The sequence below is a fragment of the Styela clava genome, chromosome 7 (genome assembly GCF_964204865.1).
Source record: "Styela clava chromosome 7, kaStyClav1.hap1.2, whole genome shotgun sequence".
Classification (NCBI taxonomy): domain Eukaryota; kingdom Metazoa; phylum Chordata; class Ascidiacea; order Stolidobranchia; family Styelidae; genus Styela; species Styela clava.
In genome coordinates, this window is record NC_135256.1 from 16,617,800 (window position 1) to 16,761,978 (window position 144,179).

Below are 144,179 nucleotides of genomic sequence, written 5' to 3' on the forward strand. Positions count from 1 at the left end.
CTGGAGCGCGATAGGACCCCATCAACAAGTCCTAACGAGTGGAAAAACCGACACCCCTCGGGTCCACATGGAAGCTCGGTATTATATTTTGACATTTTACAAAATACTTTTTTATTTTAATTAATAAAAAATGAAATGTTACTATATGCAATTGAATATATATTACTTACAAATCTATTTAGAATATTTAATTAAATATGTGACTACTCCACTTACTTTGCAATATGTTTTAGTTGTATTTTGCATATATATAATAAATAGAGAAAATATATCTGTATAATAAAAAGAATTTATTTGCTTTGATCGATTTTGACTGTCTTGTTCTATTCCGTTTCGAAATGGCAGAGCTAGTCCACAGTTAAAGTGATAAGTGATATTAGATATGCCGAAAGACTATCACCAGAAGAAATGCAGTGAGAGGCCACCAAGAAACTTCATGCATGGGCGGTGAGCATGGTCAGTTTATCTTTGCAACTTCATGCATGGATGAGCATAGTCAGTTTACTTTGCAACTTCGAATGGCAGTTTTGCAACCTTATGAATGGGTGGGCACAGGCAGTTTTACTTAGCAATTCCATTTAATTTGTAATGTCGTGCATGAGTGAGCGTAGTCAGTTCATTCATGAGGTTGTACTTTGTAACGTCCTGCATGGGTGAGCATAGTCAGTTTTACTTTGTAATGTCATGCATGGGTGAGCACAATCAGTTTTATTTTGTAACTTCATGCGTTGATGAGCGTAATCAGTTTTACTTTGTAACGCCATGCATGAGTAAGCGTAGCCAGTTTTACTCTGACTTCATGCATGAGTGAGCACATAGTCAGTTTTACTTTGTAACTTCATGCATGAGTGAGCACAATCAGTTTTATTTTGTAACTTCATGCGTTGATGAGCGTAATCAGTTTTACTGTGTAACATCATGCATGACTGAGCGTACTCAGTTTCACTTTGTAACGTCATGAATGGGTGAGCGTAGTCAGTTTTACTTTTTAACTTCATGCATGGGTGAGCGTAGTCAGTTTTACTTTGTAACGTCATGCATGAGTGAGCGTAGTGAGTTTTAGTTTGTAATGTTATGCATGAGTGAGCGCAGTCAGTTTTACTTTGTAACGACATGCATGAGTGACCGTAGTCAGTTTTACTTTGTAACTTCATGCATGAGTGAGCATAGTCAGTTTTACTTTTTAACCTCATGCATGGGTGAGCGTAGTCAGTTTTACTTTGTAACGTCATGCATGAGTGAGCGTAGTCAGTTTTACTTTGTAATGTTATGCATGAATGCACGTATTCAGTTTACTTTGTAATGTCATGCACAGAGAATTTTCTTTCTATGGTCACTTTGGCCAAGATCTTGCTATTTAAACCAAAAACGTGACAATTTGTACCAGCCAATCCATAGTTTCGTCACGCAGTTTTGTACATATATGTTAAGCTAATACAACAGCGTGTGTCAATATGTTATGTAGAATATAAGCGACTTAGTATTAATGATGAGGCACTACAAGAAGCCTATAACGTGTTGGGCGGTGACACTTCGGGCTATTAACTTCCTTTGATGTATCCCTGCCAGGTTTCACGATAATTAACAACTTCACCACTTTGAATATGTAAATGTGATGAATGAAACGACGAAATTGTGTGGTGACAAAAACAAATGATTTCAGTATCGTAGATATAGACGTGTAAATAATTCTTGCAATGTAGAGGTCCAAATAAATATATAGTAATGTTGAGGGTTGCTAAAGTTTACGGCAAACCCAACAGGCAGGTTATTAACATACTTTATTCTAAAATATGCAAACAATAGCAACATTAAATTAGGCAAAACAAATCAAACCTCATCATTTGACCTAAAAACAAGCAAACATATCCGCTCATTGCGTAGTAAATTAGCACTACTCAACGGCAAACTCCTAACACTAAATAAATAGTAAACAGCCGACTGGCAATGATTCGAAATAATAAATAAACAAGAAAATGAAAAGACTGATGAAGGGTTTTGTTTACGCCGACATGCCTATTCCTGCCCACGGACAGATGGTGAAATTGTTTTAAAAAGGGAGTCATTTATGAGCGGTCAACCATATAACAAAGCTCAATGACCGATATCTCTTAAAATAAACACGGTCAAATATATACAAAATAAAACAAACAAACTTTGTCTGTAACATGTTACGTCGTTAATTAATTAATTTAAGTCTCTGCTTAAGATAGGTATTTAACCCAAGGTCAGTCATTCAAAGCTTGCAAGGTTTGAAAATGACAGCTCAAGCCCCATAAACGGCGCTCCAGAAGTGTGTGTACAAATATGGAGGTAACTAATTTTGTTGCCAACTTTACATCAAGGACTGAATCCTACGGTAAGGGGTATATTTACTTGGCCAACACAGGCAGTCCAATTTCAAAATATAACAAAAATGAGGGAAAATCTGAATAAAGTTATGGCTTATTAACCCTAACCCAGTTCACATACTACGGGAATATTTATCCAATAAACTTATGGCAATGTGTAGAAATATGAACCAGCTTGCAATTTTATTTACAATTACCAGAATAATAATGAACGTGAAAGATTTCTAACATATTTCCACCCACGTTTGTTTTTTGCCTAGACGTGGGCATTTGTCACAATATTCAAACATAGGTGAAGCAAGTATTTGCCTGAAGCAGCGGGCTAAGATTTTTTTGCAATCTTGTAATTTTCATTGCATACGACGCATCTGTTATTGAAGCTGACGTTTGCTATCTGTGCCCAAATCGTGCGGTACTTACCACCGTGTCTATTTGATACAGCAAACAGGAGATTTAAATACAACGATGACTTGTAATATCTTGTCACAATGGAATTGTTTGTCGGTCAATGGTACAGAACAGTCACTCTAAACCAGTGCTCTTCAACCATTTTGTTATTGCGAAACCCCTGATATCATTTTTCGTTTTTTATGGAACCCCAAATAACAAAAATAAAAATTAAACACGAAATACATGTAATTCAAATATTTCTACTTCAACAAACGAAACAGAAAGAAGGTAACAAGCGTGAAATTCAATGACTAGGTTGTTCTTGCATTTCCTTTGCAATCTTCTTGAATCGTGGCTCCACGGCGCTCAAAGCAATTCTCATACTCATGTCTACACTCTTTAAACAACTTCTTTTTTGTTTTTAATAGTTGTTAAAGCAGAAAATGCTGATTTACACAAATAGGTATTGGGAAATTGACACAGAAGTTTAAATGCTTCTTTTGCAATGGCTGTACCCTCTTTGTGAAAAAAAATCCAAAAATATTCCTTCCCATGATTTTCGAAAGTTTCCTCCGAATTAATATCATTACGGATATCTAAGAGTCCTTCTTGCTGTTGCGCACTTAGAAATTCATCCAAAAACAGAAACAAAGAATAATCATTTTTTGCAACTTTACTGGCCCAGCAGTCAATTTGTCCTTTACGCGGAACCCGTAAGGAACCCTATTAACTCACGGAACCCCATTGCATGTGTTGGGGAACCCTAGGGTTCCGCGGAATCCCTGTTGAAGAGCACTGCTCTAAACTGCATGGTCAGCGAAAGTCATTTTGCTGTCACCGATTTTGACAGACGGATCTTGATGGGCGACGTACCAACAGTTGAAAAGATGGATTGGTCTTGTACAAGAGCTTTTTTACTTGTAATTACTGTGACGTTTCCATTTGGTTTGATAATTTGGGCAGTTTTGTAAAGCTGGGCGATTTTTGCTGCCCAAACATACTTCTATAAAAAGCCACGATCTGCATTGCGCTGATAACAATATTGCCATATCATCTCTATCGTACATAATTAAATAATACATATTAATAATACGTTTTAATAATACTCCTACACCCCTCTCTTTGAAGTCGCAGATGAGCGATTTCATAAAAAATACAAAAAGGGTATGATTTGGGTCAAGTCCCTGCTCCCTTGGCACAAATAGAAATAGCTACTCTGACTTCAAGTTTACTGGTAATGCGGTTTATTAGTTTTCTATATTCAACTTAGTATTTATTATACTTGCGTGATTAACATACAGATCTTCCGTACAACGGAAATTTTTATATTAATTTATGACATCATATTACATGAACATCTTTGTTATGACGCCAAAATTATTTCACTTAGAAAACCATATGACGTCACTATGATTTTTCGCATTGTTGGAAATACATGATACTAATTACATTAACTGGCGTAACTTATTTCCAACTATCCATAATCAAATGAATTATGGTAACCTCTAGTACGTTGTGAGCTATTTTCACAGAGATATATAAATATAGAGTGTGCTTCTCTCTCGTTTTCGCGGGATCATTCGAAGCTTCTCTCGTTTTGACGATATGCTTCCAAATTTTCCGATGCGCGCAATGCAAATCTTATGGGGTTTTACAGAAATTAATTATTTGCGTCGATTTTTTTTTGCATATTCGCATGTTCTTGATTCGTTTCTCATTATATACCAAACGCTAATATACCCCAGCCCACCACACGGTCTAATTTTGGCAGTTATATGAATATGCGTAAGTCGTGGTTACTAATATGGCCAACGTATCAGTCAAACGCGAACAAAAACGACCACAGAACATCAGCCAAGATAGCTTATCGGAATCTATTCCCCATTTGCCTATATTTGGCCATATTTTATTGCCGTAAGTATTTTGCGTGGCCTGGCGCCGTAGTGGCCTACCCGAGATATATATTTAAATTGTCCAATATTGAGGTAACTAATATTGTTCGCCTACTTTACATCAGGTTGTGTAAAGGGATTGATGGGTATATTCACTTGGGTAACACACACAGTACCCGAACTCGTAATGGAACTAAAATAAGAAAAGTCGGAATAAAGTTATGGCCTAACCTTAACCTAGTACACAGACCACGGCAGTATCAACTAAACTTCTATTCGTGCTATACTGGAGACTTAGGTGAAATCTTCCCCGTGGAGGTTATTGCATTTTATGATACCAGGCAAAAACAATTGTTTCCACTTATATCTATTGTACAATCGCCTAAACCTAAACAAGCAAATTTTTTCAAGAACGAGATCTCATCAGGCTCTAAAAATACAACTCGAATACAATTGTATTTGAATACCCACGAAGTATCGCATATACATGCATTTGCGGCGCACTAGGTAGTAAAATAGAAGAAAACTAGCCAAAACCATATGCAACATGAAGAAACTTTGGAAGCATAGATGCCAAGATGGCGGCAATCATATGATCCCGCGGCGAGACAACGTAAAACGAGAGAGAAGATCGTTCCATATATTTTCAGATCAGCGGCTATTTTGGACGAATCCCACTCGGAAAAATACATTACCTGAAAATCGGAAATTGAACGCTGCACAGTTGAAATTCAAATTACAATGAGGTAATTAGCCCTAAAATCTATTCTAACGAACTGTGGCATATTTGAAAGCTCTGTGACCTTTCAGCGGCTGTATTCCTAATTAACAAATGGGATACAACTTGTTATTGAGACTCGTGGAAATGTAGGAATTAGGACAACTTTCTATACCACAAGTCTAAGTCGCTCATGCCGATACCAAGTTATTTCGCTTTCCACTTTCATTTCCTTTGTTCTCCAGTTTGAATTACTCACGGTCATCAGAACACGAAACTTTGCATTCAATGGGAAAGGAAAAGTTAATTGCCTTCCTAGACCGGGCTATTGGATTTAATTCTGCGGGAATTCGAGTTTTCATACATCGCCGATTCTTATTCCCGTTACCAAAATGGTAACTATATTTGTTTAAAAAATGGTAAATTAATCAGGTGAAGGTTCGATTTAATGATGTGAAGTACCAAAATACTAGGTTTAGTTTTAACTTGCTCATATACATACTTTTAATTGCTAATACATTTTATTATACCTAGAAAACCTAATAATAAGGGCGAAAATTGCGCTTTTGATAACATCACCATCCATCTTGAAGCGATATTTAGAGTTTTTTGCCTAAAGTTGATGAAAAGCACGTGCAATGCACAATTTATTTGAATACAATAACAACAAAAACGAACATCAAAGGCGGAAAATTAAATTATAATCAATAAAACCCTAGTAACTTAATTCGACATGCGATAATAAGTTTCCCAACCCCATTTATTTGCAAATTTCAAAATTTTCAATTTTTTTCTAGCTATCCAATCATTTAGTAATATATCGATGAATGCGTCTCTCGAATACCAATTGAATGATAACAGTATTTTTGGTTTGTTTTAATTATATCAAAAGTTATGACCAAAAAACGATGAATAAAAAAATGTTGAACCCAATTTTCTCGAAAACTATTCAATGAATTTTGATTATAATAAAATTTTTAGTTGTGTTTCATTAAAATATATTCAAGAATACTAGAATTTTCAGTACAGCTTCAACAGAACAATTTTTATTTATTTGGGGGTCAAAGGTCAAATATGTAATTGAAATCACTCCGGCCACGATTGGGCACCAACTCGACTATATTAAACGAACTGTATTACTTGCGTGACATTTTGTCATACCTTTTTTTATTAAAAACCGCTAAAAATAACGCTGCGAGTAGCTCATTATATGCCACAAAAAACGAGTGGCCCAACTGCAGCAAAATATAGCGTATGTATATGTATATATATATAGAGAGAGTCATTCGAATGATTTACATAAACAGTCAATGTATTTTAAATGCTTGTACTCTATTCACATGCCACACCAATGTGTCTGTGTTATCGACCCAACTCCGATAAGAAAAGGATTCGCCTGCACAACAAATATTTATGCACAATGCATTACTGATAGGCTCGCGAAATTCAGGTTCGCAGGCCGTGGGCAAATGTAGCTGCCAGATTTTGAAAATATAGCTTTATGCAAAAAGCGAGAATATGGTTTCGCAAGCACGAATTACATTTCCCAAAATAAAACTACTGTCAACCTAACTACTTGCAACAACGAACGTTTGCTCAATTGCCGAAACGAACTTACGTGAGGATGTAATTTTACGCGAAATTTTAGCTTTATGCGAAAAGCGAGAATATGGTTTCGCGAGCACGAATTACATTTCCCAAAATAAAACAACTGACAACCCGAATTTTTTCGCCAATATAGTCTTGCAACAACGAACGTTTGCTCAATTGCCAAAACGAACTTACGTGAGGATGTAATTGTACGATAACTAACTCTTGGTTGGAAGAATTTAGGTTTGCGCGTATGAACTTTTTCAGAAAATTTCGATGCCAAGGCTTTTTCAATCGAAATCAAATAGACATGGACACAGTATATACACAAATGAACCTAAGTTCTACAAGGAGAATTTGCAAACCTCATGCGATAATATATCTTGAAGAAAATATCTTGAAAAAGTTTTACTATATATTGCAAGTCAACACAGTTTTTGTGATATTCTATAATAGCTTAGCGTCTTTAAGGAAAAGTTTTAAAAAATAGAAAGTCATAGATTTGACAAAATACCGAAACTTATGCCTTTTTAATAAAACAAACTAAGCACTGTTGCAAACTATCGCCATAACGAAAAGGCGATATGCGATACTGTTGTATAAAATATACCAAGTAACCCATTAGTAAACAGAAGAAATCTAATGGAAATCCTATTTTATGATCTGATTTATTCAATATTTGTACATTACTTTCCATCGTGACCACTTGTAACACAAACATTTGTATAACTTATGTGTTTATTCTTACAGTTGAATCTCATTCGAATAGCAACACAAAGATCTTATTTGCATCAGATTATTTAACATATATTCTTGCTGTTGATTGTAATAAATTTGAAGGTAATTTTTGAAGTGTAACAATTGCAGGGAACAAATTAGTTTTTACTTTGCGTGAAAGTAAACGTGAGTAGAAATCTTATATTTCAAGTCCCCGTTTCGAGAAACATCAAATGCGTTAAATGAGACAAAAAAAACATAGTAGCATTGTGGATACCTTAGTGTACTTAGTTTTGATCAGTTCTTACCAATATTCACTATAGTAATTATTTTCATAATACAACGTTAATTACAACATAGTCTCAAATTTTCCAGGGATTCGATGGATCGGAGTGTTTACACCAACACCATATCCAACAGCGGAAGATCTTCTTGGCGTCAGAAATACTTTGATTGATTTGAATGTGACATCGCCTCTAAATTTTCTCAATGCCACGGCCGAAAATTGGATTGTTTGACTAATATTATATCCGCTCATCCTATTATAGAACGATATAGCAAATAAATATTCAGACGCATAACAAAAAAATATTCACCAATTTCACTGTTTGTTTGATAGACATTGTTTGGAATACTTGCTTTATTTACTATCGGATCTCTCTATCAATCTCTCTTTCATTCTATTTCAAAGGCGGGGTATTACGGAAAATGTATTTGGGGAAATTGATTCTATATAATTGTTTAGATTTAGAGCCTAACGTTTCCACAAAGTTTCCACAACGAAGGAATTTTCGAGGACCGCTTAAGTCAGTGGTTCTTTAACTTTGTGAGCCTGCCGAACCCCTACGCTATTCCGCAAGCTTCTGTCGAACCCCAAATATTTGAACTAAGAGCGCAACCTGAACTTATTGAGGGTAAGTCGATTTTGTACAAATTTATAGAAAAGTTGACCGCCTTCAATTGATAAAATATGAATTCGTTGCCCTACTGTTGAGCATAGGTTGTTTTTGCGAGTTAAATTTGAAGGAAATGCTTTGTCCAGAGAGTATCAACCACCGAACAAAAAAACTGGTTGTTGCATTGGTTGTAGCAGAATAAATTGCAACAAACAGTGGACTTCAATTATTCATTAGATTTATTAGTGATACTTCTGGCTGCTGTTTTTCGGTAACCAATTGAGAGATACGTGGCTTCGATTCAAAAGGGGCAATTCTCACGCCATTCTCGCATTGGAGTCACGTTCAGTTGAGCAGGTAAAGCCTTACTGCAAATAGTCATCAGACCAAGTTCTTTTCTTGGATGACATATTTAACGAAAAAAATCCTCGGAATTGCAAGAGTTTTTGTAGAAAAGAAACGTTGAACCAATCTGAAAATTGTGGTGCAATCTTAGATACCAGTACGCCGGGTCGAAATGACTTGGAGGTCATTTGTGATATTTTTTATAGCTTGACAATTGACTACTCTCGAAAACATTCCTTCTGGAGATTTAGATGACAGATACCAGACTGAAGAAGGTATCCCCCTTCTATCAGCTCTCTCTATCTGTATTTTTGTCTATTTAAAAGGTAAACAAAAGTTAACATTTACATAAAATCAGCTTAGTTTTCATGGCGTTATTTGTAGGGTTTGAATCAGCAGAAATTGATTACAGCCACTTAAATGAACCGAGCTGACCTTAGATGACGCTGGAAGCAGAGTCCAATCCCAAACTTTGATTCAAGTTATATATATGTCTTCGTAAGGTTCCATTATTTGGTGCTCCCGAAGTATGCGAACCAAGATGGCGGACATCGGAATGTAATATGTGTACTAGGTTAGGGTTAGGCCATAATTTTAGCTATAAATACTACGGGAGGCTCTTGGCTAGTCTTCGAACTGATAATAGGACTTAAATAAGGAAAATTGGAAAAAAATTACCACCCAACCCTAACCTGTTACCATGTTACGTTCCGATGTCCGCCATCTTGGTTCGCATACTTCGGGAGCACCCATTATTTTCTATATTTGATTGGAGCTTCTATTCGCGTAGGTAGGTGGAGAGTAAAGAGAGAAAGTAATTCACGGAAGGACGCATATCACAATATATATCATATATGTGAAGTACGTTTTGGTAGGAGAGTGGGTTCTGAAGTGCTGATTGTGTAATTAGTTTGGGGTTTCTTTTTCGGCTTGTAAGCTGTGTACATAGTAAAGTTACTTCCAACGTAAATGTACCGCACCGTCCTTGAAGAATGCATCGTGCGCCGCCTACATGCTCACATCATATTCAGTGTAATGCGAGATTGTAAGGTGTTCAGAATGCCAGAAGTTATTGCATGAAGACTTTTATTTGGGGGTCCAAATGACAAGACAAGCCTTCAGTAATACCCTATAACTCGGAGCTGTTTTAAAGAATATTACCCTACGCGTACTGATTTCACCTACAGGGCTATCATATTAGTCTTAATTTTGCTTTGAAGTGATATAAATTATGTATTTCGAAATTTCAAAAATTGGGTAAATATGTGAGTATGATGACAGGATGAGAGGCGACGAATAGGAAAATAGTAACAAGTACGGAATGATGTGCAATAGAAGTTCTACAGAAGGGATCAAGTATGAACTTGAATATATTGCTGAGAAGCTTATAGTGCTTGAAATCAGTATGACCGAAAATAAGTTGCACCGTGAATGTCGTGTCTCATTTGTTCCACATATGTAGGATAAGTGGGGCAAGCGGGACACGTGGAATAAGCCGGGCTTGTAGGACAAGTGAGATACGTCCGACAAGTGGGGTAGGAAATAGGACAAGCGGGACAATTAGGCCGACAAATTGGATAGGTGGGACCCATGGAAAAAGTGAGACAATTTGAGCGACAAATGGGACACGTGGCACAAGTGGGAAAAATGAATTATATGAATTATATTATATGAATTCTGAATTATATTTAGCCATTTCTATTCTATAAAATACCCAAAACTTTACAACTGTAAAGTACACATAGAAAATGTACATATATATGCGAGTACCTGGCAGAAGATTGTAAACTAAGCTATAGAAATCGTGAAGTATCTTTGGAAACGCCATTTCCTATCCCGTCTGATATCAATATGGAATGACTTGCATCAGCCGATATGATTCTGAAAGTGTGCTAGAGGAAAGTTGTATAAACTACAAAATAATTATGTTGATATGTAGCCTATTTGTATTAGTGTATATAACTGTGGGTATAGATGCCCATAGTCAATCAACCTCGTTCATTCATGACAAATGTGGTTTGACACCAAAGAAGAATGTGGACTGGTCGCAGGCAAGTCGTTGTGGCCTGAGGAGGTAAAACATGAAAATGACTCTGTAGGAAGCGATACACTGTATTAAATATATAGGTCAAAATAATAAAATACTTCGAAAAGAAAAAACGAAATACATAGTTACCTAAAAAACAGAACCCTTAAATTTCCCAATTACTTCTTCGAAATTTGAGAAAATTTATTTAATTTTTTTTACAGAACTTTTTGCTGAAACCAATAATCCTCTTAATCATCAACGTCGTTTAAATAATGTCCAGCACTTCTCCAGCACCATCACATAGTGTTCCATATTCACCGTTTGATATTCGTTTCCATATTCGTACGGAACATTACGTACGCAAATGTCTACACATGCCGCGCACTGGGTGTGGCGTTCTGTGTAAGACTGGTCGCAGGCAAGTCGTTGTGGCCTGAAGAGGTAAAACATGAAAATAACTCTGTATGAAGCGATATACTGTATTAAATATATAGGTCAAAATAATGAAATACTTCGAAAAGAAAAAACGATATACATAGTTACTTAAAAAACAGAACCCCTAAATTTCCCAATTACTTCTTCGAAATTTGAGAAAATTTATTTAATTTTTTTTACAGAACTTTTTGCTGAAACCACTAATCCTCTTAATCATCAACGTCGTTTAAATAATGTCCAGCACTTCTCCAGCACCATCACATAGTGTTCCATATTCACTGTTTGATATTCGTTTCCATATTCGTACGGAACATTACGTACGCAAATGTCTACACATGCCGCGCACTGGGTGTGGCGTTCTCTGTAAGACTTCTCAATGTGCCCCTCCCTGTAAACAATATTTTTGCTATTGACATGCCCAGGTAGCAGGAAGTGCGCTTCAGCATAAAACCAAGAAAACCACGACAATTTTGCGCAGCGTATACAATACTGTCTCCAACATCATGAAGATAGTTTAGAATTAGATTATATAACATATATATTCTAGAATCTAAAGCAATGGTTCTAATCATTCGTGGCACATTTTCGCTGCACAATAATTCTGTGGCCCACTAACTTTTTCATGCTGTGGAAAAATTTCACGAAAAACATAAAAAAAAATCCTGCGAAAATTGACACTTTCACTTTAATAATAATTAGGTGGAAATTACCAGTTACCAATTAGCAATTTCTAATAGATCTGTGGCCCACCTTTGAATGTTCCTGTGGACCAGTGGCCATGGTCCATTGGTTGAGAACCAGTGTTCTAGAGCAGGGGTCCGCAACTACGGGGTCGCGACCCAAATTTGGGTCGCAAAGCCCTCCGCTCTGGGTCGCGGAACAATTTAAATTTTCCATAAATATGAGCATCGCGTCTGTGCAGCGTATTTATGTATAACAACTTTATAAATCTCTGATTATAATTATGAATGTTCCCCCGAGTATACACTTCCTTATTTACTGCCGTAACATTGGCCTATCAGCATAAGTGCAAAATTGAAGTAACAATAAACGTTTCAGAAGCGCTCAGATACTTTTGCCATTCAGACAGTCCTTCGTGGTTGTGATATTACCTCGTTTTGTCGGTTTTCGCGTGTTATTTGTTAGATTTTAGTTGTGTTTTGGTAAATATAAGTCCTAAATTCGCAAAACCATTTTTGAAATAAGTACCAATAATTTTGCAATGGTAGAGTGTAAAGAGGAAGAATTCAAGAGATCAAAAGTCGGGAAAACATTCGTTACTTAGTTATTCGCATTGTTATATCCTACTACGTAGACTTTGGGAGACTTTGGTTCTCATGAAACTTATCACATAAAATTGGGAATAATAGCGTTTATTATGACTAATGCAAATTATAAGCTTTGTGTATAATACATATCAAATCGAGGTTTAATTTGGGAGACGGCAACTCGAAGATATTTTTCTACCTCTAGCCTTGATCTGTAATTGTATTTTATGTATGAAAACGCGGATAGGCGGGAAAAAATGTTTTGGTTTTTTAATGATTTTAGATGCTTTGCTGTAAGCTACACGTGAAACCAATCTTTATACATTATTCGCTGTTATTCCGCTTATATGTATGGTTTGAGTGATGTATTTCTATCCGATGAGGGCGAGAAGAAGATTTTTTTGTCGGGCGTTGATCCCCACTGCTATAAGTGCTCCGTACGGAGCCTCAGGGCTCCGCGAGCTATTCGTTCACTTAAAAAACTGACTTGGTTAATTTTGTATCTGTGAAGAAGCATTAACGTCACTATCACTAATAAAATTTGACGATGGTGGTGTCGAAATGTGGTAGTGATTCAAATATAATATTATCTATAACTAAGGGCGCAGCAGCCATGGTTTTCTAAAATGGAGGGGGTTTAGAATAGAAAATTTCCGAGCAACACTCATCGCTCAATCCATGGCCGACCCGAGAATTTAAAATGTCATGTCAAATCAATTCAATTGTGTTCATCGTTGCTCGCCTTTGAGTTAACTAATATACTACGGCAACCATGAAATACTCGTTAAACCGTCTCCTAGCAATGAATGGATTGAAATCGTATTTACGAGTTGCTCTTTCAGCACTTAGGATTATCGCAATGTTTCGTTGTTAAGGGAGAGTTTGCAGTTATGAAGCTATTTATATTTGATACCTTCATATCGAATTCGGTCTATGCATAAATGTATCAGTGATTTCTAGATGCAGTGATGGGACAAACATCGGCCGACTCGGTAAAATGATCAAACTTTCATTGAAGGGTTTAGATCAGGGGTCGGCAAACTACGGCCCACGGGCCGGATTCGGCCCGCGACGCTTCACTGAATTATATTAACAAAACAGCTTTATTGACGAATATATTCTTTACGTGACAAAATTTGTTTTGAGAAACTAAATTATACTATAACCTAACAAGTATACAATGCACAATCACTCGTTTAATGAGCCTATAATTGATTATAATTAGAGAAATGGCAACAGATCGTAAAAAAGTTGATGCTGAGCGCAAATGGTTTAATGACGCTGGAAGTATTCAAATGATCAATCTTCGCGGACTGCTTAAAATTTTTGGGTAAAAAAATGTGATTCATTGGCCATTCCTTTGGTTTATAACTTTCTAAAATACGTGCTACCCGCCAATGATTTGCAACGTTTAATTTTGGCCAGCAAACGACAAAAGTTTGCCGACCTCTGGTTTAGACCTTAGAGCCAGTGAAGTTATACAGTCATCCCAACTCAAATTCTCAACCCACTGCCCTATCTCCCTCCACTTTCCTATTCTAGATCCTCTGCCCTGTCTCCCCCGCCTCGGCCAACTGCTTCACCTCCCTCAACCTTCCTATCCTCGAACCACCGCCCTATCTCCCTCAACCGTCCTATCCTCGACCCGCTGTTCTATTTCCCCCAACCTTCCTATCCCCCCCAACCTCTTTATCCTCGACTCATTGCCCTATCTCCCTCAATTTTCTTTCCTCTATCCACAGCACTATCTGCCTCAAATTTCCCACCCTTGACCCATTGTCCGACCTCTCTCAACTTACTTATCTTCGACAACGACGCTATACCACTCAGCACCTAACCTAACGGCGCTACAATCACGACTCGATCGTCAAAATGAACTCTAGCATCTTGCGACCAACTTCCATGTGTTATACTGGTCGAGTATGCCAATGAGATGATTCAATCGTACGTCGACAAAACATGATTGACGGCATTCATAAATGTAGGCTGGAATCTCAATTGGTAATCAATAACCATAATTAGTGGCTTAAAAATGTGCTACTAATTAAGCTACTGATGGCATCGGGTTTGGGGTGACTGTTTTTAAAATTTTGAAAGGCCATTCGACATCGACATACCAGAGTTCATTTTCAGAAACTCATTCAATGTCGCCTGTATTTCCGTGTAAGGCAAAACGATGAAGAAATAATCAAATATTTGCACGCTTGGTCATTTTCAACGAATGTTCTGCCATATTCTGTTGTATATACAAATTTCTTTTACGTGACTGAGAAGGCTGAAAAGTCAAAAGCAGTCAAAAATATAAGTCGCTCAGTGAGTGTAATCCCTTCGAAACTATTTTTAAGCCATGAAATGTTTTGTTGTAGCTAGCGTTGCCAACTGCCCTTTAATTCAGCGTATAGTCCCAAAATTGAGCTTATCTTATCTGCAACTTAATTAAGTTGCAAAGGACGCAGTTAGTACGTAATCTTTGGCATCGCTTTTACTATTAAAAGTTTAAGGAAAATACTTTATACGACCCAGAGCACTATTGCTTATTTCGGATCAGCATCATATTGCCACAAGACTCACGACACGGCCAATTTTTAAGGGCATAAAACGGCTTGTTAAAATTTAGAAAACTGTTATTCCCAACAAAAAACAATCAGTAGCCCAATTAGTAAAACATTTTTAAACTGCCAATTGAGGTTATTGTTTACTATTTGAGATTCCAGCCAACATATACGAATGCTGTCAATCATGTTTTGTCGACGTACGATTGAATCATCTCATTGGCATACACGACCAGTATAACCGTAAAGGTATAACCCATGAAAGTTGGTCGCAAGATAGTAGAGTTCAGTGTGGCGATCGGGTCGTGAATAAAGCGCCGTTAGGTCAGGTACCGAATAGTATAGCACCGTAGGTCAAAGATAGGTAGGTCGAGGATGCGAAAGTTGGGGAGATAGAGCGGTGGGTTGAGAATAGGGAGATAGCGTAGTGGGTAGAAGAAAGAAGGTTTAGGGAGATAGGGCAGTGGGTCGAGGAAAGGAAAGCTGAGGGAGGTCGGGCAGTGGGACGAGTATAGGTAAGTAGATGGAGATAGGGCAGTGGGTCGAGGACAGTTTCAAGAAATACAGCGAATAATGTATAAAGATTGGTTTCACGTGTAGCTTACAGCAAAGCATCTAAAATTCATTAAAAAACCAATACATTTTTTCCCGCCTTTCAGCGTTTTCATACATAAAATACAATTACAGATCAAGGCTAGAGGTAGAATAATATCTTCGAGTTGCCGTCTCCCAAATTAAACCTCGATTTGATATGTATTATACACAAAGCTTATAATTTGCAGTAGTCATAATAAACGCTATTATTCACAATTTTATGTGATAGGTTTCATATAATTTTGTGCAAGAAAAATGCTAGTGTCGACAATAGTCTTAAAATCGATAACTAATTACATGTTTACCAAATGATTGGGTCGCGAGAAGTTAGAGATTTTTTTTTGGGTCGCGCTAAAAAGTAGTTGCAGACCCCCGCTCTATGGGAAGAAATGGGGGTCAAAGGTCGGGAAAGGTCCATTGCTTTCTAATCCGCCAGAACGCGTCGCAAGAGAGTCATTTTGTTAGTGAAATTTATCTACCATCTCTACGTCTACCCATGACTTCTCGAAGTAACCCAATGTAGCCTACTTGCGCTTATAACTGTTAGAGTAAGATGGTTAAATTAGTCTGTTTTTTATACTTTTATCATTGATTAATACTAATACATATTGTGGAAGCATAAGAAATAGTGGGGAACCATAAATAAGTCGCCAAGTGCAATGAGAGTTTATTACCATATTTGATTGCCTTGATACCGTATTGTAAAATCTTGTGGTTCGGAATTTTTGTTGATGTTTTGATCTTTAACATCGAGGCCTATACCGGTACGGTAATGTGTAGTACGGTACCGGTATTTGTGAGTCTCTTTTCTGCATTAGAAAAAGTATCTTCATTCTAGAATGTAAATAGCCTTGTGTAAACTGGAAAGGATAAAAGCACAGTGCAGCAGTGGCCAAGCATCTCTAAGTGCAGAAGTGCTTAGATTCCTGGATTCAGTTCTATTTTCAGTCTTTTTCAATACTTAACGTTATCTGAAACAGTACGGTACCGGTACCGTACCGTGACTTTTTGCGTTGCATAGTTCAGTAGTCAAATAGTCTAATTCTGTATTAAAAAAAATTAGTTAGGCTAGGCGGTGTGGCGCATTGTGCTAAGCGTTAAAAATACGCCAGTCTGGATTTCATGACTTTTTTTAACGAGAAATAGGACGTGCAATCAGAAATTCCCGCGTGCAAATCAGAATTCCCTGCGTGCAATTACCGGTATAGCTCACGGCGTGCAACAGACTTTAACTTCAGATGCTATTCAATAAATGCGTGTAAAATTACCGGTATTGGATAAAAAAAATATGTTAAATCAGAGCAATAATGGACGTTTGACCTTTGACCCCCTGGCATTATTTTTATACTTTGTCATTAATTTTGAGAGTGTTTTTGTGTAAAATTATTATAAAAAAAATCCGCCAAATAAGAGCCGTAACTGACCAGCGTCGGCGAGGAGTCTGGTGATCTCTTTACCCAGGACTTTTCTCACAGGATACTTATCAGTCAACTAGATGCGCCATAGCAATTATGAAACATGGTCTTTTTTACTTCGCCTTTTTTCGATCAGGCAAAATCTTGCAAGCTAGTATGTAGTCGACAATTGTGGAGCTACAATTTGTTGGCATCTTTAGATTACTGGATTGATTTAAAAACCATTCAAAGCGATTTTCATTGATGAGCAATTGCAAATTTTCGGCGTGCACCTGCCATGGAATCCAGTCTGGGGAATACGCTCGCCACCGCATCTCTGATTACCCTTCGTTGGTTCGCAGATTCGATTCCCATGCGGGAATGATCATGTGCGAGAGGATTGCTGGACTACTCGCCGTCGCAGGGTGGTTCACGTAACCGCTGGTCGGTTACGGCTTCCTCCACCATCAAGTCCATGCTTCCAAAAACAAATAACTGGCTGACTAATCTCATACCCGACCTGGGCTGGTAACCGGACGAGAGGCCGTGGTTTCCCATATGATTAAGCCGTCTTATCGGCTTTCCTTTCCCCCAGGATAAATATGTAAATCCTATCTTAGTTGTCTCATAAAATAAGTTCGCAAATCATTATGGTGGAGTAAGACTTTCTACATTCCGAGCTCAACTAGCTATGAAATCTCCGCTTAGTTTTATTTATTTTTTGATTAGATAAGATTTATAGTCAAAGTGTGTTTACTCTGAACAATCTTGTAATAGAACTAAAATGAGGAAATTCAGAATAAAATTATGGCCTAACCCTAACTTGGTACACATACTACGGGAGTACCAAATTTGGGAGTACGCAAGCAAATCTATAAATTGTCCAAAGGGTTGTCGTACTGACAAACAGAAAGTTTAAGAAACCCTGTCTAGGTGAACTACAATGCATTTAGTGGAACTGAAGCATTCAAATTAGTCAAAAAGGTTTTTCAATGCGAATTGCGATGTTTCAAAGTCTCTGACCATCACAAGGAAAAGCATATAAATAGCTAATCAGTGGAATATTCACTCATAGATAACGCTGCAGAAAGCAGGTATCTCTGTTCTTTGTTAGCTGTTTAGTTTTGCTTATATTTATAACAATGGATTTTGTCAGTTTCAAAAATTATTGAACATAAATTTTCAAAAACTCATTTTTAAGGAGAGCCTTAATATACACTCTAAATTGTAGTAAGCCATTTTTATTGTTACTTTTTTACTTATTATATTAAATTAAGTAGACTGAGTCATAAGACTGCTATAAAATGATATAAGGCATTTCCTGAAATTGTATGTTTATTTATGGTTTTGTCACTTGTATATGTTGTCAGTGTATTTATTTTGAATGACATCGTATTATATATGATTTAAAGTCTTTATATATACTGTATTTTTCTGTTCTTTGTGTTTTCATTTACTTCTACACAAAGACAGTTACCAATGATGTACCGTAGTTAGTTTCCTGATCTGGTAAATATCACACAATGCCGGTAAGAATCAAGTTACGGTAATAATTTCTATGAAAAATGAACTTTTTATTTTACATATGCATTATTTATTAATATTAAATGTATATGCAAATGTTCAATTTACGTAGGGTGAAGATAACTCCCTTTTTGCACCTCGAGGTTTGGTTCAGAATTGCATCATTTTTTGGAAATTATCAAGTTTTTCAATCATTCCATTTTATTTGAAAGAATATTATCTTCCTGCAAAATGAAATTTGGAAAAATAAAAAATTGAATTGAATAAAATAATAACCGTGTGGAAAATAAAATAAGGTGCAGCAATGTTTTGTATTGTTTCAACTGTGAAATTATGAGAGAAAGATGGAAAAAAGTGTCCATATGAAAGTGCATTCCAATTTCCTATTCTTACGCTAATTGCCAATAATGATGTTGTCAGCATGCTTTAACATAAATTGATTTTCTGCTTCAATTAATGAAGCACATAACATATGCTGTATGTCACCCACAGAGCTTAGTTGTATTACTGTTTATATCCTGTTCATTGTTATGCTGGTCATGTACATTAGAACAGACTATATGCAATAGCGCGGAAATGAATTAGTAAATTCTGCTGCATACTGAATTTTGAAATATGTGACATGAAATGCTGCCAATTTTAATTCTAATTTACAACCCCAGCTTTTAGATTAATCAAAATTTATTTTAAAATAATCCTTATCGTAGCAGTGTATTTGAGCAATGATAGCAAAATAGGCTGCCATATGTAAGGTGTGCCATATTATTGCCATGTTGGTTGAATCAACACAATGAAAATTACATGCTGTTGTTTTACGTGCATTGTTGGACAAAATGACAATGAGAATAATAAAGAAGAAACAAGTCAGTTGCTTCAAGGAGATAATGAGAGTGAAGAGCATTCTACTCCTCGAGATAAACAGCCTTATTCCAGGTATGTGTATAACTTATTGCATCATCAAAGAATTGTGTATCTAGATTTTATATTGAGAGGTTAACATTCAAAACTGAATGCCATAAATTAAATGTACTTGCAAAATCCTAATACATTGGTACGCAGTCACTTAGAGGTCCGTGTTGCACTCACGCACAAGATGGCTTTCAATAGGGAAAGTTCTGGAAAATTTGTTTTAGTACATATAGGTATATATATTTAATAAATATACACAATGTTCTGTGAGAATTTAAACGTGGAGTGCACGAAAAATTCTGATGCTTGTTTTCTGTTGTGCCAAATATCTTATGTTTTCGGTGAATTATTAAAGTATTGTGTTTACCTCAACTTATATTTCTTGTAGTCTGTAGCATGTGTTAATGATGACTTTTATTTGAATACAAATTCATTTTGAACCTTTTTGGAAAAATATTCAATTTTCAGATCTGCATCAGGTATAAGCAGTGCATCTACTTTAAGAGGATTCTCGACTGAAAGTGGGGACCCCACGTCTGAGTCATTTGATGGAAATGCTCCCCCATCAGGAGCAAAGTTCTCTAAAGCAGTTGGTGTTCTTAAAAAATACAATGTTATGTCATCAAGATATAACTCAAAAGAATTGCAGAGACAATTATCAACTCCAACCAAACTTAGCCTAAAAATTGGCATTAAGATAATGCCACGTAGTTCTACAGTTAAGATTTCTGTTATTGAGGCACATGGTGTCACAGGAGCTTTACAAGCTAAAGGTTTGCCAGAAATCACAAGTTCAGATGAACAAGAACCGTCTACCATTGTACAAATCAGAACAAAATTAATGCATAATGAAGTAAGAGGTCATACTAAAAAATATGAAATTCAAGGTGGGATCACCGGAGCTTTGAAATTAAGAAATGAAACCATACACACAGTCGATCTAGAAGAATTCTTGCACTGTAAACTGCGCTTCAGACTTTATTTTGTGTTGAAACATCAACGTGATAAATTATTGGGAGAATATACTCTTGATGTTGAGAGTCTAAATCTTGACACTAATAATGCCATTACACATACTATGCTCGAATTGTATGATCCAGCATTATTGGAGTCTAATATTGTCTCTCCAACGCCACAAGTCACACCTGTTCCACCAAGATTTTCTAGTTCAGACAGCCAACCAAGTATGGATAAAGACTCACTCCCTCCCATTCCCAAAATACAAAGGCAAGCAAAAATACGCAGTCAAGACTCAGACTTACGAGTGAGCATAAAACGTGATCAAGACAGAGCAAGTTCAGATGATTCCCATTCAAATGAAAAATCAGCGGAAAGCACAACACCCACAAAGAAACCTCTTACAAAAGCATTGAAATCAATTCGCCACGGTGCTTCTTTAATGCTAACTAGAGAACCCAGTAAAGACAAGGACCGGTCATTAGATGCTGAACATCCATCTCCATCAACTGAACCACTAACAGCAAATGAAAGACTCAAAATGGTTCTTAAAGAGCGAGGAGAAAAAGTAGGAGAATTAGAGGATGCCACTGCTGCTATGGCAGAATCTGCTGGTAATTTTAGTGCGCTCAGTGTGAAACTGAAAGAAAAGTACAAGGCTGAAAGTAAAAAGAAGAAATCGTCGGAATCATAATTTTATGGCGAAATTTCAAAGTATTTCAGAGTTCACCTTGAAACACTCCACCAAGGTACTTGACTTTGCCTTTTTAACAATAATATCAGTAAAGGCTTAGCTGAATTATGATATATGTAAGGTTTAATATTGTGCTAGATGTGGCCTTGTTATTTAGTCCTAATGACAAGCAGAGTATGTATGATTGAACGGAAGTTTCCATTTGTCTGGAAGTCGGAGACATTCCATTCTTGCTGATTGAGTTAAGTTCTATATTATATAAAATTGGTAAATTTATCAATACAGCACCTGTGCAAAACAGTGACAGGTGTGTGTATCCTTCCTGGCTGAGCTTGATTGGTATTGATATCAATATTTGGAGGCGTGCCGGCTTTCCAGGAGGTTTGTGAGAAAATATCTATACAAAATAAACCAATTTAATTTGTTGGTGACTGCGCAATTTCTTGCCTGTTTTACTAAACTGACATAAGATTATTAGCTTATGTACATATGTTAACTATATTGTCATAAGATGCAATCAAATCGACCATTTGAAATTTTATTAACATTTTTTATAACTGCCACTCTGCCAGTATGAAATGAACTAAATATTACCACTCTCTTGCCAATATATAAGGTTGCAATGATTGACATGAAAATTGCAAATGAATTTTAAACTAATGAGATTTTACCCTAGTTTTTTAGTTTCGCTTTTTAAATAAACTATAAATTTACTTTAAGTAATTGAAGCTACGCTTTGCTATGCAGTAGTCCAATATCAATTTATGAGATTGGGATTTATTGAAACAATGTTTTAAGACTGTATGATGACGTTTGTTGAAACTTGATTATAAGCAGAGGATACTGTTGTTGTTGTTTTTTTTCAAATTGTATTTATTAAGGCATTTTTATTTATGTTCAACTTGATAATTCTTTAGTTTTTGTGTTAAGAAATCTGCTGTGTGAAACTCTGAAATGATGACCAGTTTTGCTGGCACATATGGCTATAAAGGTTCCCAAACTCAGGAAGTTTAGTCACACATTACTCATTTACTAAGTAAGCGATCTCGGAGTACTATAATTGCAATCCTATTTCCCCTTTTATATACTGTGTTTTTCTTTTGACAATATATTGACAATCTGTCATTCACTTTGTCCAATTGTTATTGAATATGCTAAGCAGAGCATTTGTGACATGAAAAGCACAAATTTATCAAATGAATCTCATGAATGAAGTTAATTATTTTAATATTGATGTCAATGTTGTGAGACCAATAGGATAACCATCTTGGATTATTTTGGTATACATGACGTTGAAAGCTTTTTTGGATTCACTTCCTGGGTTTACATATTTTATTACATGACTTGGTATGTTTATTAAAAATTTTACCGAAAATCGAAATAAGAATAAAAGTGTATATAACCTAATTAAACCCTATAAACTATGTTCTACTGTTCAATACTATTGCTCTATTCTATATACTGACAAAGCACCATGTGTGATTCTAAATATTGTTGCCCTAGTAAAATATTTCGCAGTTTGAACAGTAATTTACCAGTCTAGTTTTTATTTGTTTCACAGTTTGATCAAAGCAGAGATTCTTAATAATTTATTCATTGGACTGACAGCTTTTCTTTCTGTGGGTTAGCGTGAAATAAGTATTGTATATTGCATTTTTGTCACTATCAGGTTTATCTGATAAATATTTAATTGTTTGTTTTCACTGTATGAAATATTCTGGAGTAAAAACATTATTTTTGACCCAGTTTTGCTGGCAGATTTTGCGTTATACAGCGAAGCCATCATTAATATCCATTGCTTTAAAATATTTTATATTCATCCAAAATGTTTGCTTTTTGAAACTTTTTCAAATAATAAAAAGGGTGTTTGCTCATGTTTTGTGATCAATCACATGAAAGCATTTTTTATCAGCTATGTACATAGTATGGCCAAATGATAATGTCCGACATAACTTAATTAAATCTGTCTTTAAAATTTTTAGGTTACTGCCATAAAATTTGTTTTATATATATTACTATTCAAAGTATTTGAAGATATTGTATTTGCAAAAAGTGAATCTGAATTCTAGTTCTTTTCTGATAATAATTGATATTCCAATAAATTCAGCTGAAATCCTATTTGCCGCCAATGGGATTATGAGCTTACTGTAAAATATTCCGGGCTATTATATACCTATTCAATATTTTGTTAAATAAATTAAGGCGGGTATATTATGTATGCATGGCAGTTGGCACATATGACATAAATTGGCGATGTATTTTAAGTACATTCAAATCGATTTCAATTGGCCTTATTGTATAATAATTCAGGATATTCAACCCAAAGCATTGTTGTTTGTTTTATACTAAATTGTATATTGTACGACAAACGCTTTGTATCATTTTCGGGCATATGTTAAAACGGACGCTTATGAACGCTCTGTTATGTTGCACTGGAATAGCTTTTTGCCTGCTTCCGTTTGCCGTTTACAGTACGCTTTGATTGTACCCTCTTAATGCATTCTTGGAGAAAGAGCTCCAACCGCAAATTATGGAACAACCATTATGAGGTACCACACCAAGTATGGGTCCATAAATTATATGCCAATGCGCCATACTTGTGCTATACGTTAATATACGAGTATTATTCGTTACATTGTGCCGCGTTTATGTCACTTAGTAATGTTAATATGAGGAAGGCGTATTCTAAATACGACAAACTATTCGACCTTCCATTATTCTTCGCCTGCGAAATTCAAATGTTATTGAAATTTCAAATAATAGGAAACCGTGCAAAATTGGAAAAAGTTATTGTGCTTTCATTTGCTTGTTCTCATTAAATAAAACATGTATTACAGAATATCGTAGCACTAGCTTCTGCGTCCTTAGCATGTAATAATCTCATTGCCAACCCAATCAACTATCGACTGCCTGTGTACGATTGTATTCCACTTCGACGTTAAAATTCAATTAAAAGGGCGCACGCGCTCCTCAGGCTTCGATTTATTGAATTCACTAAAATCTATTCCGGGATTAAGAAATTATCCATATCCCTAATCACGTTGTTTGTTCTTGTTTATGAGCCATCTTCCAATCGATTCTCGATTCCTCTTTCGCTGTTTGCATACGCTAAACATGCCAATAGAGTAGGAAATAAATGGATTTGATTAGGGTGCTGAAAAAAACCTATAGAGAGTTAACGCGAAATTCGGCAATGCATCGCAAACCTTGAGACTCTTCTTATTCAATTTTCGACAATCGAATATATAATAATAAATAAAATATGATATGCAACTTTTATTATATCCAAGCCCAACCGATTTAATATGATATCAGTTACTACGTTTAACACGTGTATCGAAATTAATATTACAACATTGAAATGAACTAAACTGAATTATACAGTTTCAAGAGTTTTAACGAAGATTCCAGAAAGGGAGAACTTTAACTAAAAATGATTCACGTTTGACTATGGTAATTAATCCAAGGGACATGGGATTCCCCTTTTTTATTGCAGTAGAATGCTTCAAAAATATTTGACTTACCTCATATTATATTGAAGTTCTCCCTGGTCATAATTTTTGATGTTATTACAACTGATATCATATTATAGCTATCAGAAAATAATCAAATCAATATACCTATTTCTTTCTTTGGGTAGTGGTTATGTGCAATGTTATCTAACGCAATAATAAGTCAATGTATTTTTTATTACCTTTCGTGCAAATATCTGTTCCTGTGTGAAATATACATATTTTATTGCTACTATAACGATTAATCAACCAGATCGTTCACGATCGCATAAAAATATAATTTTGAAATGAGGATTTTTTTTGGAATAAATATTGCATTTGGCATGTAGAAATCGATCATTCTTTTTTAACGTTTCTATGACCATGCGACTATTGAATAAATCAAAAGCTGATTGAGTTTTATATTGAGTTATTATATATATATACTAACGTCAAATTTTATAGGAGATGTCATTACAAATTAGATTCCGCTAAATATGCCACCTGCCTATGAGCCTCAAGGTATTCAAACAGCTGGTCCAGCGTACTATTTTTCAATGTCGACTTTGTACTAGAATTGTATATTATAATAAACAATATACAGCTCAAGCATCTTGCATTTATATTCAATATCTCTTCAAATTGCGAATATTTTCTTCAAAAACATTGTATATTATTATTATATTTTTTGAATGTGCAAGTTTATTGAACAGAAAATGAAGATTTGAACAATAAAAATATTTCCTAACACACCTTTGTTCGTTGACGAGTTTTTGACCTTAGCAAGTGGCTAGATAGGTTATTGGGCAAAATTTCATGTGAAGTGTGTAATTATTTCGAATATATTTCAGGCTGACACAGATGCTGTTCAGATGTATCGGCAAAAATATTAAAATTGCATTGTTACTAGGTTAGGTAAATTATGTATTACTCAGAGCAATTTTTGCGAAGATTTGAAAAGCTCCTTCGCCATTGAAAATGGTTCTTTTACCTCTGATATGCCGGTCGCAGATGTTATCAGCAATTTGTGTCTCACAGGAGTCACAGTTTAACCTAGTACAAGATTGATTTTCTAAGATCGTGACGATGTCGCCGCATTGGCTGTGTCATCCTGAGATCATAAATATTGCAAGGAGATTGATGAACTTTGGTTGTTTGTCTCAAAGAGCTTATTTTTGCTTCAATATCTTATCTTTAGCAAGGGAAATCGTCATTATTGTGCCAAATTGAATTTTTGGGATAATGTTCCAGTGATTAAATTTGCTCAAATGTCATCCGCACTCACTCAGAAACATAGAAAGTGATCTACGGACGTAAACTGAGATGCGAAGAGATACTGACACTACCAAGAATTATAGCATTAAATAAGTGTTATTAAATACCAATTGTCCCAACAAATAAATCTTAGATCAATATGATGATAAACGAAAAAGCTGCGAGTTTACTGCCATTCAAGTATTACGACTGAATTTTTTTTTTTTGTGTAGACAAGTTCAGACTTAATAAATATTCATTAAGTCCAATCCTAAGAAATAGTACAAAATGTAGAGGATTCGTCTAGGATTTCTAGTGACATCGAAATTGGAACTGCATCAAAATTATGTTTTTCACGTATTCTAGATTAGTTTCAATCGAAAACGTTATATATATCCTTTTGAATTCGATTGCAATATTTGTTTGGTTAAGGTCACATTCGTAAATTCGAGTTGAGTTCATACCCATAAGCTCTGATTGAACTGTCTCTCCTTGCGGAGGAAGAGCACATTGGCCGAAACCTCTTTTTAGAGCTAATGCATGCCTGTTCATAAATAATGAATTATTTTGGAATGAGTAGAGTTAACCATAAAAATGCACGTTAATATTACGACCGTCAAATCACTATTGCCGAGATCTTTATCGATATTATCCATGGAGATTATTCCCTACGGATTCGTTGTCTTCGTGGTGACGAGCGCATGCTTGAGATCACTGGACTGATTATTCACGAAACGCATACAGCGATGTACATTTGGGAGGCTTATATTCCAATGAATTATTCAAGCTTATTGAAAGAGAGTCGGAAAAATTTTCAACTTTCCTCTTCAGCGACCGCTTTTCCCATTTAGAACGCATTAACGCCGATGTGAAAATAGAAACGCCAATTGGGATGTTTCACCATAAACGGCGACATCCGCTTGTCTGCGACAACACATGTTTTGTCCACAAAGTTTTCCACGTAACCACCTGCCTCATGGTAAGTTCACCCAACAAACTGGAAACCCGAATTTATCGTTTCGAAGAAAGGTATATATATCATACACGTGGTTATATATATATATATACTGTATCAATATGCTCATGCTATGAGGCTGAACATGGTATTGTTTTCAATAACAGAATAAAGCTAATTAAATAATTTCTTAGCAATATACGAATTTGTGATTGCTGCATCGCTCAGCGTCTTTTTTATTTTATCCGTTATTTTGGTATCAAATTTCATATCGTTTTCCGCCAGATCAAATTGCAATAGATTTACCAAACATGGGGGGAAACTACATTAGTATAATCGCTTTTCTCTCTCGAATAATCACCCATTGTACGCTCGATTCGCTTGCAAATAAAAATACTTACTGTACAGTGGCGGCGCGTGGTCATTTTGACAACCGGGGCAAGCTACTGCGGGACCAAGTCACCCCCATCTACGGGGACAGGATGAGCGCTGAAAGTTCTCCCATCATTTTATGACTATAAAAACCATTCCATCGGTAACAACCAATCGGCAAAAGCGACAATTTTTAACGGTAAGAAAGTGTCTTTAAAACCGGTCCAAGTCAAGGGATTAATAAATATAGACATAGTTTATTTTGAAACCTCTTTCAAAAGGAAAGGCGATATTTACCCAGATAAATACAATGACATATTAACAGAAACTTCGAGAAAGCAGACAAAACCTAAAAATAGGTTTAAAACGTTACTATGAAGAAAGGAAAGTTAATGCAAAGATAAGAACATGCGTCGCTCCGTCATAGATATATATGCTGCTAGACTTCTACTGCTTGAACATATATGCAACGCGCCGCGGTTTCTTGGAAGCAAAATGCTCAATAACGCGCTGATTAAAGTCATGCATCCCAGAAATAACGTCTCTGTGAATGGATAAAACAGCCAAGGAATTTAATCTATCTTGCTTCATTGTGTTTCTGAGATACGTTTTAATACGCTTCAGCGTGCTGAATGTTCGCTCTGCGTCGGCGGAAGAAATAGGCGTCGTCAAAATGATGTCCAGAAATTTTGCAGACGCCGCAAAGGTAGTTACTAGAGTGTTATCTATGAGGAACCCATAGAGCGCGAAAGTTGATGTGATGTTCATAAAGTTTGATTGGTGTATATACATCGCAATTCATTTTCCAATTTACCCACGTTTATCATGGGGTAAAATTTGGAGACAGTAGCCAACAAATGGATGGGAAATTGACGTGCAAATTTTGAGAAATTTTTGGGGTTCATCAAAGAGAACGCGGCAAGGTGTTCAGTGCGCAGACGATCGCCTATTTGATTCACCAGAATGTCACAGCATTCCTTTGCAGACAAAATCAAACGCTGTATTCCACCATATCCAAAAATACCCCTCTATTAGAAGAGCCAGCCCGTTCATCGTGCCCACGGAGGGACAGCTCGTGACAACCAATGGACTTCAAAACATCTATCAGATGCTCCATAGAAGATTGATGATCCCTGGCACGCTTGGAAAGATGTTTAAGATCTCTAAAAGCAAATTTACACCAACGTGAGTCACGGGCGGTAGCAAAAAGTAGGCAATAAAAACAAAAAAGTGCATTTTTGTCCTCGCTGTAACACAACCATTCGTGTTTTTTATACCAAGTTTCTGCGCAGAATGTACGCCGACGCTTTCCTCCGTCATGGGATTGTTCCAGTGAACAATTTTTTGGTTGATAAGGCCCAAGACGTTGTACCTCAAATTTTTGTTCCAGCGGCAGCTGCGAAAACGGAGTGCGAAGTAGTGCATCAACCTTATTCATTATGAGGTCTAAGGCTAAGGCTATCAACTCTTCAAGCAACCAACGAACGAGAAGGAATGCGTGAATATGTCAACACATTGTTGTAAGAAACGTCGGCATTGTGTCGTCATAATTTCGGGGCTAGTCCCGATCGGCCCCGATGATTTAGTAAAAGAAACAGAAAACAAACGAGACAAACGCGGCGAGTGGAAGATAAAAGAGAGAATATGATATATAATGAGTAACCGGGGCAAAATCGGCGTCGCCCCGTCGACGTTCGGCGAAGGCTTTGCGAGCGAAAAATGAACCATGTCGGGAGAATATGGCTGGTGTAGACGGTCTGTGCAACCGATATTGAGGTATTTTTCGAATATTTTTTATTATACCGAAAAAACAACCGGGGCATTGCTCCGGTTGGCCCTATTGACGCGCCGCCGTTACTGATGTAATATTTTCGCAATGCCGATCTGATAGAAATACACGAATTGCTCCTGCGTGTATTCCGATGAGTTCAATGACCTATTTTCAGACACCGATTTATAGAAGCAGTAGTTAATGGAAGGGGTTGGTGCAATTCTCGGTTAAATAGGTAATCTTAAATCCTTTCAATGGTAACAGTAATTTGATGAAATATGCTGTTTATTTCAAGAGTCATACCGCACACCAACACAAATGTATTTCTGTAACTTTCGTCTGACCGAGGTCAAACTTCTTTAGACTAGCATTATTGGGCACGAAATAGACCTATGGATCGATTTTTTATGGCGTTGTTCAGGCATTCATTTATTGTATGTCATTAGTACATGAGATGATCACAATTGCTTGGCTTCCACCAGGACATCTATTATAGGTTCTGTTTAGGACAGTGCAACGTCTCATATCAGGTAGGGTAGCATTTCCATTATGTTTTGTATTTTTGTTTTAGTAGCGCATCAGAGACAGGCATACCGGAAACAAATATCGAAGAGCTTTTCATTCACTTCCTGTTTTACTTCTTGCAGAAAATTGAAATTATCTCGAGTATATACTAAAACTTTCCCATTTGAAAATTATCTTGCGTGTGAATGCAACACGATAGTTTCGAATTCGCGTAAATGTCTAAGATCCACAAAGCATGGTGGATTTTTGACAATTTACGATCTGGAGGCGCACATGCCTTCCATAAACAATGGCCGACATTTATTTGTGGTATCTGTACTTGATACTTCACCAACGTTTGTTAAGTAATAAAATCTTCAAAATGGTGTCTTATTCCCGAGAAATACCACACTATGCACTACCATAACATCAAAAGATTTCTCAGCAGTAGTGCTTCGGTGTCAAGGTTGAAGTTGCTTCGCGGTCCCCCTTGAATTCCTAACCCTAACCACAGCGACCGCGAACCCCACTTGAAAACCAATGGTTTAAGAATGTTTCAATAACACACAAGGGAGCGATGCTCAAATATATGGACACGAAAGCCAAAACGAAGTACCATGGTAATACAATAGGTCACTGCATGTAGACTACCGCCACAAGATCCGCAATTTTCAATTTTGATAACGTCATCGCACACAAAAAGCGAATCCCATAGAGCTCACAAATTTTTGAAATAAATAAAATGATTAGCCTTCCAAGGAAAAATATAATATTTAGCCAATGAAAACGACCACATTGGTAATGAGAAAAATTTTGTTATAACGAGAAAAATGCTAACAAAAAAATGAACAAAAACAACAACATAATAACAAAACGATCCACATGTACTCTTCGTGTCCAAAAATTGAGCTATTGATGGGTCGAAAAAAACTTATTTTCACCTTGACTAGTATAATCTGAGCAAGTTGAAATTATGCCGTTGGCGAGTGATCATTACATCACAGATATAAAAGCGTGACGTGTTCAAGATGTCCGAGATCGAGACTCCACTATATGTTGAATGATTAGAATGAAAATTATGGATTCTCCTTGAAGTCGAAGTTCTCAAGGGAGTACTTATATTAGTTTTCAAAAGCATCACATTTTATATTGCCATGTATATAAAATAATCCTGATTTTGTAGTTTTTAACATCTCAGTTCTTATCAACGGGATGGAAGCTGAAATCGCGTCTTCTTTAGAAAGATTGAAGGGTCATATAACTTATATTCAACATATATATTAAGAAAAGGACATTTATTATAATTCCCACTTGCTTAATTGATGCGTGAACATTAATTCGTAAATGTATTAATTCGTGTCCTCCCATGAAAGATTCCTAATTGTATGCTCAGTTAAGAAGCTATATGTAATTAATTATTCATAAAATCGAGTTCGAAAATTATGTCCCGAAAATGAAGAAAATTTAATTAATTGTGCATAATTACACTTAAAAGTTTCAGTAATCTAGGACGCTTTGCACAAAAGTTATGTTATCTCTAGAATATATTCCAAATCAGCTCCTAGGTATCGGTTATTGGGCTATGGCATCACAAATTGAGACAAAAGATTGTAAATATTGCGAAAAGATTATAGAAACGTCACATCCCTACAGCATCAATTATGTAAAAAATTTAGTACACCATGTCGAACTAAAAATAATCGAGCCTTTATTTTAGATTGGTATGTTTATACTTGGTTCCTACTATCCATGAGAAGGGAACTTATAAATAGCATTTTCCATAAAAACTACTCGCCTGCTGTTGTACTCGCGCTCTGATACTCTTTATATCAAGTATACGAGACAACGCTTTCTTTCGTTATTGGTATATTTTATGATTCAAAAATCTACTGAAAATCTACTGATCTACTAAAAATGTAGCATCTTCTGTCAGTCATGTTGCACGAAGTTTAATGACTTAAATTGCGATCAAGAGTGCAATGCTAAATTATATGGCCACGGAGGCCAAAACGAAATAGTACGGGTGTCAAATCGTACGGTCTTCCAGACTTCGACTGACTACCAGAACGCAATGATCGCGAACGTGTAACTGGCACAAGGTGCGCAATTAATTTTCAGTTTTGTTGACGGCATTACAAACAAACGAATCAAATAGAACTATATGAATTAAAAAAAATGAAAAATGATAGTCTTCCAGCGACAACAATCTACAACCACTGAAAATTTGGAAGCAATTGGTCCAGCATCTGAATAGGAAAGCGATTTTTCATACCAACAAGAACAAGATGCAATCAGCAGCTTTAGCCACCTTGTCAGGTCCACGGACTACTATACTGATAAAGGTGATGTCAGTGAGAATGTATTTTGTTACGAAGTAGGGAATAAACCTATTGAAACACATCGAATGAACCTTAGAAATGTGTATGCTAAAATGTCTAAATGTTATTTCTTACTTAAATATCATTATCAGTTCATGCTCATATGTAATTTTGCATAAATAATGTTGAACAATCCATAATATATATATCTAATGACATTTGTAGATATAACAACTTAGTCCATGCCACGTCTGTCTTAAATATAACTGTTCACGGCTAACGACAAAAAATGCGAATCGGGCATTTCATGGCCAATGTACGAGCATTTCTGTTCCGAGTCACTTCATTTCAATGCGGATTAGATTATCCAAAAAAGATTTCGCGATATCTTATTGAACAGGATATTTTTGTTTGTCGAATGTCGTGAGAAATTTATTCTCTCGCCACTCTTTGTTATCCGACCATATCGTACCTATATAGTTTTCTTAGTGACATTGTGTTGGCATAGATTTGCCCACGTCGGCTAGTCACTTGAGCGTTAAAGCCATAGCGATAGCATTGGCCAATTTTTTATAGTTGAGATTAGTTGTTAAATCGGGATTTGAGGCATAGTGAAACTGTGTTCTATTACTGAATACTATATCGAACTTCTGGGACTGAAATATAAATAGATTGGATGAGTGGAAGCAATAAACTCGCAAATATATTTTGAGAATATAAAAGGATGTCATTTGTTCCACATACTAAGCAATAAAAAGACATCGATGGCAAAATTCTTTATTTGTTTCATCACTATTTGTTCATTATGTAATGTCGGACAATGTCTTAATACCGGGAATTGTGACATAAAGATCACATTCGATTCTGATGTTGACATGGATGGAGATGGTCAAAATATTCCCACAATGATAAGATCCTATCATGTAACTTCACCAATGGCGTGTATCTCAGATTGCTGCAATGATGGTGAGTTAATATAATTTCGATTCTCCCCACGATATGTAAATTTCATGATGTCTGTATATTTAGGTCTACATTCTCGATGGTGACGGATTTTACATTTGAAACTTTTGATATTAAGTTGCTAAGTGGTTATACCGCCGACTAGTGAAACTGAAAAACTTTTTTGATAGCATTATAAACAAATAGGACAATATATCTTATTATTCAATATATTATTATAAAAAAGGTTAGCTAATCAAAAGTTATAACAAACATCGGCGAAATAATATGCACATATATATATATATAATTTAGTTACAATGTGATAATGATTTTAAATTACAGACCTCCCTGTACAAATCAAATTTATTTATATATATGTGTGTGTATAACCATCAACACGTAAAACATCACGTTTCAATCGTCAACATTTCAACCCCTTACTCGGAGGTATTTTGACAGATTTTACTGCCTAGAAGTTTTACTGCGTCCATTGCTAAAAGTTATTTTAGCAGCAGAACCCTCGTCCCTATGTGTGGTGTATGGCATTTAGGGTGAGTGTTCGACTGAAAAACAAATCTGTAACAAGCGTCAGAAAATTCAAACATTTTTTTTTGCAGAATCATGTACGAATGTCGCATACTCTCTGTCTGGTGCACGAGATGAATCAGAATTCAATTGCATTCTATACGAATGCAAGGACTACGAATGCCCCACGAAATCTAGTATGGGAAGATACGTTTACGATATCAACCCGAAAGGGCAAGAGACTGAGTCAACGTCTTCAACTATTGCTGAGTCAGCATCTGCCAAAACGCCAACTGCTTTAACTCCAACGGTTGCTTCAAATAGTAACTATATGACATTCACAAAAGAAACCTTTGCGACAACAGCTGTGGAGACTAAGACTACATCTAAAATTTCGCCAACCACGGGAATCATGATGCCTCTGACGTCTTCTATTACAACAGCTCCCACATACACCACCACAATCCTACGATCAACCGCTGAAATACCGACGTCTACTTTACTGGAAGGTGTCTCAGTTTCATTGAATTCTACGTTATCGGGAAGCGATATGTTATCTCGACCACAATCTCCACCTCAGACCACTTCTACTTTCATCTTACCTACCCCGACGAGTGTAGAATTGCCCTCGGTAGTTGCAAGTACCAAATTACCACACCCACTGTTGAGTGACGACTCAACATCGACAAGACAGCCCATTTCAACAACAAAAAACGTAGTTCCCACAGTGGAGACAGGATCCCCTACCACCATTTCAACAAAGACTGCTACCACAAAAGGGAAATTTGAAACCGTTTCTATCTACGAAATAACTACAGATGCATCTGGGTTTAGTGTGGGCAACAACCAAACAACGATGTACATTTCGCCGTTTCGTCATAGCTACGGAATACTTATAACTTTTGCAGTATTTGGACTCATGATTTTACTAACAACAATTTATGTAATATCGACTAGATTGCAAGAGAGTTTGAAGAATTATCGTTACAGACATTATCGAAAGGTTGAGTATCTTATGAACGATCACCGGTGGCATGCTTGATGCGAGTACTTTTTTAGTTTTCAAGCCAGTAATACCAGGCTTGACATAACCACTCTACTTTGTCATCCAGCAAAGTCGCAAACTCTTTCGACTTTCCGGAATCTACGAATGTTCGGCCAGCTTTCGCTTGACCCTATACGGCCAATAGTATTGGTATATCAGACTTTATTGCAAATTAGAGGCGACAGTATTACATCGCCCAATTTCACTTCGCGACCGCAACCAGACATTTTGAAGATCCTCTAAAAACACGCTCGTATAAAACGAGTGCCACCTTCTCCTCAATTTTATTCGAAATATCAAGCTATCTGAAAATTCGAATTGGGCGTTCTTGGTGCAAGGTGGATAAGCCGTTTAACAGGAAAAGTTCGAAGCTTCAAATTTTCTACGCGAACACACAGATTTTAGTTTGCCCGAAAATAAGACTGGGTCTTAGCACTAGGGCTTATTTTCGAGGGATGTCTTATATTTTCATTTATCAAAAACAAAATTACAAAGAAGAGAATTACAAGATTTTCAAATATATACAAAATATGGAAATAGATATCCATTTACTTGTAAACAACAGTTTTTATTCAAAATAACTGCAAAACATAGATTATTAATCATTTAAAACGTGTAGGAGAGATTTCTTGCTATCGACTAGGTCAAAAAAAATCTCGTTATTGACTGGGTCCTATTTTAAGGGGAGGGCTTATAATAAAATCATTTTTGAAATTCAGGCTAAGTCTTATTTTCGGGGTAACACGGTAGTGATACATTTAGACCACGTAGTGCATTCTGTAAGCTAGTCATCTTTTGTGCAATACATTATATATATATATATATATATATAAACACGCCAAATAGATTGGTAAATATTAATTATAATTGCATATACAGTATGATATACGGATAAATTAATTTATTTTACCTATTCAATGCGTGCAGAAATGACATTGAAATGACAATAAAGATAAGATTCAGGGAGATTCGTACTTGTATGCGCCGTCAGCCTACTATTCAGTGATGAAGACCTCTGCAATAAAGTTCACAGGCATTGAATGATTTGCACCTGGGCTATGAGGTTGCAATTTTTTTTTTAGTATTACAACAGGAAGAGTATTTTGAAATCCCTGGGCCGGGACGCTTCCAATATTTTTTCGCTTTTAAAATTCAACCATTGTGGAGATATAGTTTTAGACCAGTGGTTTCCAACCTGGGGGTCGCGAAGGTCTTGCAAAGCAGAAAATAATACAAAGCTTTAGGTTAAATATTCTCAATAGAATGCGAAGAAGTCTCTTGACTCTTGTTTGCCTTAGAGAGATTTCCACTAGCTGTCGTGATACCCCAGAATGTCGCTTCTTGCTTGTAAATCAAGCAAGTGGCGCGAGATGTTTATGCATGTTACCATTGTGACGGCACACGAAATCGTCTGCATTTCCGCGCACCGCACTACGGTAAAAACGCGAACTTCGAATCGAAGCAATGCTGTGGAAGGCCTGGATTTCGATACCATGGGGTTTACTGCAGGGTAGGCTTGTAGTCTGTTGTTTCATCATGATGATTATCATACATCCTGCAGTAACGTTATAATTTCGTTATTGGACACGTGAGTGGACCTATGGATCGTTTTGATATTATGTTGTTGTTCTCATTGACATTCTTCGTCTCGGCAAAATCGCTTTTCTTTTCGAATACTGGATCAATTGCTTTGAAATTTTCAGTGGTTAAAGATTGATTTTTTTCCTAAATTTTTAATGAACCCTATGAGATCTAATATTTCTTCCAAAATTACGATGTATTACATTTTAAATATGGGAACACGGTTTTTAATCAGCCAAGCGTGACGGCTGACTGTGAACTTGGAAGTTTTTGAGGGTACAGTACACCTCAATGGTACAGTAACGGTAACGTCAAATGTTAAGCATAAGTTTATTTCGACTCCATAATCAGCAATATACGATAAAAAATAGATAATAAATAGAATCGGGAAAGCGAACAAAGGACTGCTTCGCTCTGGTCTACGTGGTCATATATTTGAGCGTTGCTCTCTTGTTTTTTTTACCATGCCGAAAAAGCGAACTGCGTTTCGTCCGGAATGGGGCGCTCCCGAAATATGTGCAACAAGAAGTCTCACAACCAGAACCCTAACCTGGTACACATACTATGTTCAGGTTGTGCGCCAAGTTTCTGAAGGTCAAATATATTTCAAATCTCGGACCAATCGTCAGCAGCAGTTCGTGTATCCTTACCAGAACTGATAAATTGTATGTGAAAACAGATTATAAAACTCGAATGTGATTTCTTACATTAAGTTGGATATATACGGTACCAACACAAAAAAGGAGAGAAAAAATACTTAATGACGGCAGGCAACTGGTCTGGTAATTACTGGAAAATATTAGAAGTAAAATTATTCATTTTGACAGGAGCGAACAATGGTATTGTACCATACGGCAGGTCTACTCAACTATTTTTCCGAAGGTCCGCAAACAAAACTTTAAATTATTTGGGTCTTGTCTTCCCAAAAATTATATTTCGGCATCCTTAAAAGCGCACTTCATCGGCAGACTAATGATTACTAGCAAATAAGATTGTTTATTATGGTGTTATAGTTCTTTTCACCTATATTCAAAACTATGAAAGTCATTTTATAATAGGAAATGCCCAAAAAGTGGGGCTAATGATTCAAAATAAATAATTAGGTGCGGTCCAAATCCAATACTCGAAAGGTCCGGATTCGGACCGCGTTCCGCCAGTTGAGTAGCCCTGCCATATGGGCTATAATTTCTTAATTTGGATGTTGGCATATGCTTGGCTGATTGGAGAATTAGAGCTTATGATTTACCCAAGAAATAGTGAAACTCGTACAAAATTTGATCAAAATATCCTTTGCTATTGATTTGAAAAAAATTGGAATGACAGTATAACATTTGAAATTTTGAAGAACAAAAAGTATGCACAATTGCACATTGACATTTATAAATTTTTTCATTATAATACATAGTGATTGGAAAGGTGATATGAAAACAGTAGTATATTAAATTAATAAAATCATAATTTTGACATTGTAAAAGATGAAGGATCCACATGCAGAAAATTCTTTTCTCTTGCGACTCGACAGTGGCTGAGGTCAGCAGCAACAATATCTTGACCGTGAGGTAATGAAGACAGCCAACTATCTACAGACGATTTTTCATCTTTTGACAGCGACTGATAAGTATCTGTAACTTGTTGCCACATCCATATGTTAAACGGATTTATCTGTAAGATATAGATCAATGTGAACTTTGAAAACAAAAAATATGCATGTAGGCCATAAAATGCAGCGATATTGTCTGGTGGTGGAGGTAAAGATGGAATGACTTTTGCTGAAATGCATACCATACCATAGGTAGTATAACTTTATTTTGACTCCATAATCAGCATAACAGAAGATAAAATAATTGATAAAAAAAAACTGATTACAGAAGGTTAAAGGTAGAAACTTCATTAAATAAATTCTAGGCTATTACAACCCCACATAATTGAATATAAATTTTGAAATTAAAAAAACAATTAGTGTTCATTATATTACACATCCACATACTTGTATGAATGTAAAGCAGCGATGAGGATATTTGTACAAATGAAGTTCTGTAGTGACATACATGAAAGATACTACCTATTTGTATAAGCCAGTGCTAAACACAAAACTTGAATACATACCGATCTACTTTCGGTGACATCACCAATTGTATACTGATGAGTTCCTATGAGTCTAGGGAGCTTCCGATTCTCCGATGTAACATTATTCTGTTAAGCGAAAGTGTGAAATGGAGATTTGAGACATCAATATTATTTACTTCAACAATTATGCAACAACATAGTCAAACTATGAATAGATGGATTACCATGGCCTCATCGATAACTTTTTGGTTTTTAAATTGACATCCAATAATTTCTTAAAGAATATGTGGTTGGAGAAGAGTTCCATAACATACGGCCAATAGCACAGTTCTATCCTTTTACAATCGATTGTGAATTCTGATGATACTATACATCCAACCATAATTATTTAAATTTCATGAATGCGCTCTTGCTCTTACATGGTTAGTTTTGATCCTAATCATCAGTCTCTCTAGAGCTTTTTTCTATCGATTTAGTCTTACCTTAATATAATCCATCAAATTTATTTTTGTACTCAACAATATAGGGGCAAATTCACTCATCATGTGTTTCAAAATTGGCATGAGGGATTCTGGTATTTCTGCAGAAAAAAAAACACTGTTTTATTTGTATATTTTAGAAGACAAAGTGTTTATACCCAAGTGGTCAGTATTGACTTGCAATTCCAAAACTCACCAAATAAAATCAGTAGGATTTTCAGGATCGGATTTTCATACTATCCTAAAGAAGAAAGTGGATCAATCATATGTGACCCTGAATCCATGTCGAGCAAAGAAATAGTTCTATAATACTATTTCATGTGATAACAATGGGTCCAGCAATCCTATGGCATATAATTATTGCCAAATGGATTTGAACCAGGGTAGGTTAATCAGAGGCACAATGGCAAGTGTTCTTATTTGTATAATAATGTTCCAGTTACCAAGAAAAGTAGGTGTGACGCATTGCAAAGGAGTTGAGAATTAATCACTCATTGTAGCTCTCACCATCATTTTCGCAGAAATCAGTTACACTTGAATCATGATTCTCTCGAACTGGGAAACCATTCTCTAATGTGTGAATATTATTCCTGTTTGCCTCAGGTAATATGCCATTCATATGTTCACACCAAGCTGACAAAACTGGTGCAGTGGTTTTCATCAAAAAACCTGTAAAACAATGATTTTCATTTGTCAACCGTAATTGCACCATAGTTCAGTGCTGATCACAGTTCAGGTCAATAGTTGACATATAAAATAGGAAAATTATACCAAACAGTTTGGGCAGAAATGCTTATGATTGTTGGATATGATGTCCTAATGCTAACTCTAAGTAGGACGTGTGAATAAATTTACATTTATGGCTTTTACCTTTGAGATTTATGACTTTTAACACTGATGTACTGTACCAGTCACATCTACTTTTGTATGTGCGATTTATAGTGGTTATCAAGTGAGAAGACAAATATTGGTGCATCAGTTTAGAGTTATTGTGTGCTAACTCCATCCATCAAAAATCTACATAGTCAGCCACGCCAAATGATTCTGATCTTTAAAAAATGTAGCTGCTACCTTTATAAATTAGAACTAAATTTTTGGAAGGTCCCCTTCCTCACAAAAATTGGCTCGAGTTCATAAAATAACTAGATCTTGACTAGCAAACCTGGTACTGGGTCTCTAAACAGATGAGCATAGATCATTCCACCAAATGCGAAATCCCCAATACATGGTCTACCTCCTAGCAGATATGGATGTTTGTCAAAATGCTCAGAAAGTTCATACATTAATCTTTTCCAACTTCTCTCAATTTCTGAAATGAAAAAGACAATATTTACAGGGGATTAAATATTGAAAATGGCATATCAAGATTGTACTGATTATTACAATATATATTCCGACTAAGATATGAAATATATAACAGATCAAAAGAATATCAAAAAAAGAATTCATGCAACCTGGACCAGTTTTCTCTGTAATACCAAGACCAGGCAGCATTCCTTTGAACTTCCCATATCCTGACTCCGCAATATGTCTTTGACTTTCATGACTTTCTTTTGGCATAATCATCCGCCCAAACTCTTGTTTTATGAACGGCATACTTTCTGGGAATGCCCATCTAAATATTGTTCAGGGTACAAATTAGCTTGAAATAAAGAACAAAAATTTGTCTTCTTGTGTGTTTAACATATTCTCAGAAAAGATTCCATATCATCATAAAATCCATCATAATCTATGTTTGTTTATGAAAAAGTGAAACCATTGGCAATTGATATTCCCATGCCCAGCGTTAGCAGCGTAGTCTAGTAACCGGACAAGAGGCTGTGGTTCTCCATATGCCACCTTACATGCTCTCCTTTTCCATAAATAGGAAATATGAAACCTAATAAATCCCTGAATTCAAATTTCAGGTATCTGAATAAAATAAAATACCTACAACAAACTCTTACCTGTAATGCATGGCCGGTTGTACAAGCCATTCGTCAGCAAGAAGCTCAAGAAGTTTAGCAGCAATTTTTTGCCTTGGTCCCTCAGGAATGATTGATGGCTCTGGATGCCTGAACATAACATGATATTCAAAAGTGATTTCACAAGTCTGAATGGAGCAAAAATTCCAAATTATACCTGTGATAATTGCTAAATGATTAATATGAATTCTGGTAGCTCATATTTCTTCTATGACACATGGGAATATTTGAACACTCCGAGCATTATTATCATAGTTATTTGGCATACTCAATATGTAGACCCTAAAATAAAGCCAACTTCAGGTGAGGTTTGAACATGCAACTTTCAGACTTTAAAGTGCTATATGGAATATACAGTACGGTATATAACTTTATAAATAATTATGAAATTAAGAAATCGAGACTGTACCTCTTCTCAAGATAATTAATAATGTCTGTTGAATCCTGAATAACATCCCTATTAGGTGCCACCAACACTGGAATGACCGTCCAACCAACCTGCGGTTTGATGAAACCGCTGTAAATCTGTTGATACAAGCATACATTAGAATTTCCTCGTCAACTATGCATGAACAGTAGTCTATCTTGAATAAAATGATTTCGTTGGGTAGAATGTGCGGATGCTGCGGCCTAGGGAGTATCACATACCAGCATACTGACATAGCTATATCTGTATATATAGTGGGCAGATATATTTTCTTATAAGCTGACTTATCTCAAAAAAAAAATACCGCCTGACTGCTGGACTGCCTATGAGTAACTCATTTCCAGTATTACAGGTACCGGTACTTTATACCAGTATACCGGTAACGGTACGGTACTAGTTTACAACATTTTTGGCACGACCTTGCAGACAGCAAACTTTAAATGGTTAGAAGCGAAAAAGAAATAAAAAATATATCAGCATACAGAAATATTCAAGACAGATGCAAGAACACACTACTGCACTACAGCGATAACACACTTTCTACATCAGTGTCAGTACTGCAATATAACACATACGGTAATGTAAATTAAATATTTTAGACGCAGTACAGTAAGAGGGATACTCACTTCAAGCGTTGCTTGGACTCGTTCAAACTTTATTTTCTTATGAATGAGATACGAGCGTACTTTTCCAGTATAAGGGGAAGGCTCCCCGCCAATGAGCTGATACATATTGCCCTTGAACTCTTCGGCAACAGACCTAGTTGCAAAAAGCCTTCGACCAACAAGTCTTGCCGTCATACTACTGTGTTCTGTTTACAAAGTAAACTTCTGCAGAAGGCAATGGTGTGGGAGAAATACCCTGTAGCATTCACGGCTTGTTGGCTGCAACAATTTGAATTACCGTGATTGCTTTTTTGAATTGTAGTTAGTTCCCAACGTTCCGCGAAGGATTTTGTAATTTCTTTTATCTTTCTACCAGGGTACGGTAACCGGCTTGCTTGTTATACCGTATTTGGATGAATGCCAAAAAGTAATTACTAAAATAATTAAATAGCACTTCGATACACGAATCCAAGTACTGAAAAGCAAGAGCGTAACCAACCCAAGACTTATTTTTGGCAATTTTTTTTAATACGACACTCACCCGCGTATTTCGCTCCGAACAAGGCCAGGCACAAGCGGCCACTGATATCCAAAAAAATGAGCTTCCTGCAGACTTACTTTGCTGTCGAAGTTATCCAAGATATACAAGGGGGGCGCAATTTTACGTAGCTCAGTTGGTTCATTGAGACTACTAGAGGAAGGATTGATAGTCAGCCAGAAACGCCGGGTTCAGTGAATCGCCATGTTAAAAAACTACGACTACGCCTTACATTCTTACAATGTACACCTAAAAGTGTGGGAAAAATCTATAGTTATTTCGATATACTGTAATTACATTTTTTTACATTGATGCCGTCGGATCGGTTTCGCTAGTCGGTTTGTCTGTTGTTAACGATTCGTGTTTTGTTTGAATCTTTTCATCAATAACTTGACGGAGTTCGCGTATGGTTGAGTAGGTCGAATCCGCAAACATTCACCGATCTGATGCCAAATTCACTATGCAATCAGTATGTATATATATATATATGATGTATTTTGAAAACTGACATGCGACATCCATAAGTCGGATGGTCACAAACTCGTCTCCTTGTCTCGCGATAAATATGATATTCCGATTTCTAGCGTAAACGATACTGAAATGCATTCGATATAAAATGCCTACACAATAAACGAATTTAAATGCAAACTATATTTCTTAAAAAACATTTAGTTTACCAGTCTACACCTGTGAATATCAGTTTACTCAGAATGTATATATGTATGTGCACATATACACAAAAACAAATCGAGCAAAATATTTATACTGCGATTAGCTTCGCTGTCGCTAGTATAAATGTTCATAAATCGTGTAAATGTAGAACACCATTCTCACTGTCTCAATACTACATTCGTTTAAACATTCATGCAAGGATACATTCTCACAAAAGTCAGTTGTTCAAAAATCCCATCTTGCAAAAACACATCAACGAAATAGGGTATAACACACATCTATAAATTCTTGCAAAACATCCCCGCAAAGTTAAATTTACACGAATTTCAGAACATTTTCTGAATTGCTACCCTGAACGGATTGTAGTTCAAACTATTTTAAACCTTAGAATACTTGACTGTACCTGGACCATCTGAAAAAAAACGGAGGGCAAATGAAATTGTGGTTACCCGAATACATGATAGGAAATTTGAATACATCAAGACTGAAATATTCCGAGAGATTCTGAACAGTCTTTTTGATTTTACGAAAATTTTCGACGCCCTTCAATGTGTGCATGCAAGAAAAAAACAGCCATAAATTTTTGTTGAAATTGTGACACCTGGGAACGTCAAATAATAATAAAAACGCAAATCATGTTTAACTATCAATTGGTGTCACATGAGACTAAGCTTTCATCTATGCCTGCTCGCTGATGTATTCTATACGGTAACGACGCTGTAGCCCGAATAAAAATGACTATTGTTGAATCAAGACTCTTGAATCCCATACAAAACCCATTGAAACAAAAGTATGTTTCATAAATGGTTATATATAGCGTTATACTCATGGCGGGAAGAGCAAATATAAAGGGATGTTTTTTGTAAACGAATGCAGATTAACCTAACTTCTTAAAATAAGAAGACTCTTCGGATGGTTTAATAAATAGACATCGACGGATGTTCGTGAGTGACTCGTAATACTAAAGCGTCTATACAACACTACATATTTCATATATAGTAACATTGAAAATAACAAATAAAAAACAACAACATTATCATTTTGAAATTCAAAAAAAAAAATACCGCAACGTAGAAAGCTAGTTCACTCATGTCCCAAAATGTTGATACCCCGTTAAGACGAAGTTCAAAGGGACTTCCAGATTGGGAAGCTTTGTTATCGAAGATCTCTGTTTGCTGTCCATTTAAGTAATCTGCCCGCAATTCTTGTAGGAACTTGAGGAGAAACGTAATACACAGAAAAAGATTTTATTCTATTGCTGTAGTGAAAATTTTGATCCACGCGTTGTAGAACGGGAATTCCCACGAATTCTGTTTTTGGGAGATATTACCTGTGGACTTAAAATGCGTATGGGTATAAATTTGAGAGAAAGAAAATTTTCACAGCTCCGATTCATGGGTCATCTAACTCTTGAGTCAAATCCGAGTTTCAGCATTTTTATTCCTCGGTGAATTCGTCTCATGGCGTTTCCTCACTTCAACTTGATTTTGGCCTGGCCCCAAATTTTCCGTGGCTTCAAAACCATAAAAAAGTTATTACCCCTGTTGTCTTTTTGGAGTAGTAGAATCCTAGTCCACCGTGAAATTAATAAATATGGGACACATTGACACCAAACACTCTAAATGTTTATATCTTGGGTTAATCTCGGAGTATTGAAACTAAACATGGGTTTTATCACATTTTGACAACATTTACTTCTAAATCAACGTGCTATATTTCGAGTTTATGGCTAAAATTGATTAGCGAATTTTTGATTTCTTCTAAACAACATGAAACGATGTATATCGCTTTTCGATTTTTTTTTCTGAAACTCGCACATCATATTCAAGTGTCACGCCAAGCCTATCTGGCGGTTGGTCACGTCCTAGTTGTTGGGTTTTTGAAAGTGCTGCCCAAACACTGCGTAATTTGTAACGTAGGGTTTTTAAGTCGATGGCGTTCGAAGGCAATATGCTGTGTAGAAAAGACCGTCTTCTTCCTCGCTAAAAGACAATTAATTTAATTGCCTTTTGTAAACTGGCCAATACTCGGCTATTCTGTTGCCCAAGTACACAAGTGAACAAGATAAGCAGTCAAGAAATATTAACACCGCTCCAACGGTGCAATTTTGTATTCAACGCTCGGATTTTGGCTTATTTTTTTAGTAAAGGTTTTTTCTTACAATTCCTTACAATTCTTATTTATATTCTTTCCTAACACATCTTCCTTCATAATCTTTTAACTCTTATCTTTCTCACTTCCTACTCCCACTTCTTTCTCTTTCTCATTTTTTAGAGGAGACGAGCACCACGTGACAGGGAGAGTTGATATGAGTGTGCCTCAAGGTGCATTTTTCCTAACTCTCTCCTGTCAGGGAAGTGTTCGTCATCTCTAAACATCTGTTCTCTTCTGGTGTTTTTTATTTTTGCCTGCCTGCAGGTATTTTTCACAGGAAAATGAACTACAAGCCTCTCCTGCAACATGTAAGTATATAACGAGGTAAGTATCGGTGGGTTGAGGCCTACTTCAATTTAAAAAAATAATAATAATAGAGTAAATGAAAAAAAAAATTAACAGTTAGACGTGTTTTTTAATTTGAAAATCATTCTAAGTTGACTGGGACATTAATATTAGAATAAAACTAGAGTTATAGTACACGACGAACAGACGACCCTTCTATCGTTTCGAATACGATGACTCAAGTTTAGTTCTATTGTCGGAGTCGGAGTCAACGCATCTGCATTGAGGAATCGGCAACGAAAAAGGCGTGCGGCGGGAGTGCTCAACGCTTGTCGAGATACCCTGACAGCGCACTGAAACATCATACGAATGTTACTATAGAACCTCAAGTATGCGTTGGCTGATCGGCATAATCTTAGGTTTTGAGGCTAATTCATTTGAAGACTAGGTTGAGCACTTTGTGATAATTTAGTGGTGGTGATGATTAAAGCCTTTCAGCTCAGACGACCGGACGTACCAAATTCCCTCACGATTTTGCACGCAATTAATATATACGTTGTTACTGCACATAATTAATACGTTAAACTTTGCACGAAGATCGGAAAATAGATGTAGTGCTATATTTTAAAATTTTTCCATAGCGCGTTTCTCATGACATTATTCCCCACCCCAAAAATGGAATTCGTCTGTGGTACGCCGCCAGATTAAAAAACACTTAAGTGGTACGCAGTCAGTAAAAGGTCGAGAAACACTGCCCTAGGTGGATGATTACTATATTTTTGGCGGGGACTTTCTACAAAAGTTCCATTAAGGTAACCCAAATATGCTATGACGCTGGGAAATAGATATGTACAAAATGTATTATGATGTAATTTTCAATAGTTCTAGTCGCGATTGATTTCGATGCTGTGGATCAAATGATGTTATGATCTGTAGTATGAACAAACTCTGTATTTATTTATTTACGCTTGGAGATCGAACAGTTTGCTGTTACCGCTACGTGAATTACGGCAAATGAAAATCTAAATTTTCAATTCAATCGACTCGGACTACAGCCTCGGCAAAGAATGCCAATCATTTTTATGTGGTCATCGGTCTGCCGAATAACAAATTACATTGAATATGCGACAAACTTTGATCACGCATCGATCACGTTTCAGGCGCATGGGCTGTAAAGTTTTCAAAAAGATACAACTTGGTAAAAGGAGAGAAGAGAAGAAGGTAGCGAAAAACAAACACCGCATTCACGTGTTCTTAATTTCAACAGTCGTGATCAGTTTTATTTCACGATGGTTGTTTGCGTTCGCGGAATCGAGCGGTAGATGCATCACGGGATTTCCTATTAAACTTCGACTCTGGCTTTTAGCGCTGATCATAACAAACATTACTGGACATAATTAATACCTTAAAACTTTGCACGAAGATCGAAAAATATATGTTGTGCTATGTTATAAAATACTCGCGTATAGATAAATAGCGCGTTTCCTGTGACATTGTTCCCCACCCCAAAAGTGGGCTTTGTCTGTGTCGTGTCATTACCATCTCATGCAAAATCCAATGTCTGAATGTTGATTTCGTTATCTAATTTCTGCGTTTTGTCATCTGTGATTTAATGAGTCTTTGTTAATTCTCACTGTCTGTGTTTTTTTGTTCCGAACTTTGGTAGACTATTTCAGTATTCAGGTATTTGAACATAACTGTTAAAAATTGAGCTAAAATAGGCCTATTTAGCGAATCCTGGTTTTATTATAAAAAAAGGGAGTATTACTTATTTTACAGATTTAAATATTATGTTTACAAAACAGTTTTGTAGGCATGGATACTGCGAAACCTGTTAATATGTCATCCAAATCCGTCCGCTGCAATGAAGTGTGGCCACCCAAATATGCAATAAGTGAAAATGGTTTGGACTTGAATACATTAACAAAACAGCCTACTGTGAAAACTGTGGAATTTACAGAACCACATTCACACGTGTTCCATGGATATTCAGGAATATTTAAGGAAGAAACTCAAAACCAATCAATAAACTTTCATGTTCCGAATAATGTCGATTTTGAGATCAGTCCAAAAACACATCTGGAATATGCAAAAAGTATTGTTAAAGAACATGAGCTTCCAAACTTGAATAAAGATGAAAATCGTCTCAAGCACCTCTTTGCTGGAGGGTGAGTGCATTCTTCTGATATATTTTTCAGTCTCTAGAAAACAGCTATTGAATTGCATTGTAAAATCACTTTCACCTGGTTAATGTAAAGCAGCAATATCTACTGGTGGAAGAATAATGTTTTTTTTCTTTTATGCTATGGCACAACGTAAGACTGCCTATTTGGTACTTTTATGTCACAATAAACCTCATTTAAAGATTTGGTTATTTCCTTAGTCAAGAGTTTAACTCCTGTATTGTTATTTTTTGTACCAAGGCAAGAAATTATCTAGGTTATTACAGATCTATTGCAGTATTGAGCTATGTACTTTTGCAGGGGCTCCCGAAGTATGCGAACCAAGATGGCCGTCATCGGAATGTAATATGTGTACTAGGTTGGGGTTAGGCCATAATTTGAGGTATAAATACTACGGGAGGCTCTTGGCTAGTATTCGAATAATAATAGGACTAAAATAAGGAAAATTGGAAAAAAATTATCGCCTAACCCTAACCTGTTACCCATGTTACGTTCCGATGTCCGCCATCTTGGTTCGCATACTTCGGGAGCACCCTTTTGCATCTTTATTGCATGAGTTTAGAGTGATGGGTAAATTTGGATAATTTTTTTAGATAGGTGCTTCAAATTGTAACAGTTTATATGGTACAATTTAATCTCAAATAAAAATCTATAATTCTATTTATTGAAGTCTGCTTAGTTTTCACTTAAAAATGTACAGAGGGCAGGAGGGGGAAGATAATAGTCTTAGATATAGTATTGCTGACTTTTTTTTCTAAATATGTTGATAATTAATGTTATATTTCAGAATTGCTGGCTGCGTAGCATCCATAGTGACATGTCCGTTAGATGTCATCAAGACCCGTCAACAATCATCTGGTAATGCACAAGGTGTCTCAGTTTTACAAACAAAAACATTTCTGCCAAAAGTGTCAAATTATGGTTTTCACAAAAACTCTCCATTTGCTCACGGAAGGATATTTCGAGCAAGGCGAATGCAGATGAGCCAAGCGACATCAATACCCAATTCCGGAACGTTTTTGAAAACTTTTATTGAAAGAAACCTAAAGAGTTCGGGCAATTCATCCATTTTACAACATTATAGGTAACTTCATATCTCAGTCATGACTTTTGTCCTATATGGCACAGATAATAGACATGAACAGGATCTATGTTTAATTAAAATTTCCTCATTCAAGTTTAAATAAAGGCACATGATAAGCTTTCATTTAAAAGTATGTTGAGGGGATTCATTAGCTAACACTGACACATTGAGAGCCAAAGTTAATTTATGAGATGAATATGTTAGAGATATCAGGTCGCAAGAGACTTCTGACAATGTAGATTGAGTATTAAATGGTAATTTTGAAATAAGAGTATTCAAGTATGTTTGCAATGTAAAAACATTTTAAAATAGAAGACTCATTTTCATACTTATTTTTCCAGGCACATCATGAATATGGAAGGACCAAGAGCTCTTTATAAAGGTTTAGGAACCACTCTGGTTGGTGTTGTGCCATCAAGGTAAAAAAATGATAAGAGCTTATCTCTTCTATCTAGTTTACTTGCTTTTTGCTATTTGTCTGTCATAATATGATAATGAATATACGAAACATGTCACATTGCTGGCTCTTTTGACTGGCAGCTAGTTATTATTGATGAAAACCTGAGATGACTCAATTCAATTGCTTTCGATTTTGCTGCAAGACCTCATGGGATATTTTAAGTTCATTGCAAATTGAAATGGACGCAATGCATTATCAATGAGATTGTTGTACCAAAGCAACTTAAATAAATATGTTTTACAATATTTAAAAAGTTTTGATGGTAAATTGTTTTTAATTTCATTTCAGGGCCATTTATTTCTATGCATACTCAAATTCCAAAAACTTCTACACAAGGAATTTTGGTTTGAACAAAGATTCATCCTCACTGCATTTAGTATCAGCTGGATCAGCAGGTAGCTGTTAATTTTTTTAACTGAAAGTGGTTTATTGTGTGAAACAATACTTGTTTAACATGTTTTTGCTGTTTGAATGTTTCACAATATCATCATTACCTCGCATTCAGCTTTTCATAATTTTGCTTTAAGCAGACTTCTCTATTACATGTTGATTACCTATTTGAGAGATTTTATTGTATCATACTAAACACTAAACTACACTACAAACACTACACTAAACAGTATTGAAAATCCAGCATAAACTTAGTTCTATATAGGGGATTTGATATTTTGAAGCCTCAAGTCATAAATATTTCTGCATTTTACTAAGATTAAAAGTTTTATGCTTTTGGATTCTTCAAAATATTTATTATGCATACTTAATTAGATCATTCTGTCACATGGAGATAAATGTGTTTTCTACATCGTCAGAGATTAGTTTTCTTATTTGATGATAGGAATGTTAACTCTAGTCTCTGTTTACCCCAAAGCTTATTTAGGCATTATTTTTGGGGGAACTACTGATATATTTCATTTTAGATAATCCCGTAGTTTGTTCAGGGGATATTTTTAGAAGCCAATGTCTCTAATTCTGTTTGTTTATGGAAGCTTTGAAGAGATTACTAGTACATTTCCATTTCCAGATCAATAAAAAAATGTCTTATATCCTTGTGTTACTATATTACTTCAGTCACCATACTTTGTCATCAGATTATGTGCGTTTGCAAATGAGAGAATGTAATTTAAACCTTTTGTTTGAGGCCACACATATGATTCATTGTTTTCACTATTTATTAAATCATTTTTTGATTATGTCACTGACACTGTGGATTCCATAGGAGAAATCATTTTGGAAACGTAATATATTCTATAAAAAATGCGTTTTTTTGGGGTGAAAACTTGGTGAAACTACTTAATATCAGTAAAGATTTGATTTCATTTCTGCAATGTGAATCTGAATTAGAAATTTAAATTAAACCATCCTATTCAGTTTTGGAAGACATCCAAAATTAATTTTACCTTGTCCTGTGATGAATTTCTTGCAAACAGCGAGTGATTTCATGTAAAAAAATTGCCCTTTTACATATTACACTTATAACATCATTTTGTTTGATTCTTATTAAGCATTCATTTTGAATATGTCACCCTGAACTTTCAGTCATTAATCAATGCATGTTTTTATTTCTAGGTATCTGCTGTACCACTGCAACTTCACCCCTTTGGGTAATAAAGACTAAATTACAACTTCACAGGTATGTTGATGTTTTATGACTTTTTCAATAAGATTGAGTTTTTTCACATTAAAAGATTACGAATACGATCCTTCCCAATCTCAATACAAGTTTACTACTTATCTTCTATGTGGAAACTGTATAATTATTAAAATGTGTCAAATTGATTTTTGCAATGTCAATGGTACTTATCGATAATGGTAAAATATAGTTGATTAGTGCATTTCAAGACTTTTAGGGGTAACTTGATCAATAGTAATACTTTTTCATTTTATTTTAATTGTTTGGGCAGAGTAATATCAATATATATATATTGTATAATCATTGATATAGTTATTAAATTGATTGGATTCAAATGTTTAATATTCCCGAATTCTGCTTTCATAATTCTGCTTCTGAATATGAATATTGTAAAAGGATTTCAATTTGGGTTTGAATAAATCAATTTAATCTGTAGAATGATTCACTCTGTAGAAGAATTTCATTGCCAAAAAAGTTGATTTCTACAGGAAATTTTCTTTTTCTTTTTATATTTGGTAAGTTTAAAATTACCATGGTTTCAAATATTGTTTTATTTTGTTTGGCACAGTGAGCTGTTGATAAACTACATGTTTGTTTATTTTTATAGGAGTGTACAAAGCAATATGTCAGTACGAGAATGTGTATTAAAAATCTGGCAAGCAGGTGGTATGAGAGGATTTTATCGTGGAATGACAGCGTCTTACGCTGGAATATTAGAGACAATTATTCATTTTGTGATTTACGAGAGACTCAAACTTTTGCATGTGAATAACAAACAGTTGAATTTATCGAACCAAAATGATAAGAATACTTGGAAAGACTATGCTACGTTGATGGCAATAGCAGCAATGTCAAAAACAACTGCAACATGCATTGCCTATCCTCATGGTAAGTTTATTTATTCAATATTGCTGATTGTGCAAAAGTCCTCCAGCAGTATTTTAATATTGGTATTTGAATGCCAACTGCTTGATGACTACTATACGGTTATCTTATGTGGGCCTTAGTTGTCAACATCCTATTTGGTCCATATATCTATAGCTCTTGCTTGATAATAATGAAATATCATTGCTAATAATAACAGTTTCAAGTAGGTTGTTTTTCTGTCCACTGGCTGGCTTGTTCAAACAGTGGAAAAGGTAGAACTGTTTGCCCATACTCATATCTATAGCAGTATTTTATTTCTCTCTAATTTTGCAAGAGTTCTCGATTATTTATTTTTCAATACTGAGAGCTATAAAAATATCCTGATCCAAGTACGCCCAAGTTTCATTGATATGCAATTTTTTGTTAATTTGGTTGAACATTCTGAAATGGAGAATTGATTATAAGTCTTGCATTATAAAATATGTAAATAAATTATTTTTGTTTTCGGTTATAAAATGTATTAAATTCTTACAGAGGTTGTACGGACTCGTTTACGAGAAGAAACAAAACAAAGTAAATACCGTGGATTTTTTCAAACACTTTCAACTGTAGCAAAACACGAAGGAGTAAAAGCTTTATATCGTGGTCTCGGAACACAGATAATTAGACAGGTATGCTATTTATCTTTAATCTTGTAATTGATTGTTCTTTTCACTATTGGCAGCTTATTTCTAAAAAGTGTGTTTTGTTGTAATTTTTTTTGTTCTAATCTAACGCAATTAAATCATGTTTTATTAAAGTGCCACATCAACTACAACATGGACGTTGTTCAAGGAAATTAGTTTGTAACAAAATTTGAAAATTACTTTATTCAAAGAAAGACAGATCTACTTAGAGAATTCAGATAATGAAAATGAATTCTCTATCTGTAGAAATTTTTATTCAAAACCTGTTCTACAGTTAAATTTTGGCTTTCACCCTAAGTTTTTTGCTAAATATGCTTTTGTTAAAAATGTTCAAAATTAATTTCATAAGATAGGATTATAGTTACAAACTTAGAATAGTTGATAGAAACATTCTCCATTATTAATTAGTATCTGTAATCTTTCCTGTACATCACGAAAACATGATTGAATTTCCGATTTCCTGTAATCTTAATTACTCTTTTAATTATTAAGTGGAAAAGTCATGATATATTCCAAGCTTTACTCAGTAAAAGTTTTGACATAAATCTCCTTATTACTTCAAACAATGTGTTCAGATTATAATAGTTTGCAGTTTCTAAATTTCTCAAGCAGTAGGAATAGCAATTTTGAATTCACTTGAATTAAAGTGAAGGTTTGGACTTAATTTTGTTCATGTTGCACTTCTCTATTCGAACCTGTTTCTCACCGTATTTTATTATGAGCAGCCTTTTATTGAGTTTTATTGAAATACCATTTGTAACAGTCCGGGGGTCATGGTTGTAAAGAAATTTCTTATTGATCATTTCGAGTTGAATAATATACATAATAAATTGAATTTCAAAGCAAGTCGAAATATGACTGTTCCACCATGGTTATCCATTTACAGCTATATTTGCAATTGTATCTCATTTGAGTTACGTTAAATAATATAATTTATAAAAATACCCTTGTTTGGCATAAAGATACAGGTCATCACTCATCATAGATCTTGAATGTTTATGATTATTCATGGTCTCATGGAACAATTTGTTTGCTGTCAGTTATCTATATATTGAATATTACATATCTTTAGCAAACATAGACCCTGAAGTCTATATGAACTTATGGGTGTGGACGTGTGGTGGCTTACTGTTTGCCAATAAATATTTCAAATAAAGATGTTAGTTTCATAAATATTATGCTGGCTTTGTGAAAACCGATTAGGAATATGTTTTCTTGCTTAGAATATCAACAAGATTTATTTTACCCTGTAGCTAAGCAAAGGTATTCAGAACTCTGACTTCACTTTTGCTTCAATATAATTATATTTCACTTCAACTGACCCCTTTTTCTCATTTGCAGGTTCCGAATATGGCCATTGTAATGGGAACATATGAATTTTTAATTGATGCATCATCTCGAGGATAAAATGAGTCAAAACTGGCTGTGAACAATTAAAATTTTCATTGCAATATCTGCAAGTTATCATGGCATTATTTTTTATATATACACTGTTCAATCGTACTTTTTTTTTATCTTCACTATATTAGCAAAAGTAATAGTATGCTTGTTTGTAGTATTTTTTTTCCTTTCTGCAACTTCTCTTATAATAATATGAGTGAGGATGGTAACAATGTCAGTTCAGTTATTTATGTGATTTAAAATTTAAGTTGCTTCATATTCTCAAGTTATACTGCGTAAAGGTGTATTCCCGCCACATTTTTCTTGTCAAAAGAAAATCATAACTGAGACTTAAAGAACTGCTATGTGAAATTATTACTATATCAAGATTCTGATGAATTCGTATTCTAAAATTTGTTCAATTAAGGTAATACCCCTTTCTACGGTACCATCAAATCGAGCAAAGGCTATTAAAAATAATTTTCTATCCTTATAATATATGTCTGGTATTACTATCTAATTAGTATTAATCTTTGTAAACGGTGTTCTGATGGCAGAAGTCTGGCCAATGCTCAGTTTTACAAAATCTCATAATCTACCAATTCTTCAATCCACATTTAGATATTGTTTCAGTTTCCATCCTTTGTACGATACATGCTCTTTACCTTCTAACATATTTTTGTATAAAAAGGTGTTCCGTATATGATTGTGATTTTCTGTTGCTTTCCGTTTTTATCATATTATGTTTGTAGTAATTATATTGTATAATTCTTAGTGCCTTTAAACTCTAGTATGTCTCATGTTCCATTGTCAGTGCCATAACAAACAAAAATAATTGTATTATACCTGTGTAGAGGAATACACAGACACAATTAAAAAGTAATTTTGTGGTGAGGAAAACCTAATTCAATTTGTCATAACAACGACCCTAAAATTAGTTAAAAGCAATTCCGCAAGATTGTTAGCTTTGTTGTTCCTATGCTAAATGAAATTTACGTTTGTGAACCTTTTTCATCTTATTTATATCCTTTATTGGTGTGGATTGTATAAATGTTAAGTTTCAGCGTGTTATATGTTGTTTTGTTCATTTATTCGTTAACAGCTTTTGTCTCCAGCCCGCCAAGCTATTTAGCGTGGCCCTTGTCAACACTCAATTTTTCGGCCAACAAGCATAAAATCTTAATCCGACAATTTATGCTACAACTCCTGATGTTAACAAATGAAGCAAAAACTCAAAATTTCAAGTGTCTCACTAAAACGTCGAATCATTTAAAATATTGCATTGTGAGAATTTTTTAATTAGTTGTGTACATGGAAAAACTAATTTTTTTGTGTGGCCTAGCTAGGTATCTGAAGTTGGTTATATGGCCCACCCTTGATCTTCTAATGTGTACTATGTTTCAAGTATACTAACTGGTAACTAGAAGAGAGAAAGCAGTTGCTATAAACAGCTTCTTTTTCCCTGGAAATGCCATTCTAATTTTAAAAATTCTACTGCCCTATATCAAATTTTGCATGAACAGTGCCACTATAATCTATATTCCAATCTCTGGCTAGCTTATTTTTAATAATATATAACAAAAGAATTACTGATATATTGGCTTTAAGGTTGGTAAAAACAATAGTACGGTACCTTTATATCTTTTTGTACGCGTCCAATTTCATTTTCATATTATTTTTTTCTTTATATATATTTTTGGATCTGCCCAATTTCATTTTTAAATTGGCAGCTGTGTATGTCATTAGATGTCCTATGTATCTGCTACCGTTTTATGTGTTCCGTAGCGATTTCCAAAGATAAGTTTTTTGTCTTACTTAACAGTCATTTCTGTTCTTTTTCTTTGTACTTTGTGTTTAAGAGTTTTATGATATAATTTCTTTGCTGCTAAGCCAAAGCCTGTTTGTATGTTTGTTATTCAATAAATTTTTAAAACTTGAATTTCAATATTAAAATCTGTAAAGTTTCTGTGGGTGGATATGAGTCTAGGATGTTTTCAAGGACGATCTATAATTGACATAAATACTCCTTGGCCTTGGCTATAGCTGTTTAGCACATAAGAGTTGGATCCCATATTGATATCTCATTGGTATATCAATAGTCGTGGGTAGGGCTGGGCATTTTCGAATACCTGATGATTTCAGAATTAAATCGAAATTGTATGTGACTTTCTTATTATTTTAGGTCCTCCAGACATAAATTGCTGAAAACATAGAATACATCACTAAAAATAAAAACACGTTTTCATCAATACCTCAATACAGAAAAGAGTCATATGTCAGAATTGTGATGAAAAAATATGGCTTCAATGAAAAAAAAATTGAGAAATTTACCTCGACCAATAGTGGAAAGAAAAAAACAAGATGGCTGCGATTCGAAAATTTGCTCCAAACCGATTCGAATAATTCACTATTCTTTTCAAAATGCCCAGCCCTAGTCCACCAGGAAGCTGATTACCTTTGTATTGGTGTTGGTAGTCAGGCAATACCCACATTACGCCCATAATATTTGACAATGACCAAGAATTGTTTTGTGAGTAGGGGCTTCACCTGTTTTGTAAAAGTGGATGATATCATTGATATGGAACTTGGTAAATGGCATTTCCCACCACACGCCCAAGCTAATTGTCAAGCACGAATAAATAGCATCCGCCCTTTGGTAGTTACGTTTACATAAAACACAGCTCGGCCCCTGCAAGGAGAAACATTTCTTTAAAATCTATCTGGGACTAGAAGCAAATTGGACGAGGTACTTTCCCTGGTTTAAAGGACTGGGTGGACGAGAGAGCCAGCAAACCATATGATGGTTTGATATTCTCATCCACCGTCATCGTGTTTCCCAAGACAATAAATAGGATAGTCATAGTTTTGAGATATGTTGTCACGTACATAGTGAAGAAGTCAACGTCATGATGTACGTTCTCATCAGAGCAGAACAGCGCGTGTTTTTAACGAGGTGCGAAGCGTCCTTCATGCGGATAATTGTAGTATGGTTTCAAATGAATATTCAATTCCACCAGACATTGTGCGAAAAAATTGCGAGACATTCCATTGACACGACGCGCACTGCGTATTATTGCGCCATCCCACCGAAATAGGAAGTACAAAGTTCGAAGAGTCACATCCATGCAGAATTCGTTTGCGATTTTTAAACTCTACTTGTGTAGGTAGCCGCAAGGCAACCTGCTACAGCAACCAGATGTTTTCTTCACACCCAGAAAGCAGAGCCATCCAAGACTCAAATAGAGAGTCTGGTGGGCTTGAGCAGGCGTTGCTCATCTTCGGTACAAGCGAGGATTTTAATATCTAGTTCCCGTTTAGACAAGCATTGTCCCATACTTTAGCACCCCCGTCATAAGGAGCGTGAAATACCAGGAACAAACTAGAAGCCAGTCTTAACTACAGAAATCCTGACCTGAAGGCAGTGTCGTGCCTACACCTAAGCGAAAAACAACAATTATCATCTCACATACGTTTGCACCGATCTATCTGAAAATGGGTACCTTGACCGGATTAAAGCAAAGCTTGAATGTATTTAAGTATCAAGCATGACAGCACTTGGCCAAAGCTGAAACCAAAAACACAACCATTTAACAAGAACAATATCTTGGTCAAATTACAGAAAAGCGAATACACAAAATTGAAATAAAAACACAAAGTCATAATTCAAATACACAGATTATTACTTGCGATAAGCAACATCACAATTAACTATTTATTTACCAGTAAGGAGGCCAAAACAATTGCAGTTGAAGTCAATTATAAAACAGATAAAGGCTTTTGAATAGAGTAAAAATAAAATTAGCAGAAAATGGGCTAATCAAATTGATGAACACTTTGCTGTTGTAACATTTTCAACACAACTATAATTGTCTAACCAGTAAAAATATGATTCAGTGATGATATCGCTCCTATCTTATATGGACATTTTAATTAATATCAAAAAGACAAACTATGAGGAATACTTGCACTCTGCAGAACTTAAGTTTGCATAGACCATACAGTAATCAAAAGTTTGGGAAGGCACCTGTGAAAAAAGATGATGTCAAACATACAGAAAATTATTGTGCAATCGCAAAAACTTGCCAATTCAGTAGAAAATCGTTTGTAGCTCACAGTATGCAGCGAGTTAGTAAAAACATTTATGATTTAAGCATGGGCAGGCATAATAGACATATGGTAAGTTATGTGCACTGTAAAGCAGCAGATATAATTTGCTTAACTGGAAAAACTTGACTGTTGACGTCTGAATATAGGCAGTGATGAACTTAAGTAAAAAATTACAGGCAATATTTATAAAGCAGAATAAAACACAATGTTTGGGTAACTACCATTAATACAAATGTAAGAGAAATGCTCAAATGTATGAATACAAAGGTCATATAACTAATCATAATAATCTGTATTGCTCAAAAATATCAAGTCCTACAACCATAGCAATTCACATAGCTTAGTATAGTACAATGGCTGCCGAAGAAAATATGGTTGGCTAGCCTGACGGAATGTGACACCAATCTGGTGGGGTGGAATATCGAGCCCAAAAAAAAAACAGCGGAACCTTAAAAAGAGAAAAATAAAATTGACAGATTTATAGTGACTTTATTGCTGATATTTAGCGACTTTTTCAGAATAACATTTCCAAGCATCTCAACAAGAACAACAATGTTCTGCATAATGACCCATAAGTCCACTTCACGTCCAAAAATCAAACTCTTTAAATAATCAATAATAATATCTACTTGAAGAGCTGTGGCTTGTTATTTCTACTTCCCATCTACCATATTGTAAATAGTTTAAAAGTTATTCCAAAGTTTCTATTGAAAATTTGGATATTCTTGATTTTCCATCTTTCTTTTCCACCCTGAAGTAGTGATCAACATGATTTGATCTTCCAAGTAATTCAACAAAATCTTCATCGTGGGTGATGACAATCAACTGGAAATTTCTTTGCTTCTCACGTGACTCAATGATGCTAAGAAACAAAATAGTTACAGGATTAAGATTTATATACAGTAAATTTTAGCTCATTCATACGAGCGCCAGACCATTTAGCTAGTTAACAGTCTTTTTGGTGTTAAATATATCTGATTTGACAGGCAAAATATAATATGCTGATAATGATTATGTCAAATTTGTTAATTGTAAGACTCAATACATTACCTTACAAGTGCTCCAGCCAAGCTTTCAATATGATATCTATCTAAGTTTGTAGTTGGTTCATCCAAGGCTAAGATTCCACAATTGATACAAAATGTTTCAGCAAGAGCCAAACGAATAACAAGTGAAGCTAAAACCTGAAAACCAATATTTTCCAGTTCAAACATAATGCTAGGTGACTAGGTCAATCATTAAAGTAAAATCAAGGTTAGAATAGTTGTACTTGTTGAAGTATCCCAGATCATCAACTTTTTTCTGTGACAATGACCAATCAACAATATGTTGTTAACAGTGATGTAACAATCAAAATTTGTGCAGCTGTTTAGACACTTTTTTCACTGAAGGCATATTTTCGAGCATGGTTATGAACATTGGCCCAATTTTGTGGTTTTGAGTTCTATTTTTAGTTGTTATTTGTGTTTCAAATATTTTGCGATATCAAAATGAACGAAAATTTTTTCTGAGGTCAAGAATTGGAGTACTGTAATATATATTGGACTGATTACATGCAACACAAGTTTTTGTTATCAAAGTCCAATATATGATATTTGAGCATTTCAACTCATCAGCAGTTTAGCATAAGGACTATGAACCCAGTTTAAACTGAACAAAGTACATCAGCATGTCCCAATGGGAATTGAATTAATTACGATGAAAGGATATTTATAACTTCGTATCCGCATGCTCGCAGCATGATCACAGTATCTATTCGGCCATTTAACATGGCTATTTAGCAGACAGTAAGAGTAGTTTCTTCATCCTTTTTAGTTGTTTAGTTGTTAATTTTGCATATTTGTGACCATAAAATGTCAATGTTCTGCGATAATTATTCTGTACAGCATCATATAAATTAGCATGCCTCATTTATTTTATCCTTTTGTTACTGCTGATCTGTGTATGGTGGCAATCTCTGACATAGTTGTCAAAATATTTGGCTCAATTAGGTATGCGCTATAAAATTCATTCTAAAGGGTGAGGCCAATTTTCACAACAGTAGTGGTGAATACCTTCTGGCCAGCACTGCATCTTCCTCTCATATCAATTTTTTGACCTTGAGAACATTTAATCAATCTGTAATTATAAACTCTCCTTGCAGATGACGATGTCGTACTGTCTTCATCGCTGCATATTTCTATGTAGTCGATATCTGGAATGACAAATACAGTAAACAATAGATCAAAGAAATAAAGAACAAGTCACTTTCTTTAACCTGTTGTGCGAATATGAGACAAACCAGTTTAATGAACAAAGATCGCTTAAAATAAAGATCTTCAAAATCTCAGATTTAATGAATATTCCATCTGCCTCTCAATTCACCAAGTCCTCCCAAACTATAGCAGCTCATTTCTTAACAGTGACTGCTTGGCAAGAGCCTTATTAAAAGCAAAAGGGGTATAAATAGATATGTTAAGTAAAAAACAGTAGATAGACAGATAAAACTAAGATTGTAGAGTCTGCAAAAATTTACATCAAAATCTAATTATGTTAAAAAAAAGATTTCAGCTTCAGCAACTAACTGTACCAAATTTTGATAATCGAAACTTTGTCATATGAAAGCTTTCATTAATTGTCTACTTAGAATGCATAGTCAAACTTTTCTCCAAAACTTTTGTAAATTTTGACTGCCGTTAACACAATTAAATTATGAAATGCCGGACAGAGAACTAGAGAAGGATTACAAATTTTGATTCAGCATTTGACCCTTGGGTAATTTGAAAAATCGGACTGGAAATACATGCAATTTCTTACCATGTCCCCGATAAGTTTCCGTCCATATTTCTCTGATAATTTTATTTATTTCAGACATTTTCATACTGTGATATCTCATGATAGCACGATCCAATGCATTATGATATTTCTCCAAATCTTCTATCGCCAGTTTCAACGTTGTCACTTTAATCAAACAATCTTTATGTCTCTCATCAGCATGTCTAGAAAAGAAAATAAACATTTTTGTATCTTTATTTTATACAACGCTTTTCTGTGTTTTTCACTCTGAACAGGGCCCAGTACAAGCAGACATACAAGGAGATAATGTTTTTGGAACGACTTGAATCAATCAGCATTCCATGCTCAATTTATTTCACCATAGGGTGCAAGTTGGTTGGCATGAGATTCAAACTCTAGAATTTCAAGCTGCAATGCCAGCATTAACACTATGACCATTTCACTCTAAATGAGGCTCGGCGATGTGGCGTATCAAGCTGAGCGTTAGGAAAATGCTCGCCACCACACCTCTGAATATCCTGCGTGGGTTCGCAGGTTCGAATCCTATGCGAGGATGGTTATGTACGTGAGGATTGCTGGACTGCTCGCCACCGTAAGGGGGTCCACACAACCGCTGGTCGGTTGCGGCCCTTTACATATCAGTGTCTGGCTGCCTGAACAGAGCCTTGCTCGAGGTGATTTGAGAGGCATTTAAAAAATCATATAAAAATAGCGGAAACTGCAGATCCAAAATTTGATCCACATTCCCCAATAAACTATGTCAACTTTAAAATCAATCAGCAATTCCAAAAGAACAGGCCTAGTATTGCTAATATGTGGTTGAATTCCCAGAGGGGTTCAAAGTTCAAACATTGTGAATGAAAGACCAGATTACAATCAACGTTTTAATCTCAACTTCTTTCAATATGAAGGAAATCAAATTGAACTCTGCACAAACTAATTTCGGTTCTGAGTTCGAATGATACATGACTACATTGCTATCATTATGATTATCTTTCCCAGATGTTAAAAGGATATATAACATTACTGGAAAAGTGGTAGCTCTGTACAGTGTGCTAAACGTGTGATAGTTATAAATAGAATCATTGTAATCATGCCTATAAGAGCCTTCAAGTTTTTGACAAGTTTCCAATCCACTGATTAAAGGACAGTATGATATATGAAATGTCGACAAAGGGTCAATGGGAATAAATTGTTAACATTTTTTTTTCATAAACATATCTAATAAATGTGTGTTTGTGTTTCACAGGATGACAAAGAAAAATAGAACACTCGTCATTTATAACTTATTCTGACAACTTATTTGTTTGAGTGATCAATTGTTAAATAAATTTTCTTCTTTTTTGTGGAAGCAATCATGAACTTTATGGTTCATGTTTTTTGGGGTCACTTGATTCCTGTAGCATTCTAAAGATGTATCAAAGTTTATTTGTCAACTTGCGAATGGGCAGTAATTAATATTATAAAAATAAATATGAGAAGGAAAAATAAACTAAAAAGAGGGAATGAGAAAAATATAAAAATAAATGTCATGTGAATAGTACAAAAAATGTAGGTCGTACTTCAAATCTTCTTTTTCAAGTTCTTTTTTAACGGAGTTAACATTTTCCTTGATTCCTTCTTGTCTGGTTGCACATCTTTCTTTCTCTTTTGTTAAAGAATGCCATTTATTGCTCAATTCTGTGATTTCCCTATTAAAATAACATCAAAATATCAGATGAAGGTGTTAAAACAAAGCATTTTAATATAATATCAAATTAATAAGTGTGTAATAGTGGCATTCTACTAAGGTTGCAGATTGCAGATATAGGTAGATATTGTAATTGGAACTAACACCAATTTCATTTAGACCTGGTATTTTATTTTTATCATTTCCTTAATTAATGGGTGAGTGTTTTGTTATTTCTATAATGGGTCATATTTAATTTCAAATTTTTCCCTTAATTTTGTATGTACATTTTGAAGATTAAAAGGTATATAAATGAAGAGTCAAACAAACTTACTCATTAATGCCTTTTTTTTAAAACATTTTGACCAAAATTAAAAACTAGCTTAAAATCATCACATTTTCCGGACCTCCTGAAGTATGCGCACCAAGATGGCGCACAACCTGAACTCCGGTTGTGTACCAGGTTAGAGTTCAGGATATGCGACATCTTGGTGCGCATACTTCAGGAGTACCCATTTTCCTGTTCTTCTTATATGTTCATCATTTTCATTTAGGCGCATCAATTTATTTTGTGGAAATTTCAGTTTGGGATCACCGCAACGCTGACCCAGCATAATGACAATGCCCAAACTAATAGGCAAATAGATATTTCAATTACTGAATTGAGGTTGTAGAAAATGTTCCATACCTATACTCTACATCTGATTTATATTTCTAAAAAAAAGTAAACACGCATGCAAAATATATTCTATTAGGAATATTTATTTTGTGATATTCCGTAATTCTCAATGCCAACGTTATTATTATCATTCCCAGATGGTAAGAATCGAGATTCTAACATGACAGGTAATGTGGTTCCTCAGCGTACAGCGTGCTAAACGCGTGATAGTTATAAATAGAAGTCATGGTGATCGTCCCGATAAGAGCCTTTAAGATTGTGACAACTTTCCAACCACTGATTAAATGTTAGATTGTTAGTATAAATGAAAAAGTCAGTAACTGTTAATTGCCATTTTTCAGTTGCAGCTGACAGATATGCAATTTCGACCAGAGTTCAAATAAGAGAGAACTCATTAACTGTCGGTATCACACATCGAGCACGTGGTACTACAGAATGTTGAATTAATAAACCACATCCCGTGGCACCACAAGTCTGCAATGTAATTATAAAGTGCGTTTGTCAAACCACCCCGCCATATGCTTCATACAGCAAATATCTTTATAGTTATGAAGCTTTTTTGTGAACCCAAGTTGGCAAAATAAGAGATACCAGCACCGCAATTTGAGGAACTTTGTTCTTCTTGGGGAGAATAATACTAATTTATGCACACATTATAACTGTTTATAACTGTAAAAAAAAGGAATGCGACTTGAGCATAACACAGGATCTAAGACCAGCTAAAGATTGAATAAATAAAGTATTCCAAAAAAGGGGAAAGGGGAGGATTTAACAAAAAACGTTGGGAACCACTGTTTGGCAATCACAGTTCAAACTAAATATTGTTCTTTTTTGTTCTTTTCTATTGTTCGCATGAAGTGTATTTTTTATGGTGATAAAATAGATACTGACTACTGAATTACCCATTGATTTCATTAAATATAATATGGTTTTGATAGAACAGTGTATATTAAAAATATTACCATCTAGTATCTAGCCTTTTATCTTTTATTTTGTTGCTACTTCAATATTATTTACCTCTCTAATTTCCTAGAATCAAGTCCTTTTATTTTTTCTTTCATACTTTCAATCGTACTTGTGGTTTCATTTATGACTTCATCTTGTTTACGTAGATTTCTGTTATCGTCAAGATCTCGTTGTCTATCCTGATTTAAAATTGAAAAATAATACATACTTTTTTAATGGTTATCCTACTTGACAAAACATACGGTAAGACATTTTCATTGGTTAATGTGGTTATCCACGGAGCCATGTGTATGGATGCATGAGAACTTTTCAACAGATTACCAACCCATGTAGAGTATGGTAATAGTTCAACAGTTATTTTACAAACGCATAGACGTTACAGATGCGTGGACCTGGGCACTATAACTGTTTAGCTATCTACCCAGACTGGTAACCAGGTGAGGTTGTGGTTTGCTATATTGTGAGTAATCACTCTTTCGACTGTCTCCGTGAATCTGTATATTCATTTACATTTTTTATTCCAAGCTTATTTTCCAGTACTAAATTACTAATATACACAGGGATAGATTATGGGCCAATGTAGGAACCTCTTAAGCTAAAAATAAAATTGTTGATGTATAAAATTTAACAACATAGAACTTACTTTGCAAGTAGCGAGTTCTTTTTCTATGTGTGTAATTTCATCTCTTAATTTATTTAGTTCTTTTTCCTTGCTGTCCAATTCTGATTCAATCCTTGTTGTTGCATTTTGAGTTTGCTGTATTGAAAGATAGAGTTATAAAAATTAGCAACTCATGATAAAAAATGTAACAACGATTGCTGTCTACTAATTTATCAGCAAGTAGAAAGGCGGGATTGACTAAGTATCAGACAAAGGTTTGCCAGTACAGAGAGGTTATCAATATTTTATCCAGTATTAAGCAGGGCTGCAAAGTCTGAAGTTTTTTTTTTATTGATAATGGAGTCGTTTTTTTAACCTATGAGTCGAAGAAAAAATTTCGTAAAATTAGGAACTCAAGAGATGGGATTTTAGATGTATGACGTTGGTAATTAAAGTCACTAAACTAAAAAAAAACAATACTTCAACTAAGAATTCAAAACATACAATTAAAGAAGGCATAAGTCATGTTTTTTGTGATCTAAATTTGGTTTACTCAAAATCAGGATAAGACTTTTTGTCAACCAGGAGACCACAGTCATTTTTTCTTAAATGGCCCAGCATTTGGAGTTGAAGGTCGGTTAAGTGCTAATCGATGTCAGAGTTTTCACCAAAAAAAAAATTATCAAGTTGCCCAAGTATTCTAAACATACAATTAAAGAAGGCATAAGTCATAGTTTATGTGGTTAAAATTTGGTTTACCTAGAATGAGGATAAAAATTTTTGTCAGCCGAAAAGCCTTGGGTAATTTTTTCTTAAATGTCCCTGCATTTGGAGTTAAAAGTTGGTTAAGAGCTAACAATAGCTGTGGGCCTTGTAAATATTTCCAGAAGTTGTTTTTCTGTGATTTTCATACCAAACAATAAAATTTTCTTTCTTACCTCAAGAGAATTTAGTCTCCCAGAATTCAAATATTTTTTAATTTCTGCATTAGATTTGACAATATCTTGATAAGTAGACTTCATAGATTGCAGATGATTATTTGCTACTTTCATTTCATCATCTCTTGTTTTTGTGGCTAATCGTTTCTTGTTTTCAAGTTCTGATAATTGCCTAAACATATTGATTTAAATGATATTATCCAAATTATTTAGACAGTTTTCAAGATCAGACTCCATACTATGATCTATTTGATTTGATAATAGTTGCTAACCTAATGGGCATTTGATTAGATTTAAACAATACACATCTGGCTTAAGAGTCTAGTTGACGATGATTTGACTCAGACTTCATTTCTGGCTCTAAAAAGAAGAAATAAGAAAATTTTGACCCAAAATATGTATGTCAACTGAATACTTTTTGGTTTTGGTTTGACAATAGGAACCCAAACTCTGCCCATAGGATCACATTCAAATTGCGAAAAATAAAAATTTGCGACAAAAATTTGAAAGCCTTCTCCAACTATATTATTTACACGTCGCCATAAGTCAGGTGCTAATAAAAAATGTAGTAGGCTATTCAGCAAATAATCCACTTACCTTTCTAATGGAGATATTTTATCATGAGATTCTCTACACTGCTGTTGCAGTTGTTTGATTTCATTCAACATTGTTTTCTGAGATTCTTTCAACTGTTTACATTTCTCTACATCAGCAGCAATTTTCAATTTCTCTCCCTAAATATAACAGATTCCTATTATAAACTGTTGTTATCAATATTTATACCTAAGTAGACCAAGGACCACCTTGCTATAAGAGCCAAGAGTTAAGTTAAACATATTTTAAAATAAAATGGAAATCAACGCTTTTAAAATAAAAGGGCGAAACTTGAAAAAGCTGTTTTAAGAAAATGAGTTGAACGTATATTTTCAATTTTACTCCCGTGGCTTCTTATTGAAATGATTTGGTGAATATTTATTTAAACTATGATCTGATACCAGCTTAATAAGCACTTATTTTTTGCAATTTTTTTCAATGAAAACTTATTCAACTTCAAAATATTCCCTCTTGTCTTAAAACCCTCGAAATGGAAATTTACGTTAAGATTTAAGATTAATTTAAGATTTGTCCTATATTTCACAAAGAAGATATTGCTTTTGGTCTTCTGGTCAATGAAGGAATAAATTTTAAATGTTTTCAAGAGTTAATAACAAGCCACTCTCAATAAAATAATCTGCATAAACATCAGGTGGAATCAATGAAATAACCTGCAATTTAAGAATGCAAAGCTAAAGCTTGAAACCATGAACTGAGAAAAGACTATGAATTTGTGTGAATTGGAAATGAACACCACAAAGCTTGGGAAACCACATGTTCTTGTAGGTAAATATTGACAGTAAACTAATAACAATTGTTTTTGATGAAGTATATCGACTATATTCGCAAGAAACAACCCTATTAGACACGTTCCACTAAAAATTATGAAATATTCAACTAATTAGCGATAAAGCAGTGCTATGTAGTCAAAATTTCATGTTTTTACTGAAATCAGAATTAGAATCAGACTCATGTTTTTGATTACCTCAGAGTCAGATTTTCTGACTTCTAATGCTGATAATGGAAGTCAAATAATCCAATGAAAACTGAGAAAGCATTAAACAGAATTATTATTCTTAACAGACAATTAAAGTCTTCCGTCCAGAAGTCAGAGTTGTTTTTCAAATTGCTCAGAGTGAAAAGTTTGGTAAAAATTTTTCCATGACACTACAGCACTATGATAAACATGTAACAAAACATTTCGTACTAAAATTTTCTTTATTTGATGAGATTGATAACAAACCTGTAGTGAATTAACGTTTTCTCCAAACAACCTCAATGTATCCGTTTGTTTCTCTATTTGGTCACGTTTGTCATCAATAGTTTTGCTATCTGAAAAAAAAAGAATTAGAAAGTCATTGTAGTTTTCATATATGACACTGCATGCTATTAGTCTGATCGTTTTGGAATCGTTATATTCATTTTGGGAAACCTTTTCGGTTCTTAACTATTATTAAGTGAACTTCTTACATTTTTGTATTTCTGCTGATAATTTCTGCTTCTCTGCACTCAATGTATCGTAACTTTGTCCTGAAGATCCGGAAGTAGGTAATTGTGCTTCTTCAAATCCTATCTTTCTTGTGAGATCTTTTATTTCTGTCTAAAACGAAATAACCGAGGAATAGATTTTACACAAGGCAAAGTATAAACCTTTTACTGCTTATACAAGCAAAGATACTGGATTGCTAGGAATTAAGCTAAAAAAGCCAAAACAGTACAATTTGACCTGACTCAAGCCCAAAGAATCTTCCACAGACACATAGAACGAATGAGAATAAGGGTACCCTAGAGCTGAGATCTAATAACTAACTATTCATTTCCATTTACATTCCCAAATAAGGCTGTAACATGAGCATCACAATATCCCTTCAAAATTACGGCAAACTGAGATCGTTAACTCACAAAAGTATATTATCTATCCTAAAACATCACTGCCTGATAGGTTGATTAGAACTATTTGAAAATACAATTATAATATATTAATCAATACAATTTATAAAAACGTACCACAATACTCTCCACTTGTGCAACATCATTGGAGCAAGATTGTGCAGTTGCACATTCCTCTTGTACTTTACGAACTGCAGCTTCCTTAGCATCTATGATTTGTCTCACTTCTGTGATTTTGTTTTTCAAATCAGTGATTTGTTTTTTGATATCAGGAATCACTTCTGAATTCAACTTGTCCATTTCTTCTCTAAAATGATATATTGGAGATTTCAATTAGATGGTAACTAACTGACACTCCCTATGAAAAAGAAGCTGAACTGTTTGAAAGTACCAGATATACTGTTGCACATAGACTAACAAATTTGCTACTTCTAGAGTGAAGAACTGAGAAATAAATTGACAGGGGCTTAAATCACATTTTTCATGATAGGTGTCGAGATAGTATAGTGGTTGAATTTAACCATGTCTGCATCAAAATTGAAAAATAGTGTTTTCAGGTACCATTTCTACCACCTCATCTAGCAGTGTGGCCATGAAACAGTAACAATTCCAGACCTAATATAATGGCTACTTGTACAAAACCTTGTCAGGAGTTAATGGTATGTAAAAAGTTACATAAAAATAATGCTCCAAGGCAGTATCTAATTTTGAGTTTGTTAATCAGTCTATCAATTGCATATCTTGGGTTTTTCATTCAGTATTGAGATACACAATTTAAGAACTGCCCACGTCTAGATATTAGACACAAAATGGACTTATGGAGCATTTCGCAAAGTTTTTGATTCTTTTTCTCCTGAACTACACCATTCGTTTCAAATTTTCAGTACTGAAAGATGAAAGAAGTCGCTAGAACTCTATTGCTTTTATTTTTCTCCGTTTTTATTGACGGAGATTACTTTTTATTCCATATTGCTCGCCGGCCTCTGTACTGCTTGTCCACCAATCCTCTTAGCAAACTTAGTGCTTTGAGAACTTGCTGTAACGGTACCAATACACAGGCTCTTCAAGTCCTTGGTTAGAAAGAATTTTTATTATTTCAACATACTTAGCAGGCCTCTGTTGCAGCAGCATTTGATAACGTTTACGTTTCTTCTCCAGATCTTGTTCTTGTGTCAACATTTTACGAGGAGCAAGCTCTAGTTTCCTATGAAGTTCTTCTGCCAATTCTTCAACTTCCTGCAGTAAAATAACTTTTTATTTATCCTAATACAATGTATTGACAAGATCACACAATATTACAAAATGCCCAGGGATAATAAAAATGAGTTAAAAATTCGAATCGATTCAAAATTTATATACATATTATAGATAAATCTGAATTGATATGTTGAGCTATGAAAGTCTCACAATATGATGAAAAGGAATTTATTCAATTTCTGGAAGTGGAAACTATAAAAAATGGACAACCATTCAAATCACTGTTTTTGTTTAACCTCTCTATATTTCTAAATTTAAACTCATTCTATTCCTAATATGATCCAATTTAAATATACTCAATGTTACATATTTAAAAATTTGATTTAAAAATGAATTCAAAATAGTAGATTATATGGTTTCGGCCATGAGCATAACCCGTTTAAACTCGTATTCCATAATGCAGACCAGTATCCTCTTCACTACAAGATGTAAAAAATACAACAATGATATTCTAGCAATGATATTAATATAACCTGCGCTTGATCAAATAGCCGGTGACACAATGGGCATGGTGTATTCTGATGATCATCAGATGCTCGCAACTTTTTTAAAAATTCTTTGTACATGAACTGAATCCCATCTGTTAGACCTGAAAAACAGATTAACAACTTGTTGTGTTAAATTCAAGGAAAATCCACAATGACATATTCGATATGAAATACATCTTGCCAAACTAGACTCTATAATTATCTTTGAGAAATATTCGTTATCAGAATCAAAAAAGTTTGAACAACTTGCCCATGCGATAAATAATCCAGACAGAGAATATAAAAAAATCATCAAGACTCAAAATTTGAATAATATGTTACAAATTACAAGTTACTCATGTATTTAATGTAGAAACATAAAAAAAAGCTTGGAATAAATTAGTAATAATCCAATTACAACATTTACCTTTATATCCATATACACCAAATAAGAAACGAAAATATTGTGCTCGAATAAGAGATGGGGAGTTGGTTGTAGATTACAATGGCTTCAACCACGACTCCGAAGCTTTATTTTTTAGCCTCGAAGCTAAAACTAAAAGTTCTGCATTTATTATGGTAAACTTGGCTCGAGCATCACCAAAATGTCACTGCTTCACGACTCCAAACTCCTACTACAGCACTGGCTCGCCAGTCCTGGCTTGAACAATAAGTACCAGTATTTATTTTGTCAATACTACAGTACCTTTACTTCCTTGTAGTTCTTTAATATCAGCATCGACTTGTTTTAAATCTTCCTCAAAATCTTCAGATCCACATAATTCAAACATAATATCTTCAATTTCTTTTGTTCTGCTGTTCTTGTCCCGTAAATCTCTAGTCAACATGTCAAGCCTAGTGCTTAGCTTTGTGAGTTCTTGTCTGTTAATAATAAAGAGTAAGTCAATGATAAAGTAACGAGAATATCGGTTGGAAACCGAAGACTTATCGATCGATAGTTAGGGGATCCCCCAAAACAGAAACTGCAGTTTCGATTCATCCGCTCTTGTAACTTGCGCACTGCGCATCGCACACACACACTCGGCGGGTTTCAAAATTCTCTCGCTTTACAAAAATCTAGATCACTATATCAATAATTGATTGATAACTCGCTAATTATACGACATAATTCGCCCAAAATCAATAGGCTTCTGGTCCGAGATAAGATGAATGCACATGCAAAATCTGGAGCAGATTCAATCTCGCTTTCGTGAGATATCGCGTGCATCTAACAGACACACACACAGACAGACACAGACAAATACCTATCAATATACTTACCGATCTTAAGATCGATAAGTAACAACAGTTAGATCTGAGTGTGCGTGTGGTATTATTCAAAGAATTTGCTGAAATCTCATCGCAGAATGATTCATTGAATAGTTGACAGCGATGGGCCGGAACAAGATAATTAACCATAATATTTACTACTCCAAATACATCTTGAAATATTATTTTGCGATATTGAAGAATATACTAAAATGGGTCATGTTCACCAGAAAAATTTATACATATCAATGTAAATTTGTAGCAATTGAGTTTGATGTGGTAACTTGGTAAGTTAACTATGGTAAGTAAGAAATTATTTGTCTGCCAATCAGATGTAAACTGCTTAAAAAGACAAGTTTCAAATAAAATTATTCTAAAAATCCCCATATTCTTGAATCAAGAATCTACCTAATAGAATATAAACAATTCTTATAATGTGATTTTAGACATTGCTGAGAAAAATCTAAGAGGCTGAGCAATGAGCACTATATCAGGTGATAGAAACATATTATGGATACGTGTGTGAGCAATTGTTCGATGAGGTGAAATCTTCATAGTATGCTAATACATAAAATCACTGATACCGAGTATATGCAAAACATGAACATTTTTGTATAGCTATTGTCAGATAAATATCTATCGGATAGTAAGTGAACCTACTTTTTTTTGTCTAGATCTTTTCGAAGCATTTTCTCTTCATCTGATTTTTTCGATATCCATCGACTCAGATTTTGTCGAGAGGGAAAAGGTTGTTCGTCAATATTTTTGTCAGATTGTAGAAGATTTATAGATATCAAACTGTCTGAATTTCTGTACTTTATTTTCCTCATTTTATCTTCTCTATCTTTTTGTTGATTTTTCCATTCCTCTATTTTGGTCCTGGAAAAATATGAGAAATAATTCAATCCAAAACATTGTCAAATTTGTCACCGATCAATACCCTATGTCAGTGTCAACACCCGACCTCATAGCATCTATCACATATTATTCACTAACATATGATATGTAATATTTTCTCCAACTTTATTTGGACATAATTTTGATGCAAACTGAATTATATTCTTTAATTTGTTGAAGTATTATCATCATCGGAATACAAGTAAACTGAAGAAAGAGTAAATCAAAATGATAAATACTAAGTTGAACTTAATAGGAAAAAAATATAAGCATTCCGAATTTATGAAATATCAAAACAAAAACTTTATACAGGATACGATTTTCATATTCATTCCCATGGGAGAGGAAAGCTGTTTAGATGATTTACTCATGTGAGTTATGGCGGCCTCTCGACTGGTTACTAGTCTATGTCATGTATGGGATAAGTTAGCCAGTTATTTGTTTCAGATGCATGGATTTGATGGTTTAAGTGCACCACCACCATATGGCAATGAGGAGTTCAGTAATAGACTTGCACATAATTATCCCCAAGAAGATTTGAACCTGCAAACCCACCTAACGTAATCAGAGGCACGATGGCAAGTGTATTCTTATTGCTTGACATGAGCCATATAATACTAAGTCTGTTAAAAAACCTATTTTACTTTCACTGTAACCAAGTTTATCTACCAATTCACACTTATAACGGCCATCCGAACAAAACCAAATGATGATAAATTAAAACTGAACCTGCTTTTCTGATGTTCTCTCATATTCTCAATTTCTTCATCAATTTGCTTAAGATTGTGTTCGCGTTGAGATTTAATTTTTGATAAATTTTTGACTTCTTGTTTCAACTCATTCACATTGAATGATTCCTCAGCATTTTTCAATTCTTTCTCCTACATTAGTTAGAAAGCATTTAAAAAGTTACATTTCCATCAAAATCGTAGATATTATGAATGGCGTAGGATGAGCTGCTCAACAGGCAAACAGACCGCCGCGGCTAACACTAAGCGAAGAACAAGTCTGATCTTCATTGGAAATAAATTTTAAATTTCTGTGATAATGTAGACAATTTAAAGATTAAATGAGTTTGCCTATTGGAGTAATTTATTGGTCATAATACGTACAAAACAGATTAAATTACTATTCCGAGTACATAAATTCCGAACTAACATTCCTACTATATCCTATATACACAAATTTGATACTTTAAATCCGTTATTGATACTATCTTAATTTTACATTGTTTCAGAGGTTATTATTAGTAAGAAGAACAAACTTGAATGATGCAGAAAATGATCATCTATATTTATCTATATAAAACATTTTGATGATGAAGAAAGCTTCGGAAGAAAGCAACAAACCGCATTTTCTAGTTGTTTTTGTAATTCTTCTAATCTATCCATATCAGATGACGATTGTAAGTTTGAAATTTCTCTTTTTATTTCTTCAATTTTTCTGCTTTTATCTTTGATCGATTGTTTTTTGTGTTTGACACCTTCCTCAATTTCAGTTTTCGAACCAAATACATTCTGAATTTCTTTGCTACAGGAGTCAATGTCTTCTTCAAGTCTTTTCTAAAAAATAAATAAATTGTTATGATTGTAATAAAATTCTTCATGTTTACTTGGGGAGCGGGAAAACCCAGTCAATGTAACCAATGATGTATCAGGGATGTCTAAAAAGGATCGAATATTTGAATCTATTCAAACTCAATTACATCCATTAGTTTATATTCTTTATTAATTTCATGAGAAAAATTATCATTTTAAGATGTGAAGTCTCATTTTATGACCAAAATTCTTTCATTTAATTTCTAAAAAATGTAAAAACAGTAATATATTGAATTCACTGGTTTAGTATTTGCAATAATATTACTCTAATTTCAACACAATCTCAGGTCTGAAAAAGTGGAGAGTTTTCCATGCCTTGAATTAAACCAAGAACTAATAACGGGATAATAATTATATTATCATATTTGTTAGGTTCTCTTTACAGTATAAAAAAATTTTAAAACTAAAAACAAAATGCTGGTTTATTTATAATCATAATGAAAATCAATATAGGTTTGAATTTTTGTAACTAGGCATAAAATAGTCGTTGAAACATCAACTTGAATTTTCAAAAACTAATAATTGTAAATTGTAATTGTAAACTAACTATCGATCACCATAGCAAGAATAAAGATGACTATTGAAGGGTCTTACTGCACACTAATAGAAATGCATTCCTGTAATATTTCGTTCGACAAAGGTCGTGGTTAAACTCTATTGCAACTATGACAAGAAAAGAGCTGTATATTTGTGCTGGTGTGCAGCATGAATCTTGAATGACATACTCAATGCCATCATCACATTCATATTTATTCTAGATTGAGCCCTAAATGATTAAAGTGAGAAGACATGTGCTATGGATGTGAAATTCCAACCTGTTTGGCATTCATAGTTTCTTCATTTTTTCTTACAACTCTTTTCATTTCAGATTCAAATCTTGCAGCATCATCTTCTGATACTTCCTGACCAATATGAACCTGACCCTTGCATACATCATGTTCATCAGAAGTCTTAACAAGCAATTCTACTCTCTCTTCTTGCTTTGTTTGGAAGCTTTTATACTCTTGTTGCAATTCGCCTGCACAATGTAAGCTATGTAAAAACAATTTTTTTTTCCTCTCGCCCTCATTGAACTCTTGAGATTGAAGACTATGCTATGCTACATTTGCTATGACAAGTGCATACGACGGGTCACGATTTGTAGGGCTGGCTTATATGCAAATTTTTAGAAATTCATCGTTTTAGTGGGTTGACTTATATGGGAGGATATACAAACTCAAAATTAAAATTTTCAAGTTAAAATTGTCCTAAATATTTTCAAAACACAAAATTGAAATATAAAATATAATGAATTATGATTCGATTCAAATATTCAATTCATTTGTTAAATCCCTGACTAAAATCATTGATTAATAAGTTTGAAAGAGTATACACTACAGAATGGGTATGTGGATTGTCCAGCTTGGCTTTCTAATACAAATCTAACAACACATACCTTGTCTCAAAATCAATTTGTTTTTTCTTTTTGTGAACGCATCAATTTCTTTTTTGATTGGTTCAATTTGATACTGACAATTATCTAATTTATTTCTCTTGTTTTGCAGAAGATCTTCTTGCCCTTGTATTAGTTGAGTCAACTGGGCATCTGTTCCCTTAGAAAGTAAAGCACAAGTGAAATTCTTTTGCCTAAGAAAGCTAAACCGCAAGACTTGACAATCTTAAAAAGTGATGAAAAAAAAAAAATTTGAAACGAAATAGAAATACACAAAGGGTGTCCATAACATTTACTATTTAAAAAAAAAATATTATAATTTATTGAGCCACACTTTATGGCGGACATCTATGGATACAAAATAATGAATATTTATTTCCATTTAATCAATTGCTTTGTCAACAATTCCCCTATAACTAAGAACAACAGAGCAATGGACATGAGGGCCAAAACAATCATTTTTACCCACAATTCCCCCACCATTATTTCGGACACAACTTAAGTAACTGAACAATTTTTAAAAAACTCCCGACTTTGCTGACCACCAGATTGAAGTGGTCAAAGTAATTGGTCCAGCAGGTGATAAAGGAAAAAGCAATTTTTTACAACCACTAGAAAAAGAATACTAAAAACAACAAAACAATTCATAAGTCTACTTCAAGTCTAACAATGATCCATACTTACATGAAATAGATTCTGAATTCTTTCTGCCAACATTTCTCGATCTTTCTTCAAATGATTCTGCCGGTCGCACGATTGCCGAAGTTTGATATCAAGCTGTGACAAGTGTGTATATATTTTCACAACATATTCATATCATTTTTGCCCTTGCACAAGCAACTATGCTGCTTTAGTTTGTGAGGCCCAGAATCTTTCCAATTTAGATTTGCCTGCCCAATTCTTACACCTTGGGTAAGTTGGTGGACAATTTAGATGGGGTTTGAACCCAAAAATTTACCTTGCGATGCCATCATAGTTCAAGTTCATCAAGTCTAACGTTTTAACCACTAGGCCACAATAAATAATTAATTTGAGTAAATGGAATAAAATAATTCTATCGAAAGTAAGGTAATAACTTCTTTTGCTCAGTCATAATGGGTTCAATATTCTTTACTCAGGACTAGACCATTTATCACTGTATACTATAATTAAATAAAAAAGGTCAGGGCCAATTCAAATACAATAGATATGCAAGTGTTAGAGATTATTCAGAAAAAAGAGGTGAAACATATCAATAAAAAGAATATTGTAACATTAATCATTAAATCAATTGTAAACATTAATAACATGCACAGACTCGGTACCAAGTTTAGATACACAAGTCGCATACAAAAACTGTTCCCCATTAATATAAGGTTAGCGTTGAGAAAAATAAAAATATAAAGATAAATATTAAAACCCTCCTATCCTTCTTTGGAAGTTATGGGCTAACTAACATTATAAAGCAAAACTATAGACAGTACATAGGCCTACCTCCAAAATTTCGTTTTGAACTTCCCTTTTTTCCTTCAACTGATCACATATCGGTTTTAACTGATTTTCAAGCTGATTTGCACTTTCTTTAGCAGCAGACAACTTGAATTCTTCTTCCTGTTGTGATCAAAATAAAAAAAAACGTTGTTATGTTATATGAAAATATTCACAATGTGAGGCACCAGAGGCAATAGTTTGAATTTGTTTAGCACAGGAACACAATTTCCTACCTATACTGGAATGATAACAGCTAAAAAAGTTACTAGGAACTACTGACTTCCTAAAAGTGGCATTCAAATATATTGTTCAGACAGCTATTCAGTAGATTCCGGGACACAGAACCCAAAGCATGCCATTTAACACTCACAAGAAAGAGCCTAATAGAAATCTCTGGCAACAAAATTGTTATGTAAATAAATTAGTCAAATAAGTAGCGGAAAATAAGTTTTACACTTATCCGAACTTCAAGTTACGGTTGGGTTCTACTATTTTCTTATCCCCAAACCATCAAATATATCATTAACTCTGAAATCCATACAAACAGGCTTGTAACATTCAAACATCACAATATAAACTCCACAAACAATGCCACATATAAATAAAGTGAAAACTTAGATACCTAGTATTTTTAATATAGATAAACACAGACACAATAGAATACAGCCATCATTCGATAAAATAAAAATGTTTGAATTAGTTCAAAAACCTTCAATTTCTGTCTCTTTTCTTTTGCTGTTTCCCGATATTCTTCAAGAAACGGCAGTCTGGGTTTTTCCTCTCTATACGATTTTTCTTTTGCTTTCTTAGTCATTTTAATTACATCAAGAGCCTTGATGTATCTTAAATAAATTAAAGATTGAGTTAGACTTACATTACCTGGAAAAAGAATCAAATCGTATATGATTTCAATCATTTTATAGTAAAGCTTTAAACTTAAACACATGTAGGTGTAATACAACTACACTCTACAAGTATATTTGAGATTAATTTGAAAAAAAATCTAAAAAATTCATGAATTTATCTCAATATAAAATTCATTTAGGACCTAATTTTTAGAATGAGAGAGAGAAAATTGATAATAGGTTAAATCAGATGGAAAACCATGACCACTCTTCCTGGTACCAGTCCATGTTAGGTAACCAGTTATTTGTTTCAGATGCATGGACTTGATGGTGAAGGAACATGCCAGGGGATATCTAAACCACTATGTTGGCAAAGAGTCCAGTAATCATCTTGCTCAAAAGTATGACAAATGAGATCCAATTTTGGGAACCGTTGAAGGGTAATCAGAGCCCAGAGGTGTGATAGCACAATGCATCAACTGTTGAGCCTTGTGCAAAAGGGTTTTTGATAAAACAACAAGTTCGGTATACCAAATAAATTCAAAAGAAGCCGATGACATAATCGATAGAAAGTCTATATTATGTTTCAGTAGGCAGAGATGAAGAGACACACAGAATAAATCTACCTTGTTGCAGCAAAAATCTCATCAAATTTATTCTTGAGCACTTTTCCTTCTGACAGAGGCCAATTTGAATCTTCTTGATGACAAAAAATGACATTATCCAAAACAGCTTTGGAAACACCGAGTGAATTGACCATTTCTATATTAATATCAGTGCACTTTGATGTCGTTGAAACTTGTTCATCACCTCTGCAGAATAGAGAAAATAATTAGGGATGGGATATTGTTTATCCTGTAAGAGGTTGGCAAACTGAATCCTTCTAATCGAGTCATGTCCAGGTTAGATCCGAGTATGTAGGAGAATGACTAGTGAAAGCTGTAACCAACCAGAAAGCAGTTATATTAAGGTAGTCAGTCTACTACAACATTAGGTCTAGCAATTTTCTCAGACATAAATATTGTATATGAAATACAGAGAGGATTCCTCTCTTTTATACAACACTTTTACGACTTCACTCTGGACAAGGCTGTATAACAAGCAGTCACTTATAATTACTAAAAAAATATTAACTTATTTATCAAATTCTTACTTTGCCTTCGAAATAACAGAATCAAGTGTTTTCAATATAACTTTATCTGCTTTCTGAGTGACTTGCAAACTTCTTTTGACACAACATATTCTACCTTGAAGATCACTGAATTTTAATCCCACCTTTTAAAAATGAATGATACTTTATTAATGGGTGATCAATTATGAGGAAAAGAACCTGAAACTATTCTAGGTTATAAACCATATAAAGTGAATAGAAGGGAGATAGTGGTCATAGAAGATACTTACAATTGATATTTTATCAGTCATTTTGTGATAAAGAGAATTCAAATTTTCAGAGTAAAAAGTTTCCCACAAGCCGTAACATTTCATCATTGGAGAATACACAAAGTCACGAACATACTTAATTTACATAAACTATATAAAGATGTCTTGATTATCATCTTTTTGTATCATACTTTCATATTATCTTAACTGATTCACCTGAGCTCTAACTTCAGATTCACCAACTAATTTAGGGTCATGAACGAATGCTCCTCCCTTTGTGTTTGCAGGTTGGTCTCCAGTTGTTGCATATTTTAGACATTCAATCACAGTCTGCAAACAAAAATATATATTCTTTGGTAAAATAAATGAATAACAGAAGAATTCATCGAAGTTGAGTTGGACTATCATCAATTGGATGAATAACATGGAGCGTTATAATGTCTACAGCAGTACTTTATAACAAACAGTGTTAAGTATTAGTTTCGTTCACCGTGAGTTGCAGGCCAAGTCAATTAACAGGTCATCCGAGCGATGTTAGGTAGAAGTATCTAATGATGCTGTTTCCAGTCACAAACCATGTCTTATAATACTGCAGTAGATGTCATAAATAACGATGAAATGGATAAACATGAGTCGCATTGGCATACGACTTCCATCTTGTGTTAAAACCAGGGCTGGGGAGTCGGAGCTGGAGCTGGAGCTTGGAGCCATGGAGCCGTAACATTTTGATGGAGCCGGAGTCGGAGTTGGAGCTGAGCTGGCCATGATAGATGGAGCTGGAGCCAGAGCCGGAGCTGCCAGAAATTTCAGCGGCTCCAGCTCCTGACAAAAGAATTATTTTTTTTTCTACTTTTCTGATTTTTTAATAATTTCTAGGGTTGAGAAATAATAATTACGCCGATTTTAATTCTATAATTTCTGGCGTCTCCAAACACTTAACAGAACTAAATAGTTGTATAATTAATCAAGTTACTATTGTTCTAAAGTAAATAGTGTTGGATTATATCACGGATCTTGGTATTTTTAAACGGCGATAACGATTTGGCAAGATCGCAAAAATATGAATCAAAATTAATTATAATCGGGCAGTTTTCCACACATTTTACGTCCGTAGCTTGTCATTTATGTTAGAGATTCTTTTTTTATTTCGTAAGACGACGCAACATTGAGTTTCTTTGAACAGAATAAAACAATAAGGCAAGTGCTGGTATCGGTAATGGGTTACATTTTTAGCACAATAGGAAATTATTTTCTGACAAGTCGTTTTTTTTTAAATATTATAAACAAAATTATTCGCCAAAGCGCAGGAAAAAGTATAAATTATATTTTCCTAATCTTCCCAATAAAGCAACTTATTTTTCCGACTTGCGAAAGTTTATTGAGGTATCGTAACAAAACGTATGAAAACAACTTATTTAATATATGACCTTGGTTGGATCTAAGCGAGACATGTGAACATAATAATATTCAAATTTTGATTTCACTTCCATTCGCTCGCGGGATTGGCGAGAATAAACGCCTTGCGGGAAGGTTTTCTAAAAGTGAGTGCGTTTAGTTATTAATAATAACTTTACATAATTAATAATTTCCCGACGTAACTGGAAATAAATGCGAAAATGGCGACAATATCCACCACGCAACCGTGAAAGAATGCTGTAACGCGCACTGAAAAATGAATATATATACCAAACAATCTAACAATTCTATTTTGTCGTCTTAAAAACTAATGACAAAGTGCATAAAATCGTTTGAAGATTTTGCACGGAAACGAAACAAACAAACAGCTTGCGAAAAGTGACTATTACTTTAAAATTTGAAAAAGTATATCGGAATACTTTGATATAGCAATATGGACTGATAAAGTTATTTTGTCGTGAAAAATAGCGGTAATGCATTCTGATATACTGTTTTCTGTGAAACTTAAGTTTCATGCTTGAGAACTACAAGCAGTCGCGGTCGTTAACGGGGTTGCACACTTAATTCATTTTTTGCTATACGATCAAATTACCATATATATATGTATACTAATATTTATTGATGTCGATTAGTGGCCAATGCAACCGGCTATTTTACGATTACCTGATTACAACTCCTCACTGCTTTTCTTTTTCTAATAAATGGTATTTACTGGCAAGTGTTAAAAATACTTTTGTGGATAAAAAAAAACAGACAACTTAAATTTCTCAGAAATATTATTTGCGAATAATTTGATTTCGGCGATCTAAAAAACCTTATTGCCGCTAACGACTACTAGTAAAAAACAAAACTATATTGCAAAGAGGGGCGTTTTGACTATTTGGGAATCCCTAAATATTATGTAATATTTCCGAATTTAGATCTGAAGTGTCGTATATAAGGTTAGGTCATCGGCTTTCTCAGCTTGGTTGTATATAACGTAAAATGGGTTCCGAAAAAAATGCGATTTGTTTTCTTGTCTTCGTCTCATAAATTGCACCGCGATATAATGATGCGACGCGGTAGGTCACATGGAGTGTGTTCAGTGGATTTAGTCGAAATCGGGATTGCGCAATAATTGATTGTAGTACAGGTGTGGCTTGCGCAATACATCGGCAATTGTGGACAAGAAAAAAGCGATCGGCCGATCGCTAATTTACCTTTGTGACGTAACTAACAGTAACGACCACGTAGACATGTCTGGGCATGTTCAAGCAATGCTGGAACATGACATGCTGGCTTGCATGCCTAAGTGTCGGAATGACCAGTTGATGTATATTGTATACGATACAATTTCTCGCTTGTAGAAAATGCTTACCTAATCTTAATGCAATCCATGACAAGTAGTTAATAGTAGTTAATATTAAATTAGAGAAAAATAATTTGTAAGAATGCAACCCTTGTACCATGGCTTGCAAAAGTAAAAAGTCCGCAGTGTTCAAATATTTCAAAGAGAGTGGAGATAAAAATGCACTAATCTGCCAAGTATTAAAGAAAGATGGGGCCGTTTGCAATCTCAGGTTCATCAATAAAACTTCAAATTTGAAGCGGCATTTGGAAAGACATCATTTTGATGCCTTCGAGTCTGTCAAAAAAGAAGACAGTGAAGACACAAAGAGAGACAGCGATATAAGTAGACAAACCTCTGTCTCAAGCTACTTCACAAGTCAAAAAGTGACCATTTCCATGACTAAAGAAAAGTTCCAGAGACATATCATACAGCTGGTGGTGAATAATGCAGCTGCACTTCAACTGTTCTCTTCGAAAGCATTCCTCGGATTAAATGGAGAAATGGCCAACAAATTGGGAGTATCACTGGAGAGACATGATATAAGAGATATGGTGGTGAAGGAAGCCGAGTGTCAGAAAAGAGTGTTAAAGGATATATTACATGGGAAATTTTGTTTTTTGAAAATGGACGCTTGTACTAGACAGCGAATTAATGTTTCGCTATAAATGTTCAATTTGTGGATTATAAAAATGAAATAGCCATCCGTACATTATCAGTACGGGATACACAAGCTCAACACACAAGTGAATTTATTCAAAAATTTGTTACGGAAGTTCTGAGAGAGTTTGAAATTAGAAAAGAACAGATATTAGCGATTGTGACAGATAATGCCTCTAACATGACAAAAACAATAGAGAAACTTAATGCAGATATGATTGGGGACGAGGTTGAACGTGATGATGAGTTGAATGAAGGTGAATCAGATGAAGCTTTAGTTAGTGCTGTAAACAGCATAACAGCTGTTCATACAATTGAGCACATGCGGTGTGCAGTACATACCCTTCAGCTTGCTATTCGTGATGGTTTGAAAGAAAAGCATGTACACACTTTACTAAGTAAGCTACGTCAAACCTCAGTCATGGCCAGGACGCCTAAAATAGATGCTATATTGAAGCGTAGAACAGGAAAAGGTGCAATAATAGATCAAGCCACTAGGTGGGGTAGCACCTACTTAATGATTCAGCGGCTCTTGGAAATAAAAAACAGTTTAATTGACATGGCCAATCCAGACATAACCTTGACTGATTTGCAATGGCGACAGACATATCAATTAGAAGAATTACTTTGGGAGCCCTATTTAGTCACCAAAAGGTTACAGGCACAAGATTTGACACCAGGGTCTTTTTATAAAGAGTGGAAAAACCTCATTTATAAACTTTCACAATCCAGTAGCATCATTGCAGATGCTATAAAAGCATCTATGCGAAAAATGTCTCCTCGATAACCCTGTATTATTAGCGGCTATTTATGTTGATCCTATGTACAGGGTTACCCTAAATGAAGAACAGCTCAATAGAGGAAAGGCAGCGCTATGTGATATAGCTAGCTGTTCGAATGCACCGTGGATCACGCGCTACACAATTTGAAGACCAATCACTCTGTGCTAGTGGGCCTTTAAGGAACTCCTCTGATTCTGGTTCCGAATGCGAAATAGATTTTGAAAAACACCTTGACATTGAAGCTAAACGTCGTCGAACAGAGAAGGAAAGTAGAAACTCAAATTCAGATCTATCACCGCTTTCCAAATTCAAAAGAGATTTCTTTTATGCTTTAAATGATGTAGAAAAAATAGATCGCTCATATAAGTTGGATATTCTAAAAGCCATCCCAGAATATCCAGAAATAGTTCAAAATGTGGCATATATGGTGACAGCATTGCCTCCAACCCAAGTTAGTGTGGAAAGATTGTTTTCGGCCCTGTGCATAATTCGTTCGGACCTGGTTCCGAATGCGAAATAGATTTTGAAAAACACCTTGACATTGAAGCTAAACGTCGTCGAACAGAGAAGGAAAGTAGAAACTCAAATTCAGATCTATCACCGCTTTCCAAATTCAAAAGAGATTGCATTGCCTCCAACCCAAGTTAGTGTGGAAAGATTGTTTTCGGCCCTGTGCATAATTCGTTCGGACCTGCGAGCCTCAATGAAAGAAGATTTAGTAGAAGCGATACTGTTCTTAAGAACAAATTCATTTTAAATGCTCGTATGAATTATGTGATGGCCATTCAATGTTCAATTAGTTTTTATTCACTTTAATTTCAATAACATTTAGTAATATACTGTATTTCCAAATAACAGCTGGCAATACAAAGTCAATTAAATATCATGATTAGCAGACCCTTTGGCGTCTTCGAATACATACGGTAATTAAAACTACTTTTAATAGGCAAGTTGTTATTTTTGAGTGTTCCAAAATTCCATGTACAAAGATTATTGCATTTCACGTTTTCTGTCCTGCATCGACTGTAGTTTATAGAATAGTGCTCAGAGTGCAATTCTATTGTTCAAAAGCAATTTACCAAGTGAAATTTGTGTTACATACTTATTCACAAATGTGATTTAATTCAAGTATGGCCGTGGTTCGCCATATGTTAAAGCTCTTTTATCGGTTCTTATATGTAAATCTTTTCTTCACAAAATAAAATATATCAACTCAAATGTACGGTTAACACAAATCATGTTTGAGAAAACATCTGCGAAAAATACGCTGATCAGTTGGCCACAGAAATCAAGCAAGCCTAGCTAGCTGCCCAATAAGATGCCTCAGCCCAAAAAATGGGGTCTATAACAGCCGGGAAATATAGTAATATAAGATATCCATTGAAACCCACAATATTAAGTGTTAACTTGATTTTTCATGATTCCCTTACCAAGTGTGTGTGTGATAAAATCATGAAATAAATAACAGTGAGGCATTGACTTTTTGTAAATGATAAGCTTAGCGGTACTATCAAATACATTATAGTGTGCGGAGCCGGAGCTGGAGCCAGCTCCGGGCTAAAAAAATGAAGCTCCGGAGTTGGGAGTCGGAGCCATAGCTCGAATATACTCTGGCTCTGGAGTCGGAGCTGGAGCCACACTGATTTTAAGCCAGCTCCCCAGCCCTGGTTAAAACAATGTTTTTTTTTAACTATGAGTTAGTTAAACTAACGGTTATCGGCCGCTAGTTGGCGGATATATCGATATCGGTACCAAAAAGTGATATCGGTCGAGCTCTAATTAACCACAATATTTTCCATTTTACAAACTTATTTCGAAATTTTCTCTTGAGTGTTATTAAGTCTATTTGGCAGCTGATTCATGAACGAATGCTCCTCTGTGTTTGCAGTTTTGTGTCAAGCACCATCATACAGTCATACTCACTCAGTCACTGCAGTATCTGTATGTATTACGGTGAGATATTACAGTATTTATGTAAGTTATACTTACGGTTTTACCAGCTCCATTCTGCCCGACAATCAGTGTTAGAGGATGTTGAAATTCAATAACTTGTCTATCTTCTTCCCGAACACCAAAGGAACGAATCCCAAGGATTGCCATCCTCTCAATCATAGACATTTTGTTTTATTGTAGCTTACAGTGTGCTATGACTGTATCAGAAAAGATTTGGAATTTTAGTATACCGTAGTTATAGGTTAATCCGTACAATTCTACAATAGCTGAACAGAGATGTCAGAATGACAACAGCAGAATAAGTAGGGCTTGTTTCTCAGGCCATACTTCGGCTAACTCAGAATTGGTATTTCATTCGCTTGGGAGAAAGATAGGATTTACATATTTATCCTGGGGGAAAGGAAAGTCGATGAGATGGTCTAATCAAATGCAAACCACGCTGTCATCCGGATACCAGACCATGTCGGGTATGGCTGTATGAAATTAACCGGATTAGTGAACGGTTATTTGGTTCAGATACATGGACTTTCTGGTGAAGGAAGCCGTAACCGACCATCCTATCCATACTGCCATACCACTGGGCTGGCTGAAACCTCCTGAAACCTGAAAATGCAAAGCAAAACTAGGAATAAGGGGGAAACGTTAAGTTGACTTGTAAATATGTAACTACTGCCAAAGGTCAGAAGGTTGGCTCGCTCTAGAGTCTGCAAGTTAGACCCGAATTAGAATCAGGGCCGGATCATGCCTTTTTAGCTTTTAGAGGCCCGAAGAACTTACAGATTTAAGACTTTGGTGCCCTATATCTGTATATGACTAAAATAAAAATAATGAAACTATTATTCCATGTTCCTGTGTTCGAATTTTATCTGAATAAGTTTCAGTATTAACTAAAGTATGTCACACTATCCATATTCCAAGAATTTCCCTGCATTTGGCTCAATAAAACAAACACTCCATGTGTCTCACAAACGAGTCTTATTGTCTTAAAATGTCGAAAATGCAAAGGAGGGGGGTGACTCATCTGTCTTCTCGTGGGTCAAATTGTTCGCTTTCTGTTTGTCCCATGCGTTTAGCGCATTGTGATTAAAAACAATAAAAATTTGGGTTGTATTTTCACATCACATTTTTGTTTGCCGTTATTTACGGTAAGCACTTACAGCATTCATTAACATACCACATTCGTGTTTGGTGGGAATTTAAGTTTCGGCATTTGCTTCACGAAACCCCCAGACGTCTCGGGTCTCCTGATAGAGCGGGTGTCTGATCATCTGGAAAATGGGTTTTGCTCGATCTGTATAGTGTGTTGTAGCCTACCAGACAACAGTACTACTTATTCAGTAGCTAGTCTAAATTGAAGGCTAGCCTAACTTATGATTGATTCAACCTTACAGGTCAGGGTACATAGTACACTACTGATAGTAAATAGTTCTTATGCCTACAAACATTATAAAAAGGTGTAATCAAAAATTCATTCCAACCGGGCCAATATTGAGGTCTGAATCGTCTAACCAACTCAAATCATTTCATCAATAAACACTGACAAACTGCAGAACTGACGCGTCATGGAAAATTCGTCTATTCAGCTACCGGTATTTGTTTTCTGAATGAAAGTTTCTGTGGTGCCCTACTGCCCTAAGCACGTGCCTATTTTGCTTAATGGTTAATCCAGCCCTCATTGCAATTATTATAGGTATATTGTAAGTAAGAATGATACTGGTCACCTACAACAGCCCGAAAGTTCTTATACATTCGAGTACCGTATCTTTTGTTTGATTATTTCTGGCCCAAGCCTTGTTTTAACTAGGTGGGCTAGTAGGTATGTATTTTTTGTCTTGTAATTTATTTTTGTTTGTGTCCCAGTGGGCGGGCACATGATATTCATGATATTCCGTTCCGACCGTCGTCGGGTGCGGACGTGTCAGCTTGAAAAGACTAGTGAATGCCACGCGTTGTATATTTCGGTATCTGTAATCTGTATCGCGCAATATCAACATGAGCAAAGCCCATCTACTAAAATTAAAGAAGTTTATGGATAAAAGATTGGATTTAAAGTTAAATGGTGGGCGATCCTTTTATGAATCTAGTCGTGTATGATGAAACAGAGCATAGAAAAGATGGGATCACTGCACCTGTTGGAATGGCTGAATGGTGGTCGTTCGTGGAAATTCGATATTAATGTTGGAAGCATTGGAACGAATACAATGATTTTAAAGTGAACTAACCGAAAACGACAAAAGAACCCAATACCCCAATTCATGATTTGTGCATAGACTGCTATGGAACATTCAATCCATTTACCAAGCTTGTTTTTTAGTAAAAAAAAATTGTCACTGTGTTATTTTTGCAATATAATTGAAGTAGGCCCACAACATCATCATTTTTTTGTCAGCGAGTGTTCTTTAATCCATATATCTGTATAGGAAAAGCACATACACGTCTCACATTTTAATTTGAATTTATAAGATATTGCCCGATGTCACATCGTGTTTTTGTTTTATTGTGTTTTGCCTGTTTTTGGGGGACGGGCACGTACTTGTACGTATTTAACTTTTTTATTAAGTTATGCCCGTCCTCCAGGTCCTCTGTATTTTGTTTGTCCCTTTGTTATTGTTTTGTGTTTTGTTTGTATCAGAGTGACCGAATAAAATTGATTGATTGATTGATTGATTGATGTTTTAAACTTTTTTAAATTTGTGTATATTATGGAGTACCGGTATTCGAATAAACTATCTAGCTCTAGCCTATCTGCATATGGCTGGGAATGAAACTCACAACTTACCTATGTTACTTCCCGTTCCCGCGCTCGAGACCTGTCTGTCAAGGACATTCATACCCTTTGACAGGTTGCGATTTGATGCAAAAAGAGGTGACAACTGACATTTCTTGCCCGGAACGCCGACGCGACTAGGTCTGACTTGCAATGTTTCTTATGAATACTGAAATGTCACGGTGTTTCGTAGCGGGAACTAAAAGATACTATTTGAAAAAAACAAAATGTATTCTGAGGCATTATGTCATATGAGGGAAGGGATTGTTGCTTATGAATACAGGTGTCGGTGGTAGCAGCTCAAAAAGTGTGCCGAAGTGAAGGAAAGGAATCCAATTTACTTCTGCAAATGTTATAAGGTAAGATTGGTTATAGCTGTGATCATTGAGTTATGTTGTAAAAGTATATCACATTTTTTCAGATGTTCGCGATTTTAATACCGATAATAACAGCAGAACCCCTCCATGATCGAGCTCATACAACAGTCATCATAGTTGCTGTATAATTGTACATGGATCATGGGGTTGAAATACGAACCACCTTTTTTAAAAAGACTTGTATCTGAATGCTGGGAATTTCTCATTCCCATTTATAAGAAGTTTCATTTGATTGAAATAGCAAGCACATCACTAATGAACACCATAAGCGGAAGATCTGTATCTGATTTCTGGGAACCTCTCAGTCCCACTTATGTAGGCCTATGTATGTATGTTTGTTTGTCTTGTAAAGTCAATATAAAAGAGTTAGTAATTATCAATACTGAAGACGGGATGTGTGATTTAGACCAGTGGTTCCCAAACTTTTTCGACCATCGCCCCCCTACAGTAGTTTATACAACTTCATCGCCCCCCAGCACTGCAAAAAATGTGAGGTCAGAAACGAATATATTACAGACCAAATAGGAAGACAAATCATACTTTATAGTGTTTTTAATGAGATGGATAAGCTTGGTGTTCTTCAGCAAGTTTTATTTATTATTAGGTGACATTTTCGTCAGACACAATCTTAAATCTTAAAATAGATTTCGTTGTTTTGATAGCAATAGTAGCACGGCTGAAAACCCTTTTTTATCATATAAGAGGTCGGAAATGAAAGAATACAGGGTTCTACCTCCTCAAAAACCGCCGTGTACCTACCTTATTGCATTTAACTCCCCCGAATTCACCCCATTTCACATTAAAATGATGAAAACAAAATTAATTTTCCCAAACTTTTGATAATGATTTTTGTACATCTCATTCATCCCTACAGCCTGATGACCTGCACCAAAATGCACCGATCTTCGGTAAAATTCACCCTCGATTCCTCATCCTACCATGGCCTCCAGTCCGATCACCAGTTCATAGAATTAATCAGCCATTTGTTTTAGATTCGTGGACTCGGATATGGAAAAGGCCGTGACCGACTATCGGCTACGGCCCAAGGGTTGGCAAACTTTATGTGGCTCGCTGGATAAAATTGAGGGTCGCTAGTCTTTTGCGGGACGCATATATTTTCTGAAAGTTAAAAACGAGACAGCGCGCGAAAACTGCGACAATTCATGAACTCAACTCAGTCGTCCTACTGAAAAATTATTACAATGACATTTGATGTGACACTGTCTTATTGCTGCATCACGATTAATAGCTTTGCGACGCCAAGGAACAGTTTCTAAATGGGCATCACTAATCCTAGTTCTTTGCTTGTTTTTTGTAATGTTCATTTTCGAAAATAATTGTTCGAACAAATATGTAGCCTACTTCCAAACATCAAACATTAAGCAGTGATGAATCTCTCGAATAGAATATGAATTTTATTTCCTAATTACATTGCAATATATTTGAATGTTTACTGCGATATTGAATCCCTGCACTCTGCATCAACTTTTCTGAGTGTTGCCATTTGTCTAATTATAATTGAATTGTAGGCTCGTTAAACGAGTAGCAGCTGTTCACTAAATTGTTAGGATATAATATAATTTAGTCTAAACGTGTCTCACGATAAGTTCTGTTACTTAAAAAATGTAATTTGCTACTCGAGCGTAGATTATAAATAAAATTAATTCATCTAAAAAACGCCGTTGTGTCTGTATATTAGATGTTTCCCCAGGCATAGACTTCCTTGTTTACTTCGTGACATTGGCCAATCAGCAAGATGCAAAAATAAACGTTACAATGCCCCCTTTCACATCCGCTCAGACGCTTTTCACGCTCAGACTGATTTTCAGGCGTGGTCGTAAAGTAAACATTACCTCAATTTCTCGATTTTTAAATTATATTCGTTTGTTTTTAGTTGTGTTTCGGAAATTTACCTAAAAATCAGATCAAAAAACAGATTGGTGAATGGTATGAATTAGAATGATAGTTTGAAATATTCCATTTTACAGGCGACAACTCGCGAAACCACTCTTAAAATAAGCACCGAAAATTCTAAAATGGTAAAGTATAAGAAGAATTCCCGCGGTCAAAGGTCGGGGAAAGGTCTATTCATTGAAACGTCCCGGGCCAGATTATTTTGCTCCGGCCGTATTTTGTTGACCACTGGGATACGCAAACTACCGTGCCTTACGGCGGAGACGAGTCCAGCAATTCTTTCGCATGTGATAATCGCCCACGTGATTCAAATCTACGAAAGCACGCAGAGTACGGTAATCAAGTGCACGATGCGCCGAAAAAAAACAGGTTTAGCGAAATCGCCCCCCTATTGCCCCCTTCGACTTTTTCGCCCCCTCTGTATTGTTTTCGCCCACCGGGGGGGCGATATCGCCCACTTTGGGAATCACTGATTTAGACCATACTGGCCTAAAACACATGAATGTGCGACACGCACCCCTTATGATGAGACTAAAATACAATGAATCAGATGCATATAATATGGTCCTTTAAACAGGCAGTTGTGCAAGAAGGGTGGGTGAGTGTGGTAAAAGTGGTAAGGGTGGAGTATACAGAACTGCTTCTTCAAATGAGTTTGTAAGACTAAACAACATCAATAAATAATGACAACGCAACATGAAATACACTGCATGAAAACATAATAATGAAATTCAGAATTTGTATATACAACACCGTTGGGTGATGATACCACATACAATGAGTGGGGGAAATAGTCAAGTTCATAAGAGTAAGTGTGTTCATATATGGCAGGGATAGCGAAACTTTTTTCAATGAATGGGTCAAAAATTATATTTTAATCGCGCAGCATAAGAGAGTGGGTCACATATATTTAATCAATGTTTGTATTAATAAGAAACTTCTGAAACAAATCTTATAAGCTTATGTTGCTGTAGTTTTGGCCTTTACTTATGCAGCACTTCTATCAGGAACTTTTTATGACACTCGATTTAACTAAATACGGAAACACATATGAATTACCAAAAACGTTTAAGACGATGCGGCAAATTCGATTGACTTTTCTTTATAATACAGTATAGTTGTTGGACTTATTTTTTTATAGGTGCCGCTGCTCGATAACCAGTACTGGTTTCCTCAGGTCTCCTTTACCCTGAAATAATATGGCCTATTTAAAATTTATTGCAATTTGTATGTTTGTGGCTATTTTAAGTATGGTGAAATATATACTACTGATTACTGAGTGATAGCAATCAGGCTTTTCACAGCCACTTACACCAGCATTTAAGACCGTTGTTTACCGGGTTAATCGGGAATACCCTACGTTTTATCCGGTAGGATAGGATTCACAAACCGGTACATTTCATTCTGAAAACTTAACTTCCGAGCTTCCAAATCAAATTTGATGGATCAAATTGAATGGCGAATCTTGGGTGTCGCTGCTCGATAACCAAATTTGGTTCCCCGCGGCTTCCCTTCACCAGTAAAAATGTGTGTTGAATTTTATTTATTTTTCAATTTTGTATGTTATTGTTTTTGCTGGTTGGAAAAAATACAAAGATGTGAACCAAGATGACGCACAACCTGATAAACCCTAACCTGGTACACATACTATGTTCAGGTTGTGCGCCATCTTTGTGCAAATACTACGGGAGCACAGAAAAGTGTACCAGGTTAGAGTTGGGCCATAATTTCAGGTACAAATACTACGAGAGTCACTTGGCTAGTCCCCGAACTCGTAATAGAACTAAAATAAGAAAAATTGGAATACATTTATGGTACACATACTACGTTCCGGTGTTCGCCATCTTGGTTCACACACTCCGGGAGTAGCACTGTTATAGTTTTCGATCAGCTTTTAACCACATTAAGACTTTTTTACACTGCCCCATTGTTATTTTAGATTTCTAGGTTTTTATTTCAACTTCAAGTCTGGAAGAATTTTTTTTCTCAACGGCACTATAGGCGAGAAGCTAATAAAATGCAAAGTAACATCTAGTTCACGTATAACCAGTGGTGGCATTCAGCCGGTTCGCACCGGTTCCATAGAACCGTCTCACAGAATTTTATGAGCGAACCGGTTAGCATTACTAAAAAAAAACATGTAACAGAACCGGCCGAAAAATATGACTTTTGTGATGGAACCGGCTGACAGAAAATTTGAATCCCATCACTGCGTATAACCCCTGAAACAAAAAGACAAGACGTTGCAAGAAATGAACAGATCAGTTGCATTGTTATGTCATAAACGATGTAAGAGCAGCGATGCAAACCATGCGTCCTAGATTAGGAGTTATAAAAATTACCATGCTGACCCGGAAATTAACAATTTGAATATGCGCGATCGCAGCTCTGACTGCCCAAGTGATTGTTAGATTAATTTTAGGCCGGTTTTATCAATTTTTGTTACTAATCTTGGCATTTTTTAATTCATTCGGCGGGTCACGAATAAAACGCGGTGGGTCACCTTGTGACCCGCGGGTCAGTGGTTCGCCATCTCTGTCATATAGTAATACCATTCAATCTCCCAAATTTATACACCATTTTATTGACCATTTCTAGATTTTCTCACCACGCAGTAAAGTTTTTACACTACGAAGCTAATCATATATATATATATATCGAAAATTTTTTATCACTGCTTCCCATATTCTCAATTAAACTAAGATACGGATTATCTTGATGTAGGGTTTTTGATGAATTTGTTTTACACGTGCCCATATATGATTACATTTTCAAGCACGATTGCATGTCATTTTGATAAATTGGAAAAACAACAATAATGAAAATTATAGGGAAATATTGAAGTATGTTGAATCACCTATTTGGTTCACGAACATCTCCGATAAAACACATATATTTTAGTTCCAGTCATCCACACATAAAAGTTTTGTTCGACAAAATATATTTTTATTAAAACAGTGGTTCGTGTGAATTTCAGCAGAATTCAGACGTTCGGATCTGAACGTCCGACCGTTGGTTGGCGCCATTAAAATATTTTCTAACTTCACTATTGCAAAATTTTGAATGCCTATTTTGCAACTTAGAAAATAACATGATCTCTTTCAACGAAATAGTAAGTATATTTGTGAGCTATCGTTAGATCATGGTCTAACTTCTTCAAACAATACAAGATATAACCGTAAAAATAAAAGATCATATAAATTTAGTCTATTATTGAGTTTCCTATAACTGGATATGGATGCTATCGTATCATCTTAGAATAGCCGGTCTAACTGATGTGTTCTTTATCTTTCGTTTTTTGCCTCTAGTGAAACGACGATTTTTTCTGGGTTGCTGTTCACTGTTGTCCTTAATTTGAGTTTGTTTTGTCTTAGATTTCATCTTTTTTGTTCTCGTCTTTGCAAGTTTCTCTTTTAATTTGGAAATCGTACTTTTCACTTTAATACTATCTCGTACAAGCATCCTTGTAGTGAGTGCCACATACGGATCCGAAGTAGAAAGTAATCAGGGAGAAAGGACCTGCAGTTCAATACACAATATCCAAGTTCCCCTAGTATTTTGCAACTGTTATCTACTGGTACTGTCAGCTAATTTTTGGCACAGTCTATCTCTCTATCGCATCTTTTCCGAGACTAATTTTTGATTACTCCAACTAAGCTAAGCTCATCGGAAGACATTATGACAATTGAATTAATTCATTGACAGCTAATTTTTTGAAACAAAAGTGACATGTGACAAATAACACGCAAACCAAAACGAGGCAATGTTTACAACCATGCTTGAATATCTGTCTGAGCCAACGAAGCGTTTGAGCGGCTGCTAAATTGCCATTGTTACGTCCTCGTTTACGTTTTTGCTGATTGGTCATTATTACAGAAAAAATAAACAATGAAATCGATGCTCGCCGAGACATACATACATACATACATGCGGAATGCTTTCAGAACAATGTTTAGTAATACCTAGTAAGCTTTGAGGGCGTGTTTTTTGTTTCTAAGAGAAAAAGATAAGTTATTTTATATGTCATATTATTGTGACGACCCTTGTTTTATCTGTTTAATGAAGTCATGTGATATTGTTTCTATATTTGGTATTTTAGCGTTGGGGACACTGGGGGCGCTGTGACACTGTCGATCTGCTATTTGGGTGTGGCCTGTTGGCTTGTGCTGTGGGTTGTCAGGGTGCAGTTGTCTGAGTGTGGTTGTTTTCGGTTGAATTTTGGTGTTTTGTGTCTGTGGGAGTGCCTCTGGTCTCCGGTGGGTTATCGAAAATGTTTGTTTGTGGTTTTGCGACTGTTGGATTGGGATTTGTTGGATTTTTGTGCTGGACAGTGGGCTGATGTTGGGATCATGTTGATGTGTGAGTGCAGTGCCATCGCAGTTTATGTAGTGTTATGTTTTTGGTTGTTGTCATAGATTAGCTTTCATCAGTACTGTTCAAATGTTGTGCACATATAGAATTGTTTTATAGTCTTTTAAAATGCTTGTCATAAGTTATTTTCAGCCTATTTGGCAAATTGTAAGCAGCTAGTTTGGTGTACCGGATTCTAGGGGACATTTGGCTTATATTGAAAGTGTCTTTGATTTCAGGGCCGTCAGTGTTTTTATTGTGTATATGGTTTTCCTTGCATTAAGCTGCCTGGTATCGTTATTGGACACATAGTGGACATAACGATCGTTTTGTTGTTCTTGTTCATGGACTCGTTTCGAAGGATTCGATTTTTTCTTTGATTACTGGACCAATTGCTTTGAAATTATCAGTGGTTAAAAATAGAATTTTTTTCTCCAGAACGCTATTACCTTTATTTATTTCAAAAGTTTCTGTGGACTTCGTTTTTTTTTGTGCGAATTGGTGATCACAATGAAAAATAGCGGCATCTTGTGGCGATTGCAGCGAAGGAGCAGACATGTTCTTGCTCGCTACGAGTTGTTGTGAACTGCGCGGTATGTGAGTCGTTGGCGATACCCGTACCTGGTGTTATAATACAGTAGTGTTTCGGATCGCTGGTGTTACTGCAGTTGCAAGTCGGATCATCTTGCAACTTCAATTGAAGCTGGCACAAGACAGGAACTGGTGAAGATAGGACAGTTTCGGTACCGTAACACAGCACGGTGACTTACTATTGCAAAAAATTAGAGTTTTATATACTAACGTATTAGTTTAATTTGATAACAGGAAATAAATTGAGTTTGTATATGCCAAAGAAAAACCATTCCACGATCGAATACCGGTCCCAGACTTACGGGTACGGTATGTTACTGGGGAGTTGAGGCACCTGTACTCTCATCTTTTTGTTACAGTTTTGCCGTGAATAACGAAATTATGCTAAGGAAGAAGCATTACAACTTCTCCGATAATTTTTAACATGTGACGTAAAAAGGGGCAAATCATATCAACTTCATTTACATGTTTACTCTTACTGCGTTTGCAGTAAAATTAACTTCCATTTTATTTGTACGCTCGCACAGCTGCTATGTTTATGCTCATTTTTTTGCTTTTTTTCATTACAGTTCTGCGGTAAACAATATCAATATGCCAATGAAGAAGCATTACAATAGTGTTCAACATGTTATGAAATATGGTGGTCGCGGTTTTATCAATGCGAAAAATATTCTGGTTTAACAGCGTGATGCAATTATTGTAAATAGCTTTCGTGTCCATGTATTCGAGCATTGCTCTCTTGTGTTGTTGTTCTTTGACACGTTTTCAGACACCTAGTGGAAAACCTACATGATCGCTTTTCTCTTTGATTACGGGACCAATTGCTCTGAAATTTTCAGTGGTTATTACTGTTACTTATTTTAAATATTTCTGTTAGCTTTGAGAAGTAAACTCTCTCTCTATTCGTTTAAAATACTGACTTCTGGACTTGGCTAATTTTATACATATGTGAATGATATCAAAACTTGTCATTTATTTCGTTCCATCCGTGTATTTTCAACTGTAATAAAAATAAAACATACTTACGCCTTACTACTGTTATTTGTAGCTTATTATTGTTAGCTAATTATTTTTGGGGTGGGGAGCAAGACTTCACAAATTCTAAAAAGGAAGTGCGGCTTGAAAAGTTTACCAATATGGCGGTAACTAATTTTGCGCCACTTTATATCAAGTTGTGTAAATGGACTAATTTCTATCGGTAGCAGCAGACATGAAATATTTTTACATCACAGTGAAAAAAAAATTAAAATACAATTTAGCAATCGATGAAATGTGGTAGACTTTTTTGCCCTCAGTTCAACTCAGGGAAAACATGAAAATTCAGCATGACATGCCTTATAAATTTTACATTTGAGCAATAGCAGACAATTTTCATGCCATTGCTATTTTACGTAACTCATGTAGTGAAAGCAATAGGTTATTGTTGAAAATACATGGATGGAACAAAAATAATAAAATAAATGAGTTTTGATATGTAAATATCCAAAATAAGAAGGCAATACCAAATCTAACAAATACTTTAAATTAGCTTCACGCCTCACTGATTTAGAGTTATGGAGCTTGTGAAGACATTGACTATTATTTACGGTGCCCCACAAATTTGACAAACATATTAATAAAGTATTGTTGAAATGTGTTGATATATATAATATAAATAAGTCCATATTCCATTTGCATCCATGATCCAGTATTTATTTTGTTCAATTCCAGTAGTAATCCATACCATAATTAGGTTATTTCAATAAATACATTGATATAAAACGTATATGAAAAAAACAAAATTAGTAAATATAAAATACATATGATAAACATATAATTTTCTTTTTAAAATAATCCTTTACAAAAAATTTTCAATTCCCTTCAAAGGATTGTTTATTCTATAATTTTTTTTTTTATACATATTATGGCCATTTTTATCTGCTTTTTGAAGTGTTTTATTTTCGAATATAATAGAATTTCTCATGGTCCAAATTTTATATCTCACTATTGATTACAAAAGCATAGTTGCATCCAAATTAACAGTATCTGTAGGACTATATAAAGGATCGTTAAAATTGAATAATATGCAAGTATCATAATTGATAACAAAATGTATTCTTCTAATTAACTTTAATATTCCTAAAACAAAATCTTCATAACTTTTTTGTGTAAATTTATTGTGTAAGACATGAAAATATGTGAAACAAACTTAATCGGCTTATATTACACAAATTTTAATAAATTGGACTAGGTCTTATTTTCAGGGAAACGCGGTAGTAAGCAGTCGCAATAACACAACTTGAAGAACTGTACCGGTACAGCTGTATGACCGGTGCCGGACTTCAGTGCTACCAGGTACTGGTACTCAGACATCCTATCTAATGTAGTCAGCATAGCATATATAGTACGGTACCGTACTTTATACCTTCAAATAAGATATTACGACATACCCGATACAATACACTCCAGGTTAACATTGGCACTCAACGAGAGGTGCAGTTCTTACCATTTCATGGCAGTTTCTGCCACGAACGAACCGCGGCAGCTCTTGCCATGGTTTTATAGCTATATTCAGTACTCAGTATTAAAGGTATATTCACAAATTATGAAATTTATGTACCCGACCATCTAATTATTATGTTCACAGATTGCCATTGTATTTTAGAGAAGTAATGCTTTCATCTTGTCGTAATTCGACGCAACCGCGAATTATCATGAATACAATTAAGTTAAAATAGGAATACATCTTAAATTCTCGTCGTTAAAATTCTGTTGTGTTCGGTTTTATTGCCTGTTTACACAGAGTATACGGTTGCAATAAACGCACCTTGAGTCCGCAAAGGGTTTCGCCGGTGAGAAAATAGTCCACGACCAAAAAAGGTTGGGAAACGCTGCCCTAAAGTGAGGTAAAAATAGTGCCTAGCAGCAGCCGTCACGCTCGGATGATTCGTATGAAAGTTGGTAATTGCAAAATTTTCAGGGCTATTTTAAGAGTGCTTTTGCGAGTTCTAGTAGTAGTAGTATTTTATTTCGTCAACAATGTCAAATAGTATACATACAACATTTCAAAATTATTTTCAAGGCATTGTGACGAGGATGTGACGAAGCGACCGTTAGGTCATCGAGTCAGTCACAACCTTTAAAAAAATATAAAATTACCATTTTGTCAACGAAATTGAGCTGAAGTAACACACACTGAAAATAAATTAACACTAGGGCTGGGCAAAATATTCGAATAACGAATAGAATATCAAATTATTCGAATGGCATTTTACTATTCGAATATCGGGTACCACGTGATCTGCGCCGCTTCACTTGGACACAGAACGTCTCTGAACCGAATGTGAATTGCGCGAGAATTCACCTGCAACGCTCGTTAACAGACAAAAGGACAAATTTGAAAAATCGTCTTTGCGTTGTGGTGTTATTTGTTTTCTTTGCGTTTCGATCGTTCATTTCAATTCCCTATGTTGCACAAAGAGGTACCGACACCGTTCCCTAAATTTAGAAACGATAATCAGATGAGGTATTTAAAATAAATATTCCGGATTTTAAACTCCGTATGATTGGCGGCACGTGATTAGCCGTTTCATGCATGAACCAAACATAAATTTGTTTAACGAAAATTGAAAGTTGAATTAAATTTTGCGTGAAACCATACATAGTATAACACGAACAAGCTATGACCCTAAGAGAAATGGCAGGACATAGTTCTTTTAATGTACTTTCAAATAATTCTTTAGTGATCCCTTTCATTCTTGACCAAATAATGTTTCGAAAGTGTAAACATTTCACTCGGGCATGCATGGCGGGTGGAGTGTAGAAATCGTGAACAGGAGTATGGCGTAAAATCAACCGTGAATTTCGATGTAACAACGCGCACTGTCTCGTTTACGAATTGTTGTATCGTCGGAAATGATTACATCCGTTATATTTTGAGCATTTTTGCACTAATAAATAGGGCGTGACATTATCAAAATTGTCAAAAGAAGTGAAAGTGAATTCGCAAATTCCGTAAATAAAATTGTGAATTACTTGGTAACGATATTAGCTATAATGATCGCGCGGTTTGTTGAAAGAAAACGTCGGAACTTGGAAGAGTTAGTTATAATTAGCGCATGGCCATCTATTAGGCACAAAAGTACAAAAGCGCAATTTTTTCAGCATTAGGTCGCATATGTAAATTATTATTCAAGAAGCACTGTTTATTAACGTCATCTCGTCATATGGCCACGCAGAAATGCCTTTATTGTCGAATTATTTAGTCACTATTTTAAATCAACATTCGGGATTGACGCAATCGCAGCTTTGCGAGGTTTATCTGTAAAGTAACATAGACACCATGAAAAAACATTGCAAAATTAATTACGGTATTGTCTTAATAAATATCTACATCCCGGTATCGATAATAATATTACCGTTCGCTTAATATTGTGACGGTAAATTTACAAACGTTGATAAGTAATATGAAAGCCAACGCGAATGATAAAAATTAGAATAATATTAATTTGGGTTTTTACATCAATCCTAAATGGTTTTAACAGCTGTTGCCGACGTGAACGCACGGGTAAACGGTAATACAAACGTCGATGTCCGCCGACCCGAAAGAATTAATACTTGCAAATACCAGAAAGGGCGGTATTATAACATACATATCGCCGCAAAAACGATCACGGTGACAAAAACAATCAGCGATAATGACGAAATTAACCAGTAAAAAAAGGCTTCGTAGCCGATTTTTCAATGTCTTTATTAACTTCCAAAGGGAGTATCGACCGACGTTGTAGACCTCCTGTTGTGTATAAAAAAATATTCGTTATTCGACTATTCGGTATTCGTTAAAAATATTCGAACTATTCGATTCGAAAAAAATATTCGATTTTGCCCACCCCTAATTAACACACAAGAAAAACAAAAAGAAAACAAAAACAAAACTCAATTGAATAAGTTAAAACCATACTATGTCGGATGGCATATGCACAGTATAATTCATGCCTAGTTAGGCTTACCATAAATCTGAAACAAAAAACCGGGACGGTGCGATTTGGCAAACATTTGGTCGATTGCCAGTCTTGATAATATTGGAACGTCTACCATGCCATTGCGGGTATATACGGCTGTAAATCTCTACTGATCATTGAATTAAAAAAAACACAAAAAATTTGTTTGTATTATTCATTTAGACCAAAAGTGTTTGTCCGCAGATGGAACCTTTCTCAAAAATTTTTGTTTTGATTTTGTCATAAAACTGATAACAAGAGACATCACCATTAAATTTGCAGGTTACGGAGTGGTTTTATATTTTCTTCTGGCATTCTGCACCTGCTTTCGGACCAAAATTTTTTAACAATGGAAAAAATCCTTTTAACAGATGCCGATGTTCCGAAAAACAAAATCAACCAATTTGCTGCAATGTCGAAATGCTAATATTTCTGTTAGAAAAAGCGTTAAACAAATCTGTCCACTTAATTTCAACCGGCAAAGTAAGTCAAATTGCATTTGAACCATGCTCAGATAAATATCTCTTTATCAGTATTCGTCGAAAAGTGCATCGCTATTCAAAACCTGATCAGCTAACCAAACATATCATTTATCAATTTTGCAGACCAAACACTTCAGTCCAGTTTATTTCACTCTTCAAATTTGTCCATATGTGTGGCCTGGCAGCATTGTAGGCTTCATCGTGCAGCTCTATATACGATAGACATTTCTCGTAAAAATCGCAAACATTCTTTTTAAATACAAATTTTTTCCCTGCAAATTTAGCTTCACCTCTGACAGAATATTTGCAACATCTACGGCAGGGGTCGGCAACCTTTTGTCGCCCGCGGGCCAAAATTAAGGGTTGCGAGTCATTGGCGGGCCGCACATATTTTTAGAAAGTTGAAACTGAACGGATGATACTTTTTATATTAAAAATCAAGCAGTGATACATCTCTCGAATAGAATATAGATTTATTTCCTCATTGCATCTCAAAAAATTCCGTTTGAATATTTTCAGCGCCATTGAACACTTTGCACTCAGCATCAACTTTTCTGCGTTTTGTTGCCATTCGAGCTTGAAGTAAATCATCATTAAATTCAGAGGAGAACAGCGGAGCAATGCACCAACTCTCATTTATTTCTGGCTAAATGTGCAAAATCAGCGAATCCGCTTATCAGACAGCGGACATCAGAAATTCTAACTGTGTATATTTACAAGTTAATGCAAATTTAGCCTCAAAAAAATTTGAAATTAATTTAGAGGTGCAGTCAAAACTTTGGTCATGAATAACAGTGTGATAGGTAAATGTCGGCTGCCAACGACACAGAATCATCCGAATTTGTTATCGCAAAATTGGTCAGTCGAGTCGATGCCTCAATGTTTTGTGCTTCCAGCTTTGGATATGATCGTTGACATCTGAACGTCCGCCAGGACTAATAGAAAAACAGATCTGCAATGCGTACAGTGTACCTTTCCTCCTTCAGTTTGCTTCAAATACGGAAAATCTTCCTTCAACTCATCAGAAAACTTGTACTTTCTTTTTGGCATTTCGACAACTTAACGACATTGCAGTTAACGCCAGAAAACGCATTAAAACATATACCAATTGTGACATAACAATAGAGCGATTTCTCTCTCTGAACTAGCAAAGTGTGTCGCAAAACAGTGGTAAATGGGCTGTCACCGTTAGAAAAAAATTTGTAATAATAATGAATTTGAATTTTTTACCCATGAAAACCGTGCTGACAAACCGGGACATTTGAGTCAACCGGCCGGGACGCCGGGACAGCTTGTCAAATCCGGGACTGTCCCGGCTAAACCGGGACGTATGGTAAGCCTATGCCTAGTCCAACTCTAGAAGGGAATAATGGTCTTTTACAGTTAAGGTTCTATAGTAGAGTCGTATATTTCACAAAAATAGGAATTCGCTGATAATGCCAGTTCTATAAATATCATCGATTTCGACATTTAAAATCGTTGATATGATTCTGACAGGAAATGAACTAACAATAAACTCCCTTATAATGACTTAGTATTAGTTTATCATGTACTTTCAGTCATACATTCCATTCCTGGCCCTGTGATTTTATTGAAAAATATGATATGACTGCACCATACTTGGAGTAGGTATAGAGAAATGTTAAACATGAAAAAAAAGCGAGTTGGTGCCTGTAAAATGGGATATGTGTTTCAAACCATCATTATGATACATCGCATACAACAATCTGTTTTTTAAAAGTGCCGGTAAAGAATTTTAGCATAGTCTATCACAGCTATTTCTACACTATTTTTTTATTACTGCAATTAAATTAAAACTCCTAGGAAGACAGAGTAATCATTGAATTATCTGATTTATATTGAGGTTTCCGAAACACAACTGAAAACTAACGAGTTCAAAAACGCGAAAACGATGTAATGTTTACGACCACGCTTGAAAATCTGTCTGAGCGAGAAAAGTGTCTGAGCGGACGCAAAAAGGGATCGACGCAAAAAGGGATCTACGCAAAAAGGGAGCATTGTTACGTTACTTTTTGCATCTTGCTGATTGGCCAATGTCACGAAGTAAACGAGGAGATCGATGCTTGGTGAAAGGTCCATTACATAGACTGCCTGTACGCTACATCATGTTTCCTGTATCGTAACTGTTGCCGCTTCAGTAAATGACTGTGACAAATGGCACGGATATACCTAGTTTTAATTGATGATATGGTACCGGTACTGACAGCGCGCTAATAGGTCATAGCATACATCTATAATTGTGCTGTTCTTGTTTCTCAGTCATGCATGCATCCGTTGTACGGTACCGTACCGGTACCTTAGCATCCATTTCCTTGCTTTACAGATTAAACGGTACCGGAACGGTAGTTCTGTTTAAAAAATTCTGCGATAAATTGAATATCTTAGTGGTGGATTGTTTTGAGAACAGCTTTAGTTTGTTTGTAGTGATTCAGTAATTGATAAACGGCAACGCGTACTGGGGAAAAACTCATTGGCATAAAAATGTCGGGTATGGGATGAGTTAGTTATTTTTATTTTTTCGGAAGCATGGACTTGATGGTGGAGGAAGCCGTAACCGACCAGCGGTTACATGAACCACCCTACGACGGCGAGGAGTCCAGCAATCCTCTCGCACATTGCCATTGCTTCAACCATCTTATAGCCTAATTTCAAAAATATTCTGTAAGAGTTCTGGTCAACTCTCCAATGACTATCTTTTTTATTTTATTTCTTATTTATATACATTTAACTGTGAATCCTAATAGTGAACTTGGAGGGAGCTGACTGCGATGACCTTATGGTCGTATCGCTCCCCCCAGTCTATACCGAATTAACTTTGTGTATATTGTATATATTATTTTGTATACCATTGTTCGTTTACGGTTGACAAAACAATAAATCTCTCTCTCTCATTCCGCATGGGATTCGAACCTGCGAACCCCACGCAGACTAATTAGAGGTGCGGTGGCGAGCGTATTCCTAACGCTTAGCCCGTTGAGCCGGCTGACGGACAACTCGACTACACGGACAACTCACCAGAGACAACTCGACTACCTAGAGGCCTGGTGAGTTGTCCGTCTTTTGGCATTTTCTACGGTGGTGATTTAGGTCTATAGAAATGCGCTTTTGATATTTTTAGTGCTCAAATGTTGAGAAAAATACATAAATATGCTCCAGAAAGCATTTTTATTTGTATAAGTGGCTTATTTTGATCATGTTGTACGAATACAAATACAGTCTACAGACGAAATTGGAGTAACGTTAGCGGAATTAGACTGTTGACTTATAGGACTGTGTTCGTTTAATTTTTTGAACTTTATTGGTATTAAATGTTTTGAATGAGCACCTTCAAATATATTAAAACTTTTAGACTTCACAGTAACACTTAAATATTAATGAATGTGAGCTCAGTAGTCTATGGTTGCAGTAGTCTAAACGGCTGACGGCTAACTCGCCATGAGGGCTAACTCGCCATGGACCACTCGCCATGCGACGGCGGTAAACGGGTTAGCCTGCAACTGTGCGGAGGCTCTTCTTGTAATGGGAGATGGAAAGGTGGCTGTTTATACTAACAACTTCAATAGTAAGGATAAATATATTAAATTAAATGTGTTTGGTTACAATACCTACTGTGCAAATGGTAACAAAGTGACAAGAAAACGTGCTTGTATGTCGGAAGGCATACCGGTACCGCACGGTACTCGACGCGCAAAGGATGTCTCAACTTATCATTTTCATCTAAGCATGCTAAATATATCATCATATTAATTGATTGTATGAGCACTGAATCAACAACAACGCTAAATATATCAAAAGTTCTATTTTGCTACCGGCAGTCTCATTTTATTCTAACAGCCGTTGATTGCGATCAGAGAGGGAGAGAGAGAGCTAACTCGCCATGTCTATTTTCTTTATAATTGACGATCGACATCGCGAGTTCGAAAGAGAGAGAGGGCTAACTCGCCATGTCTTTATTCTTTATAATTGACGATCGATTTCGCGAGTTCGAGAGAGAGAGAGGGCTAACTCGCCATGTCTTTATTCTTTATAATTGACGATCGACATCGCGAGTTCGAGAGAGAGAGAGAGAGGGCTAACTCGCCATGTCTTTCCTGTATTTCCTTTTGACAATTTTTTTTTTCAACGTTGCTTGTGCTAGGTACAATATGTTGCTCAGTATCAGCTGTTCTTTTTAAAAATTTATCCATTTTGCTAAACTTTTTAATTAAAGACCACTGGGCACTGATTCTGCAAACTCACATTTTATTTATATTCGATTACTACACGTGCTATGTTTTAGCCTCGACAATAGGCTTTACAATATACATGCTTGCCATATAGGCCTACTCCTTGTTACGTCACAAATGCAGAGGGGGGTGTCAGGAATTTGAATTGGTGTCGCTCAAGCTAACGTAAAAGCAGGTTAACTTTATGTTAGTAGAGTAGAGTGGTAGACTAACGCAAAATTACCAAAAGATAAAAATAATTTGTAAAAAGAAGAGAATAGTTGCAATTCCTGTGCGGCACACCTGGCATCGTCTCGCGGCACACCGGTTGCGGAGCACTATTGTATAGGATGAAAATACACACAAGATATATGCTTTTAGGCACAACAAACAAGAACCATGAAAGCAATGAAACGTCGAAATAATAGAATTAAATTCATTTCACAATTCCATTCACAGACATAATGTATCACAATGATTTTACTGCTGAATTATTTTATTATGGCTGGTTTCATCTCCTGATAATATGGAAGAATTGCGCTAACTGAGCACTACCTCATTGTTAAATAGTCAGATGGGCAAATTATGAACAAGTTGTAATTTATATGACATGATAAATGCAAAACAAACTAACAAAATAAGGATATTTATCACACACCACAGTTACTACCAAGTGCAGGGCAAACTTCTGGTATCGGTTGTTTGGTGTGACTTTGCAGTCCGCACAAAAAATGATATTGCAATCACCAGGGTCACACCGGGCATGGCATGCATGCGAAGCATCCTCCATAAAGTAACATCATTTTATCACCAATGGATTGTAAAATATTCTGCATGAAGTCCCAAGTCTTGAATATTCATTTTCCTTCTTTATTCATCATTTTTACAGTTAGCAACTATGACACCAATGCTGGAAGAAGTATGTGTTTTCTCAATTTGAATTACGTAAAAAGTGTTGCCCGATTCTAAATCTTGTTAATTTTCTCGTGCCCTTTTATTATTAGTATTTCTTTTTCTAGTAGGTAGCCGCGTACTTTTTGAAATCTATTTTTAGTTATGCTCGACATCCAGTTTTCTCTGCATGTTGACTTTATGCCAGAGAACCATAGGATAGGATAGGATAGGATAGGATTTCACATATTTATCCCGGGGGAGAGGAAAGCCGATAAGACGGCTTATCCATATGGCGAACCACGGCCTCTCGTCCGGTTACCATTCCAAGTCGGGTATATGGGATTAGTTTTACTGTATTGTTTGTTTCCGGAAGCATGGACTTGGTGGTGGAGGAAGCCGTAACCGACCAGCGGTTACGTGAACCACCCAACGACGGCGAGGAGTCCAGCAATCCTCTCGCACATAACCATCCCCGCATGGGATTCGAACCGGCGAACCCACGCAGAGTAATTAGAGGTGCGGTGGCGAGCGTATTCCTAACGCTTAGCCCGTTGAGCCACACCGCCGCGCCATAATAAATAACCATAATAAAATGATGTTAATGCTTGCTTACATTTTTCTGCTGTCTGACAAAGCGCTGTCATTTTCATCAGAAGCACTTGAGGTAGTTTCAACTAAAGAGTCTAGGGGCAGATCTGGTTGGATCCCTGATAATCCTTTCTCACTTCGCATGTCTCTGTATCAAATGAAGTATCTGGTGACAGATCCTGTTAAATTAGGATTCAAAGTTAAATTATGGCATAAGTAATCTTTACCTCACAATTTGATGGTGCTTTTTGTTGGGCGACAAGAATGTGATATAGGGTCAGGGTATTCATCAGCATCGCCTTCATGAAAATGCATGATGGCGTTTGCTCGACTGGTGAGTTGACGGCCTGTCGGGCGACTGCGTAGGCGAGTTTAGACTACTGCAACCATAGACTACTGAGCTCACAATATTTAAGTGGTACTGTGAAGTATAAAGGTTTTAATATATTTAAAGGTGCTCATTCAAAACATTTAATACCAATAAAGTTCAAAAAATTAAACGAACACAGTCCTATAAGTCAACAGTCTAACTTCGCTAACGTTACTCCAATTCTGTCTGTAGACTGTATTTGTATTCATACATCATGATCAAAATAAGCCACTTATACAAATAAAAATGCTTTCTAGAGCAAATTTATTTATTTTTCTCAACATTTGAGCACTAAAAATATCAAAAACGCATTTCTATAGACTTAAAACACCACCGTAGAAAATGCATAAGACGGACATCTCACCAGGCCTCTAGGTAGTCGAGTTGTCTCTGTTGAGTTGTCCGTGTAGTCGAGTTGTCCGCCTCCCGTTGAGCCACACCGCCGAGCCGCCGAAAATGTTGAAATGCTAAACTGTGGAAAGAATTTTAGAGGTCTGGTGGGGAGCTGTCCATTGGCAGACTGGTAAAATAGATACCGGTAGCAAATTTAGACTAGCAGAAAGAAAAGTCGGATACTGGCGTTTTGAATCTTATCCTTTGTTTATCAAGCGATACCTAATCTCTTGTCTGCTTGTTCATATTTTCTACAGTTCTAGGTCTGTATAGTAAATTGTTGGCAATGTGCAATTTATATTATATCTATACTACATTACTTTTGTGTCTGATGCTGTGTTTTCAACCATGCCACTCTATTTTATATCCCCGTGAGTCTGAAACACGGACAATCAAAGATCTTAGCGGGAAATGGAAATTCCGAATTGATGATTCACCTTCAAGGCATCAAAGTTTTGATGAAAAATGGTGGAATCTTACTCTAGCAAATTTTCCTCAAGCAATCGATATGCCAGTGCCTGCAAGTTACAATGACATCACACAAAATAAAAGCATAAGAGACTTTTCTGGATGGGCATGGTATGTCAGTAGTATGTGAATAGCGTATGTCTGTATGTATTATTATATTATCTTGTAGTTAGCTAAGAGTGGGATTTTTCATCCTGACATCATGTGTTCATATCTCACCGACCTTCCATCACCTCACCCAGACTGTGATCAATTTAAAAAGCAATGCTGAGCCGTTCCTTCTAAGAACAGTAGCCCCTTACATCTGTACATACAGACATATCAGTAGATGATTTTTTTAAGGCCTTATTTCGATTTTATGGTATAAAAATATATTTTACTTTATTTTAATTATATGTTATGTGACAGTATTATGTCAATGAAGAAATGTGAGGCTATCCATTGTATTTGGTAGTAGATGTTCAACAGTACTTTTTTAACAGTAATGCTAATAGGCCTATTACCGTATATATTTCTGTAACGTTTTGTTTTATTATTTGGACTATTTTATTTCAGGTATCAAAGAGAATTTTTTGTCACAAAAGCATGGCAGCAAGATATGTATGTTTGGTTAAGAATTGGCAGTGCACATTATTCTGCTATTGCTTGGATCAATTCTGTGCAGGTATATTTCAATTTTGCAAGGTTAAATATTAATGGATGTGATTAATAATATGCGATTAATAATATAACATATTCCTGTATTTATTTTATTGGTAAATATTCCAAATCAATATCATTCTAAACATAGCATTATGTCTATCTAATCACATTTGATATGTTTTAAAAAATTCAATTTGTTAGTGATAAGTTGACAATGATTGTTTCCAACCATCTTGAAGTATAATCATCTTTCTGTTTGAAACAATTTCTATTAATATTCTAATTCAACCCAATATCAATAATGCCCAAACTCAACCAGTCTATGATACCTAATTTGTCAAAACTTTGATATGTTTCTATTTATATTTAGCTCATATGGTCTAATATTTGAATTTTGATTCAATTCTCATCAGGTCCTGACTCATCATGGTGGTCATTTGCCTTTTGAGTCTGAAGTCAGCACCCATTTGAAATTTGGAGTAAAAAACATCATAACGATTGCTGTGAATAATACATTGACACCGAATACTCTACCGCCTGGTACAATCGTCTACGAAAGTGAAGATGATCATTATCCACCGGGATATTTTGTGCAAAATATTCAATTTGATTTCTTCAATTATGCTGGAATTCACAGACCTGTGAAGTTGTACACAACATCGAAGACATTTGTTCAAGATATTTCTGTAACCACAACTTGTGATTCTGATTTTTCAAAGTGCAATTTAAAATATTTTGTTGAAGTACATTATCTGGCAAACAAAATCAAAGTCAACAGCCAACAACACGCTGGTCAAACAGTTAAAGTTTCCCTTTTAGATACAAATGGAAATGTTGTAACGACGGGAGATTTGTCTTCTGGTTTATTAACAGTTTCAAAGCCAAATTTGTGGTGGCCTGTTGGTATGAATGAAAGTGTAGCATACTTGTATACTATTGTTGTTGAAATATTTGATGAAAATTCAAATTTGATTGATAATTATCGTCTTCCGTATGGAATTCGTACTATAGAAGTGACCGATACCAAGTTTTTAATCAATGGAAAACAATTTTATTTTCTTGGATTTGGTAAACACGAGGATTGGGATATTCGGGGCAAAGGATTTGATTGGTCTTCCGTCATCAAGGACTTCAATATGTTAGAATGGCTTGGTGGCAATTCTTTTCGAACCTCACACTATCCATATTCAGAAGAAATAATGCAGCTATGCGATGAACGAGGCATTGTTGTTGTGGATGAATGCCCTGCAGTTGGCCTTGATAATGAAGAAAATTTTTCTGATAAGACACTGCAACATCATAAAGATGTTATAAGAGAGCTTATCAATAGGGATAAAAACCATGCATCAGTTGTTATGTGGTCAGTTGCCAATGAGCCAAACTCCAAATTACCAGTAAGTGAAGAATATTTCAAGACTATTATCAGTTTAACTAAGTCACTGGATGCAACAAGGCCTGTTACTGTTGTTTGTAATCAACCATATGACAAAGATCTTGCAAGCGCTTTCGTTGATGTTGTCAGTGTCAACAAATACTTAGCATGGTATGAAGACAGTGGGCATACAGAAGTTATTCAACCAAAGTTGGGCTATTATCTTTCAGAGTGGTATGAGGTATGGACACTTTTTTGTATAATTTACATATGCAAAAGGTTTCTACTTTAAAAAAAGCTTCCGAACAACCTGTATGGTTGTACAGCTGCACAATATCTCTGTATATTTGGATTACATCTATTATTTTGTGATTAATTGTGTTAATTAATTTGTGTTAATTTCATTTTTTTTCTACTATTGTAGACAAGACACAAGCCTGTTATACATATGGAATGGGGAGCTGGAACTGTTGTTGGATTGCACAGAGATCCTGCTGTCATGTTCACTGAGGAATTTCAAGAAGAAGTTATGGAAGAACATTTCAAAGTTTTCGATTCGTTGCGAAAAGATTTTCTCGTTGGTGAAATGATTTGGAATTATGCTGACTTTGCAACTGCTCAAGATCGTGGAAGGGTGGTTGGCAATAGGAAAGGGGTTTTAACAAGACAAAGGGATCCGAAGTCTGCTGCATTTGTACTAAGGCGAAGATATCATGCCTTGCGCAACCAAACACTGAGTTAATCAGTATATATTTACGGTTAATCTACTGTGATTTTCCTCGGAGTGCTACAATCTATTACCTTGAGATTTTTCATATCTCAGTATTTAGCAATAATATTGATATTTTCAGGTCTTTCATATGTTCGATTCTAACAAGGCTCTCGGTAAATAGTGGTAACTGGTAAGAGCACTTGGTTTGAAAGCATCAATATTGTTTTTGAGTAAGATGTTGAGCTTTCGTTTGCCCCTAGGGATCTTAAAAACTTTGTTCCCACTATAATCAGAAAATCACTTTTTTTCTAATTGGAACCACTTATATGATTCAAGTACATAGTTTTTAATATTTATCACATCATTGTGCAATTAATGTATTGAGAATTTATTTTATTACCATTTTGTCTGTTACCTTGTTTTCGCAGTGCAGGTAATTAGATTCCCCACAATACTGGTTATTAAATAATATCTTCAAAATCATCATTTTTTCCCACTAGAAAGTCAATAATATAGCATATTCAGATGTAATTTTAACGAAGTTTCATTTTGGGATCATACATAAACAACAAAAGGTAAAAACATTTCATTCCTCATTCAAATTATTTCCAAACGCTTATTCACGATATTTAGTCAGCTACAATTCTAATCAAATCATTGGTGCAATTTGCTCTTGTATCCCCTGATAGGAAAGGATAATGATTTAAAATATTGTAAGAGGCTTCTCATTATTGCCCAAAACACTTGTGATCTCCAATTTATTGAAAATTAGAATGGAGCATAAACTTGTGTTGAATTTCTAGTTTGTAAAAAATTCATGTGACGTGTAACCTAGCCAGCTCATTTTTTTCAACTGTTATTGAAATGCAGCTTCACCAAAGAAATTATATGCAGTTTGTCCATCTTACTGTTAAATACTGTAAATAAAAGATTGCAAATATCCAAAATTATTGGACCGATCGGATATTGGTCAAATCATGGTATGACTCTTTATACTTCTGTGTAAATGAAACAAAGACAAGGTGTCACATATGACCTTATATCATATTCATGTGCTATTTTTGGTTATCCGATTTATAATCTTAATCACCATATTATCTATGCATATTTCTGGTTGATAATCTCCCGATTACAAAATATAATTTATCATCGTACATATTTGTGTTTTCATATACAGATGCGTCATGCGATCAAAAATAAAGCATTTGTGCAATAATCAACACGGTTATGTATGGTCGATAATGGACTCATTGTTCCATTTAATGGTTTTGGCCAACTCTTTCGGAATGCTAAATCAACATTGTCGATGAAGAATGCCTCGAGTAACAAGGACATTTCCTTTCAAGTGGGATGTCAAAAGTATTGAGCGCCTTTATAAGCCTAAGTGAACTAGCTTTCGTATCGGAAAGTTGTTTTGTCGGATTGAGTATGTAGAACAATAGTAAAAACCTTCAAGTGCTTATTCAACCGTCTCAGGATAGCTGGTTCAATTTTTAATTGGTGGTAGGTGATTCCGGCGGCGGCATTGTTGGTTCTAACGTGCGGAAGGTGGAAGTCGTATCTCATGGACAGAATAAAACGACTCTTTGCTGCGGTTATGGGTAACGTTGTGCGAAAATTTCGAAAGAAGAAGCAAAAAAATAATAAAAAACAATCAGAAAAAGAACCGCACGTCGTTAGAAAGCGGGATGGAAAAGATAGAAAGCATGATTCTTCTGAATCCTACAAAAACAGGCAAAGATCAAAACGGCAAGCTCCGCCAAGAACAGACACCAGGGAGCATGTGGACGCAATTTCTTCGATCTACAGTTCATATGTGGCACGTACGATGACGGCTGGCAGCAGCGATTGCAATGGTAGACTATTTTCTGAGAGACGCCATGCATCGCGTTCACGACAGTTGTCCACATCATCGACAGCTTATAAAAATCGCCCAATTAATTGTACAGGATCTCGTGCACCTACACGGGATAGTGTGAGTGGAATGATGATTGTATACAAAAATGGAAATAACGAGAAAATTCGATGGCTAAAAGTGAGCGAGCCCAGCTGACAATCACAGACTGCCTCTTCTGGGCGAACCAGTAGCAGGCAGCATGTGTCCTACAGGTCCAGCGTAAACTCCAATGAACAGCACATTATCCCAAAAGTAAAGAGCGAAGAAAATGACCCGGAGAACATTAAAAAAACTATTCTGAAAAAATTCTGGGATTCGTCTTTGGGGAAGAGGTTACCGATCGGCGGCCCCTTCAAATGGATGCAACCCAAAAGCACAAATTCTCAAGCAGACGAAGAACAAAGAGAAAATAAAAAGCGAAAAATGCCACTTCAGTTGCAACGTGCCGGTAATTCGAATTGGCCGTCGTGGGCGAGACGATTCTTATGGAAAACGGCAACGAGAAAAAGCAAAAACAGTGTAATTCCACGCGACTCCGTATCCGACGATTTACCTTCATCATCATTTGAAACAAGTAGAAACAATTCCGCAAAACCAAATCGGCATTACATCTGGAAGTCCAAATCCACTAATGCATTACCTGAGGTAAACTCGGCATCTTCTAGTGACGCTTACGGATTAACAAAAAACTCTGAAAGTTATAAACAATTCCAGGTAATCGAACCCGTCGCACTCTATGAGGCTGACGATGAAAACGAAAGCCAAATGATACTCACAAAAAGCAGTAAAAACTCACAATCAATACATTCCCCACCATTTTCCAGGCGTTTTATTTGGAAATCCGCCAATCCAAATGTTTCAGAGTCAGGATCCCACATTCGCGAGAGCAGCTATATAACTGGAGACTCGTGCATCAGAGAGAATATTGATAGACATCGCAATCAGCCTGGAAGAAAATTTTTATGGAATAAAAGCGCAGTAGCTACCACGGAGTGTGTAGTAACAGATCCCAAAGAACTGGAAATTTTTCATTTAGGTGATGTTCACAATTATTCTCAATATAGCAATGTTACAAAGAAAAAAACCAAGAACAATCGATTTGTATTCAATTCATATGACTGAAATATCAGTCGCACCAAAATTGTAGATATCGGTATATATAATAATAAAAATTATATGCTCAGAGTCAGACCATCTTTATGTTTTGATTTGGATAATTGAGGTAATGTTTTTTATTTATTTATACTATTTCTATATATATATCTTCATTCAAAGAAACTAACGCATTATGAGCTGGAAAGAGAGGTAATATTTATGGAATATCCAATTGATAAGCCGTTTGTTGAGAGCAGCTATTAAGGCAGCACTTGAGAAATAAAGTTAAGCATAAGTTTTGTTCCAATTTGAGAACAACGAATGAAAATGATTTTGCTGTGAAATATGGATTAAATTTGAATATCTAAATGCGGCTGATAACATATTCACAAATATACTCGTAGTATATTATTAAATTAATTATGATATGATATCATAATCAAATTGATATATATGTATTATGTATATCGTTTATCATTGAATTTTTTTTCTAAATCGTATGAATTTTTTTAAACTTTTGGGTCCATTAGACCAGGGGTTCTCAAACTTTTGGTGTTGCGGAGCCCCTGAAAAGGTTGACTATTATTCACGGAGCCCCAAAATAAATGTTGAAATTGTTACTTTCAGCCTAATATTCCTGAGCAAGTTAAAAGTACTTTACTCAAGTTAAATGCTGAACCTTTTTAATAGGGTTAATACAAGTCGTAAATAAATCTAAATTTCAAACATAAATTATATATCGTCACGTTAAAAAAGCCGAATTGCGTAAGTCATTTTTGGCGATTTTGAGTTTTTTATAAAGCAGGTATTTATGTAATGCTGCGCACCTGTCTGTTAACTCAGATTTTAATTTAAGAATTCCGAAACCCTTAAAAATGGAGATTTAGTATGACATGCACATTTGTGCAATTGTTTCGTCATAATGAATTATCATTGTTACCGCAGGACTATTGTGACGTCACAAAAGCAAAATAACCTCGGCGAAGTATTTTCGAGTTCTTGCATCTCGGATTCTAGCTTAGCGCGTATTAATTTGAATTTATACTACAGTATAGGAAGGCGTGCACTTGCGATATTCACTGTCCAAGTCCAATTCACCTTGGTTGGCTCTTATATTGGGTGTATTGCTGTTTTATTCTTTATGTTTAATCTTAGTCTTATTTCGGTGAGTGTGCAGAACGTGTGATATTGGTGAAATATATATTTTTGAACATAAAAAATAATGTAATTGAAACTGATTAGCTATTTTGGGGATTAGACATTATAGATACTGAAAATTACATACGTTTTTGGAATGTTTAGTTTTCAGGACTGGTGCATATGGTGAAGTTGCAAAATTGCGTATGTCCCCAAGACATAGACACATTTCTGCCTAAGTCACAGTGCGTCATTATGCCGTCACTTAACTGCGTCATACAAATTAACTCAAATCCGGCAACGATTAAAAAATTGAACCATGGCAAATTATTGGCTCTCAATGGCATAACAATATCATTAGGAAGTTTTTTACGTTTTTCTGCTAAAAATGACTCACGCAATTCGATTATTAGCGTGACGATATACTAAAGATGTAAATTTGGCACTTGACAAACATACTAATAAATTAGGGATCGAATCTTTTCCCATTTGACATTTTTGGAAGACTTAAGAGGCCGCTAATAATGTGCGCGATTGCATTTTGTTACAATCGCCGATTTTTTTCCTCAGCATGGCGTGTTTTTGAACCTTTAGACATCTTTACGCCGGTGTTTATTCTTCCTAAATCAAAAATTTCCCTCGGCATATACATGTATTGTTACACAGTGACGACGTTAATTGCTTTTTTGTTCTCGTGGGGAATTATGAGTTCAATGTGAAAAACATGTTACCATATTATAGTCATCGGCGACGAAATGCTAAAAATAATGAATAATAAAGAGGTAAATCCGCAACTCAAATTTCTGGATTGAAAAGCGGCATTCTAAAATATTAAAACTAAAACTTAAAATGGAAGATCACACGTTTGGTTTCAGCAGACTCACCTAGGATTGAAAACGCTTTTATAGACATTGTGAACCACAAAATTTGGTGTTATGTTAGGTTTTCATCGTAGTAAATGCGAAATCGAAACACAGTCAATTGTGCGCGCGATGTACCTCTTTTTCCATTTTGAAACTACCGACGGAGCCGCACGCAATCAATTGTGCGCGCGATCCGCGATGTACCTTTTTTCATTCTAAAACTACCGACGGAGCCGAATGCAATTCGTAAGACATTGTGATATTTTAAACGGCGATATTTTGCCAAAAAATAATCTCAAATGAGAAAGAACAAATCAAGTTTGACAAATCCCAAGATCGCAAAAATACGACTCCAATTTATTTATAGTTAGCAGTTTATCACATATTTCATGTTATTTTAGAATAGTATTCTTTCATTTTTCTAATCCTAATAGTAATCTCGAATCAAACGTGAGTAACGATGAACACAATTACATTATAACGACGAGACACGTTAAATGCTCGCATCGGTCATGGATTGAATATTTTATGCAACAGAAATCTCGTTATACGTTTTTTCATTCGCGAAGAATGTTGCGCGGAAATTTTCGATTCCAATTTTGAACCACCTCCCTCTTAAGAATCCTGGCTGCGCTCCTGCTCATAAATAATGTCATTTTTTAATTCCGCCTCTTTGCCATATTTCGAGGCTATATTGTTGTCAGATTTTATCAAAGCTGTTATTGCTTCTTTGAACAGTTACAAAATTAGTCAGTATTTCGAAAAGTAATCGAATAGCTCGCGGAGCCCTTTGAGAACTTATGCATTATGATTAGACTACATTGCTAGATCATCAGTTTCCCGGGTTCGCCTGTTCCAGTAAACATCACTTCTCTCAACATGTCTATATACAAAGACAATAAGTGTCATTATTCCGCTCGATAAGATATTAAACAACACATTGGTTATTTTCACTAGTTATGTCGGAAGAAGCTATATCACTAACAATTTATATTGATTGTAAATGCAGATAATCGAACGACAAAAGCGAACACAATCAGAAAAATTGTTTTGAGATAAATAGTAGTATATATATAACTAATTTCGCTGAGACACTCAGAGACAGACAATGAGATCTTATACAGATATTCGCAATATTTTCGATTCATTATATAACGCTAAAGGGTATAGGAATAATGTTGTTATTTTGGTAGGAATTTACTGTTGTTTTTCAATTTAATAATATAAACCGGAGTAAAACCAGTTAATTTTGACTATATTAAAATTATAAACAGCCATAATTTTTTTTTTTTCACTGGACATAATTAAGTTGAATAGCCCATGCCATATCACAATGACGAATCAGTTTTATTATAATATACCTCAGTTACACACTTGTTTAGGACATTTTCGTACATGCTACTTGCCTATATATAAGCCACCAATTATTAACTGTTTGATTATGGTATTGCGATCGTATCGTCTTGTACTACTATCGTATTGTACTGCGATTGAGGAAGTACTGTGATGGTACGTTGGATTTGACAATGAAGAGTGAACGACAGGCTTGGGGAATTGGTAAAGTTTAAGCTGTTACGTTGCGGTTCGTCGTTTAACGACAGTACGCTTTCGTCCATCATACAACAATCATACAAACAATAAGTCAATACTTTCGTACCTATAAGGGTAGTCAGTCATTGCTGATTCACCATCACCAATGTTAATTTTATTTTGCTTTCTTCAGAATGTTCGCAGGTACCTAAGATATATATACTACGTATTTCATAAAACGTTATTAATAATCAGTATTAAAATAGCTAAAATATCCACATTTGTTTATCCTATAATTTCTGGTTAATTTGAGGAAAACGCTTATTGTTCACAAAAATCAGAGTAAATATATCATTAATAAGATAGCTGATGCTAAGGCTGTAGTGATTAGTTATCACCACACGTAGAACATTATTAAATCGAAAGACTAAAACCTGGTCGTCGGTGCTCACTTTAACCAACCCGGTCATTCACTCAAAGACTTTAGTGTAATTGCCATTGACTATTTCAAGTCTTTCAATACCAATATTAACGCTTCCATATTTGGATTGACGCTCCTGAGACCGTACTAAGCTTCCTAGACCAGGGTTTCCCTAACTGGGGTCCGTGACGACTGCACACGAGGTTCGCAGCGATATAAAAAAAAAGTCTGAAACATACATTTCAACGTATAAACACTGTCACATATGCGAAAAAACAAAGAATCGTATTTCATTCACCTACGTGGGACGCATGCACTTAATGATTGAACATTAAGGAAGTTTAGGGCATTATGAAATATTTAATACACTGGTGGAATTGCTTTTCTTAGTGCTTCAATCAGAAATAGATCATATATGGTCAGGTTCAGGTATGTCATCAACTTTTTAAAAGAGACACAAAATTATTTTATATCATTCAATTTTTACAAACAAATAACACTATTTTTAAGTTCGAGTTTTTGTTAATTATAAAACAGAGAGATCTCAGTTTAAGCTTTCAAATTCGTTATCGTTAAATTTCTGCTAATAAACATCGTCATACAAAAGTATGTTGGTAAAGATCTCATACGCCCATCATATTTTGTGGTTTGAATTTTCACTGAGCTTGAACGTGCATAACAGAGGCGCCAATTAGTAAAAATAGAACTGATTGATAATTAAATTATGTAACATTGTTTGTTTTATAAGGCATCTAGAACAACAACTTTGCGCGTTGTGAAAATTGTTAGTCATCTTTGAAAACACCATCAAAATTTAGTTTTTGAGAAAATTGCATAGTTAGTTTTAAAATGATCTTCTACGTAGAAATATATTTTATGAACATTTACTCATTTTATTTTTCAATATAAATTTACTAAAGTTTTAAAAATAGCCTTCTAGCCCAGGGGTGTGCAACCTTTATTACCGGAGGGCCAGATAGATAAACCCGGGTGAAACCGCAGGACACACCTTCATTTAACATAGGCTATCTATAGTAGTTGCAGTCAAAAAATTGTTAGTTATTGATCATATGACATTCTTAGTTCGCACAAGCTAGCTGTTAAAGTATTGTAAATAAAAATGCATAGACAAATTGGACCCAGGTATTGGCTTCGCAACGCAAAGAGATTGGAATTACTCGTACGCATCAAATTAAATTAAAAACTCGTGTCGCGGGCCGCATATTATTCAAAATTGGCACTTTTCCGCGGGCCGCATATATTTCCTTGAGGGACACAATTGACCCGCGAACACTAGCTAGCCTATGAGACATGCCTATGTGCTTAGTCCATGAAACATCATTATCACATTGTGTCACCCAAGCAGGGGTGGGTCTAGAAGAGGGTCATATAGGGCAGCCGTTCTGAGCATCACGTTGTAGAGGGTAGCAGTTCCAAGCTGTAGAGTTCGCGTTATTACATGTGTTTTTCTCGAACTCCTCATTTAGGTAAAATCTGACATTATGTATATAGCCATGTGTGACGGATTGTGTTGAAGGTGAGTCAACAATGCCTGACTGCTCACTCTCGACGATGTGCTCATCTGGTCATTGCGTGCTATACCGCGATGATACAAATATCTCACTCTTACTTGATGACTTTCACTTTATTCATTCTCATATATAACAACATCTAAAATTTGTTTATCCACCGAATTCGGATAGGAGTTACATATTTATCCCGGGGAGAGGAAAGCCGATAAGACGGCTCAATCATATGGCGAACCACGGCCTCTCGTCCGGTTACCAGTCCAGGCCGGGTATCGGATTAGTTAGCCAGGTATTTGTTTTCGGAAGCATGGACTGGACTTTGAATTATCTTTGAAGTAAGGGAAAATGGGACTTCATATCAGAAACTCGCACTGGGAAGGAGGAAAGTCTGCTCCTAAGGAAAAGTAAGGAAAAATTCGAGTTCGTTTTTTTTGATTGCAGTGGTTAACAGTCCATCACGTAAATTCTGGATTCTTCTAGTTTCTTGTACCATCCGATTAAAAAGTATCGCTCCCATTGCCGTAGCAACGAGCGTTATATAATGATTTGATAATATTGCGAAATACACAAGTATTGGATTATATTCAATATGAAATAATTTGAATATAAGATCTTATTGTCTGATCCGAGTGTTTCTGAGAAAATACCTATTTTCTACTGTTTATTCTAAAACCACTACTTTAGATAATAAATAATATTTAATCAGACGAAACATACTTGTTTTAAACAAGTGAAACACAATTCTGTTAATTCGTGCATCTCCACGATAGTATTTCTAGCGACACACAAGTGTAACACGACAGAGAGTCTGAGGACCACTGTTCTAGCTCTAGTCCAGAGACTACAGACTCAAAACATATAACCATTAAACAACTAACTGTAATCACGATAATTCCACGTATATATTTATATTCACGGAGACATCGAACAAAAATAATAGAAATACTAAGATTTCGAATTAAACGGTATAGAGTATAGAATAGACTATAGAGCACAAAGTATTTTCCACAAATAACTAGTAGATTTTTGGTAAATAAGGAATATAATTCAATAGATGAATTCAGCAATATCAATGAATGTCATATGAAAATCGTTTCGGCAGGAGCATGGGTGAAGATTTCTAATCGAGTGGTTCACAAATCTAATATTATATAGATTTCAAAATAATCTTTTCTTTTGTATTAGAGGTGTTGAAAGTAAAAGTTCCTTAGTCATGTAGTAGAAAAATACTTGGGTATTCCTATAACCGATAAGAGTTTTTGTTCAACATCTTCGGCGCTTCACAAAATGATAATGTTTAGGTTAAAGTGGACCAACTTTACACATTTAGTAATTCTGCATGATATATTAAATCGTGAAAAATAAATTTTAGATAAGCAATTTACTCAAAATTGAATATGCGTCCGTGTTTTTTATACATTTTTTTTTATACGTATATAAGAGAAAAGGCTCTTCGTACGTTTTTTATCAACCAATCAAGATATGACAATTGCGGGCGATTATATAAAATAACCAATTGCAAAAAATGTTAAAAAACATCAATTCTAATGCGACGGACTCTGTTGCATAATTTAATTAGCAGACTCCCTGCTGGTGCTTCCAATTAATTGGTTAATTAAGGCATAAACTATATAGTCCGAAAAATCTATAAAAGAAGGAGGTTTTCGGCACTAGTTTCAGCACTATTGTTACACGATTGGAAGTTGAAGACAACATCATGTTCAAATACACTGCTATTTGGAATGAAATTTACGATAAATTCGCCATAGAGATCAGCGTTGATACGCATTACCGGTTTATGAAAAGGTATCACAAAACGTTTACAGGATCATCAGCAATTGATGCCATGCTTCGAGTCTTACGATCTATGCCACATTTCGAGCACGTAACAGCGAAACAGTCTAAGTTGATTCTCAACAAATTATTACAAAGTAAGGTTATCGAAAACGCTGAACGACCGGGTAAAGTTAAGAAATTTTTACCAAAATATTTATACAGGTTTGTAAGAAAATTTTGTATCTTAAACTATATTTTATGATCTACTAGTTAACTAGTCAATATGAGGAAAGCACCTATTGTTCACAAAAATTAGGTAAAAAAAATATTAAAAACGTAGCTAAAATTATGGAAAATGAACTTCAGTGGTACCCAACTGACCATACCGGAATTCAACAGAAAAAAAGATTACACGCCAATAGTTTCAAAACCTAATTAATTACTTATTTTACCTGAATTGTGTACTTCGTAAAATTTAAGAATTTTGTGTGGCATGGAATTCAACTGTAGCGAATGTGCATTGTGTAACTATTCATATTAATAGCATGTAACATTTCACAAAATAGGCCACATTATGTTTCGCAACAGCGATAATGCATTCGTTCCATGTATTGCCTTCCTCGTATCGGCCGATTTGATGACGTATCGTTTGCGGTTTGCCGAGAGGACTGCATAATATCGTGTTTTTTGGTTCACTTCAGATTTTACTGCATTAAGAATTAAGTGTGTTTCAATTTTATCTGTATTCGGATTTTGGATCTTGCATCTTTTCAATAATATACAAAAATTCGGCATTCAACATTGTGTGCTTATTGACCTCTGAAGCCAAAATTCTAATAATTAGATCTATAAAAATATAAAGACACTTATTTTTTTCAGATTCTGCAATATAAAATTCAACGATCAACCAGAAATTAAGAATTTATTAAAAACGGTCGTGAGGATTGGCACTATGATTGATGTTATTGATGGAACAAATGATAGCCAAACAAGTTGCCAAACAATGAATAAAATGATGAGTTAAATCGGTGTTAGCTCTTATATTTATTGACATTTAAATCATTTTTTCGAATATTCATTTCTAGTCAGTGATGTTGCTATGTAGTTTGATAACACATTTTTAGGTATTTTTTGATCGCAAAAGTGATGTTATTGTAATGTAAAATCTGATGTATATGTATATAAATATTCAGTCTGATGAATTATAGTTCTTTTTGTTTTATTTCATATGGGATAATTATGGCGGTATAGGATCCTGAATTTCCTCTGAGGAGTGACTCAATTTTAGTTAGCTGCTGATCAAGAAGAGTACTTGCTCCTCCATCTCCTTCATCTAGCCCATTTCAATCAATCAACCAATTAAAAATAATATAATAATATAATAACGACAAATTTGCAAAATACTTAAATATACTACCCAATTAAAGTGTCCAGCTGCACACTAACACAAATGTACATGCGCGACCTAACTCAAATTTACGTAAATATATATGCAAAGTACTGACTAAATGGCTGTAATGTAGTAAATGTAATTAAATAAATATTTTACGTAATGCCATCATACCTAATTTGAACATTCTTATATAAGATCCAATTATATGCGTTCCATTACTCATTCAGTGCCAGTTTGGTATTCAATCTCGGCGATTGTGCGTAATGCAATCATAACTAATTTGAATATTCTTATATAAGATCCAATTATGTAAGTTCCATTAAACTCATTCAGTACCAGTTTGGTATTCGATCTCGGCGATTGTGTAATTTTAGTTAGGTATAGAGACTGAGTTCATGAGATTAAACGTTTGAGATCACGTTAAGCAAAATGGCACCCTTCATTCGATCCAGGGATGACGAACCTTTTTAAATGAATGGGTCAAAAATTATATTTTTTACCACGGAACGGAAGAGAGTGGGTCACAGATATTCAATCAATGTTTTTATCTATACGAAACTTGCTGCTACATCTTATCGTGCAAACTTTATGAGTTTCAGTTGGTATTGTTTAGTTTTGGGATTTTTTATGCCACAATTCTACCAGGCCTACTGCTACTAGACTCTTTATGGCACTCGATTTTTATGCAATTTGTGTACTAAAACACGAATCTGAATCACTAAAAAAACGTTTAGGATCATGCAGCAAATTATTTTACGATTTCAAAGAGTTTGAAGAAAATTCAACTCTGACAGATATATATTTCGATCGGCTTTCAACCACATTAAGGCACTTCCACACTCTCCCATTGTTATTTCTAGGCCTTCATTTTGATTAAGTCTAAAAGATTTTGTTTCCCAACGGCATTGTAGGCGAGAATCCAATATAATGCATAGTAGCATTTATAGTTCTCGTATATTCCCCCATAACAATCTGCAGACTGCCTTTTGGTTTCACACTTCCGAAATGGAACGCTGTAACGTTGCAAAATATAAACAGATCAATTGTATTATTATGTCATAAACGATGTCGCAGCCAATAGCTGCATAACGGACTAACGGTATAATGCACGAGTGCAGACGTGCGTCCAAGAATGGGAGTTTTGAAAATTATTATATCGACCAGAAAATTAAAATTTGTGCTATCGATCCCTTGGCTGCCCAATTGATGGTATATTATAATAGTTTACTTATTGTTGAATTCAATTAGATCCGGTTTTATCAATTTTTATCACTGATATGTTAGTATGTTTTTATTTAATTCATACGTTGGCGGGTCACCGAAAAAGTGCGGTGGGTCACTTTGTGACCCGCGGGTCATTGGTTCGCCATCCCTAGAACCACATTCCATCTTGCATTTTTGTCTAATAAATTTAACATAACCTTCATTGTCGCTACATTCTGCCTGTGTGGCAATGGTAACCATTAAAAGTATGCAAATGCATTTGATAGGGTGGTCTAAAGATATAAAATCACCCTAAATCTAAACAAAAAATATCGCACGCAACTAAAACAAATCCACTTGGCAAACAATTTCACTGAGATACAAATAAATCGATAGGGAGGCAATAATAAGAATGTTTAGTATATGAGCACGAATATTGCTCATTCGTTGCAGCGAGATAGTGTTTCTCCTGTTGCCCCGAAAATAAGACCCAGTCTTCTAGAGAATTACGAGATTTTCAAATATACAAAATTTGAAAACCGTTATCCATTCACATATGAATAACATTATAACACGTTTTTATTCAATATAACTGCAAATCATAAATGATTATAAATCATTCAAAACGCGTAGGAGAGATTTCTTGCTATCGAATAGGTAAAAAAAATCGCGTTATTGACTAGGTCTTATTTTAAGGGGAGGGCTTATATCAAAATAATTTTTAAAATTCAGGCTAGGTCCTATTTTCAGGGTAGGTCTTATTTTCGGGGAAACACGGTAGCTAGGCACCGAGTTTGCTGCAAACATTGCTAAAAACGTGGTTTACTGAATTATTCCGTTAACTATGCTTAAACGTCGCGAACGTATTGCATGCAGTTCCTACGCGTCACAAAAAGTGCTTCGATTCAATAATATGAAACTGCAGAATTTTATGTGAAGTGACTCAGAAAAATTTGAAAAAGAGATGGTTCCAGTAATTTTCTAGTAAAGGTGTAATAGCGACTTTTACATTTGAAGTACCATAAAGACAAATCGATTGATCCCTCAGTTTCAGAGAATAGCGATATTTTTCCACAACAACAATCCCAATTAATCCAAGACTATCACCATCAACAACAACGAGTTATAAAACTATGGTAATGACGTATAGTCTTCCATATTCGATACATTCATTGTCAAGGAACTACACAGGGACCACTAGAGTGCCATATAGAAGTTTTCTCGACATCCCAGAATAACGCGAGCGTATGCGACTTGCTGGGTTCAAGTAATATATTATGAAGCTATGGTCAACTCTTCTCCGAAATGCACCACTATCTGTATAACGCGTTAATTTCCTATGTGACGAAAGAATCCTATTCAAAGAGTATTATGACAACACAACTGAATTTCTTGACTGTCGGACTCGGTAGCTATTTTCGTAGAGGTGAAATGTTTCGCCCGTCGCGGGTGGCCGGTTGGTTTGCATTGCTTCAGTTTTGTGATTAAGTTTATGGTCGTCGCAATTTTTATTAGTTTATATACGACTGAACCTGATAAAAGCCAATAGAGTGATACTGCACAGGTAAAACATTGAATGTATACTTTATTATGTAGGTACTATTCAGTTTTTTTAAATTATGTCTAACGTTAACGGTATTGAGATAAAAAAAATATCACTGAGTTGTTAGAAAATATTCTAAGCTCTGAGGCCACCGACTAAGCGGGTATTTGAAATAAAGTCCTAAGCCTACTTCGGCATGGCCTTATGTCAAGCGTGCTCCCATAACGTTTGTACTTTTTTATTAGGATGACTAATTATTCTGACCAATCGAGCACTATTGTTTTAGAAGATGTCGGAATCGTACTCCCGGCTATTGCAATTTTTGAGATGAAGTTATACAAAATGCTTTTCTTTATTTTGAAGTAAAATTGTTTCTGCAAAAAATTTTGCCACAAATCACCCTTTCCAATGTTTCAACTCTTTTTATGAGCGCGCAACATTAGACTCCACAAAGTGCTGTACCAGTAAATAATTATCATAATAATAGGAACTAACAATTCCCTACTATATTGATGTACAGTTCATGAGTTGATTTCAGGTCGTAGCGTTAAAAATTAATCAAACGAGATGGATCCAGAATCAGGAACCTCTACAGCTGCTGAAGGGCAAGATTCAGCAAAACAGCAATCGCTCTACACCGGTATTCCACTTGCAAGGCGAATACAAGAAGGAGCATGGGGTATATATTTATACTTTACGTCAGGGGTTGGCATTCTGCGGGCCGGATCCGGCCACAGTTCTTCATTGTAACTAATCTCAGCATACAATGAAAGTTCAAGACGACTTTATTTTCCTTTAGAATTAAAGAAAAGAGGTTGTCAGAAAATAAGGTCCATTCTCTGTCTTACATTAAAGTTTTTTGATTGAAGCTTTGGAAATATATTTGTTTAGGAAACTTTCAAAACAGAGGACGAAGGTCTATGGAAAGGTTGAAAAATAGAGTTTCTTCAAGATTCATGGGAAGACCAGTGAATTTGTATATTATGATTCTCGTCGTGTTTTTTTCTATAATTGGAACTATAATATATGTGGAGGTGAGTGAAGCTACAATTTAATAAATCCGCCAGAATATCGGAATATTGTTAGCGCTGATACAAAAATGAAAATATATATACCTTTCGAGTATTTAGTTCAGATCTCATATGCTTTTTGATTTTGAAATTAGTAGTATTATATGTCATAGTTGTAATGTACGCTAATGTATTTTTCATTGAACCACGGACGAAAAAATTGTGAAATCATAGCAATATAAATGTCTCTCCGAGCATCGACTTACTTGTTTAATTCCTTAACATTGACTAATCAGCAAGGTGTCAACTGTGGCGTGATCAATTAGACACATTTTTCACCCAAATAAAATTTTAGGAATGATGATAAACTCTCTTTCGTCATGATGAAATCGCTTGTTTCTTCGAATTCTGGACCAATTGCTTTGAATTTTTCAGAGGTTGAAGATTGATTTTTTTTGCCAGAAGGCTATTACTTTTACTTATTTCGAAAATTTCTGTGGACCTCCTTGTGACGTGTTCATATATTTGAGCACAGCTCTTTTGTAGTTTAGTTGTAACGACAGCAAATTTTCATTACTTTAAAGATGATTGAAGCCGCTGGAGGGCTTTCAAATATTTATCATTTTCAAATATTTATATGGGCTTGCACGTAATTTACGGATTTACGGAATTATTTCGAGTTACGGAAGCGAAGTTACGAATTACGTAAAGTCGTAATTATTGGTCAACCGCTTTGGCAATTGAAACGAGCTCTTTGCAGAGCAGTCAATTCCGTCGATTGTAAAAAATTAAAGTTTAATAAGTAGAAGAAGTTAGAGTTCCGGTATTCGCAGCCGTTTTTCTCTCTCTTGTTATGCAGGTGGGGAAGGCATGACGCGTTGCCATTTACTAATCTATTATCAACTTATCTAGCATGGCCAATGTACATATTAACCGTAGATAATGCCGTGATAATTAATGTCGCGCTTATCAAACAGCAATATGACGACGGAAGAGAAATTGCGTAAAGACGCAACGCAACTTAGTCTTTTCGGCATCGGTAAAGCGATTGATCTTTTTTTAATCTTTTTATATTCTTTTATAATTTATAATTTTTTTAAATTTTATAAATTTTATAAATTTTTATAATTTTATAATTATTTTTTAATTCTTTTTATAATCTTTTTTTATTCCAAAGTCATTGTGGCATTCCGTGGTTTATTTCGCATGTTTTGCCGTTCTTTTTCTTGTATGATTATAGCCTATTTCATGTTTGTTAATCATTCCACGGGGATTGTGACATCCCGTAGTTACTCAGGTTTTTTTCTTGTTGTTTTTCATTTTTCGAATGATTGTGTCCAATTAAGCCAATGTGTAATATTGAGTTCTATTTATTTTTTTGTCTTTTTGTATGATCGTGTTAATTTATTAAGTTAATGTGTAATATTGAGTGTCCCGTTTCTTATATTTGCTGCTTAATTTCAGCTACAAGGTGTCGCTGACTAGATGACTCTATGAGTCTTTTCGCGACTCCGCGTCAACTGCAACAAGCCGATATCCATTTGACATTTTGTTACATTATATTATTTATTCATTTTTCATATCGCGCATTGTTTTTTTGCATGACGAAAATAAATATCTGAATCTGAATTGAGCCGGCAGAGAAACGACTGGATTTCCCGTGTTTATTCTGCGCGAGAACCATTTTCTATTACAGAATCTTGATGTTCTGTTACCGGTTTTATCGTTAAATATCTGTCCAGACTTGGCCTTGCTCAATATGTTTTTCACAATGCCTCGCAATATTTCGGCCAAATATGATTAAATGGCTTTACCAAATGCGGCAACTTATTTTGATTTAACATCGTCTCGAATACCGCCAGCATTCGACAATGTAAAATGAAGCATGGTAATCGGAATATCGTCAATAAGTCGGCATCAATAATTATTATAAAATGCTAACTAAGTAGTAAAGTCGGATATTGTATAAAAACGGTGAAATAACAAGTCTGATTAATAAATTAGAAACCCGAAATTTTTATTTAATACGAAAGTCCTATCAATACGCTAATACGATTTAAAAAAAGTCAACTATCGCTTCATAAATATCCGTATACCAGTGTCGGTAATGATAAAATTGATCGCATAAAATTGGGTGATAAATGTGATAAAGGAAAATCAAAGCTAACAAAAAAGATAAAAATCAGAATAAAATTAATTTGAATTCACTCCTTGATATTTTTCTTTAACACCTGTCGCCGGCGTGTAGTACTGCCGGGAATATGAAAACCAAACTTCGATGTCCCATTCGGAATAGAAGTGGATTCAATTGGTTGTTATGATAGGTTTAAATGCGTGAAAAAAATATCGAAATTACGGGGTCATTACGTAATCGATTTGGCCGTAATTACGGAATTGATTTTTGTCAATTACGTGCAAGCCTAAATAATGAACCCGCATATTTCATTAAAGTTTCATTTTAATTCAAGCGAACACTTATTTAAAATATGGGTAAGCCTACACTTTATTCTAACACTCTTGTCTGCCTCCATCAAAACTGCCCACCCAACTTTTCAGGGTAGTCGGCGCTAGACCGGACAGCAAAAGCCTTACCGGTCATACCGGTGCCGATCCTTATGTTATTTTGCTAGACATTACATTTAAAGTTTTGTTTGCATAGTAAAATATGTTTTTCAGAACTACCGCTCTGCAGTAATTTTAAGTTTTTTTAACGGATCTTTGGTGAAAATAGTTGTAAAGTATATTCGAAAAATATGGGCCACAGCCCATCACGCCCTTTCCACTAATAAATTTCGCCGTATGAGGGTGTTACTATATATACCACTCAGTTTTTTTCTAGACCTGTGTTCAAGCATTACATGTATAATTATCTATATTAAACAAGCACTATGTATAACATACTTTGCTTTAAGCTTTTCCTGCGTCCGAACTGGAGAAATGCTGAACAAGATCTCATAGAGCTGATTGGCGATTCCACAACGTTCAAACCAATGTAAGAAAAACGCGCGTTTGAGGGACAACTTTTATTGCATGTGTCGCAGTTACATTTTCGTTCAATTTGTATGATTTTGTTATTTATATATAAAATGCGTTATATATTACACATTGTTTGACAGTATATTAGTTGCTTTTATGCTATTGACCTGTTCTTGAAGTTTTGTCGGCACCACACACTTGCTTTTCACGACGTGCGCAATTATGGCTGGTGTACAAACTAACAGAATCGTGGTATGTCGGAGATATATGAAGCATAAACGTTCAGAGGCCGGATATTTATTACTTATCAAAGTATGTTGATAGGTATTTGTTTGTCTGTCTATCTGTTAGATGCACGCGATATCTCACGAAAGCGAGATTGAATCTGCTCCAGATTTTGCATGTGCATTCGTCATATGTCGTACCAGAAGCCTATTGATTTTGGGTGAATTATGTCGTATAATTAGCGAGTTATTAATTAATTAGTGATGGGACACAAGGTGTCACTATGGAGTAAGAGCGCTGTTTTGGGGGATCCCCTAACTTTCGTTCAATAAGTCTTCGGTCTCTGACCGAATTCTCGTTTATATATTATTCCATGGAATGGAAATTTCATTTTCACTGAGTTTTCTCTTTATAGGAACAGATTAATCAATCTCGAACTTTCAGTAGATCGTCACACCTGTGCACATAAATTCTAAATATTATCCTAACAGGGCTCTTAATGTGCAGTTGTGAATCGTGATTTTAAGATATATAAATTAGAATAACAATTCACATTAACTTTTATTAGGATTTTTCAGTTTCTTAAAATACCAAAAGTTTACGTATAAAATTGTACAATATTGTAGAAATAAGACACTCAACCCTCTTCACAACACATGGTCGTATTTTTTAAAAAGCACACAAGTAAAACATCAATGCGTAACAATGCCACCGATTAAAGCTTTTTCTGTGTACATATATACAGCTGCCATTTGAACTATATTGAGGTTCGCTCATCCACTGAGGTAGAAATGTCGCTTCTGTCCCTTTACTTGTGAACCATTTACCTAAACACAAAAACGAGTGGACGGTTAAATAGGCTGATGAGTTTGTTACGCTTTGACCATTACTACGAAACCGATTAAAAACGCGGAATTACAGACTTAGATATAATAAATACTAAAGCAGAAGGAAATCTTGAATGTTGATATTTTAAGACTTAGTTTAGGTAAATTGGGCCAAAACACAGAAAAACTTTATATCATGAGCTGAAAGACTCAAAGCTATCTTGCATTTTCGACATAAATGACAATATATATATATACCTGATTCGTCGTTATATCTTGCATCCACGAAAAATGATTCAACTGGGAATGTTTCATAAAGACGTTCTAATATTTCATCGTTTTCCAATATTGCTAGTTGACCACCCTAAGTAACATAAATATCACTAGTACAAATTTTCGCTATATAAAAATGTAAAAAATACAGTAACAGACATTTGGTGAAGGACGCCACCGTTAGGAATTGTAGGTCACTTCTTACTGTTTACGAATTTGGCAGAATATTGAATTTGAGTATGCCTTCAATTACATATAATCTTTACAACTTTAAAAGTAGCAAACGCATGTAGGCTACTTTGAGATATATACTAGAAAGAGACGAAATTCGAACACATTTTACGTTGCTGTGCCCTTTGTTGGCTGTCCGACTTCTTCCTAATTATGACATTGACCATGCGTAGAAATCAGAAATATAAACCATATACGTTGTGACAAACTGCATCTAAAATAGTGTTAAACATTGTCTACACGAAATATACTGAAAAATAATCGAGTTTACGAATTTTTGTACGTAAAATCTCCCGGATTAACTGGAATACAGAGTCTTGCGCGCGTCGCCATCCGGTTAGAATTGTAATTACGTACCTTTTCCTCGCATTTGTCCACAGCATCTGTGTAGTTCAACCTATCTCTTTCTAATACATAGCATTGACTTCCATTTGACATTCCCCCCAATGGGCAACCTATTCTCCAGATTTTGTCGACTTCACTTTTGAGCCAGATTGGACTTTCTACAGTTTCTTCCAAAAGTTCGGAATTTTGACCGGCAATCGTTTGCAAACTCTTTATTTCTTGGTTTACGGTTTCTGGAGCACAACAAAAATTTAATTAGTCCCTATAACGAAGAATGGTGCTGTTAGTTCGCTCGAAGGGATCGAGCGGAATTGACAAACATCATTGTTCCTAAATTCAACTGAGCATTGCTCAAATACATAGAGATGTCGGACGAAACGAGGTAGTACCGGTATCAAATCTTTCTCCGTATACCGGTAGTCTTCTAGACTTTGACCGACTACCAGATCGCTGCAAATTCGATCGCGGAAGCGCCGCAAGGTGCGCATTTTTTTTAAATTTTGTTGACGTCATCATACAAAATCTCAAAGTGAAAAATGAAACTCATAGAGCCCACCACAGAAAGTTTTCGAAATAAATAGGAGTAATAGCATTCCAGCGATAACGATAATCTCAGCCATATTAAAACCATTAATTCAGTAGTTAATGAGAAAGCGTCCATTTTTCCCAACAACAAGAAAAGGAAGAAAAATACTAACAAATGAGCTTTGGGTATCGCTGCTTAAACAACGAGCCTTCGACCCCACGGCTTCGCCTCCTTCAGTAAAATGTGTATTCAGTTTCATTCCTTTGAACTTTTCATGTTATTTTTTTACTGGACTGAAAAATTGAACTTGGCTACGACTCAAATATGTGGACATGAAGGCGAAAATAAAACAAAATACAGACATCACGCTTGGCTAATTAAAATCCATGAATAGAAATTAGTACAGAGTTCAAATATCAGATCTCATAAGAAATAACAAAAAATAATAGCCTCTCAGCGACAACAACAATCTTTACTCACTGAAATTTTCAAAGCACCTGGTCCAGTAGGAGAAGAATAACAAAAACAACATATTATAACAAAACGATCCATATCTACACTCCGTGTCCTACAACAAAACGATCCAAAGGTCCATTCCGTGTCCAAAAATAAAACGTAATACCGAACATATTATATATGTTGGCATATTCCACATTTCCAATTCTAAGTCCTACAGACTTAAATCGTATTTCGCATCAAGATGCTAGAAATGAAAAAAATCAGGCTGATGATATAGTGATATCTTTATACTGACCTGCATTTTGGGTGCTTTGGTTGCGAAAATCGAATAATTGTTTGAAATTTCCCCTACTAGATTTCAAAAGTTTGCTAATTTGCTGTTGATGTTTTGCAACTTCAGATCCGAGATATCCTATCTGTAGAAAAATTCAATAACCGTTGTCGGAAATATTCAAAAGGTAATAATAACAAAATGTAGTATATATACCAACAAAATGCACAGCAATAACTCAAACTAGTGCGAAAAAATCTTAAAAGTTGTTTACAAGTTAGCCCGGGAAACATTTCCGTCCCAGGGCCCCCCTTCGTTGTCATTAGGCCATAATGTAGTTCTGTCTTTTTGGTTACAGAAGTTAAATATAGTTTAAAATTCTGTATTTTTATTTAAATACATTATAATAAAGTTTGTGACCCTGAAATATATTTTTTCTTCCGACCACCAAAGTGTTCATTGACGCTGACCTCCCATTTGAACTTATTTATTCTAAAATTAAACTATACATAGATTCGAGAATAAATTTTTCTATAATGCGACTTACCACAGAAATTGAAATAAGGTGCAACGAAAACGAAACTGCAACAAATGCAAGAAATATAATCCTTATCTTAGACTCGATCATCTTAGAAATCAACAAAAACGCGAACGAGAATCATTTTTCGAAAGATGTTTGGAAATTAAACCTCCTGCCTCCCACAACCTTCCACTTTTAAAGTAACGGATACGCCAATAACAGTTCTAAATTGTAGTAACTGAATGCGGTTTACGATATAAATTCGCGTGTTTCGATGGTTATTATGAACTCTTATCGACGTCATCCAATCAAGTACTGAAGTGTGGCATGGTACTTAACGCCAGATAACACCAAATCGATTCCAAATTTATAATATTAACTACTTCAACGTCGTGGAATTTGTTTATAACAGTCTACTATTTGGCCAAATATTATATTGACGGTAGCGTGAGTGCCTCCTTAATTTCTGCATGAAATGATTGCCACATTCAAATTACGACGGACCCACAACTTCTATTTCTGTGTCAATTACAAGTAACAGCTAGCGTGTTTGGCAAGCGAAGCACACACAACGGGCATGTGCTTCCGCGTATGCTGGTTAGCACAAAGCGAATGCAATCAGTCATTGTTACTACACCCCCTGTGTGGGTAATGAAAAAACTTTTTGTTTTTATACATTGAAAGAGGTCGTTCGACGACCACAAAAATTTGTTTGCTGGTTGCAGTTTGCCGAGCACTGTTTTGATAGCGGATACGCATGTCAGATATGTATCAGATAATCACTCGTAATAAGTAAGAAATTATAAATAAATAATCAAGAAATTATAAATATGTTTAACGACATGTTACGGTTGGGTATTTTTGATTGTAAGATAACACAAACACACATCAGTAATAGGCAACGTTCGAAAAGTGCTCCGAATAAAAACGTGTGCAAAATATAGAAAATCACATGTTATGTTGTAAGAAATCAATATAGAATTAAACGTACGTAGTCATTATAATGCAAGTTTTTATAAGTTGCGGGTGAAGACAGTATAAAAAGAGGATGATGTAGCATACATCCACAATAAAATAGGAACTATTTCAAATTACAAACTTTCAAATGGTAATCTTTGTTGATTGGCATTTAATTGTTATTTCGAGATATGATTATGACTGGTTAGGTCCAGGTCGTACCCTATCACAAAGGTATGCAAACGAGGGTTGGCAACATTACCACAAAGCGTCAGTATCAAATTCCAGAATGTCTTTTATTAAAACCAGACACTTTGGTCCCAAAAAACCGTCGACAGGCTAATAAATAAGGGTCATAAACAAGTTGGAAAAAATGTTCAACTCGCTCGTTGGGACGCTCGACGTTGAGAAGTAACGCAACTAATGTTGTCATGATCCTACTGCGAACTCAGATCTTAAAAGCGATCTTAGTGTTTAGCACGATAACACTGACGACACGTTACCATACTTTCAGTAAATTTATTGAGTGCATCAAGGCAGTAAATGTTAGTCTACTACATGAGAAATCACTCTGATTCTCACAGCAAAAACGTTTTTGCTCTCATTAATACTAATTAATATAAATTCCTCTGCTTCTATTAAAATTTATTCTTAACTGACCATCTGTCATTTTTATTCTATTATAAATTTTTTGTTTAAACTGAAAAATATTATATTTGTAATGTAGTATAGTAATTCCATAGCCCACCATCTGCCTTTATTCCTACAGAATTTGCGATTGGTAATTTCGTAATATTTATTTTTTGTTTCAAGATTTAAATTTTGAGTTCCTGTTGACGATGTCAATATACACAACTAGACACGATTTATACAAAGCGAACAATGCAGAATACACGCACAATAAAATATGAACTGTTAGAAATTATGGTCTTACTTGAAAAAAAAACATAACATCATTAATTATTGCAATTTAATTGTAATTTAGAGATATACTTATACTGGTTAGACCCAGGTCGTATATATCCTATCACAAATGTATCCATACAAGAAAAAGCAAAGAATGTTTTCCAATAAAACGAAACATTTTATTTGCAAAAATGCTAATTGCTAAAAAATACATCGTCATATTAATAAAATCCATTGAAATGTTTAATTTTATCGTTGATTCGCGGAGAAGTACGGTAATGAAATGTTGAAATAAGTTTACTGCGAAATCAAGTCCCAAAAGCGATCTCGGTGTTTAAAGTAGTAAAACTGATGATACGTTACCACAACAAGCTGGTCAATGTATGTCTACCTCATGCAAAATCACTCTTATTTCCACATCAAAAACCCTAATCTCATTAGTCTATATTAAACCTGCCTGCCTTGCGTTTAATGATTCCTTCTTCAAATACAGAGGAGGAATCGCCTGTTTTGCTTCCTTCTGTTAAACAAGACCTCATATTTTTTGACTGGTCATCTGTCATTTCAATACACTACAAATTTTTCTGGAATTCTAAATATAACCAAGTATACTGAATTACACAAGATATATAATGATTAGCCCAAATAGAGTACTCTTTTATTAGGGTTTTTAGGTGCAGTGTTATTAGATCGTGCCGACAATTACTGTAATCCGTAATCAGGTCAAAGCAGAGAGTGTTAAACATTCACCACTACTGTTATCAGTTATATTTATATTCTAAATATAAATAGATTTCAGAAATTAGATTTTCTATCAAGTTTTTATCAACCATGGAATATCCCAAGAAACGTAAAGTTGACAGAGAGTGTCGAGCATTTAACAAAGATTAGATACCAAAATATATTTTTTGTAATAATCCGGCCCACCGAGGACTTCATTTTCCCACATCTGTCCCGCCGACTAGAGAAGTTGCCCACCCCTGTTCTAGATAGTATGGAGGGCGGTTGCATTATTCGGTGTCGTAGGCTTTGAGGTAGACTACAAAAGCATTGTAACAACTTGTATAGTCATGATTCTGTTTGATAGTTTATTCAAATTATTTTTTAAGTTGGACGGTCACCAATTCCGACTTTTGTGTTACTCGTATTCTATGAATGATTTCATATTATATAGCAGATTCAGATTTTATTTTCGTCATGCAAAACCAATATACGATATGAAAAAATAAAAAAAGACATATAACAAATTACGAAGACAGATATCGGCTTGTTGCAATAGACGAGGGATCGCGAAAGACTCAAAGAGTCATCCAGTCAGCGACACCTTGAAGCAGGGGCCTAGCAGGGGCCAACACGTCGATCGCGATCGACCGGTCGATCGCCACGTCGTGAGTAGTCGATCGCGTTGCCACGCCTGAGAATTCGGTAACATACCTCAAAATATTGCCTTGAACAAGTTTCATGAAGCGCATGTTGTGTGCTTTTGGAACAAGAATAATTTAGTAATGTGTACGCGCAAAATACGATACAGTATACCCATATAGTATTTAATAAATCTTAAATAAATGATGAAGCATTTACTCCACATACAATTACATAATCAAAATAACAAATTAACTGGGACGTAAAAAACAAGAATTTTTATGGCGTTTTCAGTAAGGATGCGTTCAAAGAACCAAACTTATTGGCAGCGGCGAAATTTCTTTTATGCGCGTGTGCAGTTATCATTTGTTTTTGTGTACGACTTACTGATCAATCTCGAGCTATTTTGACGATTTTAGTCGATCGCAGTCGCAAGAAGGTTGGTCACCCCTAATATATAGTATTTAGTATTATATCGTATAGTATTTATATATAAAACACTTGCTAGATTGTATTTCAATCAAATGTGCTGAAGCGTTGCTGGATTGTTAATATCAAGTTCAGGATTTACAGCAACGAGGGAATCTACTTTACAAGTTTTCGCAGAACTAGAACCGATTTAGCTTCACATTTTGGGGTTTGGAGAAAATCGCTTTTTTTGTAACAATCTCAAATTCACTAATGTTTTTACAGTTAATGATGTGATTGAAAAAGAAACGCATACGCGTGGCTATTGATATTTATATCATTGAAAGCTTCTTCGTGATATCTGTCTGAGATTGATATTAATTAAGCGTTTTCCAAGCGAGATATTAAAAAAAAGATACGGTCGTCATTTTGAATTCATATTGTACGGAATAGAACAAATATTTTGACGCTGACAAATAAGGCAATTGCACAAGTAATACGTAATACGCTAGATCAATATTTCTAATATTAATGTTATATCTTGAAATCGAATTTTTTTTATTTCAGCGGCACAAATACAGCACCTATATGTGTCTAATGTTCCTAGACAATTTACGATATTCAGAACCACACGATCAAGTTCTTACTTGCAAGAACCCAATACGAAAACATGAAAGCAAGCATGCTTCGCAACGGAATCCGAAATCAATATTAATTTTTTGTATTCCTATGTTGGAATATGTTTCAATATTCCTATGTTTTGAGTATAAGTCCTTTCAATATTCATTATTGACAATTATATGAACCATACTATAAACATAATATATTTTATTATATGCCTAATCAGTTATCACAAATGTCCATGATATATAAGTCGAATATATATTATTCTGCAGAATATTTCTAAAACTAAATCGAGGCTTAATAAAGGCCATGCTTACACGCCTACAATATTGAAATGTTCATGGGATTATTTGCGTCCATTCTATTATAATAAAAAAAACATAATATAAAAGTAGAAACAACCTTCGATGGAAAAAATCAAAAGATCAGTTTGGCGTTTTTTAAATTTAAATGAAAGTCTGTAGAACACATACCATAATTTCCAAAGATGTTCTGATTCGTACAAAATTATTTTTGAAATTAGTGCAAACAATGTTAGTTTTAAATTACGTCATTAATACTCTCAATCGGTGTAAGACATTCAATGAACTTCTGCATCATATTCTGTCGAAACATTTCAACATTCCACACTTAACTTTGATACGTCGAAATTGTTTTCATTTGCTTCTCTTTGGTTAGTATAGTGCCATGCGATCTAATATCATTGTATGCCGGATGACTGATAGCAACTCCTGTTTGAGTTCCTAAAAATACATAGCCACAAAAATTTAATTAAATAGTGAGTAACAGATATACTCTACTTCGAATTTGCGTTGCCGGATTTAGTCTGTAGAATTTGATATAGCTGGAAAAAATGAAACTTTAATTGTATTTTGAAACTGTCATTCTATTCCTACTTAATTAACGCAGGTAAATATGATTTGACTCACTTTCGGCCATCGTTGTGGAGTGAACATCCACAGTCAATGTTTCCTCACACGATTGGACAAGAAATTCCTGCAATTTATATATTAGAAGAGCATTATGGCATTTGATCAAAAATATTAGTACACTGTGAGGCTAAGACCTAATATTTACGAAGTCGCGTATACTTGCGACTAAAGAATTTTTATGACTGAATGGTTACGGTCAATTGTTCAAATTCTTGCCATGTCATCGTATAATTGAAGTAAATTCGTTCAATAGGTATATTGTAGAGTAGATTGTATGTGTGTGTACATAAGTTTATAGTGCTTTCAGTCTCTAGGATTTTAGCACCAGGCAATTTGATATTATTCATCTATAGATATTTAGCGATATAAGCGCACATTTTCAATTATTTCAAAGAATATTATATAATTAGTTAGAATGTGAGAATATGAAATCTAGCAAAATCAGAGTGAATGGCTCGTCAGACTATAACTCCCCTAAACTTGTGAGTACAAGACGATTCGTGCAATAGAACGTGAAAAGTTGATTTACCTGGTCATCTTCTGTCGCATCACAACAGGAGCATCCTTTGCAGCATTTCATAGGTTGGCAATATTTTGAGCAACTCAATACATAAAGCAGTAACAGTGCAATATATAACACCATAGACACGCTATGTAGAGCGAGAGGTATGATATTGTTCTGCAAAACCGAAGAGGAATACTGATACCAAACCTTGTTGTAAAATTTGATTTGATGATCTTACTTAGAGCTTTAAAATATTTTTGAGTGTGCGATGACCTCGGGCTTATACTTTTATGTTTGACCAGGGTCGCTAACATATTTTCTATCAACCCTTATGAAACCATAAATAAATGAAGAATCGACTTAAGAGGAAAAGTCCGACTGTGAATTCTTATCTTTGTTGAATACTTATATACATGAATAATAATAATAAATAATACGAAATGGTTGACAACAACAGATCGTTTCAATATTATGGTAATATAACAAACATGTACTGACGAGGATCCCTGCTTTCGGTGCATGAAGGTTAACTTTATTTATATCTGGTTCGCGCGATATGCGTAAGAGTGTTGAGACCTAGTTTTCAGTGTTCGTTTAGCAGCAAATATTCCGTCTGTATTTTGACACATTTAGAACTCAAATTTATCCAAATTGGTCATTGAATAATTATTTGCTTTTTATGAAAAGTACAGTCTTATCACTAATTCGTAGAACGAAATAATTTGAACTTAACAGCTCAACAAAACTCCGATCAAAAATTTATCACAGGTTTCAATATTTGCTTCCGGGCAAATTTGACAGTGTATCGAACTTGATTGAACAATTTCGATTTTGGAAAACAAAAATTTATATCATATTTTGTGCAACTTTGGTAATGAACAACGCTACACATTTCATATGTGATTATGATACTGAATGTATGATTACTCGACATTTTAGAATTATATTGAATATATTACGAGGAAAAGAAATGTAACTCACGATATAACCGGCACTGAATGCTACTAGTGGTATTTCCATTCCAATACCAGTGACTGAAATAACAATTCCAAGTATCGATGTCGTGAGACATACAATAATCTGAAGTGAAATAATAACATACGTATTTGGAAGCAAAAAATTGCAATCTCCACTAGACTCTAAATAATTGATGCAGCATATTTTTGTAAACGTTCATTTTTCAAAAATACTTACCATAATTTTAGAGGGTAGGCAAGACGATGCAATTCCAAAACAGGAAAACACCACCAACTGAAGACAAAAAGTACAAAAACATTTTACATTTATATATATATATATAAAATGAAACTAAAATAACAATTTGTTCCATGAATTCTATAATCGAGAGAGGGAGGGAGATTTAGTGTTTTGTCAAACAGAATGAGTCACCACAACAAGAAGTACAAAATAGCTAATAATTGAACTGCTTCTTCAAACTTTTCTTGAGTTTCTTATACGAACAACAACAATTACTTGCTGTTCTTATCACGTTAACGGTTCTACAAAACGCTCACTCGTTGTGGGTTTGGCTCTTTTCTATTTTCAACAACCAATCGTAAGGAATGTATCATAAGCATGCATTACAATTTGAAAAATAAACTCGAAAAGTTATCAGTATTTTTGTCTCTATTCATTATAAAAGTACCAGCAACAGCAATACAACATAGATCAGAGATTCTCAAAGTGGGCGATATCGACCGCTATAACCGATCTGAATAGTGACTTCTAATGAGTGGATACATTAGAAATACGAGTATCTGATAAATCATGCATTCTCATTTATTTACTGCCATATGTTCAGCTGCAAATCTTCTTCACTTACATTATTTGAAAAAAACTATTGTTATTATTGAAATATAAGTTTTCGTAATATATATTAGATCCCAGCTTACCACTATTCCGAACCACGCTTCCATTCCGGCAAACTTGAAATAAATAGATAGCACACCAACCAAAATCAAGCATAATCCGAGAATCAGTTGAGAAACCTTAAATGTATATATATATGCATATAAAAATATAATGAGTTATAGAATACTATGATCTTTCGTGTCCATTGCGTACAAATTGTTCACAACTATACTCTCTAAAGACAATTAGTGTCAACAGAGCGCTATCTACTATATTTATATATATATACAAAACGCTCTATTAATTTAACGACTGCACCAACCGATTGTGGCATTCAACTATTATGACAAATCGTTACTGAGTTAGATTCTACCAGAACCAGATTGACTGTGTGAAACAGAGTTTTAATTCATGGCACCCAATTCGTGGCGCATTCGTTTAATAAGCTAGAACCTGTCAAAAATTGTTCAACTTACAGCTAAGATCATCGTCCTCTTTCTATACTTCTTTGTATATTCAATACCATATTGGTGTCGGTTAATTTGTGCCGTGCCACTCATAGGGTGACGTATTGACGGGGAGGAAATATCCGGCGAAGGAGAGTACCTCGACATTTTTGTGTGCTGTTAGGAAATGACGTACTAGTAAAGACTTCTGTAAATCAAGGGAAATTCCATAAAAAGGAGAGAAAACATATTTTTTTTTATATTTTGCTGAAGTTTGAAGCCTTTGGAAAAATACCATACATTTATTCAATATGAATATTCGCACAATTTAACCTAATATTTTTCAAACCGCTCTACATTTATAGATTTGATCGAAAATCTTTCCAAGCCATGCTATATACCGTCCTCAACACTAAATCAACAGTCTTATAAAATCTCATTGGTTAATCATTGACTCTTCGAGTTGATTTTTCTGAAATAAAAAATGTATCTTGATTCAATAAATCCCGCTCCTGCTTGTAACTCTATTGTCAAGAATATAATCAGGTTTCCGTGAAATAGTTGAAGCGAATGAATGAAATTATTTATTGAAAATGAACGAATGATCATAAAAAATGATAGTTTACAGTCAGAATTCCTCAAACTAAGCTCTTGGCGACCCTGGGAAGTCACTGACAGGTTCTCGTGCAAAAAAGGCCTGAACTTGGTACCATTTTCAATGACTATCAATTTAAGGTAAATTAACTGTCATTTGAATATTTATTCTTTTTTATTATGAAACTTGGCGCATAACATAACTGATGGAAACGCGTTAAAAACAAAACTAGATGTGTTTATAGAAGACCATGAGGTCACAAGTGTTGAAAGTTATTGGAAGGGGGCCACGGAGCGCAAAATTGTGAGAACCACTGGTTTACTTAATTCGGGTTCAAACTTTGGCGAATGTTTACGGGCGCATCAGTCGTCAAGCTAATTTACTGCCATCTGATTAAAAACAATGTAGCCTGCTCGAAAAGAAGAATGGATTGTATTTGCTCATAGAAACTACCCACAAATGTAGAACACTAAGACCGATATCTTTCCGTCTTACCCGAATTATAATAACCCATGATGGTAAGGGGGTCGGTCATGAGATCGCTAACCTGCAACATAACAAGCACCCTAATATTCCTTTTATTGAAGATTCAGTCTTCATGCTTATGTCTGATATATACTATTTGATTTCATTCGTGGACATCATTATAATATTTCTGTTTCACAGGGTGATACAATTGAAGTACTCAGCCTGAATACATCAACGCCATCACACGCAAATAGTGAAGATTACCCAGATTGGCAAACTTTGTTAAATTTCCGTCGCGTTAGTTACGATTTTTTGTCCCATGGTGGATTTCCGAATAAATTACCTATTTATTCCAAACTTTTGTTCTCTCTGATCCTGCTGCGTCTGACGATGTTAGGTCGCTTTCCCCATCTAACTTTGTGTTCTACATACAGTTCTTGGACGATAAACATCGGAAGAACATTCAGCAAATATTGCTCAGAAGTCTTTATCCTCATAAATTTTAGTACTGACGCAATTCGTATCGATCGGTTATACTGTATTATTATATGTTCACTTCTCCCGCCGTCACAGCGGAATTTATTGTTTACTGACATATATATATCTGCGGTATATTAGCCACCTTGACAAACAGCATTTTTTACTACAATGGAATATACATCTAGAACCGATAGTTATATGGTCTTTTATTATAGCTATTGAATGTATTGACCTAAAAAGACTTTAGTGACTTCCTAAAAGTGAGCCAGCCCAAAATGGTTTGGTAGTGGTGGTTCAGTGGCCACTGATATCTAACAATATTTTAAAGAGTCGCTCTACAGGCGTACTTCACTGTCGAAGTACTCCAAGGTATATAAGCTCACATTTTCATCTAGTTTAGTACACTTGGTGAAAGGATTATTGATAGAAAGCCAGGAAACGTCGGGTTATCAGTAAATCGTTCAAGAACAGCACAAAATGGTGTTGGAAAAGGCGTATGAATTAATGGGCCACCGTAAATGTTGAAATTTTTTTATCATTTTTTTTTTACTGGGGGCATTGGTGGGCTGTGATTCCTCTGGTTTAAATGCCTCAAACCCTCTCTATTACGATGTAATAACGTCTTTAATTCGTTTTCGTGCATTTTATAAAATGTTTTTATCATGTAAGTTCAAGAAAAATTACATTTCTAAAACTGAACATGATCAGCTATGTTATGGGGACAGAACTTGTACTATAAGTTAAGAAAGAAGTATGTCTGAAATTTCAACAAATAACCGTTAAATTTTATTCATGTACACACAAGAACCCACTTTTTTCAATGAAATTTGCTTAAGGCAAGATCATGCGCACTGACTCAGAAACAAAAAAAAATTGACTTCTTTGTGAGGTTACCCCGGAGACTTTAAAGAATTATAGCGCAGGTTCATGCCAATACCATCTGTGAAACAGACACGAGCTTGTGAACTCCTCACAACTGAAGTTCTTTGAAAAATGTTTTTACGACTGATAGGTACACTGACTGTAAGCGGGTGAGAGTTAATGGCCAACCGAGTTTGAAGACTGAGAGCCTTTATCGAGGGACAGGTTCTGAAAGTTCAAAAGAACACAGTCCTTAAAATATTTGTGGAATGTTGGTTCCGGGGCATAGGGCTGTATGGGAGCTGTGAAAGTTTATTTGTAGAGTTAAATAATTTCTTTTCCTGCATTAATAGTTGCAAATTAGCATAGTGAGAATGATGATCAATCAAACTGGAACGCATACACTTCATAAGATATTTGAATCTGCGTTTTGCCGATTATGCACATATTTGTTGTTAATAGAAGCAATAAAATGAAGAGTGGCTTTCATGTCATGTGGGCACAAACTACCAACTATGAAGCATATTGATTATAAACCAAACTCAGTTGGTACTGGCAATTGAAAAAAGGAATGAATGCAAGTGGTATTTCATTTGACAGTTTTGAAACAGAACATTTATCAGAAATTACCTAAAAGTATGGTATGAACACAGTAGTGTGTTATGGAGCAGATAAATGGAATATTTTTCTCACCACCATTATCAATCAGTACCCCAGAACATGAAATTAGAAGTAGTAAGAAAATGATTTTCCCCTTATCCATACTAACTGCGTTTTTTTTTGTGCAGAACTGATTGTACAGTTTTGTTGGGTCTATTTCTTCTATGATAGAATTTACAAATTTCTGACATAGCAACAATAAAAGCTTCATTTGCTAATAACTTCATCAGGCATCTTTTGAAATTAGGGCTAAAAAGCCCTTAACATTAGAACTGACAATGGGCCAATGAGGAAGATACTTACAAACATGAATGACAACAAGCTAGCATCAATGAACGTGTCAACTAAAACCAATGTCATATCTCAACGGCGATAAATTACAACTAATCCCATCCTTTCTTAACAATATTATATTTTGGCTATCACCAATTCAATGCTCATTAAATTACCCAATATCAATTTGCTGATATTCAGAAAGAACATGGTAACAGCCTTTCATTTCATGGTGAGCGAAAAATATTTTTTAAATCTCTCCATGTGTACATTGTTGAGTTCGCAATGATAAGTGGAATTCATCAAGAATATTGGCATGTAAAGTGATATCAATTCAGTCAAAGTACCTGACAATACCAGTGTATTTATACCAATCCAGAGAGTTCTATCGAATGCAAATATATAAAAAATATTTCTGATGATTCAAGAATGTTCAAGTTTATTTCTTAATGCTACTCCTGTAAGAACACAGGTTGATTGAGTTTAAGTCCACGAGCTCTTTCGCATTTCCTAAAGTTGATAAACAACACAAATGCTCATAATAAGCCTTGTCTTTTCAGGTCCTCGTATGTCTTTTTTGAGACAACATTTCCAGCAGAGTCTTCATATTCCTCTTCTTGGTCTGGATTCCATCTCTCTGCATTTTTCATTTCTTTAATTTTTGACCACAACGCCATCGCATCTTCAATTTTTGTAACATTGGCAAAATGGGCAGTGTTAGGAATACCAAGGCAACGCATCCCATGTGCATGACGCCATTCAGCAAAATGTCGTTGAAATGCCTTTGGTCCTCTGTAAGTTTGATTTCCGCAAATCTCACAGCTGTAGTTGATATTAAGACCATGGAGTTTATAAAGCCAGTAAGGGATCGGTTTGCCATCCCAGCCAAGAGGAAGATTCTTGGGATTATAAATCACTTCATCCTCATCATCTCCTGAATCACTATCAGACATAACATCATCCTCATCTTCATCACGCTCTGTATCAGTACGTGCTTGTCGACGTTGTACATTATCCCTTGTGGCAGCCCTTTGTTCACTAACAAGCTCAACTAGGTGATATATTTGTGCCTCTACCATGGCAGTTTCTTTATTGCGTTGAGATGTTAAATCCTTCTTTCCAGCTTTAATTTTACTTTTAGAATACAATGATGTTTCAATTTCATCCATCGTTTTTCCTTTCGTGCTGAACAATCTTTCAGCTCTTT

General features: G+C 35.2%; 11 protein-coding genes across 14 annotated transcripts in view; 6 read left to right on the forward strand and 5 right to left on the reverse strand.

Annotated features, from left to right (window-relative positions):
• The first annotated feature begins 18,249 nt into the window (after positions 1–18,249).
• LOC120327488 (uncharacterized) lies at positions 18,250–25,496 on the forward strand. The gene is made up of 2 exons (XM_039393788.2): positions 18,250–19,628; positions 20,073–25,496. The coding sequence occupies exons 1-2, from the start codon at positions 19,486–19,488 to the stop codon at positions 21,253–21,255; spliced, it is 1,326 nt and encodes a 441-aa protein (XP_039249722.2). The 5' UTR covers positions 18,250–19,485; the 3' UTR covers positions 21,256–25,496.
• Positions 25,497–32,131: 6,635 nt separating this feature from the next.
• LOC120328401 (uncharacterized) lies at positions 32,132–35,566 on the forward strand. Its single transcript, XM_039394869.2, has 2 exons — positions 32,132–32,886; positions 33,483–35,566. Exons 1-2 carry the CDS (start codon positions 32,685–32,687, stop codon positions 34,430–34,432), a joined length of 1,152 nt encoding a protein of 383 aa, XP_039250803.2. The 5' UTR covers positions 32,132–32,684; the 3' UTR covers positions 34,433–35,566.
• A 793-nt stretch (positions 35,567–36,359) lies between these two features.
• On the reverse strand, positions 36,360–42,356 carry LOC120328793 (uncharacterized). Of its 2 annotated transcripts, XM_039395335.2 has the most exons (10): positions 42,100–42,356; positions 41,580–41,837; positions 40,936–41,051; positions 40,509–40,616; positions 40,017–40,177; positions 39,725–39,871; positions 39,070–39,231; positions 38,566–38,663; positions 38,123–38,209; positions 36,360–37,678 (listed from the first exon to the last, which is right to left on the reverse strand). In XM_039395335.2, the coding sequence occupies exons 2-10, from the start codon at positions 41,751–41,753 to the stop codon at positions 37,469–37,471; spliced, it is 1,263 nt and encodes a 420-aa protein (XP_039251269.2). In that variant the 5' UTR covers positions 41,754–41,837; positions 42,100–42,356; the 3' UTR covers positions 36,360–37,468. The 2 variants fall into 2 exon arrangements, with proteins under 2 accessions (XP_039251269.2, XP_039251270.2); XM_039395336.2 differs by lacking the exon at positions 42,100–42,356 and having other exon boundaries at positions 41,580–42,031.
• A 4,587-nt stretch (positions 42,357–46,943) lies between these two features.
• LOC120328061 (solute carrier family 25 member 36-A-like) lies at positions 46,944–55,436 on the forward strand. Its single transcript, XM_039394455.2, has 8 exons — positions 46,944–47,375; positions 48,178–48,474; positions 48,816–48,893; positions 49,223–49,329; positions 50,501–50,564; positions 51,172–51,452; positions 51,966–52,102; positions 53,459–55,436. The coding sequence occupies exons 1-8, from the start codon at positions 47,023–47,025 to the stop codon at positions 53,522–53,524; spliced, it is 1,383 nt and encodes a 460-aa protein (XP_039250389.2). The 5' UTR covers positions 46,944–47,022; the 3' UTR covers positions 53,525–55,436.
• Positions 55,437–57,083: 1,647 nt separating this feature from the next.
• LOC120328024 (DNA repair protein RAD50-like) lies at positions 57,084–87,400 on the reverse strand. Its single transcript, XM_039394401.2, has 28 exons — positions 87,249–87,400; positions 84,506–84,666; positions 78,548–78,661; positions 78,105–78,226; positions 77,578–77,763; positions 76,816–76,948; positions 76,110–76,226; positions 75,321–75,413; positions 74,640–74,796; positions 74,020–74,222; positions 72,956–73,168; positions 72,336–72,487; positions 71,370–71,588; positions 70,147–70,322; positions 69,447–69,562; positions 68,822–68,952; positions 67,834–68,023; positions 67,297–67,426; positions 67,070–67,158; positions 65,830–65,966; positions 65,233–65,404; positions 64,337–64,450; positions 63,745–63,872; positions 61,942–62,070; positions 60,401–60,582; positions 59,659–59,798; positions 58,655–58,788; positions 57,084–58,466 (listed from the first exon to the last, which is right to left on the reverse strand). Exons 2-28 carry the CDS (start codon positions 84,632–84,634, stop codon positions 58,295–58,297), a joined length of 3,978 nt encoding a protein of 1,325 aa, XP_039250335.2. The 5' UTR covers positions 84,635–84,666; positions 87,249–87,400; the 3' UTR covers positions 57,084–58,294.
• Positions 87,401–106,515: 19,115 nt separating this feature from the next.
• LOC120328250 (beta-glucuronidase-like) lies at positions 106,516–110,748 on the forward strand. Its single transcript, XM_078114457.1, has 4 exons — positions 106,516–106,979; positions 107,424–107,532; positions 107,924–109,123; positions 109,307–110,748. Exons 1-4 carry the CDS (start codon positions 106,687–106,689, stop codon positions 109,622–109,624), a joined length of 1,920 nt encoding a protein of 639 aa, XP_077970583.1. The 5' UTR covers positions 106,516–106,686; the 3' UTR covers positions 109,625–110,748.
• Positions 110,749–118,231: 7,483 nt separating this feature from the next.
• On the forward strand, positions 118,232–121,044 carry LOC120328545 (DEP domain-containing protein 1B-like). 2 transcript variants are annotated; one of them, XM_078114838.1, is made up of 3 exons: positions 118,232–118,470; positions 119,893–120,064; positions 120,722–121,044. In XM_078114838.1, the coding sequence occupies exons 2-3, from the start codon at positions 119,913–119,915 to the stop codon at positions 120,864–120,866; spliced, it is 297 nt and encodes a 98-aa protein (XP_077970964.1). In that variant the 5' UTR covers positions 118,232–118,470; positions 119,893–119,912; the 3' UTR covers positions 120,867–121,044. The 2 variants fall into 2 exon arrangements, with proteins under 2 accessions (XP_077970964.1, XP_039250996.1); XM_039395062.2 differs by lacking the exon at positions 118,232–118,470 and having other exon boundaries at positions 119,395–120,064.
• Positions 121,045–123,845: 2,801 nt separating this feature from the next.
• On the forward strand, positions 123,846–128,109 carry LOC120328454 (uncharacterized). The gene is made up of 4 exons (XM_039394945.2): positions 123,846–124,002; positions 124,520–124,660; positions 124,873–125,015; positions 127,904–128,109. Exons 2-4 carry the CDS (start codon positions 124,549–124,551, stop codon positions 127,985–127,987), a joined length of 339 nt encoding a protein of 112 aa, XP_039250879.1. The 5' UTR covers positions 123,846–124,002; positions 124,520–124,548; the 3' UTR covers positions 127,988–128,109.
• A 686-nt stretch (positions 128,110–128,795) lies between these two features.
• LOC120328864 (uncharacterized) lies at positions 128,796–131,812 on the reverse strand. 2 transcript variants are annotated; one of them, XM_039395414.2, is made up of 5 exons: positions 131,672–131,812; positions 131,149–131,269; positions 129,881–130,101; positions 129,278–129,383; positions 128,796–129,019 (listed from the first exon to the last, which is right to left on the reverse strand). In XM_039395414.2, exons 1-5 carry the CDS (start codon positions 131,750–131,752, stop codon positions 128,862–128,864), a joined length of 687 nt encoding a protein of 228 aa, XP_039251348.2. In that variant the 5' UTR covers positions 131,753–131,812; the 3' UTR covers positions 128,796–128,861. The 2 variants fall into 2 exon arrangements, with proteins under 2 accessions (XP_039251348.2, XP_039251349.2); XM_039395415.2 differs by lacking the exon at positions 129,278–129,383 and having other exon boundaries at positions 128,817–129,019.
• Positions 131,813–135,353: 3,541 nt separating this feature from the next.
• LOC120328510 (uncharacterized) lies at positions 135,354–143,162 on the reverse strand. The gene is made up of 8 exons (XM_039395020.2): positions 141,042–143,162; positions 139,666–139,843; positions 139,231–139,326; positions 138,533–138,589; positions 138,320–138,418; positions 137,363–137,512; positions 136,831–136,897; positions 135,354–136,644 (listed from the first exon to the last, which is right to left on the reverse strand). Exons 2-8 carry the CDS (start codon positions 139,801–139,803, stop codon positions 136,532–136,534), a joined length of 720 nt encoding a protein of 239 aa, XP_039250954.2. The 5' UTR covers positions 139,804–139,843; positions 141,042–143,162; the 3' UTR covers positions 135,354–136,531.
• Positions 143,163–143,316: 154 nt separating this feature from the next.
• LOC120328166 (splicing factor 3A subunit 3-like) overlaps positions 143,317–144,179 on the reverse strand; it is a 1,852-nt gene continuing 989 nt past the window's right edge. The window contains exon 1 of the mRNA XM_039394586.2: positions 143,317–144,179. This exon is cut by the window's right edge and continues 989 nt beyond it. Coding sequence (XP_039250520.2) covers positions 143,509–144,179 — 671 coding nt within the window. The 3' untranslated portion in view covers positions 143,317–143,508.

Bases quoted from the DNA above. Each gene is read 5' to 3' on its own strand.
- LOC120328545 (XM_039395062.2), top strand. From the start codon at position 119,784: ATGTTCAAATACACTGCTATTTGGAATGAAATTTACGATAAATTCGCC. The intron at 120,065-120,721 runs GTTTGTAAGAAA...TATTTTTTTCAG, and splicing joins TTACCAAAATATTTATACAG to ATTCTGCAATATAAAATTCA.
- LOC120328793 (XM_039395335.2), bottom strand. From the start codon at position 41,753: ATGACGGCAAGACTTGTTGGTCGAAGGCTTTTTGCAACTAGGTCTGTT. The intron at 39,872-40,016 runs GTTGCATGAATT...TTTTCATTTCAG, and splicing joins TACAGAGAAAACTGGTCCAG to AAATTGAGAGAAGTTGGAAA. The intron at 38,210-38,565 runs GTAAGACTAAAT...TTCGCTTAACAG, and splicing joins ATTTGATGGATTATATTAAG to AATAATGTTACATCGGAGAA.
- LOC120328401 (XM_039394869.2), top strand. From the start codon at position 32,685: ATGGCAAAATTCTTTATTTGTTTCATCACTATTTGTTCATTATGTAAT. The intron at 32,887-33,482 runs GTGAGTTAATAT...TTTTTTTTGCAG, and splicing joins CTCAGATTGCTGCAATGATG to AATCATGTACGAATGTCGCA.
- LOC120328510 (XM_039395020.2), bottom strand. From the start codon at position 139,803: ATGTCGAGGTACTCTCCTTCGCCGGATATTTCCTCCCCGTCAATACGT. The intron at 137,513-138,319 runs GTGAGTTACATT...TCGGTTTTGCAG, and splicing joins CATTCAGTGCCGGTTATATC to AACAATATCATACCTCTCGC. The intron at 136,645-136,830 runs GTGAGTCAAATC...ATGTATTTTTAG, and splicing joins CTCCACAACGATGGCCGAAA to GAACTCAAACAGGAGTTGCT.
- LOC120327488 (XM_039393788.2), top strand. From the start codon at position 19,486: ATGAAAATTACATGCTGTTGTTTTACGTGCATTGTTGGACAAAATGAC. The intron at 19,629-20,072 runs GTATGTGTATAA...TTCAATTTTCAG, and splicing joins GATAAACAGCCTTATTCCAG to ATCTGCATCAGGTATAAGCA.
- LOC120328250 (XM_078114457.1), top strand. From the start codon at position 106,687: ATGTGCAATTTATATTATATCTATACTACATTACTTTTGTGTCTGATG. The intron at 106,980-107,423 runs GTATGTCAGTAG...ATTTTATTTCAG, and splicing joins GACTTTTCTGGATGGGCATG to GTATCAAAGAGAATTTTTTG. The intron at 109,124-109,306 runs GTATGGACACTT...CTACTATTGTAG, and splicing joins ATCTTTCAGAGTGGTATGAG to ACAAGACACAAGCCTGTTAT.
- LOC120328454 (XM_039394945.2), top strand. From the start codon at position 124,549: ATGGATCCAGAATCAGGAACCTCTACAGCTGCTGAAGGGCAAGATTCA. The intron at 124,661-124,872 runs GTATATATTTAT...ATATTTGTTTAG, and splicing joins AATACAAGAAGGAGCATGGG to GAAACTTTCAAAACAGAGGA. The intron at 125,016-127,903 runs GTGAGTGAAGCT...CTTTGCTTTAAG, and splicing joins GAACTATAATATATGTGGAG to CTTTTCCTGCGTCCGAACTG.
- LOC120328024 (XM_039394401.2), bottom strand. From the start codon at position 84,634: ATGTCTATGATTGAGAGGATGGCAATCCTTGGGATTCGTTCCTTTGGT. The intron at 77,764-78,104 runs GTAAGAATTTGA...TCTATTCTGCAG, and splicing joins TCTGTTATTTCGAAGGCAAA to AGGTGATGAACAAGTTTCAA. The intron at 75,414-76,109 runs GTAGGCCTATGT...CACTTGTCACAG, and splicing joins TTCAAAACGAAATTTTGGAG to CTTGATATCAAACTTCGGCA.
- LOC120328061 (XM_039394455.2), top strand. From the start codon at position 47,023: ATGGATACTGCGAAACCTGTTAATATGTCATCCAAATCCGTCCGCTGC. The intron at 51,453-51,965 runs GTAAGTTTATTT...AAATTCTTACAG, and splicing joins ATGCATTGCCTATCCTCATG to AGGTTGTACGGACTCGTTTA. The intron at 52,103-53,458 runs GTATGCTATTTA...TCTCATTTGCAG, and splicing joins GAACACAGATAATTAGACAG to GTTCCGAATATGGCCATTGT.
- LOC120328864 (XM_039395414.2), bottom strand. From the start codon at position 131,752: ATGATCGAGTCTAAGATAAGGATTATATTTCTTGCATTTGTTGCAGTT. The intron at 129,384-129,880 runs GTACGTAATTAC...TATGTTACTTAG, and splicing joins TGGACAAATGCGAGGAAAAG to GGTGGTCAACTAGCAATATT. The intron at 129,020-129,277 runs GTATATATATAT...TTTTGTGTTTAG, and splicing joins AAGATATAACGACGAATCAG to GTAAATGGTTCACAAGTAAA.